Source organism: Mustela lutreola, chromosome 15 (genome assembly GCF_030435805.1).
Source record: "Mustela lutreola isolate mMusLut2 chromosome 15, mMusLut2.pri, whole genome shotgun sequence".
NCBI classification, from domain to species: Eukaryota; Metazoa; Chordata; class Mammalia; order Carnivora; family Mustelidae; genus Mustela; species Mustela lutreola.
In genome coordinates, this window is record NC_081304.1 from 1,176,986 (window position 1) to 1,304,005 (window position 127,020).

The window sequence follows — 127,020 nt, forward strand, 5'->3', positions numbered from 1 at the left end:
CTGGGGGACGGGACCGCGGACGCCCTGGCCGCGCATCCGGCGGCCCGAACCCCCGAAGGCCCGCCGTCCTTCCCTTGCGGCGGGGGCTGGGGGGGGCCTTCAGCCCAGCCCTTCGCCTGCCCTGCTGGTCAGTCTCCTCTCCCAGCCGCTGTTCTGCGAGCCGGCGCGGGGCAGCACTTACCAGATCAGGAAGGCCGAGCTCTCCCGGCCGTGTCTCTGGTCTGAGCTCCGATGGCCCATTAGTCCACTTCTCCATCGAAGAGCAAATACTGGGTCACCTCAGAGGTGTTTACGGTGTGGGACACGGTCCGAACTCTGGGTGCCAGGGGCTGGGCCTACAGTATCTTACAGCTTTTTCTTTTTTTTAAGATTTTATTTATTTGACCACAAGTAAGCAAAGAGGCGGTTGGCGGTGGGGGGGAAGCAGGCTCCCCAGCTGAGCAGAGAGCCCGATGCCATGCCATGCGGGGCTCCATGTGGGGCTCAATCCCCAGACCCTGAGATCACGACCTGAGCCGAAGGCAGAGGCTTTAACCCACTGAGCCACCCAGGCGCCTCTATCTTAAGGTATTTTCTTCCAGACCACAGCTCTGCGGTATGAATCACACTCCATCCTTGGGCTTTGCAAGTCTTCCAGGAGTCAGGGCAGAGGAGTCACGGGAGGACGGCTGCTGGGCTCCCCAAGGGCAAAGCTCCAGGGGAGGCTGTCTCAGGGAGGGAGCAGGATTACAGCTGCTGCCAGAGTAGTGCCCACCCCTGGAGACTGCCCTGGGAGCCAGGCCTGTTGGGAGCCAGGCCAGCCCCAGACATGTGCCTACTTGCCCCTGTCGAGCTAGACCAGCTGCGTGCCACCTTCCTCCTGAACAGACACTCTGATACTTGTTGAAAGACATTTTATTATCAGTGTTCCACTCCGTCTCCTCGGGGCACTGGATGAAATGGCAGCTCAGAAGCGGAGAAGCTGGAGACAGCCCCCACCCTCCCGTGAGGGCCAAGGAGGGCCTGTGGACCGCCGGCAGCCACGCGGGAGGGCTCTGGGGAGCACACGCGCTAGTCGGACCACGGGCTGTGCGGTGTCCCGGGTGCAGACGGGAGGCCCGGGCTGCACGGGGAGAGGAACCCCACTCCGGCCGGCCCTCACGGGACCCGACGCACTGGGCTGAAGGCTCCCTCTCGGAGAAGGTCCTTCCCTCCACCCCTGAGGCCCAGCCCTGGGGAAAGAAGCCCAAGACCAACTCGGGGAGATGGGGAGGAGGAAGGAGCCGGGGGGCATGAGGAGTCAGCGGGAGGGGACCGAGGGCGGGGGTGCAGGGCCGCCCCGCATCAGCAGGGTCACAGCTTGGCGGGAAGAGGAAAGCGAGGCAAGAGGACGCTAGTTAGAGACGGAGGCGGTGGTTCAGAGAACCGTAGTGTTGTTCTGGACGGCGCGCTCCCAGCTGCGGTCAGTCGAACGAGATGAGCTGGGCTTCACTGCCCTGTGCCGGAGGGCCCTGTGCAGGTGGCGGCTGGGCCACTGGAGGCGGCTGTTGGGGCGGTCCTCCGGAAGGCGCCATCTGGGAGGAGAGCACAGGAACCATCAGTCCTCCCTCCCCAGACCCCGGCCTTCCCCCCACTGGCCCCCAGGCTAGCAGCTTTTCTCCAGAACATTCCACCCTCATCTCAGCCCGGGTGCTCGGTGCCAGCAAAGCCCAGTCCGTGCCAGGCCTGCCTCCCAGCTTGTCGTGGGTTGCCTGTTGTCCTGCTCTAGCGGAGACCCCAGGGGTGCCCGGCCAGTGTCCACAGGATTGAGTACATGCATGGACACTGCGTTGCTGTGTGCGTGCAAGTGGGCCGTGTTTCTGTCCTCACTCTGCTGGGCAGCAGTCCGGCCCGCACCGTCTCCTCCTCCTGGGACAGCCTTACCATCTTCCGCAAGCCAAGCTTGGGGGCAGCCTGGGGAGGGGCTCACCTGCTGGTACAGGGGCTGCTGCCCCGCAATGTAGGGCTGCTGCGGGGGTGGCAGAGGCGCGTCCTGGCTGGGGAGGGTGTTCATGAGACTCTGAAAATGAAGCAAACCCCATGTGAAGAAGGCCTGTATGCCAATAAAGGGGAGGCGTTTCTTTTTCTTTTTTTTTTTTTTAAGATTTTATTTATTTGACAGAGATCACAAGTAGGCAGAGAGAGAGGAGGAAGCAGGCTCCCCGCGGAGCAGAGAGCCCGATGCGGGGCTCGATCCCAGGACCCTGAGACCATGACCTGAGCCGAAGGCAGAGGCTTAACCCACTGAGCCACCCATGCACCCCAGGGGAGGCGGTTCTGACTTAAAAATCAAACGCCCACCAGCTAGGAGCCTAAAGGCGGGGAAGGGAGTGGTGGGCAGCGGGGCGGGGCCTGCCCACCGCTCCCCCAGCCCCTTCTCCACGTGGACGCCCCCCGCGGGCTCTCACCTGCATGCCGTAAGGCTGGTAACCGATAGACACCGACTGACTCCCCATGTAGCCCATGGCGCCAGACTGCGGAGGCTGGGACACGGCCGGGAGGCTCTGGGGGGCCCGGGAGGCCACGTTCTGTAGAGGGCAGAGTGTGATGGGAGCAGGGCTGCGGGCCCTCCCAGGGACGGGGACGGGGAGCAGCCCGGCCCACCTACCTGATAAGCCTGTGTGGGTGTGGGCTGGTAGGACGAGTAGGCTGGGCTGGCGGTGGGCCCGGCGGGGCCCTGGGGGGCCGCCTGGGCACTGGTGGCCCCTGCTGGGTACATGTAGGCACCCACCATGCCGGGATCTGTGGAGGGAGAGGAGTGAGCTCAGTTCCCTGCAGGGGACTTGTGGAGCCAAGTTCACGTCTCCCACAGTCACAAAAGGAAACAGAACAGCATGGACAGGAAAGGCGCTCTGCGCTGAACGTAGTCAGAAGGAACGACCCCAACAGCACGGCTGCGGTGTAACGGTGGCCTGGGGGGGGTGGGAAATGAACGCTTCCACATTCTGGAAATCAGGGCCTCAAGACCGAAGACGACAGACCTAGTGAGCCTGGTCAGGTGGGCCTCCGCCCAGGGGCTCAGGCTGGCACCGCTGAAACCACTTTCTGTGCGGCCAGGAATGAATGGAGCGGGGAGCGGGAGGAGCCGCACACCGCATCTCTAAGTCCTGTCTGCTGAGAGGGCCTGGGGCGCTAAGCACGCCCCTTGCCAGGACCGGGGCTGCCTCCAGGGCTGAGCAGCAACAACGTGAACACGGAACGGAACGTGGGAAGACAGCCCAGGAGCCACACCCGGGACCGTCGGAGCGACGAGACCGACTGTGAACTTTGAGTAAGACCGATCCGCGTGGATGGGAATGACCGAGAGCCAAGAGAAGTGCCTCCCTACAGCGGAAAGACAACGGACCGACAGGAGGGGAACGAGATGAGAAAGTCACTGGCTGACAAACGTTACAACAGCCTCAGACACGACGGAGACACTAAAACTAGCGGGGACCACTTCGGAGGAACAAGGATGCAGGCCCCATCTCCACTGAGCTGCTAACTGCCGTGGGACGGCTGGGCCTCGGCGGGGAGGAGCCCGGACAAGCTGCCCGCACACCTCACAGCCAGCGCCGGCTGCGCCTTCCTGCTCAGCGCTCCAGAGCCCAGAACACCAGCCAAAACCCGGCCACGAGGACCAGACACAACCACCGCGGGGTGGTCTGCAAAACAGCAGACCAGTGCTCTTTGATAAGTCAGTGTCATGAACACAGAGGCAAAATAAGAACATTCTAGATCAGAGATGAAAAGCAGCCAAACCGCTAAAGGCAACAGCCATGGGGTTTCCTATCAGCACAAGGGGCGTTCCCCGGAGGGTGTGGGAGAGCCGAACCCGACCCTGGATGAGGTCGCAGCACCGCCTCCGCGGCTCTCGACCTGGCCTCTCTGCCCAGGCCACAACAGCGTGTCCCCGCGTTTAGGAGATGCACGCTGACAGCGCTGGGAGCGAAGGGCATCGAGCCCGCCACCCAGTCTAAAAAGGTTCAGGAGAAAGTCCACGCGTGCACGTAGAGAGACACGGAGCAACGTAACACAACGTTAAGGTCTGGGAAATCTAGAAAACCCTTTGTACCATTTAACTTCTCTGAAAACTGAAACCAGAGCCAATCAAGAAGAGAGGAAGAAGCGCTAGCGGTCTGGCGCGCATCTTGGCCGGCGGGCGCCTGCTCCGGCCCCATTACCTGTGGCGGCCCCGGGCATGCTGGGGTAGGGGGTGCTGGCGGCGGCGGCCGGCTGGCTCATGTACACTGTGTGCATGGGGGAGCCCTCCACGGAGCCAGCAGGGCTGAAGGTGCCCGGGAAGCTTGTCGGACCCGAGGGCTGGTACAGCACACCCCCGGCCGCGGGCATGGCCTGGAGCTGGGGACAGAGAGAGAGGCAGTCAGAGCGGCCCTGGGCAGCAGCAGGAGCCCCCAGCTAGGGGCAGGGCAGCACGTGTCTGGGGGCCATGAGGGGGCAAAGTGGATGGGGGGGCGCTGCGTGCCTGGGCGTAGGGCAGGGAGAAGGCGGGCATCTGGGCGCGCATCTGGACGGTCTGCTTCTGCTGCTCCAGGCGCAGCTGCCGCTCCTGTTCCTGCTCCCTCAGCCGCTGCACAGCCAGCTGCCGCTGCACCTCCAGGTACTCCTGCGGGCCACGGGGCAGCCGTCAGCACGGTCCCCGAGCTGGGCCACCCCCCCGCCAGCGGGGCCGGACACCCCACCTGCTTTTTCTGCCGCATGATTTCCAGCTTCTGGGCCAGCTGGATCTGGCGCTGGCGCTCAGCCTCCTCGGCCGCCCGGCGAAGCTTCTCCCGGTGCTCCTCCCGCAGGGCACTCAGCGCCCCCCGGGCGTCGCGGATCTGCGCCAGCTTGTCCTGCAGCCCCTCGTAGTAGACTGCGGGGAGAGGGCCGCGCCGCGAGTGTGTGGCGCGGAAGGGGAGCGCCCACAGCCCAGCGCCTCACCCTCGCCCAGCCAAGTGCCAATGCGCGGGGCACCGCCGGCCTCTGGGGTCCCAAGGTCAGGGCCCGGCCGGGATTCTTCTTGGAGTGGACGGTGCTACGCTCGCCAGGCCGCCTCCCACCGCTGGGACCTTCCGCGTTGCCCACGGCCCAGAGACGCGCTCTCAAGAAGCTGCTGTCCCGGAGGGTTCCCGCCCGAGGACCCATCCCCACGGCCGCCACGAGCGGCTGGCACGGAACGCTCCCATGACCCCACACTGATGGGGCCCCCTGGGAGGTGGCGACACCTACGCCGGCGCTCGTCCAGCTGGTTGAGCAGCTCCAGCAGCCGCGGGTGCATGCCGTTGATGGACTGGAAGAGGGACAGCACGGCCGAGTCGTTGGTGATGCTGCGGCCCCGCACGTGGTTGCTCTTCATGCGGTTGACAAAGGTGGTGACGGCGTTCTGCAGGGCCTTCAGGAACTGAGCGTGGCTCTCCTCCGACTCCCCGTTCTGGTACTGCTGCTCGGGACACACGGCGGGCTCTCGCGGAGCTGCCCCCAACCCCAGGCGTGGGGGCCCCATCCCCCCAGGGGTGCTGCGAGAGGACCCCATTAGCACACACGCAAACACTGAGACCCAAGGAGGCTCAGTTCACGCACGGGGGCGTGGCGCTGGCCGGGGCAGAGCTGGCTGCAGCTCCGGCAGCCTGGCTTGCAGCCCCTCTGCCCCTGCCCCGTGCAGGGCCTGCCTCCCTCGAAGAGACACTGGTCCCTTTATCCAGGGACCAACGGAGCCCAGAAGCTCCAGGACAGAGCAAGGACTCAGTTGGGTAGTTCCGGGCTGCCCTAGAATATTCTGATCTCTTCTAGGCAGCAAGTGGCCCTGTTCTGGGTTCCATCGAGAGCTCTGGGTTGGAATGGCTTGCCCCTGAGAGGTCACTGTGGGCAGGGCTCGGCTGTGTCAGGAGAGGGTGCCCGTGTGGGGCCTGTGAGGGAGCCACAGCTTACCTCGCCAAAGGGGCCACTGGACGGAGCTACGGGCTGAGCATCTGTCTCCGGGAGGGGAGTCTGGAAGAAGGCAGAGGAGGTGAGGGGGGTCCGTTGGCCAGTCGCAGGGCACCCCCCACCCAGCCCAGGACTGTGGGCCCGGAGTGCCGAGCGCCACCCACCTCCAGTGCGCTGGCAGGGACAGCGTGGCCCTCCGCAGGCGGGGCGGCCGGCTCCGTCAGGGGCGCGGGCGCGGACGGCGTCGGGCTCTTGCGGGCCTCCTCCTGCTTCTTCTCCCAGTAGTTCCGGTTGAGGTACCGGGCGAGCTGTGCACACAACGAGTGTCACCCCCAAGGGCCGGGGATGGCAGGGGAGGGCCCTGCACGTGGGGACGCCCTCACCTCAGGGTCGATGTCCTCAGCCAGCGGCGCCGATGAGGTCTGGGGAGACACAGGCCAGAGCAGCCGTGACCCACGGGCTCCAACACATTCCCAGCTCCTCCCAGGCTGTTGCTTGGGAGGCTGGGATGCCACCGTGGTGACAGCAGACCCCAGGCAGCGGCCGGTCCGTCTGAGGGGCCCCCAGAGGCTCTGTGACTGAACAAGGCGCAGGGCAGTAACCCCCCCAGCCTTCCCAGCAGCGACAGCGCCGGTCCCGACGGTGGACCGCACAGCTGTTTGTGCGCCCTCCGACCTGGCCCCACCCAGAGCCCCACCGAGCTTGCGCTGGCTTCCTGAACCTTCCGTCCCGCCTGCCACCCACCCCTATTCAAAGAGGGAGGCAAGGCCAGAAAGAGGCAGGCCACCTCCGACCCCAGCGTGTGCCGCTTCCTCTCACGCTGGGGAGGTCCTCCTTCCCCACAGGGAACCCCTGACCAGGAGCGCAGAGCTGGTGAGGGCCAGGCTGGACCACGACCCTCCTTGGCTTGATCAGACCATCCTTTCTGGGGCAGCCCGCCCCCCCTCGCACGAGAAGTGTGGCCCGGCATGCGGGTGCTCACCACGGGTGACGAGTACAGGCTGCTGGCGGGGGGCGCCGACGAGGCCACGGGCGCCGGCTCGGCCTTGGGGTACGTGGCAGCGGCGTAAGCCGACTTCTGTCTCTGTGGGAGAGACAGGAAGGGTCCCCGTGCACATGGGCCAACCCCATTCTCCTCTGCCTTCCCCAAACACCCAGGGGCACCCCTCCCCCAGCGCCCCCGCACCAGGGAGCCCCTCCCCCGACACCCCCCCCCCCCCCCCCCCCGCGCGTGGCTCACCATCCTTTCCTTCTCCTCGGCCTCTGACTGCGACAGCGCCAGCGCCAGCTGCAGCTCCTCCTCCTCCTGCAGCGCCGTCTCGTCCCGCTTGGGGGGCAGCTGGGGATACACGGGCTGGTGAGCGGGGCCCAGGAGCGAGGCACCCCCAGGGACCCGCGGTCAGTACCTGGGACTGCTGGGACAGGGGGCTGGTCAGGTACTCGGGGGGCAGCTCCGTTGTGGACGAGGCCTTTCCTTCCGCCTTCCTGGAGGAGAGACGACACTGGGTGGCTGAGCAGCACTGCCCGGCCCCCAGCAGGCCCGCAGAACAAGGACAGCAGGGCCACGGGCAACGCTCTGGGGAAAAACTGCCGCGTCAAACCAGCTGTGCCACCGCTGGGACACGGGACCCCAGCCTAAGCCCCAGGCCCCTTTCCTGGAAATGAGGTTCAAACACAGGAAAGGAACTTCCCAAGACAGCAGCCTGCCTGCAGACACCAGCTAACCAAGGAAGGAGATCCCTGGGGGCACAGGCCCCCAGGACGGCTGCACGGAGACGAACAGCCTCGTTCTGGAATCACACAGGGAGTGTACACGAGACCCCAGACCCAAACCAAGGGGGGCACCACACCAGCCCAGGCCCTTGAGAGACACACACGTCAGGACAAAGAGGCTGCAAGCAGACTGTGTCACAGGAACAGAGCCGCCGCGACGGCCACCTGCTATGTGCTGGGGGCCCGGGTGGGCCTGACGGGGACAAAACTGGCACAGGACCTGACTGGGACCGGTCACTCTCAGAGCTTCAGAATGGACACGACACGCGGGACACCCGAGCAGATGGAGAAGGGAGACCGCGCCTTTAACCGAGGAACCTGGGAGGAGCCCATGCCCCGTGGGGTCGGCTTCCCGCGCCCGTATCTTTTCCCTGTTTGACGTCCGAGCTACTAAGCTACAAAGCAGACAAACTGACAGACAAACCCCAAATCAGGAAAAGCAACCCGGCCCGCGGGAGCACAGCCCGGCCCGTGGGAGCACAGCCGGCCCACGGGTGCACAGCCGGTCTGCGGGCGCCGGGCAAGGACTCACTTGTTCAGCTGCTCGTAGCACGGCTCGCACACGCGCACCTCCTTCTCGATGCCAAACTTGGGGATGGTGGAGTACTTGGATGAGCACTTGCCGCAGAAGATCTGGCCGCACGCCCGGCAGTGGTGCTGTGACATGGGGCGGGTCAGGGTGCGGCCTGGGGCTGGGCCGCTGACCTCTGGCACCCTCCCCGTCCACTGCTGCCCGCCACACGGGGTGTCAGCCGGGCCTCCCAGGGTGGGCAGAGGAGAGAGATTACCCAGACCCTAGGGAAATGGCACGTTTCCAGGCTCTCAACTGCAGCCACCGTTTGGGGGAAAAGAAGTCAAATTAAAAAGAAAATTTCATAAGAATCATGCACAAATTAGGCCGGGAGGGAAGAGGCTTTGCTGACGGTGGCCCAGGGAGTCTGCTCAGACGCCTGCCTCGGCCTTCGCCATCACGGCCAGTGCCTCAGGAGGGGGGGGGGAGATCGGCCGCGGGAGGCCCGGAGCACACGGGTGGGGAGCCGCGGGAGGCCCGGAGCACATACCCGAGCCTCCCGAAGCCCCAAGGCTGCAGCACTCCTGTCCCTTGGGGGACAGAGCTGTGTCCAAGCTTCACTGGGCAGCACAGACCATCGGACTCGGGGCCCCTGGTGGCCCCGCTCCCCACAGAGCTAGGGGCTGGATCTGCTCCACGCCCCACGGGGTCATGCCAAGAGGAAAAGGACCCCAAGTAGCTCCAGTGGCCTCGCAGGGACAGTGGGGGCCGTGGAGTCGGCCCTGGGGTGGGCACACTCACCTTGCGGGTCACCACCCCGAACTGCACTCTACAGCGGTGGCACTCCTCGGCGTCCACCCAGTCAGGGGCCTGGGGTGGGGAGGACAGGCAGACTCAGGATCGCACGGGCCCCCGTCCCGGCCAAGACCCCACTGTGGGCTCAGGGGCTGAGGGCCCAGTCTGCGAGGCCGGAGCCCACCCCAAACGGGCGCTCCTCTGTACAGGCGTGAGCGCGGACTCCCTGCGGCTGGGGGGCAGTATCCGCCCGAGCCACACGAGCCCGACCAGCCAGCTGCGATCCAAAGGGAGCCCACGGAGGCGCGGCTGCCCCGCCCACGCGAGTCGTTTCTCAGACAAAATGGCAGCTCACCCACGGACCTTCCCCCGCACAAGCTGGGACCCCGGGACCTCACTTCTGCTTCCTTAAAGCAGCCGGATTCCTGGGGTGCCCGGCTGGCTTACATGGAAGAGTGCGGGGCTCTCGAGCTCAGAGTCACGAGTTTGAGCCCCACGCAGGGTGCAGGGATTACTTAGAATAAAGAGAGAGAGAGACAGCCAATTCCTCGATACCCAGCGCCCGGAACTCACTCTCTCTGCAGCAAACATAGCATCACTCTCCTTGAACTCTGGGAAGACGTGTCCTGGAGAGAGAAGACCGTGGTCACCGCCAGTGCCACCCTGGTACGTGAGGCCCTGACAGCCTCAGCTGTCCTTGCCTGGTCTGCCCCAAGACCTTCAGGAGCCATGTCCTAGCTCTGGGCACCCACCTCCCCAAGCAGACCTACAAGAGGAGGCCCAGAGCCCCTGGGCAGCAAGTGCAGTGACCCAGCACCAGGCAAGGGAGCCCGGCTGTGTGACCCTGCCCCAGGGCTTGGGGCCTGGCCTCACTCCCACCACATCGAGGCCTCACAGATCTTCCCTGAACCTCCTGTCCCTCTCCCGGCCCCACACCTCAGCTCCCTGTACCTTTCAGGACTCTTAAAATAGACGCCCCAGGTTTTTATGGAGCCACAGACCCCTCAAGGACGCCATAAAGTTTTGGGCTGTCTCCCCAGAAAAGCGAACGCGAGCATTCCCCCACCACCGCGTGCCCGGGATTCAGGGCCTGAGACCAGCTCACAGACGCGGACAGGACCCTCATCACAGTCTCCACGGGGTCCTACTCGCTCGTAGCCACCGAACGCTAGCCCTGCTCCGTGCCTTATCTCAGGGCCTGCGCACAGGTGGGGGCCGCCCTAGTCCCAACTCACTGCCCCGTGCGAGCACTGTCCACGGCCTTCCTTGTCGCGCCCCTCTCTCCAGGACTTCTCCCACTCCTCGTGCTGAGTCAGCCCCCAAAGGCCAGGGTCCCCGGCTCCACTTCTTTCCTAGGACCCAACGCACGGGAAGTAGCTCCTCGGCTCAATCTACTCGCTTGGCTGTGATCCGCCACAGGCCCTTGCCCTGCCCCGACCAGGCGTGAGGTCAGGAAACGTAGGGGCTCCGGAGCCCAGAGCACGCTGCCACCGCCACCGGTCACACACTGTGGTGCTGTCCCCCTGCCCTGGGCAGGGCGCACACAGCCTTCCTCGGCTCTGCCTGGGGCAAAGCAGCCCCTCAGCTCATCCGAGGTGGCGTGCCGAGCCTGGGACCCACAGACCTCGCCCCACACACCTTCCACCTTCATGATCTGGTACGTGTCCTGGACCACCTTGTACTTGGGCTCGTTCCGGAAGGCGTGCGCCCAGGCCTGGATCAAGTACAGAATCTTGTTCCGCACGTTTACTTCCGCCTGCCGCTGCCCGGGAAAAGAGAGAAAGAAGCACAGTGACGACGGTGGAGGGAGACGCGAGCACCAGCGACGTCTGTGTGACAAGTGGCAGGAAGACTGCGCCACTCTGAGCGTGCGGGGAGGCAGAGGCGGGGCCGGTGCCCCGCAGGGGACACTGGGGCCAGGCATGGACCCACTCCCCAGGCCCAGCCCTCCGCCATGAAGCCCCGTCCCCAAGGACACACTCATCACAGCGGTGTGCCCACTCAGGGCCTGACTCTTCCTTAATGCCCTGGGCAAAGCTGGGGAGTCCCCGAAGACTGGCTCCCCAGGCCCACTACCCTGTAACCACCTGCTTCTTCCTCTCCTGCCCCAGGAGCTTGGCTGTTAGAGGCCCGAGTCTGAAAACTGGTGTGGCTCCCGCAAACCCCAGGCTCCACCAGGCAGCGCCCACCAGCCCCGTGCTGAGGGAGCAGATGTGAAGCCGGCCGCCTCTCCTCTGCTCGTGGCCAGCCTGGGGGGTGGGGGGCGGGCACCCCAGGAGCTGCCCCACGCGCAGAGCCACCACTTCCGCCAGCTGAGCACACCATCGGTCACGTTCCTAGAGCTCTCTGGGAGACATTCAGGAACATGGCAGCAGAAAGCCGCTCCTGGGATGCCAACCACGTGCACCCACTAGGTTTCCAGTGATCCCCTGTAATCTGCATCCGTCAGTAGGTCCGTTTCCTACTGGGTCCCTCCCTTTCTCCACAGGGGCACTAATGGGCTCAGATCACTTGCACCACGTGCAGGACACGACCTTGGAACATGAGAAGTGCAGGGTCTGACCCTTCTGCTCTTTCTGCCACAGCAAGGACTGGCTAGGTCACTAGTTGGGGCCCAGCTCAGGTCCCACATGGGCTCTCGGCCATGTGAGGCCACGGGCACCCACACGGGCCAGGAAGCTGAGGCCCTGCCCACTAACGGTAGGAGAGACAGTGTCTGGGGCTACGCTCTTTGGCCACTGCCCCAGTCACCTCACCCCTGTGGGATGGACGCACCCCTTACTGCCTGCTCTGCATCACACAACCAGCCAGTGTCACCACCCACATCACAATCCCTGCAGGTGGGCAGCTGTGGCCTGTGGGGCCCTGGGCGGTGGCCTGTGTGCATTCTCTCTCACAGCTCTGGAGACCCGTCCCTCCCCTACAAATGGAGGGTGCGAGACCCACTCCCAAGGTGTCCCTGCTGTGCTGCGTCCCCCAGCCTCCCTGTATAGACATGTCGGACACGCACACCTCCCTGCCTGGAAGCTGGGTGGGACTCCCCCAGGCACCATTTGGGGCTCCCCCCAGGCCTCTGCCCACACAGCGCGCTCACAGCCGCTCACACACACACACACACACACACACAAACAGAGCTCCTTCCCCTCCTCCTCCACCACCCAGTGAGGCTCAGAGCCTTGCCCCTGGGAAAATGCCCCTGATTCCCCTCCAGGAAGAGTGGGGTCTCCCCTGCGTCCCTGTGTGCTTCCAATAAAGCCCCAACGTCATCAAGCAGGGGTTCCCCAGGTGCGGGGACCACCAACGCTCGCCTTCCTGTCCCCGGTCCTGCCTGGCCCTGTGGCTGCTCCAGGTGCTGGCCAAGCCCCAGAGGCACGGGCGCGGCCTCGGGTACGCGGGCTCCCCGGCGCCGCCAGAGCCCACCTTCAGCAGCTCCTTCAGCTCCTCCATCGTCTGCTTGTTGGCCACCTCGTCGTGGACCGTCTGGCCGCAGTTCTTCACCACAGACTCCATGACCTGGGGGACCCGAGGGAGGACAGGCTTGAGCCACTGCGTGGGCCAGGGACAGCTGCCTTGGACAGGTCCACCTCCCGAGGAGAAGACAGGCTCCTCGGGCAACCAAGCCCACCAGAAGAGTCCCTGTGGCAGCTCCGAGTCAGGCAGTAAGTGACGCTACACATGCTCCTTCTGACTCTGTTTCATACCCCCAGGGGCAGAGATGAGAATCCATCTTAGTGCCCTAAGTCTGCCAGGTTCAGGTGGGGTGGGCAAGGCACTGCCCTCCGTCAGGGCCGCTCTGACCTGCCCTCACGCCCCAGGCAGGCGGGTGAGGCCCCAGGGTCAAGCGGTCCCTGCCCTCTGGAGACTGGGGTGGCGACTCTGGAGGGGGCCAGCATGCGGGGGTCAAGTTACCTCCAGAGCGTACAAGGCCACGTGAGGATTCTTGTCGTTGACTTTCTTTTTGATGGAACTCACGGCATATTTGGCTCTGAAAGAAAAGGGGGTTGGTAAAAGAGAAGAAAAGAAAAGCCCCTTAGAAGCGGAGTTGAAAAACCTCCATCCTCTAATCTTCCAAATCCCCAAGCAAACGTTAAGCACCTGCAGGCCGTACAGAGAAAACCCTTCCCTTGTCCCCAGATCCCCAAAACCCCAGCGTGGAGACCGCGCGATTCTCCGCCCAAGGCCTAGCGTCCTCGACATCCATCGCGGCAGGACGCGGCGGGATCGCGGGGCGTCTGCGCGTACCAAGGGAGCCGGGAGCGCCATGCTGCCGCCCCTCCTGCTTCTGAGCAGGCACAGACCCTCCTCACTTACTGTGTGTCCCCCTGGCGGATGAGGTCACAGATCTGCAGGATGGACTCCCAGTCGGTCTCCAGCAGAAGCTGGCTGGTGGCTTTGTCTATGGCAAAATCACACCGTTACCGGGGCTTATCCTCTCTGATTCCCTGGCCGGCCCCACCGCTCAGCAACAGAGAGAAAGAACCGCCTGCTTCCCATTTAAAACATTTACACGGAATGGAAAACCACATGAAAATCCTCTTGATGCCCAACAGTCACGAGTGCTCTCCTTCCAAGAAACAAGGCAAACAGCTTAGGAAACGCCACCAGCACGCCTGCTGCGCACCTGATCCAAACACGCCGGTGACCCCCGAGTTCCCACACCGCCTCCCGAGCACCGTCCTTTCTCCGTCTTTACCCACAAACACAACGAAGCCGAGAACGGAGGTCACTGCCCCAAGTCACCCGGCTTGCCGGTCTGAGCCAGGCGGGCTTTCACACGACCCTCGGCCGCCTCAAGCCCCAGTCCCCCGTTTTCCCCACGTTGAACCTGCCCGATGAGATCGCAGCTGGGGCCAGGACGGAGCCAGGACTGACCTCCGGGAAGTATTCTTCAGCTAACACCTGTACGCTCTGCCCATCACAGCTGCCTCACGCGCACACCCGCTCTGCTCCCCCTGCCCTGCTGCTCTCCTCCCTGGACCCGGGGGACGGGGCGGGGGGTGGCTAATAAGGCGCGTGCACACCCAGCTCGGATCCCGTAGTGACTTCTGGACTGCGCTTTGGAGGGCTGAACCACCCCTCAGCCTGCACGTTCTCAGAACAAGAGAGGTGCCTCATCTGAGGTCTCCTCCAAGGCCACGTCCAGGAAAAAAGGCAGGCTCCGGCCCACTGCGGGGCACCCCGGACACCCACTCCCAGAGAGCCCACCCAGTTTCACGTGCCGCCAAACATCTATTTCCTTTGGCTAAAACTGATGACCTCCAGGACGCTCAGAGAGGATGGGCCGTCCGCCCCTGGCAGGGCCTCCCCGGAGCCCGGCGGGGACAGACGGGGCTGGCCTGCCTCCCAGGGAAGCAGCGCTCTAAGAGCGCGGCAGGTCCCGGGAGGACACTACCGGCTCCACCCTGCGGAGCCCGCTGTTTGGGGCACCCTCGGTTCCCCTGCAACCTAGGATCTGGGGCGGGGGCCTATCGGACTCGGTCGCCCCTTTTCGTGACTCAGGACTCGTGGCCCGCTCAGTCGGATGCCCGAGGGCCGCGGGACCGATCATTTCCCCGGGGCCCTGACCGCCCCTGGCCCGGGAGCGGAGCCCCGAGCACAGTCGCCGCGAGCGCGCGCCCGGCCTCCTCCGCGGCCCCTCACACACTCGGGTCGCGGCCCGCGCCCAGCGCCCTGGACGGCCGGTCCCCGCACCGCCGGCGCGCCCACCCACAGCCCGGGGGCCCGGGTCGCTCGGCGGTCGTCCCCGGCTCGGCTCCCGGGATGCTCGCCAGCCTCGAGGGGCGGAGGCCGCGTTACCTAGGAGACGCTCGAAGGTGCCGCTGCCGCGCCCCATGGCGACCCTGGACCCCGACCCGACGCCGCTGCGCTCTCCGCTGCGAACCGGCGCGCCCCCGACTTCCGCTTCCGCCTTTCCCTCGGGCGCGCGCACACGCGCGTCACCAGGGCGGGCCGCGAGCCGCGAGCCTCGAGCCGCGAGGAGGCGGGCTTTTCTACTGGCCCCAGACGCAGTGCGCCGATTGGGCGCCGAGAACCAATGAACAGCTCGGACGTGAGGCCTAGCCAATGAGAGCGGACGGAGGGCGGGACTTGCGCCGAGCTACGGGGGCCGGCTGGGGTCGGCGGCCGTGATGTGTCTGCTGCTGGGGCCGTCGGGCGTCGGGAAGACGCTGTTGGTGAAGAGGCTGCTGACTATCCTTCCCGCCGGCGGGGGCCGGGCGGGCGCGGGGCCGGGCGGCTGGTGCGGGCGTCGGGTGCTCCCGGGGGCGCGGGCCGGGCGGCTGGTGCGGGCGTCGGGTGCTCCCGGGGGCGCGGGGCCGGCGGCTGGTGCGGGCGTCGGGTGCTCCCGGGGGCGCGGGGCCGGCGGCTGGTGCGGGCGTCGGGTGCTCCCGGGGGCGCGGGGCCGGCGGCTGGTGCGGGCGTCGGGTGCTCCCGGGGGCGCGGGGCCGGCGGCTGGTGCGGGCGTCGGGTGCTCCCGGAGGCGCGGGGCCGGGGCCCGGGGCAGGGTGCGGCCGCCGCCCGCCTTCCCCTCCCGGCTCGGGATCCTTGACTGCCCGCACAGCTGAGCTCCGGGGATGGGAAGGGCGAGCTGGGCGACCCGCCGCCGACGCGGCCCACGGTAGGCCTCCGCGCTCGGGCAGGAGCGGCGGGGTTCAGGGGAAGCTGGAGCCGGCGGTGGTCGGGCGGGGCGTCCTGCCTCCCGGGGCCCGGCTGCGGCGGACGTGGGTGGGCGCCTGGCGGGGCTCCGAGCGCCCGCCCCGCGCCCCTGGTCGCGCTGCTTCCCCTGCGCGCCCCAGAGGCGACCCGCACGGATGGGGGTCGGAGCTGCGGCCGCAGCCCGCTCTGGGGCATCGGGCCTGGACTCCGGAGGCCGCTTCGGCCTTGCTGGCGGGGGCGGCAGGGTCTCTGCCCTCGAGAACGGGCACCGTGGGGTTCGGACCAGCGCGGACGGCGGCGCGCGCTCCTCCCCAGGAGTTCCCAGTGGGGAAGCGCTTGTGTCCGTCGTGCCCCGGGGTTTTTCCACAGGTGGGCACCGACCTGACGGACATCGTGGTGCCGAGGAGGGTCACCGTTCGGGAGCTGGGGGGCTGCATGGGACCCATCTGGCCCAGCTACTACGGAAGTTGCCGCTGTCTCCTGGTAGGTCACGACCCGAGAACTTGTTCAGACGCGGGCTGGTGCCGGACCGCACTCCCCACCGGCTGGAGTTTGGGTTCCCGGGCAGTTGTGCTGGTCGCCGGCTTCCTTTTGGAAATCCAGCTGGACCGCTGGCGCTTGAGCCCACGGGGCTTGCGGGCAGCAGGGGTCCTCCTCTGCCCGGAGCTAGCTTGCTCTCTGCACCGCTCCCCTGCCCGTGTTCTGTGTGCTTGATCTCTGCATGGCCCGTCCCCTAGCACGGCCTGTGCCCCAGATCCCCGGGCCCTGCCTGGGAGAACGGATGCCACGTAAGTAGAGAGAGTCCTGGACGGGCGGAAACAAGCGGCCACGGGTCACTCTCGTGCGACTCGTTTCTCTTTACCTCCACTGACCCCAGGCCCCTTGTTCAAAGTCATTTTGCTTTTCTGAGCCAGGTTATGACGCTCAAGGAAGGGGATTCGGGAAGGACTGTCTCCCTCACCAGGTGGCCCTGCTCTGCATTTTTCTTCCCTAGTTCATGATGGACGCCGCTAACCCCACTCAGCTGTCTGCGTCCTGCGTGCAGCTCCTGGGTCTCCTTTCTGCAGAAGAACTCGCAGGAGCGTCGGTCTTGATACTCTTCAATAAGATGTACGGGTCTGTCATCCTGGAGAGCGTTGGGGTCCCCCCCGTGAGGAGGTCCCTCGGAGCGTAGCCATGGGGGGGCGTTTAGCGGGGGTTGGGATGGGCCTGTGGCAGCTCACCTGGACAGGGCACTTTTTCTGCTCCAGTGATCTGCCCTGTTACATGACTGTGGAGGAGATGAAGTCCTTGATGAGGCTCCCAGACATCATTGCTTCTGCCAGGCAGAACGTCAGCACGGTGGAGATCAGCGCCCGCAGGGGCACTGGCTTGGCGGCAGTGCTGCGCTGGCTCCAGGACACCCACAGAGCCGACGGCTGACCCACTGCCAGGAGTAGCACCACTGGCCGGCCCTGGGGAGGAGGCGGAGAACAGCTCTGCTTGGTCTCCGTCAATCTGTTCTTACAGGGGCCGGATGGCTCCACAGAAGTCTAGGGGATGGGCTTCTGGCCCAAGTTGCAGTGCTGTGTAAACAGGAACCCCGGTTCCAGAAACTCTAGACAGCTGGCCTCTGAAAGAGATCGTCCCCAGGGCTGGAAGGTGGACAGGGTGTCCTATGCCCATGCTGGGCTGACGCTCCCGGGGTGTATTCCCTTTCCCAGAGCTGTTTGGACTGCACAGCCCCACAGACACGGTCTCTTAATGTGGTACAGGCTGTACCTGTTGAGTCTGTGACAGGCTGCCAACACGACCCCCGCTGTATGAGGCTGTTGTCAGAAAGATCTGAGCGTGCAGTCGGAACGAGAATGGTGTTTTCACTGGTTCTTCTGCTCAGTGCACGGTCGGTCGTCGCGGGGGAGGGCGTAGTGGTCCTGCAGGTAGGCGAGGGCGGGGGGCAGCTCTGAGAGATCGTGGGAGGTCCCGGCAAGCTCATCCTGATTCCCGCCGAGGGGGCCTGCAGGAAAACGGGTGCATTCGTGTCCTGGGGCCTCCGTCACTAAGTGCCACAGACTTGGTGGCTTAAAACCACCCAGATCTACGGTCACAGTTCTGGAGGTCAAACACTGATCGCACGGCTGGTTCCTTCTGGAGGCCCCGAAGGAGAATGCGTTCCTCGCTTCTCTCCTGGCCTCCAGCAGCTGCCGGCCGTTCTTGATATAACTCAGCTTGAGACTTGCAGACCTGGAATCCCTGTGTCTGTCTTCATTGCTTTTTTCTCCTTATAGGGACACCGGTCACTGGATTTAGGGTCCACTCTAAATCTAGGATGATCTCGAGATCTGTAGTTATATCTGTAAAGACGTTTTTTGGAAATAGTGTCCCATTCCCCTGCTTCCAGGGCTCCAGGGAGAGGTGTTAGGCCGCTGCGGTTGGTTGAGAAGCCTTCTCCTGGGTGTGGTGGTGCGTTTTCTACAAATGGCTTTCTCTGTCCCAGCTGGCAGTGGAGGCTAGCTGGGCTGGGAAGGAACCCTGTCGTGCAGAGCAGAGTGGTGGCCTGGGCCCCACCAGGGTGGTCTCCAGTCGGCCGCGTTGCTGGGGGCAGGGGGTATTGTGTGCAGGGGTTGCAGACCATGCCTCGGAGGAGCTCTGGCAGAGACCACCGGCCGCTGGGGCTCCGGTCCGCCTGCCACCGCGTGGAAGCACTCCTCCCTGGGAAGGTTTGCTACTGCTGCACGCTGCTATCACTGCCCTTCCGAGTCACACCACACAGCCGCACGTGCCAGTGGCCTCGCCCACGGAGTCCTCGTGGATTTCAGTTTGGTACCCAGCATAACTGGCTGTCCACCCCCCTTCAGACAACTTAAGCACAGCACACACTCAGGAGACAAGCACCTGGCTCCATCTCTAGGGGTGACCCCAAGCTGGGGTCCATCTTGGATTTGGGCCTGGTCACCCATGATAAAGCCAGCCTGGGCTGAGTTGGTGAGTTCTTGGGACACTGACAGGCTCGAGGTGACTGCATCCTGTGGCTGAGCTGAACCTGGTTTTGAAAGGCAAACCTCCAGCCACAACCCATTCCCACCTTGCTTTCACACCACGCTTGGCGATGTGTCCAGGAGCATGGGTTCTCTCCGGGAGCGTGTTCACCCCTGGCTTGCCACCCTACCCCCGTCCCGGAATCCTAGCGCGGGAAGGGTGCCAACCACTGAGGGAGCAGCACGTCCCCCGCCCCACCACTGCCACCCGTATCTGCTGCCACAGTGGACCCAGGGCTCCTGGGTACCTGATGTCGGGGACGAGGCCTGTGCCACACACAAACAGCCCTGGGACACTAGCCCTGGTCACAGAAACCACTTCAACGCAGAAAGGTTTTGGTTTTTTTTAAAGATTTTATTTGACAGAGATCCCAAGTAGGCAGAGAGGCAGGCAGAGAGAGGGAAGGGGGAGAAGCAGGCTCCCGCCGAGCAGAGAGCCCGATGCGGGACTCGACCCCAGGACCCTGAGATCACCACCTGAGCCGAAGGCAGAAGCCTTAACCCACTGAGCACCCAAGCGCCCCAACTCAGGTTTTAATTTGAAAAAAACAAAAAACTACAAAACAGTATAAAGGCTGCAAACGGACAAACAAAAAAGGACCCCACGGAAGCACACTATCCCACGTTCTGGAGGGCCGCCCTGGCCAAGCCTGAGACGGAGCTGTTCCCGAGCTGTTCAAGCCCAAAGAAGGGGACCAGTGCTGCCTCACAAGGATGTGGGCAGTAGGACTCCCCCTTCGTGTTCGACGGCCGAGGTCTGTGCCGTGCAACATCTGGGCATTCCCTCCTTAGGATCTCCTGGAAGGTTCAAACCTTGCCAGGCCCTGCCGTTGGCAGGAATTCCCCACACAGCCCTTTTAGCCATGGGAAAGTCCTGGGCCAGGGTCCTGCCCTTGCCCTCAAGCTGCTTCAGACCTGCTCTTCTTTCCCCAAAGACCTTGAGAACGCAACCCCCCCTGGCAAACCCACATTGCATGGGGGCTGTCCTGTCTCCATACCCAGTGAGAGCATGGGTGGACTCCACCTGGCTCCATGGACAAGGCACCAGGAGCGCGCCTCTCCGTGGCCCGGACGCCAACCCCAGCCCTCCCCGCCCCCGCTCCGGCCTGTGCTCCCAGCCGTCCTGTGCCGTTGAACCACACCGAGCTTCCCTTACGGATTCAGCCCATGGAGTCTGCAGTGTCTCCCATGGACTGGCACTGAATGACGGACTGTGGCATCGTCCTCTCTCCCTAAAGCAGTCCTGGGGTAGCGGAGCCTAGACCTGTGTGTTCAGAACAAAGCTGTGATGAGTGATGCCAGGTGTGCCTGACCGGCTGTGTCCATCCCAAACGGGTGCCGGCCACTCTATGGACACCTGGGACAGATAATGCCCTGTGTGAGACAGCCCAGCAAAGAGTCTCTCACAAAAAAGCCATCTTAGGGAGAAAAAGTGAGAGGCCAAAGGCCGGAAACCCTCTCCTGCGCTGGAGAGCCAGCACCTGGGGGCGTGGGAGTGCCAGCGTGTGCTCCGGCCATCCAGCCGCCCTCCCTGGGCCCGGGGGTGGAGGCCCTGCTCTCACCATCACAGATGCGTCCGCTTCTTCCTGTAAGTGAGGTGCGGGGAGCAGGCTGGCTGTGCTGACTGAGCCCCGGCTGCCGCTGCTGCTTCAGTGCCCGGTAGGCCTGCACGGCCCGCTCTCTCTCCTCCCTGATAATCCGCTGTCGGGCCAGCGACGTGCTCAGCGGCTGGGACACGCCGCCAGGGCTCAGAAGCCTCCTAAGCATCAGCGACTTCTTCCCAGGCTGAAGAACAGAGACGGAGACCGAGGCTCAGTTCAGGAAGGAGAAGAGGTTACAAAGGGCCCACGTTGGTCCAACAGCTGGATGCCCAGTGAGAATGTGGGACTCCGCGTGTAGGCCCTTGACCAGGTGGCCTTGGGGGACACCCAGGGCAGCTGCCCCCACTTACCTGGTCCCGGCTTGTGCTTGTCCTGGGCTGGGCGGTCAGCTCCGGGGGCTGCAGAGCAACCTCGCCAAACTTCACTGTGTCTGGAGGGGCAGAGGGGCAAAACTGATGCCTCTGGCCATCGCGGTCCCCACAGAGGCCCATGTGCTCAGGGCCCACACGATGGCTCCTGGAAGACCTACCTCGGAGCAGCTCCTGCTCCAGCCTCTCTGCTGCCTTCTCTTCCTTTCGCCGCTGGATTCTCTCCAGTCTCCGTTTCTGGAACCTGGGGAAGAAAGCACAATGCCGTTCAGATTCCCCAAGTCTCATCTCACAGGACTCAGAAGGCGGAGGTCACCCCTGCCCAGGAAGGTGCCCCACAGCACAGGCTGGCAGGCTGCCGCCAAGTCCTCAGTCTGGCGACTGCCTCCCCCCACAACCGTGCATGCAGAACAGGGCCCATTGGGTCCCACGGCTGTGTTCTCGGGGGACAATGGTGCCCCCCGAGCACCTCTGACAGTGTCTGGAGACACTCTGGGTTGTCCCAACAGCTGGGGGGGCGGGGTAGGAGTGCTCCTGGCATCTCGGATAGAGGGTAGAGGCCCAGCTGTCGTCCCACACCCTGTGCCGCAAGGAATGGTCCTGCCGCTGACAGTCACTGGCCACGTGTCGACTGGGCCGCTGCTTCTGAAGGGCCTCTCGGGGCAGCACTGTGTTTGAGAGACAGCTGTGGCTCCAGTGCGTGCTTCCACTTTTCTATGACTTGCTTGTTGTCACCTGGTCTGACCACAAGCACAGGGCGCTCAGACGCGGGCAGCACCGTGGGGCTGCTGACCAGCTCCAGCTCCCACAGCTGGGATACAAACTTCTGATGAAAGCTGGGATCCGCTCCTCTCAAACACTGCAGTTGTGCCAGAAACGTCTCGAAAAGCCCTTGTTTGTTGAAACCACCTCCCCGCCCCTGCCCACAGGCCCAGGGAGGTGGCACAGGGCTTCCTTCCCAGACTTCAGGGCTGGGGGCAGGGGCACTACAGCTGGCAGTGGGCTCCTTCCTGGTGCCGGATGCCACCCTCAGGACCCCTGCAAGGACCTCATTAGGCCCTGGCTGGAGATGGCTGTTTCCCCACTTTACAGATGAGGCCTGGGGCTGAATGGTCGCAGGACTCAAGTGTACGGCACAGCTGAAGGCCTCAAACTTCTTTCAGGGCAACGATACTGGTCCAGGTCCTCAGAGAGGAGGTGGCATCAGCCAGTCAGAAGCGGGGGGAGCCCCATAGCTGCGTGGGGTTCCCCAGGGGCCAGCAAGCCCTCCTGAGGGACCACCAGCCTTGTCTTTTTCCCCCTTTCTGTTGCAACTAGCCACGGTGGACAACAGGCCCTTGACCTCACCTGGCTCTTGGGCCCCCTTGATGTTTTTCCAGAGAAAGGGAAAGAAGGAGCTAGGCCTTCAGAGTTCCGTGGGCCCAAAGACTCCCTGAACCCCCAAGGTTGAAAAGCTCTGACGCAGAGAAAAACACTCAGCAACGGACCAAGTTTTCACTTCCAGGCTCCCCCTGAATCACGCGGTGGCGCTCCCCCAGCGAGAAAACACTACCGCCGCAACGGGGCTGCTACCCCACCCCACTCACGCTTTCTTCCGCTCTGACTTCTCCTTCTTGGGAGCCGCCTGCACCTCGGGCTGTCGGGTCACCTGGTTTTTGCTGAGGAAGAGCACGTGCTGGGCCTCCTGCTCCATTCGCTGGATGTAGGCCCTGTCAGACTCCCACTTCTTCTGCTTGAATTTGGGGACAGCGATGTCTGGCTCCGCTCCCTTTGCTTCCTTCTCCAATGTCTTCTTGAAGGCCACCTGGGCTGAGGACAAAGGGAGAGGTCAGGGATGTGGCGCCAGGCTGGCCGGCTCAGTTCCCTGCCCGGGGCCATAGGGAAGGAAGACCAGACTCCAGTCAGGGCAGCCCAGCGACAGCCGCTGAACGTTCACGGTGCCCAGCTCAGGCACCCGTGTGGGTGGGAGCCCCCCAGCCCACCGCTGCACATCATAGATGTTCACCATGGCTCGGCCAAGGAAGAAAACCGGGAAGAACCTGAACGTTATTTAATCACCCACGGAGGGCTGGTGAGTAACTAGTCTACGTCCATGTGAAGATTTCACCGCGCAAACCTAGGACGTTAAGCACGGCACAGAAGAAACGTGTAGCGTTCTCATCGTAAGTACGGGAAAACGAACAGGATGCTCCTCTCGGGCAGGCAGGGCGGAACAGGAGCAGAGCTTTCTTTCAAGGCGGAAGAGGAGGCTCCAGAGACAGGGGAGAAGCTATACCATACCTCATACCTGCCACCCCCGCCTGCTTCACCACGCGTGTTTGTCTTCAACATCCCAAAGCAGGAGCCAGCCCAGTAACGCACAGTTCAAACCGGGGCCAGTGTGCACCCTCCTCGCACCTTCCCTGCCTCCTTCTGTCGCTAGGTCTTCGGCGGGCGTATAACCCCCGAAGAAAAGCGTGAGGTTTACAAAGAAATGACAAAACTTGTATTTGGGGAGACACGTAAATACACCGAACACCAACATGCCAGACTCCCTTCCCCCAAATGACCCAACTGTTCTCTCTGACACAGGCCGACAGGGGGGCACCCAACCTGGCCTCTGGGTGAGGGGTCGGAAAGGTGAGCTGTTCCAGGCGGGGGGCGGGGGTGTCTGCTCAAGTCCCTCCTCAACCTCCAGAACGCACCCCCTTCTCTGCCCACGGTTTCTGCACTCCCGTCCAAGAAACGGCCGTTTCTCGATGCAAGAGCTTCCCGGGCCTGCCCTGTCCACTCCCTCAAGTCGTTCCAGGGGATCTTTTCTCAAAGTCAGTCTGAACCCACCGTCCGTCCTGATGGAGCTCCAGGGCCTGGGAGGGGAACCAACAACGCTCCCAGGGGCCGGGAAGCCCCACCGCCCTCCGCCGGCCCCTCGGGGCCCGGTGACACCAGGCTTGGTCGGCGCTCCACAGCTCCCGCCCCTTCGGACCCCTGGGCGCGGGCGGGCGGCTGCTGGCGAGGCCGTTCGGCACTTGGGCGAGCGCGCGCTTACCTCGCCTCCTGCGCTCCCGGGCGCCGGCGCCACCGCCCATCTCCTGGCGGCTCCTCATGATCTCCCGCAGCCGGAAGGGGATTTCCTGCTCATCCCGGTTCTGCGGCGCGCAATTCGCCTGCTGCTTTCCTCTGCTGGGGGCGAGAGCAGGACGGTGGGGCGCGCCCCGGCCCGGCCGAAGCAGAACCCGGGACACCGCAGCTGGGCCTGGAAAGCGAACCTGGGGGCCGGCCTGGCTGCCGCGGCCAGGCGAGGGAGCCCCTCCCCGGAGACCGCCCGAGCTGGGTTCCGCAGGACGCTGGGCTGAGGGGCGCTCCCGGAGCCGCAGGAGGGCGGGGACCGCACCCCGGGAGCGGCCAGCGCCGCGACCCGGGGCCACGCCGCGACCCGGGGCCATCCCGCTCAGCCGGCGGTCCTCCCACGCGGCCACGCCGGACGGAGCGAGGGGCCAGGTAGGGACGGCGGGGCGCTAAGACCCACCTGCGCGGTCGGGGCCGCGGCGTCCCCCGCACCTGCTGCTGCCGCCCCCGCGGCCGCCCAGCACCCCCCGGCACCCCCGGCCCCACCGGCGCGGCACCGCGGCGCCCGAGTCGCGCCATCCACACGCCGGGTGCTCCCACAGGACGCCACTTCCGCCCTTCCGCACAGTCCCGCCCCACGACCGCATTTCCGCTTCCTGCGCTCAGCTCTGCGACCATTGGGGCGGTGCTGCTCTCCAGCGAGCCGGGATTGGCCAGAGCGGCCGCCCCTCACGCGCGGGGGGGGGGCGGGGCCTCGGGCTGCGGCGCGCGTGCGCCGGGGCCGGGCAGCGGGTGATGCTGCTCCCGAGGTTGGTTGCGGGAGGCCGGACGGTGGCCGCCGCTGCCCGCGGTCCGGCAAGTACCGGCGAGGCGGGCGCCGGGGCGGGGCGCGTTCGGGGGGGGCGGGGGCCCGGTAGGGACAGAGAGTCCGGGCCCGCGCCGCCTGCTGTCGTTCTGTCCCAGCCCCGGCTCCGCGGGCAGCGCCGTCCCGCGCGGGCCGGGCTGTGTCCAGTCCCTCGGGAGAGCCGCAGTGGACGAGGAGCTGGTGCTCCTCGCCGGAGTTGGAGTGAATAAGGAAGGCAGGGCGGGGGCAGTCAGTGGAGCGCCCCGGACACCAGCGAGCAGGGGACCGGACGCTGGGGGGCCGGGGCTGGAGAAGTGGGGAGGCTGCCCTCGCGATCTTTACGGGGTGAGCTGGAGGAGGACAGGGAAGGAGGGGCGGCGCGTCAGGCAGGATGGTCAGAGGCGCGGCGCGCGGCAGCAGGGGTCGGAGGGAGCCGCCGCTGTGTGGCCGCAGCCCGCGGGCTTCCACCCGCCCCCACTTCTGCCCAAGGAGGAGGGGTGCCAGGGCGCCCCCAGCGCCCCATCGGCTGGAGTGCACGCCCAGTGCCTGTCCCTGAACCCAGCCTTTCTCCAGGCCTGTGTCCACTTTGCAGACGGGAACCCGAGTCTGCAGATGAAGTAACTCGTCCAAGATCTCCGGACAGTGAGGAATGGGGGGGCGCCTGCAGCCCCTGCCAGCGACCCGGGCTGAAATTTCCCTGGAGCTGGGGGCGGGCAGGGCTCACCAGCGTGTGTCTTCTCAGGGGCCGCGTGGATTCTCCAACTGGGACCGGTGCCAAAGGCTTCCTGGAGGCGGCAGCATTCTTAGCAGGCCGCGTGTCTCCGTCCATGCCTGTGAAGGCCATAGAGATTTCCGGAAGGACCCTGCAGAGGAGGGCTCTCAGGCAGGTGCTGAGGGCAGCAGGCCACCCAAGTCGTCCATGCCTGGCAGGGCCGCCCCTGAGCCCCTGTACCCCCCACCGCCTGACCTCCAGCCCCCCACAAACTGCTGCATGAGCGGCTGCCCCAGCTGCGTGTGGGTGGAGTATGCGGATGCGCTGCTGGGGCACTACCAGGATGGCGGCGAGCGAGCCCTGGCTGCCCTCGAGGAGCACGTGGCTGACGAGAACCTCAAGGCCTTCCTCAGGGTGGAGATCCAGCTCCGAGTGAGGGGCGGAGGCTAAGCCTATGGGCCCAGCACCCACACCGGCTCCAGCCTCCTCCTCCCTCCTCCTCAGGAAGCATCAAGGAGCTTGCGTGGCCCTTCGTGTCAGGCTGGACTAGGAGGAATTATCGATTGACTTGATCTGAGAATAAATAAGCCTTATGTGAGGTTGTCAAAGCGTGTGCGGCTTGCCTTTGAACTTTCATTGAGATCCTGCAGGTTTGGCAACTGTAAGGGTGAAGTAAGGTCCATGTCTTTGATGAGCCACGTGATGACCGTCCCCAGAGTCCCCTTCCATGTCCCAGCACCCAGAAGTCCTGCCCCAAGGTCCACTGTGGTTATTCTCAGTGGCAGAGAGGACTGCCTGGGCCCATGAAGTTGCTGTTGGCAAAGCCCTTGGCAGGCGTGGACACGGCAGCCTGGGAAGGCCCCGTCCTTCCAGCTGCCAGGCTCCCTGGGGAGATGCCCACCCACCAGCCAGCTAGAAGGCTGGTGATCAGCCTTCGGGGGCCTGAGCCTCCAGTCCTTGCAACCCACTTAGACACGATGACCCAGGCAACTGACCTAGGGCCTCCAGCACCAGCCCTAGAATCAGCCTCCCGGCACTAGCCAAGTTGGAGTGAATAAGGAAGGCAGTCCTCAGCTGCAGACCTGGCTGTGGGGCCACTGCCCCGGGAAGAGCTTTTTCTTAGCGCCCTCACTGCCAATCCCCGTCCCCTGCTCACCCCCATCACGGACATGGTCCCGACTTACCTCCCTCCCCCAGCAATTCCAAGCGCCCATACCAGTAGCCTGGATGGGGAAGGAGTTGAAGGGACTTTGTTTTCTCTGTCCTCATTTAAGGATGAACTCAGGAGGGGTTCGAGCTGATAAACAGGTTTCCCAGGTAGGAACCTTTAACGTAAAGCTGGCGAGTCACATAGAGATGTGTGGGTGAGAATTTCCGGAAGCAAAACGCAGGGCCTAGTTAGACATCTGTGGCTCAGGCCATCTTTGTGGATGGCTGCGTGCCTTCCAGGAACAGGGTTTATGGTGCCCCATACCTATTGGGCTGTATCTCACAGAGCATCTCGTTTAACACAGCCTCATACAGATTCAAAAACGTCCCAGAAAGAAAGCTTTTCTCCAAGGACAACAGCAAAGCTTGGCAGGCTCTGAGGCTCCATGAAGGGTGGCTTATCGCAGAGATGTGGAGGTTTTCCATATTTTTTCCAAAATGCAGATTTATAGGAGGTTTTCTGTATGTACCTGAGTACACGTAACCATGCACATCTGAAGGATCCTACGGAGTTAGCGCTACTGCGGAATGACGGGGTCACAGCGAAGTCCCGTCGCTGGCCTTGCTCCCTCTGGCAAGGCGGGCTCCTCCTCCGCGCAGCCCACGGCAGTCAGGGTTGCCTGTGCAGCACCAGCCCAGTCACGAGGCTGCAGGTCTTGGCTGCCCATTGGTTGGTTTCATAGGCACCGGCTGGCCATCTGTGATGTGTCTGGACCTGGGCTAGAAGCTGCGGTCCAGCAGAAACCTCTGCTGTGTTCCACTCCAACACGGAAGATGGAGGTTAACAGGAGCATTATCTGGACGCACAACTCTAGGAGCATGAACGAGTTCTAGCTGCCGTGGGGTCCTATGAAAGCCATCCTGCTCTATCCTGGGGGGTCACCCTGAGGAAATGACCCTGGGGCAGGGCTCTGAAGTCCTGGGAAGAGGGAGCAGAGCAAGTGAGGAGAGGTGCACCTCACGCCAACAGAGCAGCAGGTGCAAAGATCCTGGGGTGGAAGAAGGGGCCGGGAGCATGGAGAACGAGGCAGAGGGATGAAAGGAGGTCCAAGAGGTAGACAGTGGCCAGACTACACGGGACTTCGGGGGCCATGAAGGTGGATGCTTTAGAGGTCAGAGAACTGAAAGTGGGGATACCCAGGACCTCAGCCAGGACAGTTTCTTCATTTCCAAGACAAGCAGCTCGTCCGCCCCGCAGTCCGCGATGGCACGTCCCGTCCCGGTCCCGGTCCCATCCTCAGCTCTTCCCTCATCCCCGGAGCCCTCAGGGCTGGGGCCCTCCCACCACCCTCCAGAGTGGCCCTACCAATCTCGTTAGTGCTGTGTCGGGGGTCATCCCAATCCGCTTACCCAGGGGCAGGATAAATGCCCAGCCGGCCCCCTGCCGGGGGATGCCTGGACATTCACACCCACGGCCTCCCGAGACCTGCCCAGAGCTTGGTGAGTCCTGACCTTCCTCAGCCGCTCTCTTGGTGGCCACTTACCCGAGGGGGTGGGTGTCTGTGCACACGGTGGGAGTTGGTGGGCTTCTCACCGCTGTGCTGATGGCTGGAGCCGCAGGAGTCTGTCTGCTGTCCTAGTCGGAGGGGGTCCCCACGTGGTCACTCTCAGGTCCCCCCTATCTAAGGATGGTTGCAGGTGGTCCCCAAGGCCAGCAATGGTCTAGTGGACCTTGGGCCACGCACTCTCAGCCAACTTGAGTGGTCCTCAGCCAGAGACTGGACCGCGGCGGGGGCCGCTAGGAGAGCTTGGCCCGTGGTTTCCACGAGGCTAGCATCTGACAAGGAGTTCTGTCTGGGTCGGGGCTGTACACACTGGGCCCAGGACCTGGGTGGGACTGGGCAGCTTGCACCATCTAAGCTGTGGGGGGTGGGTGTGATGTGCCTGAACAGCCAGGACCACCAGGCCTGCTGCAGGTCAGCTTGGACCCCGTGTATGTCCTCCTGGGCTGGTGCAGTTTCTGGCAAGGGGCATGAACGTTAGGAAAGATCCGTGGTGGGGTGTGCCTGGGACTGGGCGCCCAACCCACCACCCAGCCTGCTTCGCCTGCCCGTCGGTCTCAGCCATGAGGCTCTAGCCTGCAGCTGGTGGCAGCCCAAGGCTGGCCTCGGGCACTACAGCCCACAGGACCGGAGTGGCAAAGGGGGCCCATGGGGTGGTGTCGGGGGCTCCTGTCTGCCTCCTGTGGTTTAACCCCAGAACCTTCTAGACCCACGGTGGCCCAGAGGGATTAGAGTCACCCTCTGGGGCTAATAGGCTTAGGGGAAGCCGGGTTGCCCTTGAGCAGGGTCAGTGGGGCTTAGGACATCCAGGGAGAAGCAGAGGGAGGGTCGCCCTGTGCAGTGGGTTCATGGACACCAGCAGGTGACGCTGGTACCCAGGGCAGCCTCTTAGCACAGTGAGTGGCTGGGGTATTTACCAGCAGAGGGAAGAAACTGCGGGAGGTGGCGGTTGCTCAGCTCAGCTCGGGACTTCTGAGACAGGGCCCTTCCTGCCGGGCACCGTCTCCTCCATTTCTCTGTCACCCCTCGTTGGCCAGCTGGATGCCTGACGTGCTGCCAGGAATGAGGCCGAGGGTCGCTACCCCCAGGGATTGGGGTGGGGTTGCAGAAGGGGAGACAGCTGAGCGGGGTGCACCTGGGGTCCTCCTACCCGACCCCAGGTGGAGCCCCACGTGGAGATGGCGGGGGGCCACCACTGAGGTCGTGCTCAGGACCCCCGGGTTTCCTGTTTCAGGACTTTCTCTGTTCTACTGGATTGAGGCCTGCAAGGGAGGCAGAAGCAAGGGAGCTGACCAGGACCCGCCCCGGTGTGTCCCCAGCCCACGGCGTGAAGCTGACCGGGACCCGCCCCGGTGTGTCCCCAGCCCACGGCGTGAAGCTGACCGGGACCCCCCCCCCGGTGTGTCCCCAGCCCACGGCGTGAAGCTGACCGGGACCCCCCCCCCGGTGTGTCCCCAGCCCACGGCGTGAAGCTGACCGGGACCCCCCCCCGGTGTGTCCCCAGCCCACGGCGTGAAGCTGACCGGGACCCCCCCCCCGGTGTGTCCCCAGCCCACGGCGTGAAGCTGACCGGGACCCCCCCCCCCCGGTGTGTCCCTAGCCCACGGCGTGAGGGAGTCTAGAAGCCGGAGTTTGCCGTGGGGTCTCGCTCAGCCTGGCCATGAACCTGGAGCCACCCAAGGCCGAGATCCGCTCGGCCACCAGGGTGACAGGGGGGCCTGTCACTCCCAGAAAAGGGCCCCCCAAATTTAAGCAGCGGCAAACCAGACAATTCAAGAGCAAGCCCCCCAAGAAAGGTGTCCAAGGGTAAGCAGAGCTGGTGGAGGGTGCCCCGCAGGCCACACAGGAAGTGGGGGGCTGACCTACAGCAGGGGGCTTGGCCACCCTTTCTTAGCCGGGGTCCTGAGGGTCCCCCATTCCTCAGCATGGGCGGCGGGAGGGCGCAGGGACTCCTGTCACCCTCTACCTGTTGCTACCAAATGGACCTGGAGAACATGCTCACGGCCACTTAGGCCACAGCCACAGCCCTCACACCCATGTGCATCCCTGCACACACACGCACAGCCAGGGCACACTGGCAGACACTCAAGCACAGGTGTGCCCCCACGCCCCCCCACTCCCCTCTTCCCGGCCACTAGCCCTGACCACCCTGTCCCGCAGGTTTGGGGACGACATCCCTGGAATGGAAGGTCTAGGAACAGGTATGACGGCCGCCAGGTTCTTCCCGGGTCCCCCCCCACTCTCCTGCCTGTCCGTGTGCCTGGGCCCCAACCTTCCTCTGGTTTGTCCAGCCAGAGCTCCCCTGGAGCACCACCCCAAGCCTGTCCTGCTTTCTCCGCCCCAACATGGAGCTTTGGGCCTCCCCAAGGTGGGGCTGTTCGCATTCAGTGGGTTTACTGGATACTTGGAGGGACTGGAAAGTGACAAGGAGGGCTTGCTGACCCCTCTGTCTCGCTGGCGTGCTACACCCACCTTCTAGCACTTGACACCCTCAAGCTGGCCTGCCCTGGCGGGGAGGGCTCTCCACCCAGGACTTCTGCCCTCACCGCTTGGGGTGCAAATGACAGGGTCTGGGTGGGGGGAGCCCCTGGGGCCAGGAGCCTCCCGGTGCCACTGTTCCTTCTCCTGCAGACATCACGGTCATCTGCCCGTGGGAGGCGTTCAACCACCTGGAGCTCCACGAACTGGCCCAGTACGGCATCATCTAGCACCAGAGCCTGACTCGGAGCCTCAGGGCCGTCTCCCCTGCTGCCCGCTGCGACCCCTGCTCAGGATTCCTGCGAGGAGCCCCTTCCCCACCAAGGGTGTCCAGATTGCCCGGTTTGTGTCTGGAGACCCCTGCAGGGTGGCAACCTCAGGCCCCCAGATGCCAGTTACTAGAAGTTACCAGAAGTGCACCAGCTCCCTGCCAGACACCTCAGGGCCGGGCAGGCTCTGCTGAAGCAGAGCCTCCAGAAACATTGGCCCACAGACCTTCTCTTAGGGCTGGAAAGCCAGAGCAGGGGCTCCCAGGAATGTTCGTCACAGGCCACTCCTGTCCTGGTGTCTGGTGACGAGAATAAGCTCTCCTCACTAGCCCTTCCCAGCTGCTGCCCTTGGGTTGGGATGCCTGGGGGGAGTCCTGGCGGCGCCTGACCAACACCCTCCAAACCCCTCACCAGCAGGAAACGTCCTACCCAACGTAGCCCACGCTCGCTGTCCTGGTTTCAAAATAAAATTCGCGTGCCCCCATTCACTTGGCTGGAGTGGGTGGTGGGTGGGGGCAGGGTCCGAGGGCATGGGTCTCCAGCAGGGGCGGAGGGACGAAGGAGCAGGGTGGTGGGGGCAGCAGGGGCCTGGCCAGGCTGAGAGGGAAGGAAACCCACTAGACGCTGAGTCTGGGCCCGTGGAGGCTGGGGGTCCATGCAGCCCGGCCAGCCAGGCTGGGAGGCAGCCGCGTGCACAGCCAGCCCCCGGAGCAGGCCTCCCCAAGGAGGCAGACGAAGCCCAGCAGCAGCTCACGCCAGAAGGGTGTGCTCAGCTCAGCCTCACGGGAGGAAACAGGGGCGGAGAGATCAGGGAATTCGCTTAGTGGCCCAGCCAGCCTGTCCTTAGCTGTCCTCTACCGCTGGCCAGGTGCCCACTGGTGAGCCAGCAGCGGTGTCCATGCTGGACGCCACACCCGGGCGGCCTGGCGAAACGGTCACTAGCAGCAGTTGCTGTCTGGAGCCCGCCAAGGGTGTCTGCGGAGACCGGGTGCCTCTGTGGGGCCTGTTCACACGGCAGTGACTGGACAGATTCCCATTCATGTGGAAGCCAGAAAAAGCCATGGTAACCCGAGGCAATGAAGGCTGCTCAGGGCGCCCGTGGGCAGGGGGCGAAGCGGCCGCGGCCGGCTCCCTGCCTGGCTGGGGGTCCGTGTGGGCGCGCAGACGGAAGGCTTCTTCACACTGCCCACTGAGACGGGTGCCATTTTCCGTAAATGATACAGCTCACCAAAATTTATTCCCGTCGGGGCCCCGCCGTGGCCACCACAGTGGACGGAGAGGGCCGGGCAGCAGGGAGTGGGGCAGCGGGGGGCACCCAGAGGCTGGGGCAGGATGGGGTGGTGGGGGGCACCCAGAGGCTGGGGCAGGATGGGGTCGGAGGTAGGGAGCCCAGGTGTGCGGAGCCGGAGGTTGGAGGCGGCGGTCGGGGGTGTGAGTTGGAGTCGGGGGCTCGACAGCAGGCTTGCATCTGGCCCCGAGAGCCCCATATGCTCTGGGGAGCGTTGGCATCCTCTGTAGGAGGTAGGCGCTGGCAGGTGCGGCTCACGCAGGCCACGCGGGGTTGGCAAGTGCTCCGTGGCGGAGGGCAAAAGTATCTGAGAGAGAGTGAGGTCAGGTGGTGGTGCAGGGACTCGTTCTCGCAGGCCCAAACAACTGGGAAGGAGGTGGCCATGCCCTACCCTCCGGGAAAGGGACCCTGGGGGGCGGGAGACCCAGCAGGGGGAGGAGGCCAGAGTGTCTGAGATGCAGGACGCTTGCTTGGACACCTTCCCTGGGGGTCCCACGGGGTTGTCAGCCCTGGGCCAGTTTGGCGGGGAGCCTTTCTGTCCCCGCGGTTCTGGGGCTCCCCGCCAACCCCTGGCGGACAGCCAGGGCCCTCGCCAGCCGGGCCGCCAGCAGAAGCTCCAGGCCCTGGATGACCACAGTGGCGATGGCCCAGGCCCCGGCAGCCCGGACCTTGGCGCGCAGCCACCCGCGGAGCGCAAGGCTGCAGCCCTCCAGGTGCACCCGCCTCTGAACGGCCTCATCTGGGCCCAGAGCTCCGAAGCCGCACGGGTCGTGGCCGACTACTCCATCTCCCCTGGGGCTGACGCAGCAGGAGTCAGGGAGGCTGCAGGCCTGGGCCCTCTCGGAGCTGCAGTTAAAGGACCTGCAAGGGAACATGGGGCATCGGTCCAGAGGGCAGGGCCCACCATTCCGGGCCCCGGCGCTGAGGAAAGTTCTCTCACTGACCCTCCCAACGTCCACGGCCACACACACACACACACACACATACACACTTGTGCATACACAACAGCCAGCTTCCGGTGATTCAGGGGGAATCACCAGTCCAAAGTCACACTCAGCTCACGAACAAGAGCACACATGTGGATGCTTCTAGAACGCTGGCATGCTTCAGTGACTGCTGGGTGCAAGAGGCCGGTTTTCAAGTCTTCGTGACCATCTGTCGTGGTCAGTTGTCCTCCAGCAGAACTAGACGATCCCTGCCTGGTGTCCCTAAATAGACAACACTTACACACACACACACATGTGCACACACACATGCGGTCACATGCAGACACACACACACACACACACATGGACACGGACATGCACACAGACGCATATAGACACACATGTGGAGACACACACGCAGACACACACCAACGCACACGTGCACACAGACACGGACACGCGCGCACACAACACATGCATGTAGACGCACATGCATGCGGACACACAGAGACACACACATGCAGACAAACATGCCCGCGACACACACGCACACACACATGCGGACGTGCGTGTGTGCACACATACACATGTGGGCACACATACGGACACGCATGCAGACACACATGCGGAGACACACACGGACACGCACACAGAAACAGACACACGCAGACACACACGTGCGCACACACATGCGGATACAAGCACACAGACACACAGACACACACATGCGGACACACAAGCATGCACACGTACACACATGCACACACAGGTACATTCACACATAGGCATGCACCGACAGACACACGAGACACACGTGCAGACACACGTGCAGACACACGCACACACAGAGACGCACACAGACAAGCACACACACGCACATGCGTGCACACAGAATAGACACAGACACGCGCGCGCACACACAAGCACACGCGTGTACACACAGAGACGCTTACACACACACACGCTATGGAGAGAGAACTGAGGAGTCCAGAACAATGTCCTCATTTAACTTAAGTGTACTTGACGGTGAGAGTCCGGTGTGATGACCTTACCCAAAACACTCCCCAAGCTGAGTCTCTGAGTCTGCCGGCTCAGCTTCTCCGCTATGATCCCTATCCACCTGGTCCCCGGTTGGAAAGGGCAGAAACACGCGGGGGGCCCGCGTGTGTGCACGGGCATGTGTGCACACACTCGTGTGCGTGGACAAGTGAGCACGTGTGCGAGTATGTCCGTGTGGTCCGGTCGGCTGGCCGCCGGGGACGCCCCCCTGCCCCGTGGGCTCTGGGACTCACGGGTTCCGCGTCCAGTCCCGGTAGGAAGACACCCCGCAGCACTGCAGCCCCAGCTGGACCTGGTCAATGAGGAAGCGCAGGTCCGCGTCGTCCTGATAGTGGGTGATGGCCGCACGCAGCGTGGGCTCCAGGCCGTCCTGCAGCGGGCCCCAGAGGGCCACCAGCAGGGACCCCACCACCGCCTCCAGCGCCAGGAAGGCGATGAGACCCCCTGAGAAGCAGCGCAGCAGGCAAGCGTTCTCGCAGAAGGCGCCCAGGCAGCCCGCCAGGCTCACGGCACTGACTGCCAGCCCCCCCAGCGCCAGTCCCAGCAAGGCGTCTTCGGGCAGGGCCGCTGCCCCGCTCCCCCGCAGAGACCCCTTGACAGCCAAGCCCCAGAGCCCGAAGGCCAGGGCCAGTGCACCAAGCAGAGAGAAGAGGAAGTTGAACAGGAAGATCAGGTATTTCAGGCAGCTGTTTCCCAAGGGGAGAGAGGAGGCCGGGTCTCCCCCCAGGCCTGCCCTCCAGAGCTGGTCCTCTTGGGGCTCCTGGCGGCTTGCGGTGAGTGGGCTGCTTGCGGGGAGGGGCTCCTCCCGGCCCCCGGCGCCCTGTGGAGGAAGGAGCACATGGGGAGACCTCACTGGCATAATCTGGGATAATCAACAGGGAGGGTCACGTCGTCGAGGCTGGGGTCGGAGCCTGGCAGCGGGGAAGAGGCTGGACAGTGGGCAGAGAAGGGAAGACTCGCAGACCCGAGATGGCCGGGGACGGACGCGCCGGCCTCCAGGCTTGTCTCCCGGCCGGGCAGCCGGGGGATGGGAAGGCTTGTCTCCTGCAGAATGGAGGGCCGCAGCCCGCTAGCTCATGGGAGACAAAGTGAGGCGATCCCGGGAAGCAGGCGTTCCAGGAACACACGAGCACCCTCCATCCCCTCTGTGTGAGGGAAGACGTGGGCCCCGCAGCTCAGGCACGCGGCAGGCGGTCTGAACAGCATCTGCGTGGGCTGGGCTGTCTATGCAGTCCAGAGAAGGGCTTCCCCACCGGGCCCAGGAGGTGGAGGCCCCCCAGGCAGAAGGGCTGGCCCAGGGGACTGTCCTTCCCTCTTCCCCGATTCAGACCAGCCCTAGCATCGCAGGATCCCACTCTCTGAGCACAGACTCGGGACCAGGCCAGCCAGGCTCCCAGGGCAGGGAGGAGAGCCAGGAGACCAGGACTCTGTGGGAGTCGGGGCCTCCCTTGCCTTGCCCTCCAGCGGGACGCTCAGCCGCGCCCTGGGCACTGGTCACACCAAGTGTGCGAAGTAGAGAAGTGCTGACCCATCCCCCCCTTCCCAGAGGAGTGGCTCATGGATCGAGGTTTGGAGAAGCTGCTGACTCTGCCCCCCTTTGTCCCTTCGTGGACAATCTCGATTTCAAATCTGCCTGCCCCCACCCCCCACCCTCTCCACCGGCAGGCAGGTGCGGGGGTCCGCACTTCTGTTCGCTCCCTGCTGGAGGGAGAGGGACGGTCTGCCCTTGAAATCTGGGAGGATTAGGAAGCTGTGGCCCCTGCGGAACGGACAGTCCCCTGGGCCACACCTAGGCAGGGCCTCCCTTCCACACCAGCGTACCAGGACGAGGCTGCCCTCCGCTCCTGACATCCGATTCTGCCTTGAAACCTCATTCTCTGTGAACTTGGAGGCGAGGAAAGGGGCATTGATCAGCCCCCCAGACCCCAACAGTCAGTGGGAGCAAAAGGACAGGCTGCTGGGCCAGGCTGGGGGGTGGAGGGGCTGGGTTCGCCAGAGGTGGTGGGCGGGGGCCACAAGGTTGCGGCCCTGCCAGATGCCCCGGAGGCGTGTCGGGATGGCCCCTCCCAAGCCCGAGCTCACTGTCTTGCTTCCAGAACCGCAGGCCGCAGTGGGGAAGGGGCGAACCAGCAAGAAGGCGGAGAGGTCACGGGCGGAGGGGGAGGGCAGGAGAGGCGCCGAAGGCCCCATGGGCACATCGCCTGGGGGTGTGCTTTTCTCAGAGTGTGCGTACCCCACACCCCCTCATACACGAGGGGAAGGAGTTGTGGCAAGGTGCTGGGTGAGGACAAAGCTCCGGATTAGTGAGACTCCCCCCCCCCCCCTAATCTTACCTCCTTGGGGGTCAGAGGGGGGCACCGACATGCCAGACCAGCACAGGCCAAGGCTCAGGGTGGGGCTTGGGGCCAGGGTAGGTGAGAACGTGCCTGAGGTCCTCCCCAGGGCCTTCAGGATGGAGACGTTGCCATGGGGAGGTGGGGGGGCAGAGGCCACCAGGGCACTGGCTTACCTGGGACAGCAGGGGGCGCCTTTCCCCCGCCTCCATTCCGCACCCGGACAGGTGTTTTGGTCCCCGGCCAGGCGTCTCTAGCTGGAGCTGGTGCCCTCAGCCGTCCCGCGAGCTCTGCAGCCCAGGGCTGGGTGAGCTGTGAGCCGAGCCAGGATGCCACAGTCATGGCCAGGTCATGTGAGGCGTCACACTGTAGGGCTTAAGACAGCCCCTGCCTGTGGAGACCCAGAGCACCCCCCGGAGGGCAGAGCCACAGCCTCGCTGGGGGATTCCCCGGAGTTCTGGGCAGGCGTGACGTGGGCGGCGGGGCTGTCCTCCCCACCCCGTGGCCCCCACGACAGGGGTGCCCTGTGGGCCTCGGTCTGGTGGGCCTGGCGGCTGCTCCCCCACCTCCCCCGGGACAGGAGAGCCCTGAGAACTGGCTCAGGGAAACGATCCTGGGAGACCGGCCAGATCTGCTGGGTCACCCCCAATTTACTCTCTTTGGGAACGAGACGGTCTCCACTGGCCAGATCACACCTTCCTGGTTTTGAGGGACGCGGGCTCCTTCGTCGTGCTGAGCTTCTCCTGTCGGGGCTGGCCTCTGTCACAGTCAGCGTTGTGCACAGAGCTTGGAAGGCCCCGGGCCACGCGGCTGCCCCCGCACACTGGGGCGCCTGAGGCCCTCTGACCCTGTCCTGTCTTCTATCCTCGGCTTGCATGGCGTGGGGAGGAAGGCTCGGAGCGGGTCCCCACCCACTGCCAAGGCTCTGAGGACGCGGGCACATGGCTCTCCACGCCTCCCCTGTGCCTTTGTGACGCGGGAGGTCACAAAACGAATGTCAGTCTCTGGCTTGTGGGGACCTCTCGAGGCTGTGGGGGGGCGCTCTGCACACGTGTTTGCACGGTAGGAGAAGGGGGCAAGGGCTGGGCAAGGCCCCGTGCCCAGCCTGTCTTTACCGTCCTCTGCCATGCTGCTCCCCGGCTTCTTTTGTTTGGTGTTGGGACAGCAGCCACCCTTCCTCACTTAACCCACCCGCTTGCAGTCCGGCCACGTGGGGTGCTCGCCGGGCGGACGGCCCAGCACGCGTGTGCCCTCTGCTGTTGCTGCCCCTGAAATCTCCTCCCTGGGTCTAGCTCCAGCCCACACCCCACCCTGCAGGCAGAGGCCTCCCCTCTTCTTTCGGGACACTGTAGTTACTGCGTTCTTGCTTCATGCCCCACCCCCAGCTTCCCGCACGACAACCCCCCAACAGAGCCCCGTCCCGATTCCTGACCTGCGGGACCCAGAGGATGGTAAATGGCTGTTGGGTGAAGCCACTGCGTTTCGGGACAGTTCATTTCACAGCGTCGTCGTGACAACAGATTTACAATAGAGACACAGTTGTGCCACACATAGCTGGGACGGCAGGCCACTGATCGAAGTCAGGGAGCGTCCTGCGTCCTGGGGATGCGGCAGCGGGAAAACCTGCAACGCCCTGGTGAGCACGAGGTCCCCTCCGGTGAGGGGGACGTCACAAAGCTGGGCGGTAAACAGGTGAACACATGTGATTCTTGAGAGACACAGTGAGAGAGAGAACATAAGCAGGAGGAGTGGGGGAGGGAGAAGCTGGCTCCCCGCCGAGCAGGGAGCCCAGGTAGGGCTCCATCCCTGGACTTTCAGATCATGACCAGAGCCCAAGGCAGACGCTTAACGACTGAGCCCCCCAGGCGCCCCGAATATATGTGATTCTACACGGTCGTCAGAGGTATGAAGCCATGAAAGGGGGGTGAAGAGTCAGGGGGCTCTTATGTCAGTTGATCAGGGAGGGCCTCACTGCACCCCAAAGAACTGGAAACAGAGACTCACACATATACACAGACACGCATATTCACGGCGGCGCGCTATCCACAGTTGCCGAAAGGTGGAAACAACCCGGACAGCAATCGACGAAGAGTGGATTATCGAAATGTGCTCCACGCCCCCCGCGGACTACTACTGGGCCCTAAAGAGGTGTTCTGACACCTGCGAGGACAGGGGCGGAGCTGGAGAACGCTCCGCGAAAGAAGCCGGACGCTCAGGTCCACGTCCCTGTCATTCCATTGGCGTGAAATACTCAGAATAGGTGAGTCTGTAGATGGGTGGTTGCCGGGGGCTGGGGGAGGGGAATGGGGGGCTGCTGCTGAACGGGGGTGCGGTTTCCTTCTGGGGGTGACAGCAACGCTTGGAAAGTAGATACAGGAGGTAGTCGTAGGTCTTGAGAGCACTAAATGCCACTGAACTGTTCACTGAGAAATGGTGGACTGCGTGCCCTGTGAATTTCATCTCAATTTAAATAAAAGGGGACGAGGAGGAGAAACGTGGGGGAAGGGAGGGATGGAGCCGGGTGGTCCACTCCGGTGGGGTCCTCTCCGAGGGAGGGAGAGGGGGTGGGGTGGAGCAGGATCTGGACCGACCCCCGCTGAGAAGGGGGTGCTCAGGCTGCTGGGTGGGGACTGTAGTCCGGGTGGAGAAGAAGGCTGCAGATTTGACCCAGCGCAGCCATGTGCACTTCTCCGAAGTGACAGACCAGGACCCCCTCCAGCTGCTGCCACATCCGGCATCCGGCTCCCAGGCCAGGCTCTCACCCCAACAATCCCCTCTCCAGCTCCGTCTCCCTCCTGTCCTGACACTGGGCAAGGCTAAGTGAAATTCCAGTGACCCTCACAGCGAGGGGATGAATTGCGTTTCCCTCAAATCCATATCTTGGGGTCCCAACCCCCAGAACCTCAGAAGAGTCCTTTAAGGCTGTACCTTAAAGGACTTTAAGGTACAGCCCTTAAAGAGGTAATCAACTTAAAATGAGGCCAGTGTCTTCATACAGAGAGGAAATTGGGACACACAGAGACACCGGGGATGCCTGAGCACAGAGGAAAGATACAGAGGTCTGCCAGCCAAGGAGAGCGGCCTCAGAAGACCCCGACGGGCTGTCACCTTGATCTCCGACTTCCAGACTCTTGATCTGGAAGAAAATACATTTAATTTATACAGTCTGTGGAATTTTGCTAAGGCAGTCCTTGCAAAGTGATACGACAGAGGAAGAGCCTTTGTTTTTTTATTTTTTATTTTATTTTATTTTATTTTATTTTATTTTATTTTTTTTTAAAGATTTTATTTATTTATTTGTAAGAGAGAGAGAGAGCGAGAGCGAGCACAGGCAGACAGAGTGGAAGGCAGAGGCAGAGGGAGAAGCAGGCTCCCTGCGGAGCAAGGAGCCCGATGTGGGACTCGATCCCAGGACGCTGGGATCATGACCTGAGCCGAAGGCAGCTGCCTAACCAACTGAGCCACCCAGGCGTCCCTATTTTATTTTATTTTTAAAAAAGATTTATTTATTTGACACCGAGAGAGATCACAAGTAGGCAGAAAGGCAGGCGGGGGCGCGGAGGGTTGGGGAGCAGGCTCCCCGCTGAGCAAAGAGCCTGATGTGGGGCTTGATCCCAGGACCCTGAGACCATGACCTGGACTGAAGGCAGACGCTTAACCCACTGAGCCCCCTGGACACCCCTATTTTTTTATTTTTTTAAAAAAGATTTTATTTATTCATTTCATAGAGAGAGTGAGCACAAGCAGAGGGAAAAGTAGTCTCCCGCCGAGCAGGGAGCCCAATGTGGGGCTCGATCCCAGGACCTTGGGCTCATGCTCTGAGCCGAAGGCAGTCACTTCACTGGCTGAGGCCCCCAGGCATCAGGAAAGGACGCCTCCTTTGGTCTCGTCCTTCAAAGGCTTTCTAACTGAACACACTTAAGAATAGAATCGGGGATGCCTGGGTCCTGGGATCCAGCCCTGCATCGGGCTCCCTGCTCAGTGGGGAGCCTGCTTCTCCCTCTCACAATCCCCTTGCTTGTGCTCCCTCTTTCACTGTGTCTCTCTGTCGAATAAATAAAATATTTTTAAAAAGAATAGAATCTAAAGGCCTTTCCATGTCTCACATGGTTCTTCCTGACCCAGCCCTCCTCTGCCCTCACTCAGGACCCCCATCCACGCCAGCCGCCTTGTTGTTCCTGGAGCACCCAGCACTTCCCAGGTCCCAGGACCTTTGCACAGGCTTTCCTAGTTCACTCTTCCCTCAGATGCTTTATCTGGGACCTGATCGCATCCCATCTCCTCAGAGAGGTCTTTCTGGACCATCATATGTAAAATAGCCTCGATGATCCTCCATCCATTCCCCCGACGTGACTGTCCACTTCAGGACACTGGGTGCCTGCATAGCTGATGTGTTTACAAGCTGCCTCCTGCTGGTGGATCCCATCAGGGTGGGAATCGCTCCTGTTTCCCCCAGCGTGGGCCCTGCCGATCGATCGCCCTGCAGAAGCCTCGTAGGTCCTTGCGGGGTGGGGGGGGATGGACCGGCAGGTGGACTAGCTGCTGAACCTGAGGTGTTGGAACCCGGGGGTCGGGAGGGGGAGGAAATGAGGGTGACTTTTTCAGCCCAGGAAATACATAAATACAACCTGGAGTGGAGCCATGGCGTTAAAAAAACCGGATTTTACACGTTTTGGTAACTTTCCCGCACAGTCACGGCAAGGTCAGGTCCGCTACAGAATTGGCAGGGCAGGAGCACGGGGAGCGCCCCGCAGGAAACCAGCAGGAATCGCGAGAGGCCGACAGCTGAGCCCTGCACCCAGCCCAGCACCCAGCCCTGCACCCAGCCCTGCACCCAGGCCGCGGGCGGGGGGCGCGCCCCGGGAGATGCAGGCTGAGGCCGGTTGTTGGCCTCGCGGCGGGTTAGGGTCACGGAGCCGCTGCTTTCCTGCCAGGACGGGGTGACGTCACCGTGCTGAACACGATCCGTGCTCGCGCAGGCGACCCGCCGGACCTAGGGCTTCGAGGCCCCGCACTGTGGCCCAGCACGACGATTTCCGGGCGACGGCGCACGCTCGCTCTCGCTTCTTCCCGGGCCTTCCGGCCTGGCCTGGGTTTGCAGAAAGGAGCGCGCGCCGCGAGCAAAGCCGTCCTTCTCCGAGCTCAGGGCCCCGCGCGCGCCCCCGCCGCCCCTCGCGCGCGCCCCCGCCCCGCCCCGCCCCTCGCCCCGCCCCGCCCGCCCCGCCCGCCCCGCCCCTCGCCCCGCCCCGCGGCCGCCCCGTGTGCGCAGGCGCGGGCCGTTGGAGGGCCGGAACTCGGTTTCCGGGCTGCGCGGCCGGCGGAGCGCGTTGGACGAGGCGCCGGACGTCGCGCGGCGGTGGCGGCCGGCGGCGAAGCTGGAGCGGCGGTGGCGGCGGCGGCGGGAGGCCGGGGCTGAGGCCGGGGCCGAGGCGTCGAGGCCCGCGGGGCGGCAGGCGGCGGCGGCGGCGGCCCGGGGCTCGAGCCCGGAGACGGGAGCGGCCGCCATGGCCGAGAGCATCGTGAGTGGGGCGGGCGCGGGCGCGGGATGAGGCAGCAGATTCGCCGGCGCGGCCTGTGGGGCGGCGGCCAGGCCCGGCCCGGGCTCGCGGCCTCCGGTCCCGCCGCTCCGCGACCGCCGGCTCCGCGGGTTCCGCCGGGCCGGTGCGGGGCGGGTGCGGGGCGGGTGCGGGGCGGGTGCGGGGCGGGTGCGGGCCGGTGCGGAGCCGGTGCGGGGCGGAGCGGTGCGGGGCGGTGCGGGGCGGGTGCGGGGCGGGTGCGGGCCGGTGCGGAGCCGGTGCGGGGCGGAGCGGTGCGGGGCGGGTGCGGGGCCGGTGCGGGGCGGAGCGGTGCGGGGCGGGTGCGGGGCCGGTGCGGTGCCGGTGCGGGGCCGGTGAGGGGCGGGTGCGGGGCGGGTGCGGGCCGGTGCGGGCGCGCAGGGCCGCGGTGACCGACACCTGTTGGCGGAGGCGGCGCTTCCGAGCGGTCGGGAGTGGCCGCGCCCGCGCCAGCGCCGTGAAGGCCGGCGAAAGCGGAAAGTGAAGCCGCAGCCACAGCGCCCCGGCGTCCGGCCGCGGCTTCCCCCCTCGAGCGGCGGGCCTGGGCGGCCCGCGTGAACCTTAGCGCAGGTCGGGCTCCCGGGGGCGGGTCCCACGCGCCTCCCCGGCCGCGGGCGTCTGCGTTTGGCCGGGGGCGTCCCTGCCGCTCCTCCCGTCGCCCCGCGGCCCGGGGCCGGCTCGGCTGGGACTCCCTGACGCGCTGCCTCGGAGGGAAGGAGCAGAGCCGGAGCGCCGGGGGCTCGCCCGGGGCCGCTGTGTCCGCGGCGCCGGCCGCTCCGCTCTCCCGCCACGCCCTCCGGGCCCCTCCGTCCGGGCGGGGAGAACCCGCGCAGCCGGGAGGCCGGGTGTCTGCGGTGCGGGGGCCGCCTCTCCGGACCTCGGCTGCGGAGTCCGCGCCCGGCCCGCGAGAGCCGCTGCAGGCGGCCGGGGAGGACGGCGGGCCGGGTCCTGCCCTCGTTCCCACTGCTCTGACGACGGGCGCGGACTCTCCCGCAGAGAAACCAAGCTCTTTTTTCTTTTTTAAAAGATTTTATTGATTTATTTGACAGATCACAAGCAGGCAGAGAGGCAGAGGGAGAGAGAGAGGGAAGCAGGCTCCCCGCCGAGCAGAGAGCCCGATGCGGGGCTCGATCCCGGGACCCTGAGACCATGACCCGAGCCGAAGGCAGAGACTGAATCCACTGAGCCAGAGGCTTAACCTACCAAGCCACCCAGGCGCCCCTGAAAATCTTTTAAAAAACAATGGCTTAATACATTTTTCATATGTAAAGGGTATTTGTGTTTTTTTTTTAAGTGTTTGTTTTCAGTGCAGCGCACAGCGCAGTAACGGCTGGGTCGAGGCGCCGCCGTGCCCACTTGGTGGTGGCGGTGGCGGTTCCTGGCTGACTTTCTTCCCCTCGGGTGGTTGGCACACCGTCTGCCCCTGTTTTCGGCAGGGCATGCCTTTTCACGCTTCCTGATGAAAGCAGGAACTTGTGCAGTTGGCCAGAGTAACTCACCCACCGTCAGAAGGACTTTGATCTGTATAAAAATCAAGTCCTAGAAGGTGGTGCTCTGTGTGCAGTGTTCCAGGCCTGCCAGCCGTTTCCGGGTTGCCATAAAAGTATTTTTTTAAAACCCTAGTATGTTTACCATGATGTTAAACACCTTTATTTCTTTCAGTTTTTCTATTAAAGGTAAATATCAAATTAGAAGATACTCTATGATTCTTTCAGATCATTCTGATCTTTGCATATAGATTTTAGAACAACACTCATTTTGTTCTCTTTTTTTATTTTTATTATTTTTTTAATCAGATGTGTTTTAAATTTTTTACTTATTTTTTAAGTTGTCTCTACACCTAATGTGGGACTTGAACTCAAAACCCTGAGATCCAGAGTTGGATGCTTCACCGACTAAGCAAGCCAGGAGCCCCCAAAAAGATTTTTATTTTTCTTTTTAAGATTTTATTTATTTATTTGACAGAGATAACAAGTAGGCAGAGAGGCAGGCAGAGAGAGGGAGAAGCAGGCTTTCCGTGGAGCAGAGAGCCCGATGCAGGGCTCGATCCCAGGACCCTGGGATCACGACCTGAGCAGAAGGCAGCAGCTTTAACCCACTGAGCCACCCAGGCGCCCCCCCAAAGAGATCTTTTTTAATGAACCCAGTCATTCATGATTCATCAAGGGTGTTGTTGCTGTTGTTTTGCTGTTGTATTATTGTTTCCATAAATCCAAAAGGAAATAATGGTTAAACATTTTTCTGAGTGAAATGACCAGAGTTGAGAGTCAGGGCTGTCCTGTCAGGAAGGCCTTGCGTGGGTTGAGAATCTCATGCCTCTGCTGCTCTTTTCAAAGCACCTGGTGTTGCTCGGGGAAGGGAGAGGTTTGGCTCTAAGTTTCGGTGACCCAGATGCTGAAAGACCGCGGGTGTTAGTCTCAGTCAGATCAGGAACTTACTAGTCTGTGCAGTAACCGCCTTGTTTCATTTGTGACAGATAATTCGTGTCCAGTCCCCAGACGGGGTGAAGCGGATCACAGCCACCAAGAGAGAAACAGCGGCAGCATTTTTGAAAAAGGTAGTGGTGGCGTGGGTTTGTGCCCCTCCCCTGCTGCTTCCTCCCCATCTAGACCCGTCCCTGACTCGCCCACTCCCTGGTTCACAGTCTCGGACTCGCTCTTCTCCACCATGACTGGATTGATCCAGGGCACATTGCATCACTGACCCTGGCTTACTGCCATGGTGGCCGAAAAGAGTCCAAGGGTGTGTGTAGAAGTGTGTCACAAGACTAGCACTTAGGAGAGTGAAAAATTGGAAAAATTAGAGAGTGAAACACTTGAATTGTCTGTTAAAGGAAAATTGTTAAAAACATGTACAGAATAATTCCCACTTTATTTTATTTTTTAATTTAAAGATTCTACCTATTCATTTGAGAGAGAGACAGAGAGAAGGTGAGCAGGGGAGAGAGGCGGAGGCGGAGGGAGAAGCAGACGCCCCAGACTCCGCGCTGAGCTGAAGGCAGACACCTGACCATCTGAGCCTCCCATGCGTCCCAGTCCCACTTTGTTAGAAAATCAGAGGCACGGGGGCGCCTGCGTGCCTCAGTCCGTTCCGCGTCTGACTCTTGATCTCAGCTCCGGTCATGATCTCAGGGTCCAGGCATCGAGCCCCACTTCAGGCTCCCTGGTTCGCACAGAGTCTGCTTCTCTCCTTTCTTCCTCTTTCTCTCTCTCGAATAAATAAATAGAAAGAAAGTGAGGGCCACATACATAGATCGGTTATGAGTTTATGGAATGCAAATGGGAAAGCCCAGCCGGACTGCAGAAGGGTCTCCCTGGGAGGAGCGCCCTGCAGTAAGGAGCGGCTTGTGATTTATGCTTCGTAGCAGGCGTGAGCGGACTGTGGCCCACGGCCTGACCTCCTGTTCTTTTTCCCCTTGGCATACGGATTTCCTTTCCCTGACTTGATTTTTTTTTTTTTTTTAAGATTTTATTTATTTAGTTAGTCACAGGAGCAGGGGGAGGGGCAGAGGGAGAGAGGCGGGAGAAAGAATCTCCAGAAGACTCTGAGCTAAGCGTAGAGCCCATGGGGGCCTCAGTCCCTTGACCCTGACTGAGATCATGACCTGAGCTGAAACCAAGAGTTGGTTGCTTAACTGACTCAGCCACTCAGGTGCCCCTATTTTTGTAAATAAAGGTTTTTATTTTTTTTAAATTTTTAAATTTTATTTATTTTTTTAAAGGTTTTGACCTGAGCCAAAGGCAGAGCTGAGGCACCTGGGTGCCCCTGACAGGGAAATTTCTTAAACTTAAATTTGTAATAACCGTGTAGGAATATGCTTTTGTTTTTAACTTGAGGCGTTCGTGCTTGATACCAAATGTGGAGTTGTCAAACAGGTCAAATTCAGAAGGTTTCCGAGATAACAGCGGGACCTTGTGGTTCTCACTTTTATTTGCACCAGTAGGATTCCTGAAATGCTTGTATTTCCTCCCGGACAGTTCATGGCTGCCTCGCCCAGGGGGACACAGCGTGACAGCCAGTCACTGGGAGGGCTGGGCTTGGGGGTTTAGTCGGTCTTGTTTTTAAAGATTTTATTTATTTACTTCTCAGAGAGAGAGGGCGTGAGCAGGAGTGCAGCAGGCACAGGGAGAAGCAGGCTCCCTGCTGAGCCAGGACCCTGAGCCTAAGGCAGACACTTCACTGACTGAGCCCCCAGGCCCCCCTGTCGTTTGGCTTTGGCCACTTGGTCTCTGGAGCTGTCCCCACCGCAGTAATGAGTGCTTAGAGGAGGTGAATCCTCACAAACAAACGAGTATTACTCGGAAATTGTTTCCCCTCAAGTGAAGATCCTTTCTTCTGACTACTGGGATAATATGCATTAATTCTGAAAGGCTAAAACAATTCAGAGAAGTATAAAAAGTAAGAATCAGTTGAAATTTTACTGCTCAGAAATAACCGTTAAAGGGGCGCCTGGGTGGCTCAGTGGGTTAAGCCGCTGCCTTAGGCTCAGGTCATGATCTCAGGGTCCTGGGATCGAGCCCCACATTGAGCTCTCTGCTCAGCAGGGAGCCTGCTTCCTCCTCTCTCTCTGCCTGCCTCTCTGCCTGCCTCTCTACCTGCTTGTGATCTCTCTCTGTCAAATAAATAAATAAAATCTTTAAAAAAAAAAAAAAAAGAAAAGAAAGAACCGTTAACATGGCATGTTTCGGGGTGTCTCGGCTCAGTCGGTGAAGCGTCTGAACCTTCAGCTCAGATCATGATCCCGAGGTCCTGGGATCAGGTCACGTCGGGCTCCTTGCTCGGTGGGGAGCCTGCTTCTTCCTCTGCCTGCCACCTCCCCTGCTTCTGCTATGCTCGCTCTCTTTAAAAAAAAAACCCAAACCATAGCGTCTTTAGAGCCCACATGTTTGTACACACATACTTACGTGTACAGACTTTTGCCAAAATGGGATTGTGCTGTGCTGTGAACGTACTTTGTCAAATCTAAGACATTATTGAGTTTAAGAAGCCGTGTTTATGTGTGATTAGGAAAGAAAAAAATACTTTCCCACCTGTTTTCCTTTGTCATTTAGATTTTATACTTATGTAAAGCTTTTCAGACTTATTTGGAAATTAATTTTGATCACGTGTTATTCTTGTGCATCCATGAGAAGGAAAGTCTAAGTGAAGTCTCAGTGAAATCAGTTGGGTAACATCTCCCAACCGTGTCACAGCCAGAGTCGGGCCCCTCTGAGCCGGTGTCGCTCTGGCTGGCGCTGTGCTCGCCCCCCCGCAGAGAGTCCTCCGTTGGGAGGCTCGGTGCCAGCCGCAGACACCTGTTCTGCAGGTGCACGTGCTGGGTTTCTCTCTGGGTTACTAGCAGGGCATGACAGCCCTAAATCCTCCATTTTTTCCTTGACTGAGCATTAAGTGGCTTGTTTGACAGAAATGTTGTGGGATGACAGTTGTCCAGCTGTGCCGCATGGATGGCAGGTTCCCAGGAGCCCAGGCGGTCACCTGTGCGCCCTGCGGCCGCACAGGCAGGCACTGGGGCATGTATTGTTCCCAAGGTGCATCTTTTCCAGGGGTGTTAGGATGATTTGTAGTCTTGGTGTTTTTTTACTTGACAATAAATTAAGGAATGGTTTTATGTCAGTAAATGGAGATTTGTATCATTTTAAAAATAACACATAACAGGGAAGCCTGGGTATCTTACTTGGTTAAGCATCCTGCTCTTGCTTTCGGCTCAGGTCATGATCTCAGGGTTGTGACCTTGAGCCCCGAGTTGGGGCCAAGCTGGGTGTGGAGTCGGCTTGAGATCTGTGCCTTTCCCTCTGCCGCCCCCACCCCTGCCCCGCTCTCGTCCGTGCGCGCTCGCTCTTGCTCTCTCTGTCCTAGAAGAAATAAATAACACATAACGGGGTGCCAGGCTGGCTTAGTTGGGAGAGGGTGTGACTCTTGGTCTTGGGCTGGTGGGTTTGAGCCCCACGTCGGGTGTAGAGATTATTTAAAATTAAAAAAAAAAAAAGTATAACATAAAATTTGTCATCAAAACCAATTTTTTTTTTCAAGCTATTATTTATTTGAGAGAGCATGAGAGGGGAGAAGGTTGGAGGGAGAAACAGGCTCTCTGTGGAGCTGCGAGCCCGATGTGGGACTTGATCCCAGGACCCTGGGATGGTGACCCGAGCCGGAGGCAGTTGCTTAACCCACTGAGCCACCCAGGCACCCCGAAACCAGTTTTTAAAGTAATGTCTGTACCCACCCTGAGGCTTGAACTTGTGACCCTGAGATCAAGAATTGTGTGCTTCTCCCCTGAGCCAGCCGGTGCCCCTGGCCTAAACCGTCTCTCCGCCCGCGGTTCCCTCGAGTGCAGTAATTCACAGGGTCGTTAGGACCATCCCTTGCCAGAACTCTTTCATCTTGCAGATCTGAAACTGTGTTCAACAGCAGCCCTCCCTTACCCCCGCCCCAGGCCGTGGTTTCGGCCATCCCGGTTTGTGTCTCCGGGCCTCATCCCGCGTTTCCTACCCGGATCGCGTTCATCGGCGGAAGTTCGGCACTGGCTGTGGGTGCGCACGGGGGCTCGCGGTGTCCCATTCCCTCCGACCAGGCTGCGGACCGCTGCGCACGCGGCTGGCTCAGCTCGCTGTTCTGCACACTGAGCGCCTCGATCGCCGCGTTCAGGCCCCAGGCTTGGCTGTTCGCAGGTGGGAGGCGGTGGATGCCGCCGAGGCTGCCTCCCAGGGTCCGAGAGTCGCCGGTTGTCTTGAGGCCGCCCAGCGCCGCTCCTGCCGCGGCTCCTCAGACCGCGAGCCTCCCCGGGCGGCTCCTGCCGGCTGTGTTGCTCAGCAGCAGCACCCCTGCCTCCGGTCGCTGTGGGGCCGCTGCTGTCCCTCCCCTGCGTGGGCTGGAGGGTGGCTCCAGCCTGACCTCATGACCTCCGCCATCTGTGCCCGCCTTTCTCCTTGTTGTTGTTGTTTCTAACCATGAAGTAAGCCACGTCCTAAGAAACGGTTGGCAAATCCGGACAAAGGCCTGATGGTGAAGGAGGGGTGCGGCCGGCGCCGCAGGGTCTCGGCCTCCCCCGCTCCCTGCCGCCTCCGGCGCCGATGGGGACGGCTTCCCCTGCCTGCGTTGTGCCGCCTCAGCATGCGCGCCGAGACCCTACACTGTAGTTCTGCTCGGTTTGGACGTGAGGGGGTCTCCTTCGGTTCTGAGCGTGGGGGTTTGACTCCGCACTGCGTCTGCTTTTACGACCGCCGTTTTACGCACAGTTCACCTCGGGTGTGCGTAGAACGTTTTTAAGATTTTAAAGATGTATTTTTTTTTTTTTTTTTTGAGAGACCGCGAGAGACCGAGAGAGTGTGCTGCGGTGGGGGTGGGGGCGCAGACGGAGGGGGAGAGAGTCTTCAACAGACTCCGCGGGGCTTCGTCTCCGGACCCCGAGATCATGACCTGAGCTGACACGAAGAGTCGGGCGCTCACCTGACTGTGCCGCCCAAGCGCGCGGTTAAGATTTTAATGATGCTTTTATGAGACTCTGATAAACTTTTTTTTTAAGTCGTTGGTCCCCTGTGTTAGATTTCTGTATCTTTAGGTAAAGGACTCAAAATTCAGGAGTGCCTCGGGGGCTCAGTCATTAAGCATCTCTTCCTTCCACTCAGGTCATGATCTGGGGTCCTGGGATCGAGCCCCGTGTCGGGCTCCCTGCTCAGCGGGAAACCTGCTTCTCCCTCTCTCACTGTGTCTCTCTCTGTCAAATGAACAAATTATTTAAAAAGAAAAGAAACCAAACTCAAAAGTTGATAGAAGCAGTTACGTTCGCGGGAGTAGCATAACAAGCGATACATCTGTTTCTGCGTCTCAGAGGTGGGACTCCACGTGGGGCGCACTACGGCTGCTGTCGTAGTTGAAAAGGCAGTTGGAGGTGCCTGGGCGGTGCAGTTGGTCAAGTGGCTGACTCTGCTTTCGGCTCCGGTCACGCTCTCTTGGTCCACGCTCTCTTGGTCGGGAGACTGAGCCCGGCATTGGGCTCTGCGTTGGGCGTGCAGTCTGCTGGAGGATCTCTCTCCCTCTGCCCCTCCCCCGTGCCCTCCTGTGCGCTCTAAGATAAACAGATCTTAAAAATAAAAAAAGACCGCTCTATCTCCGTCCTTACGGGGATTGTAAACGCTTGTCAGGCGGTCCCAGGAGACTTACCTTTATCCAGAGGGCTGCCCCACAATAGCCCCTGCCCCATTTTGGAAACTCCTTTTCATCCTGGGTGTAGTATGGTAGCTTTCAGGAAGCTCACACTTGTGGCGAAAGCTTTCTTGTTTTGGAAATCGCTAGGAGGGTGTTGGGTACAGAGAAGCATGATGGGTTTGCAGAATAGCTGCCACAGTTAGTTCGTTTCAGTTTATATCTAAGCTGTTGCAGAGAAGAGTCAAAGTCATTATTTTCAGTCTTTTGTCTTAATTTTTATTGCAGTTGGGAATATAAATTTCATGGTCTTAATTTGATGATGCTTTCTTTTCTTTTTAAAATTTTTAATTTATTTTAAAATTTTTTAAAAAATTTTATTTATTTATTTGACAGATCACAAGTAGGCAGAGAGGCAGGCAGAGAGAGAGGAGGAAGCAGGCTCCCCGCTGAGCAGAGAGCCCGATGCGGGGCTCGATCCCAGGACCCTGAGATTATGACCTGAGCTGAAGGCAGAGGCTTAACCCAATGAACCACCCAGGCGCCCCTCTTTTCTTTTTTTTTTTTTTTAAATACCTTAGGGGCACCTGGGTGGCTCAGTGGGTTAAACTGCTGCCTTCGGCTCAGGTCATGACTCAGGGTTTTGGGATCGAGCCCTGCATCAGGCTCTCTGCTCAGCGGGGAGCCTGCTCCCCCCCCCCCCCGCCTACTTGTGATCGCTCTCTGACAAATTAAAAAAAAAAAAACTTAAAAAAAATTATTCATTTGACAGAGACCACAAGCAGGCAGAGAGGCAGTCAGGGGGCAAGGGGAAGCAGGCTCCCCGCTGAGCAGAGAGCCTGATGCGGGGCTCCATCCCAGCACCCTGAGACCATGACCTGAGCCGAAGGCAGAGGCTTAACCCACCGATCCACCCAGGTGCCCCCCCTTTTTTATTTAAAAAAAAAATTATTTGACAAAGAGATACAGCAGGAGGGAACACAGGCAGGGCAATGGGGAGGGAGAAGCAGGCTTCCTGCAGAGGTGGGAGACAGACGCGGGGCTCGATCCCAGGACTCCCCAATCATGACTTGAGCCGAAGGCAGATGCCTAATGACTGAGCTCCCCCGGGTGCCCCTTAAGGACCATTTCTTATTATCACTTTGAGAGTTTCAGAATGAGAAGATGGAGTTACTTGTAATTCATGTATATAAAATCTGTAGAAAATGAGGTTAGTATGTAAAGCTAATCATTAAATCAGGTCTTTTTTCTCATAGTGAGTAAGTAGTAGGTTTTACCAATAATTCCATGTCAAAGGGGAAATTGGCTGACAAGGAGCAGGTTGGACTAGGCAGAAATGGTATTTCGCTGACTCAGGGAAATACGCAGAACTCCTCTCTGGTCTCGTCCCTGACCTGCACGGTCTCCGTCAAAGTTCTCGTGGCAGCCCTCCTTAATTGGTTTCTCTGTTCATTATTCAAACGCAGTTGAGTGCGGTTCTGTTTGAAAGCCAATCACAGGACATTGCATGTGATGGTTTCGGATTGTGTAGTCGAGAGCTCGTGTCCTTCCGGTATTTTCTCTGGGTCTGACCCGATCTGGTGTCCTGCTCTTCGGCCTGGAGTTCCTGGCGAGGGGGCTTGCTGCTGACACCCCCTCAGGTTTTGTTGGCCCGACAGCATTTTCAGTTCGCTTTTGTATGCAGAGGGTGTTGTTGCCAGATACAGAAATCTGAGTTGACAGATTTTTATTCCCTCTCAGCACTTTGAAGGTGTCATTCTATTGTCCTCTGGTCTCCATTGATCTCCGGCTGTCAGCGGTGTGACCCTGACGCAGGCGGCCGTTTGTTATGTACCCACGTGAGGGTTGCTGAACTTTCTGGATTTGTTACTCTGTACTTGTCATCACCTTCGAGGTTTTCAGCCATTCGTTCTTCAAATACTTTTCAGTCCTTTCCTTATTTTATTGTCCTTAGGATCGTTTGAGGTCCTAGGAGGTCATAAGGTTCTCGTCATTTTTCTTTAAAATCTCCGTCTTCAGACTGTGCAGATTCTTGAAGTTTGTCTGCAGGCTGATTGCCTCGTCCTGCTGCGTCTCCTGCCCGCTGACCGGCCCGGACAGCATTTCCCGTTTCAGTTCCTGTTTTCTGTTGTGGAACTTCATTTCATTCCGCTTGATTATTTGATTCTCTGCTGAGACTCCTGGTCTCTCCGTGTGTTTGCCTCTGCTCTGTTGACCCCTGAGCGTTGAGGTACAACTTGGACTGCTCTCCTGGCCCCAGACTCCAGTGCTGACGGGCTGCTGATGCCTGGCCGGGCACCCCCTCAGTCTCGGCGTTAAAGGGAAGACCCGTCTTTTCCTTCGGTCTTCCTTCTCCTGCACTCTCTTCCGTGCCTCCTTGCCGGTGGTCTCCCTCCTGTCCCCCCAGTTCTGCAGCCAGAAGTCTGAACCCCGCGCAGAGCTGACGCCCTCCCTTTCCCTCAGTCCGTTCTGCCCCGTTCCCACATGAGCACGGGCTGTAGATTGTGATGGTTGGAAGGTTGCTTCTCTCTCCATCTCCCTTGTCCTGGCCTTGACCGAGCCCGGCTCCTCTGGGCCCCGCAGCCAGCTCTCCTGTTTTCTCTTCCCACCTCCAGCAGAGTATCCATGAGAAGTAAGCCTCACGGCTTGGCCACCCCCTGCTCTCAGCTCCCATGGCTTCCATGGCTCCTGGGCTGGAGGACAGACTCCTCCGAGCCCACACGGCGTCATCTCCCTGCTGTGCTTGTCTCTTACCGCTTCCTTCTTGCCCGCGGGGCTCTGGCCCGACCGGCCTCTCTTCCCAACCCTTGCCCGCAACTCAGCCCTCGTGCTTCTCCTCTTGCCCGCACTGTTCTTTCTCCGCTCCGAGTCCGGCTGCAGCCCCTTCCCCGGGGGTTCTGCTCAGACGTGTTCCTCAGAGGCCTTCTCTGTCCTGCTGCGGGGCCGGCCCCTCCTCTGCTGCTCTCTCTTCCTTTCTTACCCGCTGCTGGTCCGCACCTGTGGTTCTCGCCTCTTAGCTCTCTCCCCGCTTTGATGCTGAGGTCCTCGATGGCAGGAACCTGGTCTGTATTCATTCACTCCATCCAGAATGGAGCTGGCCCTTGGGACTGCTTACTGTTTGGGAAGTGAGGGAGCGAGCGTTCGCAGCCCCTGGCGCAGGGCCTGGTGTGGGAGCTCGTGGTCAGCACTGACCGGGAGGCACCATTCTTCGCCTGTTTTTCTTCTCTTAGGTTTCAAAATTGGAATTTTTTTTTTCTTTTTTCCTTTTTTTTTTTTTTAAGATTTATTTATTTGAAAGAGAGAACATGAGCAGGAGAATGGGTAGAGGGAGAAGCAGGCTCCCCGCTGAGCAGGGAGCCCACCGCAGGATTCGATCCCAGGACCCAGAGATCATGACCTGAGCCGAAGGCAGACGCTTCACTGACGGAGCCCCCCAGGCGCCCCTGGAACTGGGTTTTTACAATTGATTTCAAAAGTAGAAGTTAAACTTGCCAGATGCAGCCGTGACTTTTGCTTGCCTCAGACTCTTCCATGTGTCCTGTAGCCTTCTCATTTTCACAGAGCTTTGCTTCTGTTTGGCCACTTTTCTCATTTTACTTGACATCTGTGTGGGCAGTACTGATTCCTCACAAGCGACCAAAATCACAAGAGGAATTTGGTTCCCGAGGAGTAGTTCTAAATTTAGTGAGCGTTGTTCTAGTATCGTCTGGTCCATGTGTGGCCAGAGTAGTGATACTCAAATATTTGTCTCAACATGTGTTTTTTGGGGCTTTGTTTTAGGTCGCAAAGGAGTTTGGTTTCCAAAACAACGGCTTCTCAGTTTACATCAATAGAAACAAGACGGGAGAGATCACAGCATCGTCGACCAAATCCCTCAGTCTGCTCAAAATCCAGTAAGTGCTGGGAGGGGACGACGCAGTGGGAGGGGCGACCGCGGGGCCCCCCGCGGCTGCCCCTCGATGCCACCATGTTTCTTGGGGGGGTCGTCAGCTGGCGCGCTGAAGGTGCCGCTCCTTTTGTGCCGAGCTCATGGACTCGCAGCCGGGGACGTGTGTCCCTGAGAGGAGAGGGTGCCGGGCGCGCTGCTGCTGCACACTCAGCTCCTCCTCTGCGGGGGGGACCTTGAACGGAGCTGCGTGCGGTTCTACCCCGGGGCTGCTGGCTGGCCGGGAGGGGCCGGTGCCCACACGACGTTTCTTGGTGGCGGGGTCCCCTGAGCTCCTCCGCGGCAGTTGGTCATGTCAGTGGCATTTCCAGAAGGTCCAGCCGTCTGCCCACAGCCACTGCCCGCTCTCGTAGTCTCGCTGGTGTGTGGCCACGTCACTCAGGCAGGCGTTCCTGCTGCCAGCGTGGGGCTGAGCGGTTGTGGCCCAGACGGCATGGCCTGCAGAGCCGGGGATGTTTACTGCTGGGCTCTTTACAGAAGAAGCTTCCTGACTCCTCTCTGACCTGTCTGGGCACAGCTGCTTGTGCATCCATGATTCCGGGCCCCAGTAGCGAGCCGGGAGCACTCCTGTCCGGGCGGACGCAGCATGGCTGCTGTGGCCGCTGCGGGCTGACTGGCCTGGGCTTTGCTGGCGGCTGGCCCTGTGCCTGTTGACCTGTCTTGACCATTGGTGTGATCGTTTTTAGGTTCACAAATTAGTATATCTAGGAAAAAATATGTAGTCTTAGCGTTTATTCATTTGCTTCTCAGCAAATACTTGTTGGGCACCTTGCCTGTCTCTAATTAGCCAAAGCTTTTCGTCGTGTTAATGTCGTCTGCTTTCCATGTGCCTGAGGTATAGCCTTCCTTTCCTTGTAAAGACTTTTGTATCCTTTTTTTTTTAAGATTTCATTTATTTATTTGACAGAGATCACAAGCAGGCAGAGAGGCAGAGAGAGAAAGAGGGAAAAGCAGGCTCCCCGCAGAGCAGAGAGACTGATGCGGGACTCGATCCCAGGACCCTGAGATCATGACCTGAGCCGAAGGCAGAGGCTTAACCCATTGAGCCCCCTAGGCACCCCAAGAGCTTTTGTATCTTGAGAATTATTTCTCCCGAATGTTATGTGGCTCACGAGGGCACGTGTCTGAAGGAGGGAGCGATGTTCCTGTCCTCGAGCTCGGGCTTGATCCTCTGTCCACTTCCGGCTTCTCTGGTTGCAGCCTGTAAGTGATTTTTTTTCCCCTCTGGCTGCTTTTAAGATTTTCTGTTTCTGTTGGGGACCTACGGTTTCTTTCTGACTTTTCCAGGTGTGGTTTCCTGGTTTGTTTAATCCTACGTGATGGATATTGTATTTTCTGTTCCTGCAGATCAGGTCTGGAAAATTTGTGGCTATTATCTCTTTAAGTATTACTTCTCTCTAGTTCTCTTGTTGTTTCAGGGATTATATTTTTCAATTTTAAAATATCTGACTTGATTTCTTTTCAAACCTGCCGTTAGCTCCGTGCGCTCATGGGGGCTGTGTTGCTGTCACACTGGCCCTCCGGGCTTCCACTGAGACCGCTGGGCTCCTTGGGGCTCTGCCTTGGCCTGTCACACACCTCAGGGTGTCTGAGGTGGTCAGTCTCCCCAAGGTGGCATCAGAGCTGTCTGTGGATTGTCTGGCCTGACCGTATGAGGGGGATTTGGGAAGACTGAGCCAAATCTGTGGCCCCTGCCACACTGCTTCCCAGAAGCCCCTGTCCTTTTGGGCGGCCTCTCGTTGCTTGTGCTTTATCCAGCCCGTTTTCATTGAACATTCTGTAGACGTTTATATTCCGTGTCTTGCAGTTCCAAATCTGGAATCCGGGTCTGTCCAGTTCTGTTCCTGTTGCGTGTGCCCGCTCTTGAGCGTGGTCTCGTGCATTTGAGAGCTCGTAATTGACCAGACCTGGTGGTGGGGAGGCCCGGGCAGGCCAGAGGGTTTTCTGCCGGGGAAGCTTGCGCTTGCTTCTCTGTTGGCCTGAGGGGTTCTGTGGACCTGGCACTCCCTCCAGTTAATTTTTGGCTTTGGGCTTCTGGAGCCAAGTAGCATCCCTGATTCTAGCCTGGAGGCCGGCGGAGCTGCCCTGTAGTCGCAGACTCTCCGAGGTGGCTGTTCTCTCTACTGCAGAGTAGGGGCGGGAAGACAGGACTCCTCCTCGGTTCCTCTTTTCGGCTGGTGGTTCTTCCCAGCGCCTGAGACTGGCTTCACGTGGTGTTTCAGGCTCAGCAGCTGCTTCAGCTCTGGCAGGCTCACGGCCTCGACGCCTGTTGCCTGGAGGAGGACCGTGGAAGCCAAGCTCAGCGCTCCTGTAGGGCATCGTTCTCAGGCCCTTCCTGTGGGCGCTTCTCTGCGGTGTGGGGCCTGTGGGGTGCTCCGTCCTTCGTTAGAGCTCCACGGGGCGTGGTAGAGCACATCCCCCCCTCAACCTGGTGCAGCCCCCGAGCTGAGTATAGTGTCGCTGGCGGGTGTTCAGGAATGTCTGGTCCCTTGTGAGAAACAGGAGTTACAGTCTGGCTGTTTTATCACCTAAGTGACGGAAGGAACATGAGGAGAGAGCAGCCTAGTGACGAGCCACAGCCGCACCTCTCTGCGTCCCGAGTCTGTGGTGTTCGCTCTCCAGGCCTGCTGCCTGCCGCTTTCGGTCGGTCGGTCGGGCCGGGGCCGCAGCAGGCCCCCCGTGCGTGTCTCGCTGGCGGCTGTAAGTGCTACCCGCGTGGCAGTGCTGCAGCTTCTCCTCCGGGCCTGAGGTTGAATCTGGTGTTGTAGACCCTCTCCCTGGGCGCGGAGCCCACGTCGCTTCTGCCCAGTACATGGAGGTGGGAGCATCTCACGTGGGTCTCGTTGGTCTGGCTGCGCGAAGCGGGCCCCGCAGTGAGTCAGCCGTGTGAGTGAGCAGGAGAGAGCGTGACTACATGGAAATGGTAGAAAATCCAGCGCTGCTGTTCGAGCTGTGAATCGGGCAGCCTGTGTGGAAAGCAGCACATTGGCAACATCACAAACAAAACCTTTCGTCTAGCAGGGCCACTCCTGGAAATGCGCCCTGTAGAAGGAAAACCGCACAGCCGCCTGTCCTTGAGCCTCTCCTTGAGGGCCGTTCTTGGTGGCAGAAGCCCGTGGGTAGCACGCGTGGCCGTCAGCATGGGGACGCGGGTGTGAGTGACGAGTCGGGCTTGTCAGGAGCGTGGTGCCACCATCAGAAGCAGTGATTAGACCCAGACCCCGTGTTGGGGGGGGGGATCTGGAGCGAGGTATTGTTGAATGAGAAAAGCAGGTGCAAACTGTGTGTCTGCGACAGTCTCGTATTTGTCAAGCAGTGTCCCGTGACGTCTGCGTACTCGGGGGGGGGGGGTGCGTGCGAGCGCAGGGAACGAGGCGGGGACTGTGTACCAGGCAGATGGTGCATCGGGGCCTCGACTGGGACGGTAGGGGTGAGCAAGAAGCGGGAGCCAGTCCCGGAATGAGGAGCAGGACGAAGGCCGCCCCCAGGTTGAGTGTGTTGGTTGTGGCTCCACTTTATCTGGGAGGAGTGCAGTGGGCACACGGATGTTCTACAGTCGCAGAGGAAAGTATGTCACAGTTGCAGAGAACCTGCTCTGACCTTTAGAACAATAGGGAGCGTACGAGAGATGCAGAGGGAGAATTCTGGCCTCTTACAATTCGAGGTCTCACCCGAGACGTTGGCGTTTGCCTCTCGAGTGCAGAGACACTCCCGTGAGGGTGAGCAGCTCTTCCGTGCAGCCCCGGCTGTGGGAGGATGGAAGGCCCTGCCCTGTGTTTGTCGTCCGGCAGGCACGGAGATCTGCTGTTCCTGTTTCCCTCCGGCCTCGCTGGGCCCTCCTCGGAGATGGAGACGTCGGCCCCGCTGGGGCTGAAGGCCTGCGGTGCTCCCAGCGTGGTGGAGGACGAGATCGACCAGTACCTCAGCAAGCAGGATGGGAAGATCTACAGGAGCCGCGACCCGCAGCTGTGAGTGTCTGTGTGTCTGTGGGGCTTGTGACCCGCAGCTGTGAGTGTCTGTGTGTCTGTGGGGCCGCGACCCGCAGCTGTGAGTGTCTGTGTGTCTGTGGGGCCGCGACCCGCAGCTGTGAGTGTCTGTGTGTCTGTGGGCTCGCGTCCCCGCGGTGCTGCCTTCAGTGGCTCAGGCGGGGAGATGGTTGTAGCGCGCCAGATCTGCTGAAGGAACACGCGTTCTCGGTTCGATCACCTCCGTTCAGATAAAATTTCACTGCACGTCATTTTTCAAGCTTTTTCTTGTGGCACGAAGCTCCATGTTTGTGCTGCGTGTCCTTTCAGAAGTCTCAGGTGTTTGGAACCGAGACCGGAGAGAAAGGCCCGGAAACCAGGCCCCGACCTCGCTGCGCTCCTGACGTTCCTGCCCGCCGTGCAGCGTGCTGGCCTCAGCGCGTGCTTGCGGCCGGGATCAGGAAGCAGGGCAGGGGGACGCTGGGCACCGACCAGCGCAGGGTGTAGCTCGGGCCGTCGTGCTGGACACAGTCGGGAAACGTCCGCATCGTGCACACGGCGCCTCCTTCCCATTCCTAACAGTGGACGCTTCGTGAGCAACATGCTGGCCCTCCTTGAATGTTTCCCTCCACCTAGACTTTGGGGAACGGTCATGCTCTGCTCCGTTTATGTGTTGGTGGTCTTTTGTAGTTCTCTTTAGTTTTTATAAAAGTTTTAGGGACACCTGGGGGGCTCATTTGGTTAAGCATCTGTTTTTGGGTCAGGTCATGATCCCAGCATCCTGGGGTCGAGCCCCACGTCGGGCTCCCTGCTCCCCAGGAAGCCTGCTTCCTCCTCTCTCTGCCACTCCCGTACTTGTACTCTGTCTCTCTAAAAAATAAGAAAAATCTTGAAAAAAATTTTAAATTTTTTGAAGACTTCTTTGTCTTAGAGAGAGGGTGCACACGGTACATGTTGATGGGCGGGGCAGAGGGGGAGAGAATCTGGAGCAGAACCCCCACTGACCGTGGAGTGGGGTGCAGGGCTTGATCCCGTGACCTGAGGTCATGCGCTGAGCCGAAATCGAGAGTCAGATGCTTCACCGATTGAGGCACCCCTGCGTGCCTGCGAGTCTTCGTCTTCTTTTTTTTTTTTTTTTTTTTTTTTTTTAAGATTTTATTTATTTATTTGTCAGAGAGGAGCGAGAGTGAGCACAGGCAGACAGAGAGGCAGGCAGAGGCAGAGGGAGAAGCAGGCTCCCTGCTGAGCAAGGAGCCCGATGTGGGACTTGATCCCAGGACTCTGGCATCATGACCTGAGCCGAAGGCAGCTGCTTAACCAACTGAGCCACCCAGGCGTCCCCCTGCAAGTCTTCTTAAAGAAACTGGTTGGAAACACCGAGTTTACACTCAGTGACGTGAAATGCATGAGTGAAGGTGGTTTGTGTCTGCGGTAGGGCCTCGTAGCCACATCGCTCCGTAAACCCAGCGGGGCGCTGACATTGAGAGATCGGGGTTCCGACTGCTGCGCTAGCAGCTTGTATGTCTTAGTTTAAAGAGCCCCAGATGGCGCTGTGCTGCGGCTGGCACGGAGCCCCTCCGCGGCCCCTCCGGGGCCGGCCGCCGGCTGCCAGCCCGCATTAGCATTTCCTCCTCGGGATCCCGTGCTGGCTCCCCACTGAGCCCCCGCGATCGGTGATTTTGAGCCTTTGTTAGGAATCTTTCAGGGTGTGCACGCGTGTGCGCAATCTGGCTGCCGTCAGTGAGAGCCTGGCCGTTCGGAGACTCCGAGTGTCGGATGCGCACGAGTCCGAGCGTTGTGACCCCATTTAGAGAAGGGTCCTGTCCAGCCCGGAGGGACGGCCGCTCACCTTTCCCACCAGGGTCACCGCCCTCATCGGGGCACGTCGTGCTGCCCCCTCGTACGTGCGCCACTCAAGCAGGTTCTCTTCTTTTTTTTTTTTTTTTTTTTAAGATTTTATTGATTTATTTGACAGAGAGAGATGACAAGCAGGCAGAGAGGCAGGCAGAGAGAGAGGGGGCAGCAGGCTCCCTGCTGAGCAGAGAGTCCGACGCGGGGCTCGATCCCAGGACCCTGGGATCATGACCTGAGCCGAAGGCAGAGGATTTAACCCACTGAGCCACCCAGGCACCCCGTATATATATGTATTTTAAGATTTTATTTATTTGACAGAGATCACAAGCAGGCAGAGAGGCAGGCAGAGGGGGAGGAGGAAGCAGGCTCCCTGCTGAGCAGAGAGTCCGACTCGGGGCTTGATCCCAGGACCCTGAGATCATGACCTGAGCCAAAGGCAGAGCCTTAACCTACTGAGCCACTCAGGCGCCCCAGATACTAAACGATATTAAAATAAAAAATGCTCACATTCCATCAAAAATAATTCCACACGGGGCACCTGGTGGGCTGTCACAGAGCATGGACTCCTGATTTGGGCTTGTGAGGTCAAGCCCCACGTTGGGCGGTGAGTTCACTTAAAAATGGGTGAAGTGGCCCCACACAGGCAGGGCAGTACTCGAGTGCGGCGGACGTGCTCCGTGCCGGAGCGCCGGGCGGTGGCGGGAGAGCGGGCGCGCTAATTGCTGTGTTTCTCCTGCCCTGTGCTCTCAGGTGCCGACACGGCCCCCTGGGGAAATGTGTGCACTGTGTTCCGCTCGAGGTGAGAGTCCGTGCAGCGTAAGTTCTGGGCTGGCGGGAGGGGCTGCTCCCCAGGGCACGACTGCACATGCCCTGCACCTGTGCGCCGGGTCGGGCGTGGGGAAGAGAAGCTCCTTGTTTGTCGCCCTGGGCCTCGCGTGCCCACTGGTGCAAGCTGCTGGAAGAGAACGGGTCTTCATTTATGGGAGTGACCTTCGGGTGGGTGACGATCGGCTGAAGCGTTGGTTTTGCCGTGACGAGGGCAGCGCTGGCAGTGGGCTCCCTGGCCGGTCCCTGTAAACCTGACACAGCTGGGGCTGCCGGTTTCTGAGCTCGTCATTGTTCTGATTTACTTTTCCCCGAGTCACGTCCTCCTCCTGACGGGTCGTGGTGAGGCACAGAGTTCCCGTAATGACGCTGACTGGTCACGGGTCAGTGCGGGGCTCACAGCAGCGCGGCTGACCTGAGTTTCTTCATGAGCCTCCTCTTCGTCTTACGGGCTGCTCCCCCCCCCCAAAAATGTTCCTAGTATTTATTTGACCTAGAGCATGTTGTGTCTAATTGAGATTCGTTTTAATCTTGGAAAGATAACTGGTGCCCAAAGAAGCCTTGGGTTCTGACCTAGAGTGACGAGTGAGAACCGAGCGCCCACCCTCCTCGCCCTGCACGGGTCCTGGCTTGGTCTCTCCGTGCGCGCGGCGGAAGCGTGGCTGCCCGCCTCTCCGGGCCTTGAGCCGCCAGCCGGAGCTGACCATACTGTGTGTGTTTTGGCAGCCGTTTGACGAGGACTACCTGAACCATCTCGAACCTCCTGTGAAGCACATGTCCTTCCACGCCTACATCCGCAAGCTGACCGGGGGAGCCGACAAGTAAGCCAGCGGGAGCGCGGTCGGGCTGTGCCGATGTGGCTGTGGCGTACCCAAGTCCTCTCGTGTGTCTGCAGGTGTTGCTTAAAGCCTGTGAGCACGGGAGGGAGAATAGTTACAGTCGGGGTCCGGGCTCAGAGCGTTTGGGTTCGTGACTTATGCCCCGATTCTAGAGAAGAGAGGGGTGGAGACTGATGCCCTTTTGTCATGCACATGCCCAGGGCACTGGGCCGGTGCCAGGCTGGCAGCGGCTGCTGTGGAGGCCCCTGGGGAGCATTCCCGGCCTTCCCGCAGCGATGTGGTGCTCTGACAGCTTAGCTGTGTGTGACGGCGGGGGAGGTCAGAGGCGTTGGGGGTCAGAGCTCATGCCCTGCTTTTCGGCACAACCGAACCACCCGTGGTTAGCTCCATCCACTTGTCCCACAGCCCCCCCCCCCCCCCCCCCCCCGGGAGCCGTTTGCTCTGGAGCCTGCCTCTTTATCGGTGGTTTCACAGCCAACCACACTCTGCGTGGGGCCTGAAGCGGCGCGCCACCCATGCCTGGGGCTCGGGCACCTCAGTGGGTCGGTCTGCAGGCCCGGCCCGGCGTCCAGTGTGGGGGGCGTCTCTCGGCTCCCCACGTGCGATAGCGGCTGGAGAGGGGGTGACTGAGAGCGATTTATTTCTTTTAACCCATGTCAGGTACGTCCCCGTGTGACCCCTTTCTGTTGACTATATGATTGCATGTTCTCCTGCCCAGAAAGCAGTGCACTTCATACCATGATTGTATGATTCCCGTCAGTGCAGCGGGAGGGGATGGCGGCTGAACCCGAGTCAGCACCATTTGTGCAGAATGTCACATTGGCCTGATTATAGTTTTTCTCTGACAACCTGCTGACATCCCGAAACGGCTTTTTAAAAATTAGACCACGAGAAAGAAATCCTACCAGAGACCCATTCTTGCCTGTCAGTGGGGTAAGCCATGGAGCTTTCTGGACTAGGGAACGAGTAGAGATTCGTTGAGCTGAAACCCGTCAGCCTTCCACCAGTCTGGGTCTAGTCTGCAGTATCCTGTGGGGCCACATTGGCTGCTCTTGGTCCCGTGTGGGCTGGTGGCCGTCACTGCTTGCCAGGGGCCCGCAGGCCAGTGTGCTGCTGGCCTGTGAAGACAGGATCGAGTTCCTGGACTATCGTTTGAGTGGGAAACTGGCAGAGGCTGAAGGCGCCTCTGCGCACCCAGCCCACATTGGTGGGGCCCCGGCTTCCTTGCTGGATGGACTGAATTTCAGCCAGAAGCTGGGGAGGATGCCTTTGTACGGTGACCTCCTCAGGCTTTCTCCATTGATTCAGAGTTTTTTACAGACACTGGGGTGTTGCTGATAAGTTAATGAAACTTAAAAACAAGATTTTGTTTCCTGTCAGTGGCCCAGGTTAGATTAATAGGTGTTTAATAGTATCCTTGAAAATGTTCATGGGTGTTAGCGACAGACATCGAACATGGAGACTTTTTATAGGGAAGCAGTTAGGTATTTCTGCAGTCTCCGCATGCAGGACAGAAGCTGGGACTCCATGACAGCGGTTCTCAGCACGTCCCCCCGCTGCTGTCTGCCGCGTGCTTAGCTCCCCAGAGCTCTGTTCTGGAGGTAGAAAACGTTTCACACGCGATTTCCAGTCTCCTGCTGAAGTTTTCACTGTTGGAATATTGAATTAATTAAGCTGCCTCTTCTTATTCAGGGGGAAATTTGTTGCCCTGGAGAACATCAGTTGCAAGATTAAATCAGGGTGCGAGGGTCACCTTCCGTGGCCTAATGGCATCTGCACCAAATGCCAGCCGAGTGCCATCACACTCAACAGACAGGTGAGACGTTCGCTGTGGCCGTCCAGACCGCGGGGAGCCGTACACTTGGCTCATGGCTCAGAAATGAACATCTGCAGACAAGGCCCTCCTTGGAGGGCGCTGCCGCTGGCCGAGTGCCCTGGGTGTGCTGCGTCCGAGTGTGTTTCCAGGTCGTGTGCTGGAGACGCTGCTGCTGAGATCACTAGGTGTTGCCTGTGTGGAGGGGGGTCTTTGGTTTTCACTTTTGTCGGTTCTGTGGAGGCAGGACTTTCTTGGTGACTGTTTAAAATGCTCCGGGGTTTGCACTTCTTCTGAGTGGCCCTGGAAGCTGTCAGCCACAGTGTCCTGGAGCCCCTCAGAGCACCTGTCCAGGCCAGGTAGAGAAGGAAGCTGGGCTCTGGAAGGAGGGGAGGCCAGGGAAAGGCGCGTGCAGTACTCTGCCCTCTTCCCCTCTGCCCTCTGTGCCCTTGAGGGTCCGTCCGCTCGCCTCCCCTGGCCCACCGGCCCGCCGGCCCGCGCTGTCTCTGGAGGCTGCTCTCCGCCGTCGTGGGACTGCTCCCTTTCTCTTCTCTTCCTGCTCTTTTTTTTTGAGGTCTAATTTTTGTGCCAGAGATTGTGAAAACCTGCATTTTAGGTGAAGTCCTGTAAGATTAATTTCATTTAATTTATTGAGGAATCCCACCGCCACTCCCCCCCAGAATCTGACACGGTCTTAAGGGCAGAGCACATTTTAAAAGGAGTGTGTGAGTGTGTGAAGAGCTAGGTGGAGACTAACGAGAGGCTTATGCTGGAGAAACGCGTTATTTCCAACAGAGGACGTTCATCAGCCCGTTGCTTGCTCTACAGAAATACAGACACGTGGACAATATCATGTTTGAGAACCACACGGTTGCCGATCGCTTCCTTGACTTCTGGAGGAAGACCGGGAATCAGCATTTCGGGTATCTGTACGGACGGTATACCGAGCACAAAGACATTCCTCTGGGCATCAGGGCCGAAGTGGCCGCCATTTACGAGCCTCCGCAGGTAGGCGAGCCCGGCCTCGCGGGTCCCGGGCCTTTGTGTTGCCCAGTAAGGCCTCCGTCCGTGTCAGTAGATTGAACCCCGAGGGAGTATCTTAATCTGTCGGCTGGGTCCCACCGCTGGCGGTTGCCCAGAGCGCCACAGGGACGGCGCCCTCCCGTGTAATCGTCTCCTTCACCCACATCTGTGGTCAGCTGGCCCAGACATAATGCGGCCGGAGGGTCACAGGGTCGCTCGTGTCCTTTACCCCGCGCCACACACACAGCCGTCTTAGAACGGCCACCCGTGTAGGACCGGGAACAGTCTTAAGCGTTTTGGGGGGTCTTTGGTGGAAGGGGCTGTGTCTGATGAGTGACCAGCGGCCCCGCGGTGAGAGTCTCTTGGAAGGGGCTCTTCTTAGGACTGTGCTGCTACCTAGGGAACACGTTTATGTGTTATTTTCGGCATTTAAGGATTTTTTTTTTAAGATTTTATTTATATATTTGATACAGAGGGAGAGAGAGCACGTGCACAAGCAGGGGGAGTTGCCGGCAGGGGACAAGAGCCTCTCCACTGAGCAAGGAGTCCCCACACGGACTTGATCCCAGGAGCCTGGGATCATGACCTGAGCCAAAGGCAGACTCTCTAGCCGACTGAGCCCTCGCGTGTCCCAGGCTTGATTTTCTATATGGATTTTTGTTGTATGATTCTATGAAATATTTATACAGTATGGTTCGTATAGGTGTGTATATCTCACACGTATACCTGTATATTTTCATTACAAGAGTGGAAACTATGAGCATTGCATTCTTTTTCTTTTTTTAAGATTTTATTTATTTGACAGAGAGCAAGGGAGGGAACACAAGCAGGGGGAGCAGCAGAGGGAGAGGGAGAAGCAGGCTCCCGCTGAGCAGGGAGCCGGATGCGGGGTTCGATCCCAGCACCCTGGGATCATGACCTGAGCCGAAGGCAGGCGCTTAATGACTGAGTTCCCCCCGGGCATCCCCATAAGCACCAATTTCCGGTCGGTGATGTGGCGGTGACATACCCGGGGGGTGCTTGGGTGTGCAGTTCACTGTGACGGACAGCAGAGAACCGAGAGGGCGTGAGGCGATGAGAGAGGCGGAGAGAGTTGAGTAGTGAGTGTTTGGGCCGAAACTAGATAGCAGGTATGTGGGTCGTCACTGTGAAATTCTTTAAATTTTGCTTTGTTTGAAATTTGTAGTTAAAATTGGAAAAGAAAAAAGAATTGGCATGCTTCCAAAGTCGGATCTACGAATAAGGTGGTCCCTTTCTCTCCCTCTCTTCCGGCACCTCTGGGTAGACGTCAGAAGTTTGAGCTTTCAAAGTATAAGCAAATACACAGGTAGTCACAGAACTCCCCTTCTTGCTTTGGCTGTGTGCCCTGCCCACTGCCCGTGGCGACTCAGCCCCTGAGCAGCCACCTTCTTAGGAAAGCCAGGGTCTGCCTGCCCGTGGCTCTCCCGCGTGCCGCGGTCTGGGAAGCCGGGCGCTCCCCCCACAGGAGCCGCACGCGTGCTCCGATAGCCTGTTTCCCGGAGACTGGGCTCACCTCGCCCCTGGACTCTTGCCTCACGTACCCGAACCTCTTTGGAAGGAAACTGTTTACCCGAAGGTGTTTTTTTTTTTTTTTTTTTTTTTTTTTTTTTTTTTTTTTTTTTTTTTTAAAGATTTTATTTATTTATTTGACAGAGAGAAATCACAAGTAGTTGGAGAGGCAGGCAGAGAGAGAGAGAGGGAAGCAGGCTCCCTGCTGCGCAGAGAGCCCGATGCGGGACTCGATCCCAGGACCCTGAGATCATGACCTGAGCCGAAGGCAGCGGCTTAACCCACTGAGCCACCCAGGCGCCCCAGCCCGAAGGTGTTTTGAAACGGACTTTCCCCAGTGAAGGAACCCACCAAAAAAATTGTGTGAACAGCCTTCCTCAGTCCTGAGAGCGACCATACACTTGAGAAACTCTATGATGTGAGCCAGCCTGGGCGTCACCATCGTCGGGTCCTCTGAGTCTTGATTGGAAAGCACGAGGCAGCCTGAGGAGGGGCAGAGCTTGCAGGGCTCGGCCGTGTTTGATCGGGTGTCAGCTTTCTCTGCTGTCGCCCTCCCCTTTTTAGCAAGGGGTGGAGCCGTGCCGAATTGGAGTGGGGTGGCTCTGGGCTCCTCTGAGTTCTTCCTTTACTGCCCTAACAGATTGGCACACAGAACAGCCTGGAGCTTCTGGAAGACCCGAAAGCTGAGGTGGTGGATGAAATTGCTGCCAAGCTTGGCCTGAGGAAGGTACTGAGGCATTCTACTGGCCTTTGAAGGGGGGACCAGGGCTCTCTCTTGGGGACATCCAGGTGGGTGGCATGGCCAGGCCTCGCCTGGGACTGAACTCCCAGCTGCTTGAGGTCAGGTGCAGGCCCAGCATCTTGTAAAGCCTGCTTGTGTTTTCCGGATGCCATAGCTCTTAGGTTCCTCGGATTTGAACTAGAATATTTCTCTGATTCAAAGTAAAATGAAAACAAATGATCCCTGTGCTGGGGCTGTAGTGTTGAAATCTGCTGGGCACACTTCCTGAGGATGGCTTCAGCGGGTGAAAGAAAGAGCAGCGGGAGCCAGACCCCTCCCTTCATGGGTCCTTGGGTCCTGGCCGCCCCGTCGTTTTTTAGCTTCAGGCGCGTGGAACCCCTGGCGCTCCATCGTCCGTCATCTCTGGATTTCCTGTTGCTAATTTAGGTGTCTGAGCCTGGGAGGTTCCCTAGTTTTACTGGGCAGTTAGGAGACAGGGAAGACCTTTTGTTTTGAGTCTGTTGACTGGTTTGTGTCATGTCCTTGGTGGAGCTCCCAGGAACTTCACAGAAGGGTTTCTGCAGGTAAATAAGGAATGTGAATCTGGTTTTTTTGTTTTTAAAGATTTTATGTATTTGACAAATAGATCACAAGTAGAGAGGCAGGCATGGGTGGGCGGAAGCAGGCTCCCCACTGAGCAGAGCCCCATGTGGGGCTCGATCCCAGGACCCCGAGATCATGACCTGAGCCGAAGGCAGAGGCTTAACCCACTGAGCCACCCAGGTGCCCCTGGAATGTGGATTTGAATACCTCTTAGAATTTCGATGTTCATAGCTATGCAGGTTTTTTTTTTTTTTTTAAAGATTTTGTTTATTTATTTGACAGACAGAGATCACAAGCAGGCAGAGAGGCAGGCAGAGGGGGCAGGGGAAGCAGGCTCCCCGCTGAGCAGAGAGCCCAATGTGGGACTCGATCCCAGGACCCTGAGATCATGACCTGAGCCGAGGGCAGAGGCTTAACCCACTGAGCCACCCAGGCACCCCCTATGCAAATTTTATCCTATTTTTAAAAGAAGATTTTATTTATTTATTGGACCGAGAGAGCAAAAGCCGGGGGAGCAGCAGGCAGAGGGAGAGAGAGAAGTGAAGGCAGACTCTTAACTGACTGAGCCACCCAGGTGCCCCATGAGTTTTATCCTTTACTTGTTAATCAACTTAATGATAGGGAATGTGTTTGTAAGCCTAGGGGCTTGTAGAGAAAAGTCATTTTAACAAAAGATTTAAGAAACACAGTCCTATTGTTTCTAGTAAGGAATCAGCATCTTTTTTTTTTTTTAAAGTAGGTGCCACACCTAGTGTGGAGCCCGAGGTGGAGCCCATCATGGGGGTTGGAGTCACACTCCATGAGGTCATGACCTGAGCTTAGGTCAGGAGTCACAGACTTAACCAACTGAGCCACCAGGTGCCCCAGGAGTCAGTGTCTTGATTTAGGGTCATATTTTGGTTTAAGTTTTTGACGTTCCTCTTGTTCAAAAGGGAAGTCCGTGTAACTTTTGGAGCTTCGTTTTAAACGTACGGTTTACGATCGCTGTAGCTGTACTAGATCTCCACGTGGCTGAGGCCTGGCTCTGCTCTGCTCGCCGCTTCCGCCCGTTCACGCCGCAGGTCTCCATTTCTTCGCTGCATCCTCCGTGGGCTTTTTGTTTGCTTGGGTATTTTTGGCATGGTTGGGGTGGTCTTGTGTGCCGGAGATGGATTTGAAGACTTTTGTATCAAGGTTCTGCTGGACAGGTTATGGGCAGCACGTCGCTTCTCCAAAGGACGTGTCCCTGGGGTCCAGCCCCCCACATAGACCTCGCAGCCCGGTCCTGGTTCAGGAGGGCTAGGGCCGCAGAGCACCAGAGAGACAGCTACCCGGGACTGGCATTAAGGATGCCGTAGTGATGGGCTTTCAGCTCCTTGTGCCCGTGCCTGCTCTCCTCAGTCCTGTAGCGGAGTGCAGAGGAGCCACCGGGTGAGGACTCCGTGGCCGCCGTCCTTATCTTCCGGGAGTGTCTTCTAGGGAGTCCGTTTTCTTACCTCATGGGTAAAGCCTTAGCGTCTGAAATAGATCGTCTCTCTTGGCTTGCTCGTTGTCTGTCTTCCTCTTTGGGGTGTAGGGATTCTGTTAATCTTGTTCGCCCTGGGGTTCCCCCTGAACCCCACTGCTGGGTACAGAGTTGCTGCCATGGGGCTTCTAACAATGTGAGGAGCTCCGCTCGTGCACCATCGCCTGCGGTCCAGCAGCGCAAGAGGCCGGTGGCCGTTTTCAGCCCGGTGGACTTTGAAAGCCCTGGTGGCTTAGCAGAGAATCTGACTCGCCTAGAAAGAATTGGGTCACAGGAGTCTCGTACAGAAATGCTCTTAAGCTCTCTGAGCAGAGGCCAGAAAGTGTTCATCACCTGCTTCAGAGCGAGGCTCAGGGGATACTTGACTTTTCCTGCAGGTGGGCTGGATATTCACAGACCTGGTCTCAGAAGACACCCGGAAAGGCACCGTCAGATACAGCCGCAATAAGGTAGGTCTGGACGGAGTGCCCGTGCCCGCTTAGCTCAGCCTGCAGCTTGGCTCTAAAGCTCGTCCTGGCTTTTTTTTTTTTTTTTTTAAAGATTTTATTTATTTGACATGGAGGGAGAGAGAGCGTGCGTGCACGCACAAGAAGGGGAGCAGCAGAGGGAGCCCAGTGCGGGGCTTGATCCCAGGACCCTGGGATCATGACCTGAGCTGAAGGCAGACACTTAACAACTGAGCCACTCAGGTGTCCCTCATCCTGGCTTTTAGATGGAATTATTTTCTACACTGGGTTCTTGATAAATTAAGGGTGGTTCTGTTGATTGTGACTCGTAGAGCAGCACCCCTCATCCCCTGGCCTTCACCCGCTGGTGTTTTATGGAGGTCACCCCATGGGGGTGGATGCCGGATGGTTCTGGTCTTGTTATTTGTGGTGGGAGAGGAGGGGCCCGTGACAGCTAGGGACTGTAGGTGTCTGTTTCGTGCAGTGTTGACAGGCCACAGTTCAGTCCTTGCTGTTTTCTAAAGAAGAAATAGGAGTATATCTCCATGTGATGCTGTAAAACTTGACAGGCCGGCTCTCTTTTCCTAGGACACCTATTTCCTGAGTTCGGAAGAATGTATCACTGCAGGAGACTTCCAGAATAAGCACCCTAACATATGTCGACTCTCTCCAGACGGACATTTCGGCTCCAAGTTCGTCACTGCGGTGGCTACAGGTATGCGCTCTGGTCCTCTTTTGGTAGAGTTTCATTCTGAATTTAGCTACTAGAGATTTTCTTAATGTGCCCTGGAACACGGATTCCTCTTTCTGTTTTATGGTAAAAATCCTGAACTCGCTGCATCACCCGCAAAACCACTAGAATCGGGCTCAGTATAGCCCCTCCCTCATCCACTCACGTTCTAAGTCGAAGTCAGCTTGATTCTGGATCTTAGCTCGGGGCTGCCTTTGCCCTTTCCAGTAACTGAAGACAACTTTCTGGCTCTGTAGGAGGAAAGGATTTACTGTTTGCTCCTTATTTTTGATATTATGAGTGGGAGTCCTTTTAAGATCATTTCTGAGTGTGTGTGTGTGTGGGGAGAGAGGACACTGTTTTGGATTCCATGTCATGTACGTTATAAATACATCGTAAAAAATTGTGGCCTGTAAGAAGGTGCCATCAAGTCATTCATAATACGCTTGGCCTGTTATCTTAGAAAAACACCGATTGTAGGACTTTACAATTTAAAAAGAAGAGGAATTTTCAACTCGGAGAACCAACTTGTGAAATAATTGTCTATTTGCTATTTTTTTTAAAGTAAACCCTAACTTGGATCCTGTGAGGACCTGGTTTCTGCTCCCGCTGAGCCGGTCGCCGTCCCTCCCCAGGTCGCAGGAAACCCCCCCCCCCCCAGTTTAACACTAGTCCGCAGGGAGCCCAGACACGTTAGTAAGTGACTGGATCCCCTCTCAGTGCCGTCGAGGGGACTGTCGTGAGAACCAGGAAGAGAAACACCGCCTGAATTCACAAGACCCGTTCGGACGGTCGGTCCCTTTCGATCGGAAACGCGCGCACTTCTGAGGCGGGAGAGGCGGCGGCCTCATCTCTCCTGGGCCCGTGTGAAGCCAGCGCGTCGGTCGGTTTTCCTGACACCACTGTCGGGCCCAGTACTTACCACTGGGTGGGAGTGTTGACCAGGGTTCCGAGAAAGTAGTTCCTCGGTGTGGGGTCATTCTCTGAGGACAGCTGGGGAGAGCAGCTTGGCCTGGACGTTGGGGAGGGGACAGGGAGGAGCGCTTGTCGCGGCGTTTGGAATTCGCTGCATCTGCTCTGTACCTGACCGAGGGTACAGGTACAGAGCAGCCCAGGAGGCACATGTTCTGGGTACGGTTGTTGAGACTGGCGGTTCTCAAACCTGTCAGACACCCCCTTCGGAAACCCCCTCGTTCTGGATGTGCCCTTTACTGTCTGGAGAGGGAAACTCACAGATGACACACCTCCCTACTCGTGTGAATGTAGCAGCGGAACAGGGGGGCCACCCAGCCGCAGCACAGAGCAGCCTGCTTCCGCTCACCAGGGCCTGGGGACTGAAGCCCACTGGGACAGACAGGCCGCCCAGAGCGGCCAGCTGCGTGCCGGCCTCCCTGGGGCCAGTGCCAGGCTTTCCTGAGACGCTCATCGAGCCTCCGGGAATCTTTGAGCTCAACATGCCTCCTTCCGTCCGTCAGCTTGGTATCTCCTAGAGACTTCACCGCAGATTCAAACTGTGCACTGGTGTTTGTGCTCACGTAGGAAAAATGGCTGATTCTTCTTCTTTGTTGTAAAGATTTGACTTATTAGAGAGCACTCATGAAGGAGAGGAGAAGCAGCCTCCCCGCTGACACAGGACTCGATCCCAGGACCCTGGGATCACAATCCTTTTTTGTTTTTGTTTTGTTTTGTTTTTTTAAAGATTTTATTTATTTATTTGACAGACAGAGATCATAAGTAGGCAGAGAGGCAGGCAGAGAGAGAGGGGGAAGCAGGCTCCCTGCTGGGCGGAGAGTCCGATGTGGGGCTCGATCCCAGGACCCTGAGATCACGACCTGAGCTGAAGGCAGAGGCTTTAATCCACTGAGCCACCCAGGCACCCCTTGTTTTTGTTTTAAAGATTTTTATTTATTAATTTAAGAGAGAGAGAGAGAGCCCAGGTAGGGGGAGTGGCAGGCAGAGGGAGAAGGAGAAACAGGCTGTGCACTGAGCATGGAGCCTGATGTGGGGCTCAGTCCCAGGACTCTGGGATTGTGACCCGAGCCGAAGGCAGACGCTTTGCTGAGCCACCCCAGGTGTCCCTAAAATACAGTTGATTCTAATCCGAGTTCACAAATGGGAGGTTTTGCCCATAAGAGCATGCAGGCACATTCAAGGTTGTGTGGGACGTGGAATGGTCCTTCGTTGTATGGGATTCCCCCAAACACAGTGTCGTCTGACCTCTTGCACTCCGGCTGGCAGCTCCCCTCCCACAGCCCTGGCCCAGGGCCCCGTCAGTGAGGGCAATCAAAAATTCCTTCCACGGATTCCAGAACTGCTGTCTTGGGTTGGGCTCGCATGGTAACCTAGACCTTTTAAGTACTTTGTCTGTGGGGAGTTACTCAGTCGGCCAAAGGAACTGGCATGTTTTTAGGATTATAAATAGTTTCTGCTTGGGGCTGCCCATACCGTCAGTCACTGATTCATACCTCTTGTTGGGAGGTTGGAGAGTGTAGATCATCTGTGAAGTTTTTCCTTCAGAATCGCCACTTCACTGAAAGGCTTCAGAACCACAGACAGTAATTAATTTACCGTAAGATGCGCCATGGGGGTCCCTGCATTTCTCTGCTGACGCCCCCCTCATGGAGGCCTGTGATGAGCTCAGGCTCGCAGTTCTCCTGGGCTCCCAGGGGCGGCCATCCACAGCGTCGCACATCTTGAACCTCCAGACAAAGTGTGCTGCCCCCTGTGTCAGTGGTTCTTGACCAGGAACGTGCCCCTGCCCCACGGAGCTATTTGAACTGTGCTTGCCGTGCCCCGTCCCTGAGTCCCTATGGGCTGGGAAGGAGCAGGCCTGCGTGTGTGGGGCCCGCTCCCAGGGGACTGACTGCCGCATCCGGGGTTTACGGCACTTCTGCAGGCGCCGCGCTCACAGCTCCCTGAGCTGCTGCGGGAGCCGCAGCCCCCCCCCCCCCCGGCCCCGCCTCTCCCTGCCAAGGGCAGCTCTAGCCTGAGACCTGTGGAGGAGGAGCTCGAAGGGTCCGGGGAAGGGGAGTGCATCATGGAGCCTACGTTTAAATTCCCTGCCCTGGAGCTGGCCTCTCTGTGTCTCGGCGGGCGGCCGCTCGCGTCTCTGGGCCCAGAGCATCCTCTCCCGAGGCGGCGTCCCAGGCCCCGCGGGCTTTCCTCGGCAGATTGACGATTTGAGAAGGGAGCAGTCCTGTTGCTAGCTTGTCCCACTGCCTCGACAGCCTGGCCAGCGTGGGGTTTCTGGAAAGGATAAACCCAGGACGGCTTGCTGTCCTGCTTCTCCGCCGGGAAACGGCGGCTTACGGTTCCTCTCACTGAATCGGCCTCTGGAGACTATCGATTTGGATTGATTTTGCTCTAAAAAAAAACATTATTAGAGAGAGAGAGAGAGAGAGCGCGAGGGACCACGTGTGGGGACGGGCAGAGGGGAAGAGAGCGAAATTCCAGCGGATTCCACGACCCTGAGATCATGACCTGAGCTGAAACCAAGAGTCAGACACTTCCCTGACTGAGCCACTCAGGGACTCCCGCTGGTTTGTTGTTTTTTTTTTTTTTTAAACCAGCCTTCAATTTTACAACTACTGTTTTCTGTTTTTCTCTATTTTTCAAAGGCCAAGTGTTTTTCTCTTATGATCCATCACACTTTAATGCTAAATCTAAAAGCCAGGGCAGGAGTGCCTGGGGGGCTCAGTTGTTAAGCGTCTGCCTTCGGCTCAGGTCATGATTCCAGGGTCCTGGGATGGGGCCCTGCATCAGGCTCTCTGCTTGGCAGGAGGCCTGCTTCTCCCTCTCCCACTTCCTCTGCTGTGTTCCCTCTCTCACGGTGTCTCTGTCAACTGAATAAGTAAAATCTCTTTAAAAAATAAAATAAAATAAAAGCCGGTGCAAATTTACAACACCTGAAGTCAAACCAGAGGCAGATGTACACTGGGAGGGGTGGGCGGCCTCACAGGATTCCTTCCTCGCGTCCCCTGCTCCTTCGCACCCAGTGTGCTCCTCTGTGGTGTGTGACACGTCCCTAACCCCAAGCACAGCAGAGAGAGGCCCCCTGCATCTGCGGCCTCAATGTTAGACAGTGGTCGTGGCCAGCTCCCCTGAGCACGTGAGGGCCAGAGACCCTGAGCTTGCTTGTCCAGTGAGTCTCTGGAGCCCGCTTGCGCTTCTGGAAGCCGGCCACGGTCGGTCCCCAGTGCGCGAAGCCGAGCAGAGGGCAGGCCCCTGGCTTGTCCCCTCTCATTCTCTGTTTGGCCCCCAGGTCTGGTTTCTGGTCCGTGTTGGAAAGCCAGAAGAAATGTCCATTCCCTGATCAGTGTTTTGTTTTTGTTAAAGAAATTCAAGTCGAGATGTGAGGTTTCCTTACTTCTGTCATGGCGGAGATGATGGCAGACGTTAGCATTGTCGGCGCAGGTGGCGGAGGAAGGCCGCCGTCCGCACCGTGGGGTCTTCCCTCTTCCAGAGGCTCGCGGCCGCTGTCCCCAGGGGGCCGCTGTCCTCTCAGGACCCCGTCTCAGCCAGGTGCCTGCTCTGTTGAACTTACTGGGTGGTTCCCTCTCGGCAGCTTTTGCCCTGTCCGTGTCCCTCATCTGAAGTCCCGTTGGAGCTTTTGTGGCGCGACGACAGAGCTTGGGGTGGAAGGCGCTCTGGACAGAGTCTGCAGCGCCCGGGTCGGTGCTGGAGATGGGGGGGCGGCCGTGGGGCGGCTGCGCGGCGGCTGCGGGGTAGAGGCCACGGCGCAGAGGCCGGCCACCTTTTCGCCATTTGTCCCGTCCACCTTTTCGCCATTTGTCCCGTCCATCGCCATCGCCCCGCTCTGTCCGCTGCAGAACAGAAGGTTGTTGGGACGTGGGGCTCCGCCTGCCACTCCGCCCCTGGTGCTCCGCCGCTCGGCGCACTGGCAGGGCTGGTGTCGGGTGCTGGCGGGGCCGCAGGCGTGTCCCCCCGCCCCGCCTCCCTGGCTGGGTGCTGAGGCCACTCGTCAGGTGGCCGTCGGATGCCTTCGAGCTCTTACCCAGGGCAGACTCCTGCGAGCTCATTTGTTCTGTGGGTCTGCGGGGACGAGTAACAGATAGACTTGACTCGAACCTCCTCTGGCGGCCTCCCTCCATGAAGGTCTCTCTCGCGCAGGTGGTCCCGACAACCAGGTCCACTTCGAAGGGTACCAGGTGTCCAATCAGTGCATGGCGCTGGTCCGCGACGAGTGCCTGCTGCCCTGCAAGGACGCCCCCGAGCTCGGCTACGCCAAGGAGTCCAGCAGCGAGCAGTACGTGCCCGACGTGTTCTATAAGGTGAGACGCCGCGGGCCACAGCCGTGGCTGGAGAGTGGTGCCAGCGCTGACCGGGCTGCGGCTCTGCGGCTCCGAGCGCGCCTCATGGGCGAGGTCCTTCCAGAGCGTGTGTGCGGCTTCTCTCCCGCAGCGGACGCGGGGCTGGGGCTGGGACGCGGGCTCGGCCGTTGCGGCACGGACGCCGGAAACGGTGTCTCATGAGTTCCCGTCTTACCCACGGTCCTAGGGAGGAGGCCGGGAGGTGTTCCAGGACCGTGTTTCGAATTCGGAGGGTGTCGGGTTCAGTATCTATTTGGTGTTTGGTTTCGGTGGGTTTGTCGTCGTCATCCTCCTCCGGGGACTCCATGTGTTCGGCTGCTTGAAGCTGTCCTGCCACTCGCTGATGGTCCGTCCACTTGGCTTCAGTCTGTGTGTGGTGGCGGTGTTTTTAAGATTTTGTGTATGTATTTGAGAGAAGAGAGAGAGACAGCAAGAGAGAGCAGAAGCAGAGGGAGAGGAGAAGCAGGCTCCCCGCTGAGCAGGGGACCCAACGCAGGGCTCGATCCCAGGACGCTGGGTCATGACTTGAGCCGAAGGCAGACGCTTCACTAACTGAGCCGCCCTGGCTTCTTGTCATTTTTTTTTTTTCTTTCTGTGCTTCATTTTGAGTAGTCTGCATCGCGGAGTTTTGCAGCCTGTACGTCCCGACTTGTGTGGTCCTGACTTGTGTGCGGTCTGGGCTGTGACCGCTGCTGGCCCTGGGCCCTTGTGGCCTGGGCGCTGAGGCTGTCACTGCCGCGGCCTTCACCCGGTGCTCACGTGTCTGCACTTGACCGCGAGCACATGTGCAGGATGGTTAAGATGAATGTCCCAGTGTCCCCATCTGTAGGTCAGTCTATCATTTCTGGGTCAGTTTTGATGGGTCGATTTGTTCCCTTCTGATGACGGTCTGTGCTCCTGGTGTTTCGAGACCCTTGTGTCCAGCACTTGGATCATCTGTGGGTTTGCAGCTATTGCCTGTTTTTCCTTTGTATTGTTTGTCTTTTCTTCAGGGGTTTGGGAAGTTTTTGGTATGTGCTGGTCATGGCATATTAAAAAGCCACAGGCCCGGGAGGACCTTGCCGCCAGAGCGGGCTGCCCCTTCCTCCGGTGGGGCCGTGGTGGATGGGCTGCCCGCTGCATCGGCGGGGTACTTAGCTGGGTCAGGTCCGACTCGCGTCTGTGGGACTCCGTCTGCTGCTGACTCACCTTTCCCTAGAGTGTAGCCTCCAGACTTTGCACTTTTGTCTCCTTGTCCCTGAAAGGCTGGGAGATTCATTGTTTGTCCTTAAGAAGTCTCGTGCAGTTTAAACACATGGACGTTCCGCCCCGTGTACCGCAGGAATTGTGCATCCTCCGACAGGGAGAGTGGCTGTGTGTTTGAAACCCCAGCCCTGTGCAGAGGGGTCTGTGTCTGCAGCAGTGGCCCCCACCAGGGAGGGACCTGGTACTCGCAGCCCGTCATGCTCTCTGCAGTGGGGAAGAGCCTCAGTGTCACTCGGCACTCCGTCTGGGTTTTCGCTGCCCAGCCCTGTGGTTTCCAGGCCTTCTGCCCACACTGCTTTGTGCCCGAGGTGTAGGCAAGCTCTAGAGATGCCGCAGGCTCACGTCCAGGCCACCAGGACGCGGATACGGCAATGCCGCGGGTCAGGTGCATTTGTTTCGTTTCCCGGTGCCGGCAGAAGCCCAGCGTGCAGTGGGAGGATGTCTGAGGAACCACGTGCCTTAACTTAAAAATACTTCACTGCCGAGAAATGCTACGCGTCATCTGAGCTTTCAGGATGTCCGTTTTTTGTCCTCGCTGTGGGCGACTGCTGACTGAGCGGTGCGGCTCCCGCGGAAGGCTGGCGTGGCCACGGCAGGCTCTTTCGCTGTGACGGTGGTGACGTTTGCTGCATCTCCCGTTCCTTTCACCACCGAGTCCTCTGTAGCATGGGGCGCTGAGGGCAGTGCACCCACTGGAGAGCTGCTTCCAGAATCAGTCCTCTCCAGCCCTGCTGCTCCCTCATCGGCCAGTCTACGGAATGTCAGAGATCACTGCTCACAGGCCACCCAGCGAGGGTAGTAACAAGGTGGACAGGACGCAGGAACCACCAGCATGTGGCCCAGAGACAGGAACCCGAAGTACGCACGTGCTGTTGTGAAAGTGGCACCGACGTGGCTACGTTCCACTGGCCGCACAAGCCTGCCGCCTGAGAATGCTCGTGCTCGAGAAGCCCCAGCAAGGCTGCGCGACCAGGGGCGCCTGCTCCAGGAGACCACAGGGCCGCTGCATGCCCCGCGCTGTGTGGGGCGGCCCCGCGCACGGCCGCGATCAAGGTTCCACCTGCGCCCTCCCTCGGTGGCTCCGCTCCGAGGCGGGTGCCCGAAGGCAGCCCCTGGGGATTCGGCGCTGTAGCCTTGCTGCCCTCACACCCACAGTTCTCCATGGCTTTTGTTTGCTTTATTTATTTTAAAGATTTTATTTATGTATTTGACAGAGATCACAAGTAGGCAGAGAGGCAGGCAGAAGGGGAGGAGGAAGCAGGCTCCCTGCTGAGCAGAGAGCCCGATGCGGGGCTGGATCCCAGGACCCTGAGATCATGACCTGAGCCTAAGGCAGAGGCTCAACCCATGGAGCCACCCAGGTGCCCCATATATATATATATATTTTTAAAGATTTTATTTATTTATCAGAGAGAGAGAGGGGGAGAGAGCGAGCACAGGCAGACAGAATGGCAGGCAGAGGCAGAGGGAGAAGCAGGCTCCCCGCCGAGCAAGGAGCCTGATGTGGGACTCGATCCCAGGACGCTGGGATCATGACCTGAGCCGAAGGCAGCTGCTTAACCAACTGAGCCACCCAGGAGTCCCTATTTTTTTATTTTTTAAAGATGTTATTTACTTATTTGACAGAGACAGTGAGAGAGGGAACATAAGCAGGGGGAGGAGGAAGCAGACTCCTCACTGAGCAGAGAGCCCAATGCGGGGCTCGACCCCAGGACTCTGGGATCATGACCTAAGGTGAAAACAGTTGCTTCATGGACTGAGCCACCCAGGCGCCCCTCTAACAGCTTTTAAAATGCAGCTGGTAGGGCGCCTGGGTGGCTTAGGTCAGGATCCCAGGGTCCTGGGTTGAGCCCTGAGTCCGCGAGTCTGGCTTCCGTGTAGTGAGGGGCCTGTTTGTCTGTCTCCTTCAGCCCCTCCCCAGGCTAGTGCACATGCGTGGGCGCGTGCGGTCTCTCAAATAAATAAAATCCTACGAAAGGAAAAAGAGGCAGTTATCAGTGCTATAGAAGTCCTAGGGAGCCCCTCTGACAGGCTCATCATTCTTTGGTTTTTCTTACTCCTACCGCTTGTGCGTCTCCTTATGTACCCCTGTGTCGGCGTGTTGCAGTGGGGCCGGCAGGGTGTGCGGCCGCCCCTCACGTTCTCGCGCTGCGCCCCTGGCAGTGAAGAGTCTGAGCGTGTTTGTTTCCACCGATGGGAAGCTGCTCCCCTTGCTGGGGCCACCGGTGGTCTGCAGGGTTTTGCTTCTGTGAGTCGCTCAGCTGTCAAGCTCTGGTCCCCGAATCCTGGTGGCGTGTGCGAACACCTTTAGGTCCTGGAAGGCGGGAAGGCGCCAAGGCGTGGGACTGGGAGGCGGTGGGACCTGGGGGTTTCTTCCCACTAGGTGCCAGCAGTCAGGGAGTGTCCCATGTTCCCATGCCCTCACCCTCACAGGGTATGGTCACGTGGTGCCTTTTTCACGGACTTCAATCAATAATCAGGTTAAATATTCTTTTTTTTTTTTTTAAGATTTTATTTATGTATTTGACAGAGAAAGATCACAAGTAGGCAGAGAAGCAGGCAGAGAGAAAGGAGGAAGCAGACTCCCCGCTGAGCAGAGAGCCGGATGCGGGACTCAGTCCCAGGACCCTGAGATCATGACCCGAGCCAAAGGCAGCGGCTTAACCCACTGAGCCACCCAGGCGCCCCCAATCAGGCTAAATATTCTTTTAAAGGTTTATTTATTTGAGGGAGGGACTGGAGGGAGAGGGAGAGAGAATCCCAAGCAGACTCCGCCTCCAAGTTGGAACCCCATTCGGGGCTTGATCCCAGGGCCCTGAGACCGTGACCTGAGCTGGATGCTCAGCCGACTCTGCCACCCAGGTGCCCCTCGAGGCAGGTGTTTGAGTGGCGTTTCTGAGGTGTGACTCACGTCCAGTACGATTCACCCATGTTCACGGGCCCGCGTCTGATTTTAGAACACTTTCGGCCCCCAAACGGAGACCCTGCGCACCTTCGCCGCCCGTCCCAGGCCTCCTGGCGCCCATGCATCCGCTTCTGTCTGTGCAAGTGCCTGACGCGATCACGCCCCGTGGGCTCCGCTGTGACGGGTCTGTTTGCCACTTTCCTGAAGTCTTTGGGTCTAGCTACGTCTGTGGCCGTGTCTTCAGTCTGTCTTCTGGACATCATTTGGTGCCGAGGATGCCGGACTCCCGGGGTGGGCTGGATGCCCAGAAGCCGAGAGGCTTTGGGCCTCGCCCTGGAGAAGAACTTTTGAAGCTGGGGATGACCCCCTCGTAACAAAGGATTCACTTCCTCACCTGTCAGGAAAGTAGAGGCCGGGTGGCGGCTCGGAACTGCATCGTCTGTGTTAATGGCTGACGGGCAGGGGCCACCGGGAGGCGGGACGGGGCAGCAAGCGGGGGTCACCCAGCCGCGCTCAAGTGCTGCCTCCTGGCCCCTGCTCGGCTCTGTCCCTTCTGACTCTGGCTCAGCACCGCGGCTGCGGCTGAAGGTGCTACAGGGTCCGCGGGAGTCCTGGGGCGGCCCGGCAGACGCCTGAGGTGTGCTCACGTCAAATGCTCTCTGCAAAGGCCTGCGGTGCCCAGGACATTGGCTCTGCTGCTCTGGCCCCTTCCAGAATGCCCCTTCCAGACTGCCGCGGCTGAGCAACTGCGTACTGGGCCGCCTCTCAGGTCTGGGCCTAAGAGAACTCATGGGGAGGGCCTGCCCCTTACCAGGGAACAGGAGCGAGCAAGAGGCCCCTAGCCCCTGTGTAGGGCTCCCTCTCCTCTTCCTCCCCCGTCCCCTATGGTGTGTGTTTAGTTACTTATTTTTATTTCTTTTTTAAAAGATTTTATTTATTTGACAGAGAGAAACAGCGAGAGGGAACACAAGCAGGGGGAGTGGGAGAGGGAGAAGCAGGCTTCCCGCCAAGCAGGGAGCCTGATGTGGGACTCGATCCCAGGACCCTGGGATCATGACCTGAGCCGAAGGCAAACACTTAACGACTGAGCCCCCCAGGCGCCCCGTCCCATGTTGGTTAATAAACCGTCAGCCTCGATGGCACAGACCTCGCCCTTAGCCCCTGTGTGTGGAGCAGGTCCTTCAGTTTTAAACCGTAACTAAATGTTCGCACGAGACCGCACCGCGCTGGGATTCCATATGGAGAATCGGAGCGTTTGTTACTGGCCTGCCTTAAAGTTCGTACTATACAAAGTGCATTTGCGCTGTGATGTTTTATCATGAAGAATCGGTGTTTTGACTCATTTGTAGGACTGAGGCTGCTGTTTTGAGCATTTGGACAGTAACTTCATTTAACCCTTTTTAGGAAAGCTGGTGGGTCTGTGGGTGACAGCAGCACCTGCTGTCCTCATTGAAGAGCTTGGTGTGTCCTGCATTGGAGCTTCCTCACCCAGGCTCTCTGCGCCTTTAGCGCTGGTGCTGACCCCTGGCCCCGCCCCCGCACAAGAAGCCCTTCCGTGCATGAGATGATCGAATATGTCCCTGTGGATTAATCAGACTGCCATCTGTTTCTCTTTTTTTTTTTTTTTTTTAAAGATTTTATTTATTTATTTGACAGAGAGAAATCACAAGTAGATGGAGAGGCAGGCAGAGAGAGAGCGAGAGAGGGAAGCAGGCTCTCTGCTGAGCAGAGAGCCCGATGCGGGACTCGATCCTAGGACCCTAAGATCATGACCTGAGCCGAAGGCAGCGGCTTAACCCACTGAGCCACCCAGGCGCCCCCTGTTTCTCTTTTTGAAGTTCTTGAAATTAAATACCAAATAGGAAAGATTATTTATAAAATGGGTTTAAGAAATAAAACATCACAGGGCGCCTGGGTGGCTCAGTGGGTTAAAGCCTCTGCCTTCGGCTCAGGTCATGATCCCAGGGTCCTGGGATCGAGCCCCGCATCGGGCTCTCTGCTCGGCGGGGAGCCTGCTTCCTCCTCTCTCTCTGCCTGCCTCTCTGCCTACTTGTGATCTCTGTCTGTCCAATGAATAAATAAAACCTTTAAAAAAAAGAAAAAAAGAAAAAAAACATCACATAATACCAAGTCTCCAACCTAGAGTTTAAGGACCAGAACATTCCTGAAGCCCACCTCCTCTTTCTCTAAAGGGGACCACTGTGCTGTTGAGCTACGACTTCCTGTTTCTCTCCCTAGCTGTTCCCCCGTGTTTGTTTTCCTAAACCAGGCGACTTGCTGCCCCCCTACCTCCACTTTGTGCAGGTGTCAGCCGCCCCTCGGACTTCACGTGCTCCGTCGTTGTGTTGCAAGGATTTCATTGCCTCTTTTCTGCACTGAGTTCCCCTGCAAATGTGACGGTGCCGCACCTGTTCGGGTCCCCCGGTGTCTCTCAGGGCCTAGGGTCGTCTGTGTCGGGGTCCTGCCAGTCAGTTACCTGTCAGGTTGTTCCTAGGTCCTTTATTATCTCTGTGTAACGTAAATAGTGTTTTTTTAAAATGACGTTTTCAAACTGTTTTTTGGCAACTTTGCTGTCTGTTATGTACACGTGTGTTCTTCTGGGTTTTCGCGCGCGTGAGCGCGTCGTGCAGGGATGGGGGATGGCAGCTGTCTTTCTCTCCCTGCTCACCTCGGCTCCCGCGGGTAGGCCTTCCAGAACCGTGCCCACTGACCAGCTCCGTCGCTTATTTTTAGCTGTAAAGGAAGTGCTTTGCTCTGAGTGTGCGAGGCCGTGTTGGGTGATTCCCTTCATCACGTTGGAGATGTGCGTCTTCCGTGTCTTGTCAGTTTCTGGCACTGAAGAAGTGAGCTCCCTTTTTTTTTTTTTTTTAAAGATTTTATTTATTTGCCAGGGAGAGCGTACAAGAGGGGAGAGGGGTAGGGAGATTCAGCAAACTCCTCGCTGAGCTGGGAGCCCAACGCAGGATTCGATCCCAGGACCCGGAGACGACAGCCTGAGCTGAAGCCGGACACTTAGCCCGCTGAGCCACCCCCCTGTTGTCGCGGAGCTTGTGCTGTTGCGCTAGGCATGCTGTGGTTTTCTGGGACTGCGTGCTCCCCTGTTGGAGCAGGCTAGCAGTGCTTCCTGTAGTTTTTTATAGCCTTGTGGGATTTGAGACAATCATTTCTCAGACGTTTTGGGAAAACCAGTTTGAGCAAAGAGACATCTGAAGGCAAACATGGAAGTAATCCTCCTGGTCCTCCTGTGGGCTGTGGCTAGGCTGAGAGTCAGCCTTGCAAATGGGATGCGCCCCGAGGTTCATCGAAGGCTACCTGTCATGTCGTCTGTGAGAGCAAGGCCGGGACACTCTCTAAAAGTTCAGTGATGGGGCACCAAGTTAGAGTACACCTCGGGGGTAGGATATTACGTGGTCACTGAAGTTGTGTGCTTGAAAATTACTCAGAGATCTGGGATACAAAGATACAAACGTAGTGATTCGAAGCGGCACCTGCACCCCAGGATTTATAGCAGCGAAGCCCCGTAGCCAGATGTCCATTGGCGGACGGAAGGGTGGAGAAGACGTGGTATAGCTGCGCGCTGGACTACTATGCGCCATCAGCCAGACGAAATCTTGCCGTTTGCAAAGACGCAGGTGGAACTAGAGGCTGTTAGGCTGAGCGAAGTCAGTCAGAGAAAGACCGTCATCACGTGATCTTACTGACAACCAGGAGTCTGAGAAACGAGACAGAGCAGCCAAGGGGAAGGGAAGGAAAAACAAAACAAGACGAAATCAGGGGGAGACAAACCATAAGAGACCCTCAGCTACGGGAAACAGACCGAGGGTGGCTGGAGGGCCAGGGCTGGGGGCCTGGGGCACTGGGTCACGGGCGCTGAGCGGGACACGGGATGCGATGAGTGCTGGGTGTTGTGAGCAGCCGACGCGTCACTGACCTCTGTCCCTGAAACTAATAGTTCACTCGGTGTAAATTAATTGAATTTAAGCTAAAAAAAGGTCTGGGATAAAACTCATAATGTAAAAGCATACATACACCTGCGTATGCAGCGCAGAGATAGGCGTGTGGAGGCGTATGTGCACTCCGCTGTGCATGTGTATGGAGGATGGGCCTACAGAGCTTGGGGGTCCTTGGGAGGGGGGTCGGTGCTTGTCCACAGCTCTGGAGTCTATGTCCTTCTGGGTCCTGTGCAGCCAGAAAAGCATGGCAGGGGAGAGGGGGTGAGATGTCGCCTAGAGACGCCGTGACACTGGAGAAGGAGCGGACAGGAGGGCTGCAGTGACAGCTGGGGCCTGCTGTTTGTAAAGGTGCTTTTCCCGAGTCAGCATTTGGCGTGGGTTATCTCAGGGGAATGCGGAGGGGAGGGGACTGTGGCTTCTCCTCTCTCTCTCTGCTGCTTTGCTCTACACGTGGGTTCCTTTTATAATTTAGAGCAAGAGTTTTCTGCGTTTGTGGTCGCACACTTGATCCCTGCGGAAAGATATGAGGAAGGCCTGGTGAGCGTAAGCCCTGTGTGCATCTGGCATACCTCCTCTTCTTTCCTGTTGTTTTCGGTCAGTTGTGTAAATGGTGATTGGAGAGATCGTGAGTACACTGCTGAAGATGTGGCTGAACCGTAGCGTGTTTGACGACTGACAGCCACTGCGGCTTTGTCCCTGGGTTTGGGGAGGCTCCTGGCGCGCGTCGGTGCCCCCACGCTTGGGGGTGGCCGAGTGCGTAGCTGGGAGAGTGGGGTGTACTCGGAGGTGGGTGTGCAGGGGTGGTGTGTGGTGTTCGGGGCTGTGGCCTGGCTGCAGTAACCGGGGCATAAAGTGGAGAGGAGCGTCCAGGGCCAGAAGGGCCATCAGCGCGGACAGGTGGGCCGCAGCAGACTGACTGTGCCCCCTCAGTGTGCCAGGCGACACCTGGAAGCCAAGCAGAGAAAGCGTTTCCTTGTCCCGTGGCGCTGACAAGTCGAGAATGGGGTGCTGCCAGTTCTTTCAAGAGAAGAGTCACACAGTAGGTATTCCATTTGCCTTTTTTTTTCTTTTTTAAAGATTTTTCAAAATGTATTTGACACAGAGAGAGTGAGGGAGGGAGAGGCAGGCAGAGCAGGCAGAGGTGACGCAGACTCCCTACTGAGCAGGGAGCCCAGTGCGGGGCTCGATCCCAGGACCTTGAGGTCATGACCTGCGCCAAAGGCAGCCGCTCAACCCACTGAGCCACCCGGGCGCCCCGCATTTGCCTTTTCCAAGCAAGATGGCGCTCCGGTCAGTGGCGCTTGCCCTTGTCCTGGGACGAGCACGGAGCTCCCTGGACGGCTCCGCGGTAACATGGCGGTGGTGCCGTGGTCTGCAGACATGGCCGAGGCAGGGGCCGGGGCACCGGGGACCTCAGCCCCTGCCTCTCCCTGTGGAAATGAAACCGCTGACACTTCGTCAGCTCCCACCCTGGGAATTAAGAGGCCTCCTCTCCCAGCCCGACATCTGCTGACGCCCGTAAAAAGTAATTGCTTTTGAGATGCTGTGTAGGGGTGGGGACTGGCTGGCAGAAATGTCGGTGTGGAGGCAGTGGGGAGAGATAGAAGTTACCTGTTTTCCCCCTGGGGAACAGAGAGGGATACAACACCTTTATTTTCTTGGGGAGCAGAAAGGTACAATTGGGTAGTTAAATTTGAAAGAGAATAGCATGACACAGAAAAAAGAGAGAGGGGTATTTAACAAGAACATTCCCTAGAGGGGAAGATTAAAGCGAACAGGTGCTGGAAGAATGTTTCTGCATATTAGAGCTTAATTAGATTGGAAGATGAATTCCAGATGGGCTAATTATGTGTGAGTTGTTGCAGGTTGTTTCTGGTAGGGGCAAGGCGTATTTTTGGAAGTGGTGATTTAGTTGGATTGGATTGGACTCCTGCCTCCTACCGCATCTCCTCCACTGGGCAACTGCCGCTTCGGGGGCCCCAGGACCCACCCAGCCGGCCCATGTGTCGGGCTGCCCCCGTCCAAGCCGGTAGAGCCTGAGAAAGCTGGGCCCAGCCTGATGGCCGCAGAAAGCCGCGCAGGGCGGCCACCTGTCACACGGACTGGAAAGTGATTCCGATTTCAAAGGAAGCAGACAGACAAAGCAGTGTGTCGTTTCCCAGGAATGCGTCCCTTGATGGGGACGCGTAATGCTGCCTGTGCGGCTAGCTGGTTAGCAGATTCGGACCGCTTTCTGGGAGAGCAGAGGAGCAGGTTCTGGTTGGCAGCTCCCTCACGTTGTGAGTCAAGGACAGGCCCGGAAGGCACGGGCACACAGATGTATTGCAGACCGGGAATCTTAATTTCTAAACAAAAGAGTCTGGGCCAGATAGGACCTCTGGACTTGCTGTTGGGATGATGGACTTGCTTCAACTTAGGAACGCCTGTGAAGGTTGTTTCGAAAGACGGTGTGCGTCTCTGCGGTGCCCGGCGGGATGGGTTGTGCCGCGGCAGCCCGGCGGTGGCCTGTGAGCCTCGGGGGGTCTGCGCGGCATCCATTGGTCTGAGGGCTTTAATAAATGTAAACTTTTATGGAAGGCCCCATAATTGGGAGTTATGGATGTATAATTTATATATGACTCCGTGAATGATTTATATGATGTTAAGTGATGATTTAGATAGAAAATATGACCCCCTCTCACAGAATCTTTAATGAAAAGTGTGGGTTCTTATGAATTTATTTCTAGAGCTCTGTTTGAACTCAGCATGTTTGACATAAATCAGATATAATTGTCACTTTATGATTAATGAACATATGCTGGCCGTTTTCCCCCATAATTAAACTTTATGTTCTGTGCATCTGACAAAGCAAAACAAGTTCAGACTTTGACAGATTGGTGGTGGGGGTTTCCCGCCTGCGCGCGCGCGCGTGTGTGTGTGTGTGCGCGCGCGCGCGTGCGTGCGCTCATTTGCGTACTATTTGTTTTCCTGACATTCGGGATGAAGTCGGGCTTCAGGAGTGCGCGTGGGATCGCTGGCTCAGACCCAAGACCGAGGGGAGGGCGCGCGGGTGGGAGGCAGCGGGTGGGTGTAGTGGGCGGCAGCGGGCGGAGCCCTGGGCGGGAGAGTGTGCTGGGTCAGCTGCTGGCTCCCAGTGGACACGCCCCATTAGCCCGGAGCACGGCCGCCGCGCTGAGCCTTGGGAAGTGACAGCAGGTGGCTTTGTGGCAAAAACACGCACAGCTCCCCTCTGCCTTCCCTGCACTTCAGCGAGACTTAGAATCGTTGAGAAGGTCGGACAGCAAGTCTGCGAAAGACGAAGCGCGTCTCTGGTCGGCACACCTTCCCTCACCCTGCTCACTTCTGTTTCCCGTTTCAGGACATAGACAAGTTCGGCAATGAGATCACCCAGCTGGCCCGGCCCCTGCCCGTGGAGTATCTGATCATAGACGTAAGTGTGCGGCACTCACCACCACCCTGGGCATCCAGATGCAGGCCGGGTGTGAGTGGTGGTGGCTTGGACAGTTGCCCCCTGCTTGGCCCGGGACAGGCACCCTGGAAGTAGATGCATCATTGAGCTCCTGTCATCCCTGAAGAGTGGGCGATTCTAGGGGCTTTTTCTTTAGTTTCAGTTTATCTCCTTAAAAACAACTTAGGGTTTACCTTCTTCCAAACTAAAGTGCAGGACCACGAACCTGGTCAGGCAGCCTCTGCAGGTCAGCATGTGCAGGTCCGACCCTGGTCACAGCTCATCTGCCAGAGCCGGGCTCGCAGTGGGGCAGCCGCGACGGTCTTTGAGTGAAGTGCTTGTGTGCTCGCTTGCAGGGAGCTGCAGGTGCCCAGCGGGCAGCTGGCTGCGAGGCCCCGTCCCAGTCTCGTCTCCTTTCTGGAGGCTTGCTCTGCTCATGGAGGTGCGGCCCCGGGCCAGAGGGTGGCAGCGGGTTCCAGCGTGAATGCAGCACATTTGCAGAAGTCAGCTCTGTCCCACGGGGACGGGCGGCTGCTCATTTCCTAACTGTGACCTGCCAGGTTCTCTCCGGGCCACGTTTGGGCTCAGGAAGGGCACATGATTCAGGCTGTAAAATATCTTCGCGTTTGGAGCAACGGGTCCCCGGGAGCCAAGCCCATCGGTGCGCCATTCCAGTTGGCAGCTTCTGAGAACATATTTCTTACCTCGGCCGTGAAGGCATCTGTGTTTTAGACTACCCAGGGTGTAATTAAGATGAAAACAGATTGATGGAACGTGCACTTAGGAGGAGTCGGCGTGATTTAAAGGCAGCTTTCTGAGGTCTTCTCTCCCCGTGGCCTCCCCACCCCTTTCTTTTTACAAAAGAGCCGAGTTCTTGCTTAGTGTGCTGTGTCAGTAGAGTTTGGTCGTGAAGTAACATCCCGCCTCGTGACAGCCACGCTCTCCGTTGCGGAACGAGAGCAGGTGTCCGGCCCGGTGTGCTCAGCCCCTCGTCGAGCCTCGTGAGCAGGCTCCGGCAGGAGAAGGCGTGAGCCGCTGTCCCTGGGCAGCTGTGGTGGTGCGGTTGGGGGTGTCTGGGCATCGGCTACATGACCTGAGACAGGCTTGGGGGCTGTGGTTTAGGTGCCGGGCGCCCTGCATCGCTCTGTGGGGTCTGCGGCAGTCACAGACTGCCTGGTGAACTCTCGCTGTCCTGCGTGAAGGGGAGGTTACCGGCCGGGCAGAGACGTCTCTTAGTTCCACACCGATTGCCCGCTGGGTATCTGCTGCTGCTGGCCCCCGCCGAGTCTGCCTTCCTGGAGTGGAGGTGCCGTGCCGTCCACAGGCTTTGCCTCCCTGGCACGGGTCGCTCTCCCGCCCTCTGTGGAACCGTGGCAGCCGCTGGCCCCGGTAAGGGCATGTGCGTCTGAGCCTCGGTGGCTGCTGGCTCCCGGGAGCGGCTCTGGCTCTAAAGGAACAGGCAGAGGCTTAGGCTCTGTGGCTGATAGAGGCCATGCGGCCGTACAGGCATGGTGGCCGGAGTCTGCGGGCTGCACGGTCTCGTCAGTAAACACCAGCGGGAGCGGCGCCTGGCTACAGCCTCAGTCGCTGGAGTGTGTGACTCGATCTCGGGGTTGTGAGTTCAAGCTCCACACTGGGTGCAGAAAGGACTTAAAAATAACACCTTTAGAAGAGCTGCGGGGTCAGGTCTCCCAACGCCGCTGCTGGCTCAGCCGTCCCCCAGCGCGCTGGTGCAGTTACCCAGATCTGGGGCCAGGCGGCCCAAAGCGGCCCGCGGCCGTCGCTGATGCAGAGAACAGACTGGGACAACACGTCTTCACTCCTACGCATAGTCCCAGAGGAACCAGAATAGCTCTGCTAAGTGTGGACGAGGTGTGATCTGCTGGCGCTAGTGTCCTGTCGGAGAGGAGAGGCTGTGTCAGCCCAGGGCTGTTTGACAGCTCACGCTTGGGTGCCTCTGTGGGGAGGCGCGTCTGCCGGGGAGCGCAGACCTGTACCCGCATCGGTTCTTGCACACTTGCCACTGCCCCTGTGGTTTCTGTTGATGCAGTGTTCGATGTAAAACGCCTTCTCTTGTTCCTAAAGCGCGTCTGAGCCAGATGAAGGGCTTAGGTGCCCCTTTGGACTCAAGCTCTTGACCGCAGCCCGTCTGCGGGGAGAGCAGGCGTGCCCTGTGCCGCACATCAGAAGCGTGGCTTCTCTTGCTGCGTCCACGTGGTGGGGCCGGATGTCCCAAGGGGCCTCAGCAGGTTCTCTGGAGGTCGCTGCGTCTCCCAGACCGTCCCGGCTGACCTGAGAGTTCTGGCCTCATCCGTCGTGTCCCCACTGCTCACCCTCCGGCTCCTCCCCGGGCGAGGGCCTCTGTGGGAGCGGCTCGGCCAACGGAGCCCCGAGTTAGGTGTTGCAGAGGCCCGCACACTCGGACGGCCTGTGGATGGCCCCGTCCTCGAGCGTGTGAACAGTGATCTTTCTGTTGGCTTCCGGGACCAGTGTCAAGGCATTCGTTGCGGGTGTCATTCACGGGGGACCGTGGCGTCCAGTGGGGAACAGGACTCTGAGGCCGGAGCTCGGGGAGGGTACCGCACTCGGGGCTGCCCTCACCCCTACTTGCAGCACGATTTATCAAGGCTTGTGTGTTTGTTCGCTAGATCACAACAACCTTCCCCAAGGACCCAGTCCATACTTTCTCCATTTCACAAAGTCCGTTTCCTATTGAAAACCGGGATGTCCTGGGTGAGACACAGGTAAGCTTATCTTTACAGACGTGATTTAATGTGACTCCTGCTTGTTTATCTAGTGTCAGTGATGTTTTTCTAGAAAGTACCAAGCTTTCAAACTCTCCTGATTGATTCTTGTTGACGAAGCCCAGCTAGGACGTTTTCTGACACTCACTTGGTCACCGTGACATCCTCTTCAGGCCGGGGCTGACAGATAACCGCAGCGGCAAACCCCCATAAGGCCTCGGGGCTGTGGATCTGCCAATGGGCTGTTCTCAGCTGACGTCTTCCTTCCTCAAATGTGTTTGTCACTTGTGTCCTCTGCCAACAACTTCTTTAGTGTTTGTTCGTTAACAAGCATCATCTCCTTGTGGAGACGTGGCACCTCGATGTTTGATTTGGCTTCCCACCCTGTCCCCTTCTGCGTGGTTTCTTTTTCTTTTTTTAAGATCTTATGTGTTTATTTGATAGAGAGAAACACAGTGAGAGAGGGAACAGGAGCAGGAGGAGAGAGGGAGGGAGAAGCAGGCTCCCCGATGGCAGGGAGCCTGATGCAGGGTTTGTCCCAGGACCCTGGGATCATGATCTGAGCCGAAGGCAGACACTTAACAATGAAGTCCCCGAGGCACCCACTTGCTGCTGCATTTCTCATGCGTGGTCTGGGCCGTGTGGGCCTCGTGCGGCCTGGCCACCTGGGCTTTCCAGCACGCAGTGCGGATCCCACGCAGCACGTCCTTTGTGGTGGGCCCTGCTCTCGGCTGCCCACTTGCCTTAGGCTGCCGCACGGGCCGTCTTGGACACACATTTCGTCTTAGGTTCTAGTTGTTATAGGCGTTGCAGGAAAGAGTAGAGAGTCCTTGGGAAGTGTGGTGCGCTCTGACGCTTTGCTCTCTTCACGGCCCCTCTGTCGGGGCCTTGGGGTGCTTGTAGAAGTGCAGAGCCGCTCACTTCCTGGGCGGGGCTCTTGACCTCCTGGGTTAGTTTTGCGGAAGGTGGGTGTGTTCCGTCTTCCCCAACACACACACCCGTTCACACACATCAGCAGCACAGCGGGACAGCGGGTGCACACAGGTTTTCTAGCCCCAGAGTGAGGCCTTCTCACAGCCCACTCTGCTCCTGGAGCGGCGGGAGCATTTTGGGGCTTTCTAAGTGTGTCTGCAGCCGGCCCAGCTTTACCTACACCCTCTCTCACACACACACACACGTCCATGAGTCACACGTGTGGAGAGCACCTTCCTGGAGGACAGGCCAGAGCACATGTTGTAGCCGCGTGTCCCTCTGGCCCGGGTCCCCGTTGGTGCTTGAGAAGCAACTGGAGAGAGATGTGTGTCCGCACTCTGCATCCAGCCGGGACTCAGGAGGGGACAGATGGCTCTCTGGGCTCAGCACGGGGGCTGTCCTGGGACGCTCGTGCTCACTTGCTTCCTTCTGCCCCGCCCCTGTAGGACTTCCACAGTTTGGCCACCTATCTGTCCCAGAATACCTCATCCGTGTTCCTGGACACCATCTCGGATTTCCACCTCCTGCTGTTTCTGGTCACCAATGAGGTCATGCCCCTGCAGGTACAGGCCTGAGTGTGTGGCCACTGCGCCCCTGGCTTTGGTGGGCCCCGGGTGGGGGTTCCCTGTAGAGAGATGCTGCCTTTCCTCACAGGTCAGAGCAGGGCTGCGGAGCTGGGTCGAAGTCCTTCCTGTGTCCTGTGGGCAGTGGATCTTCCGAGAGGCTTACTGATAGGAGATGGAGTTTGCACTGAAACCGCTTCCTTCAGTGTCTGTCCCCAGGATCAGGACGGTTGCATTTGTTTCAGTTCATAGGGAGCTCGGAGCCCTCCGGCGCGGGCTGGCAGCACTCCCGCGATGCACAGAGCTGCCTGCGGGCTGAGCGCCACAGCCTCTGCTGCTTTCCCATCGCTTCCCTCCTGAATCCGCCTCTGTTTTACCGCCGCAGCGCAGCAGGCTGGCTGCTGTCCGGGCCCCGAGTGCTCGGCTGCAGAGTTGGCGTTTTTAAGATGCGCCGTTGGGGAGAAGAGGACAGGTGTCACTGACAGTGGCTGTCCCCGAGCCGTGTGGGGGCCGCTGGTCCAGCCAGGACGCTCTCACTTTGTGCCTTTTTTTCCTGCCTGAGACCCAAGGAGGCAGCAGAGAGAGGGAAATGACTTCTTTCTGAGCATCTGGCTCGACACGTTCCTTGAAGGTGACCGAATCGAGGGGAGAGGCCCCTCCGTCCCCGCTGTGGCCCTGCGCCGGCGGCCTGTGCCTGTTCTCACATCCCGCTGGGTTTAGCTGCCGTCTGTGTTTCGTCCCCAGACTACCCACTTTTGGCGTCTGACATCAGGCATCCTGAGGCTTCCGTCTGGCTTCACCTGCCTTGTTAAGCCCAGAGGGTGGCCCCTCGGCCCCAGTGCAGCTGCTGCCCGTCCAGTGGGACAGGCGACTGGCACCTGGGCTCTTCACACTAGGCCTCCGCACCGGTGGCCGCACACTGACAGTCACCTGGTAGAAAACGTGTTCTGGGGAGCCCCTGACAGCCCCCGAAGGCCTAGTTTCTCATTAGATAAACTCTTTTAATTCCCTGCACTTTGACCGTGGAGGCCGAGCACCTAGAGGCGTGGTGGCGAGCATGGAGAGCCTGCAGGGAGAGCGTGAGGCGGACGACGGGCCCCGGGAGCGCAGGCCCTGTCCGTGCCCCCGGCCCGCAGGATACGAGACGCGAGCACTGGTGCTTGGTGTTGAGCACACAGGTCTGCTCGCGACAGCCGCACGGAATGGCTATCTGGGAAGAACTCAGCTCTAAAATTTAGCACTTGGTTTTGTAGACCGAAGGGTGTGGCGTTTGGTGTTTCAAGGGGATGGTCTGTGAGGTTCTTCACTTGCTTGTGAGGCATGTGTGCTGCTGCGGGAAGGGGAGACTCCGTCCCGGCGTGTGGCGCACGGGGCTCACGTTTGGCCTCTTGCAGGACAGCATCAGCTTGCTGCTGGAGGCCGTGAGGACTGGGAACGAGGAGCTCGCCCAGACGTGGAAGAAGTCTGAGCAGTGGGCCACCATCGAGCAGCTGTGCAGTGAGTGTCCTCCCCTTCCTCGGCCCTGAGGGTCCTGCCCTCGCATCCCACCGCTGGAGCGCAGGGAGCCAGACGCGTGCTCTGCAGCGCCTCTCGGACCCCAGACGCGTTCCGGTGGTGGTGTGGGCAGCCCTTCAGGGACACACACTTTCTCACTGCTGCGCCAGGCGTGCTCTCGAGGCCACACAGGTCTGTGGGCACAGCTCTGCAGCTTCGTGGACGTGGAGGGTACGCCAGTCCTCCGGCGTCATAGGGGCAATTTGAACGTCCTTGTTTTAGGGAAACAGAAACCTTACGTTCGCCGCAGCACCAAAAAGTCAGAAACCTTTGGTCTCCTCAGGCTTTTCTTTCCCTTCTTTGTACTGGCCCTCAGAGCGTCCGTGAAGGGTAGTGAGGACGAACCGTACAGAGTAGACCGCCCGGGACGCCGAGTCCCCTCGCTGCCCAAATGGAGCCGTCGTCCTCAGTCCCAGGAGCTCCAGGTGGCAGGCTGCTGGCGCGGCCCCTTTCCCTGTGGCTTTGAGAAATACTGCAATGCCCTCTTCAGGCAGCTTTAAAAATACATATAAAACATGTTTACACCATTTTGTCAAACTAGTGAGTTCGATGCTAGAGCCAGAATTAGCCAAGGAAAACCTCGGTGCAGCCTAAGCCGCGAGGGAGCCGAGGGGACACGTCGTTCTCTCGTGAGGGTGCCAGTCCCCCAGGGCCTGTGGTCTGAAGCGCCTCGGTGTTGGTTGTGCTTCGGGTCACGTTTTCCTTTCTGCACGGCTGCCGGCCGGGCGGTCATGGGGCTGGCTGACGTGCCGCGTGCTCTCGCCCTCGCGTTCTGCGGGGCTGTCCGTTCTAACGCAGCGGACTGGTCGTGGCCACCCAGTTTCCTAAGAGGAAGACCCACAACCTCACGTCCTCGGGTGGCCAGGGGTGCGGTGCGCCCCGTGCCGCCGCCTCTCTGCAGAGACGCCGGCTGCAGCAGTGCAGGCTGAAGGGCGCTGGGCCCTGGCCAGGACTTACAGGTCCCTGTGCTAGACCCCAGAATTAAGCATCCTGTGTCAGCTGCACTTGGATTAAAAAGAACCTGGTGACGTAGACTGCTGATGCAAAGAGAGCAGCGTCCGAGAGCAGGACGTGGGACTTACCTCGGCAAGAGCCCCGCACACCTTCGTCCCCCTGCACGCACCGCTGACCGCGTGAGAGCTGCCGGCGGCCTTGTAGAAACAGCCACTTCCTCTCGGGTCCAGGAAGCCGGCTCCTGGGCTTTTCCCTGAGACGTGAAAAGAGGCCCACGCGGAGATGTGTGCAGGCGTGTTGGTGGCAGCTGTGCCGCTGACGGCTCCAAACCACCAGCCACCCTGATGGGCAGCCAGAGGCGGTGCTCTTGCCGGGCACCCATGCTCCTCCCGGCACGCCTGAGGGCGGCGCTAGGGCTTAGCTGCTCAGGCTTGCACAGCAGCTCTGCGCAGGCGTGTGTGTGCGTGGGGGGCCCCCGCGTGGTCCGAGAGCCCCATCTGTCCGTGCCTGTGGCTGCCCGTCCTCGAGCTGCCTTGTCCTCGGCCACACCGTAAGGTAGAGCTCTCGGGAGTGGGAGCCACGAATGGCAGCCAACAGCCTCTCTTCCCGTCCCGCAGGCACCGTCGGAGTGCAGCTTCCGGGCCTCCAGGAGTACGGAGCCGTCGGGGGCTCCACGCACGCCGCCACGGCGGCCGTGTGGGCCTGTCAGCACTGCACCTTCATGAACCAGCCGGGCACCGGCCACTGCGAGATGTGTAGCCTCCCGAGGACCTAGGGGCCCGCCCAGCCCTCCCTGAAGCCGGGGTCATTGTCACCACGGCCCCATGGTGGGCAGCCCTGGAGGGCGGGGCAGGGTGGCTGCCCTCGGGTCACTGGCCCACAAAGCTTCTGAGCACCAGGCTAACCTGGAGGGAGAGCCATGCTGGTGCTCTGCGGGCGCACATCAGCCTCCTGATGGGGCGGCACGACGGTCCCCCCACACGCCTGGGGCCAGCCTCCAAGGTGGTGGAAGGACCTGGGCGCCCCGGAACCATCTCCCGGGGCTGGGGGGCAGAGAGGGCTGACTGCCGCCATCCGCTTTCTCTTCCCGTTCTCTTGGCTCTTGTTCTTCCCCTTCCCGTGGTTGTGGGTGGGAGCGTCGGCGTTCCCTGTGCTCTGGGCAGACCCTGCCTGTGAGGGCCGCCTTTTCCCCTGGCAGTGCCATCATCTGGCGGAATCACCGTGGGCCCAGGGTTGCTGGCCTCCCTTCTGCTTGACCTGCAGGTTAATTTGCTGCCCGCCCTCCTCGCTCTCACCCGACATCTAGGTGGGATTTTTCAAGTCTGCGTTGGTTTTAATAACAGTTATCAGTAACTTCTGCCCAGAAGACTTTTATTTATTTCTTTGTAAGGTAAAAACTACATACAAGGGGGACGGAGAGACCCTAGCTCCCACTTCCTTCCCTCCCCTAGTGAGTCCCTGGGAGGGGCTGCGGGGTGGACACGGGGTGGGCGAAGGTGGAGGGGACCGCACTCTGTTCTCGGAAGTAAACCTCAGTGCCTGAGACTGCCTGCCAAGCCACACGACTGCCGCAGCGGCACACCAGGTGGTCCAGCAGGAGGGCGGCGGTCGCTGCTGGCAAGCATCGGCCCCTGCGAAGGGCCAGGCCGGCCTGCGGTGAGCGGGGCTGCCTGGGACCCGGAGCTCCGGCCCCTTTTGCCTCGACCGCTGTTCTCCTCGTTGCTCTGTCCAGCCCTGGCCTCCTGCGCGGTGACCGAGCCGCTGCTGAGACCTGCGGGAGAGGGTAGGGGCCAGGCCAGTTGTGAGGGTCACTGGGACTGCTGTGGGGGTCCCAGGACAGAGGTCGTTTCAGGCCTTGTGCGTGTGCTCTGGGGTCCCCAGGGAGTCGTGGGCGGCACCCTGATGCCTCTTTGCCTTAATGAGAGTCGTGTCTGAGCTGCGGGGCACCCACAGGAGAGGCTGCCCAGACGTGGACTGTGTTGGGGACTCTGTGTCTCCGCCCTGGGGGTAGAGGGAGGCCTGCGTGGCCTGCCCTTACCTGTGGCACTACGGACAGAGAACGCTGTTCTCTGTGTATTAGACTGTGCCTGGCACCTGCAGGTTCACCGGTATCTTGTCTGCTCTGGGGGCCAGGGGCCGATCAGGGTGGGTCTGGCTTCAGCAGAGCCATCCGTTGTTGGGGGAGGGTGGGCCCCGCCGGTTTGTGGCAGCCGTCCCGGCTCTGAGCTCGGCGCCCTGCTGCCTGCTGAGGGGCTGTCCATGCCTCGTGGACCCCGTGTCGTGGGGTCCTTGCCATCCAGTGTGAGGCTGCGGAGGGGCGTGGTGGCCCCGGGCCCTGAGCTCGGCCGCTGTGTCCCCCAGGCCCCTGCTCCCCCAGTTCTTCTCCTTGTGTCACCTTCGCCCACCAAGCTGGTTCCCGTCTCTCTTCAGCCGGCATTCTCCCTCGACGATCCGGCAGATGCGTGATTCGTTTCCTTTCGTCTTTTAGCTGAAGGAAAAGCGCTGGGACTTCTCTGCTCCGAGTCACTCTGTTCAGTGACGCACTTGATTGTCCAGATAAACAGACTTGGAGCTCAGTGTGAGGGTGTGGGGGACACCCTGCCGGAGGCCTTGGCCATGGGCAGCTCAGCCACCTCCTCCTGCACAGGGAAGGGGGGGGTCCCCCAGCCCCACCTGCCTACTTGCCCTCGCGTGGACACACCCTCTCACCCCTGGGCAGGGGGTGACTGCGTGCTCAGCTGCCCAGGTGCACACAGCTGGCTGCCTCAGCCTCCAGACGGTCAGCCCCTGGTGCTGCCGCTCCGGCCTGCTGGGGGCTGCGGGGCTGCGTCCACTGGGTCTGCATTAGCGTTACTTGGACTCCGGTCCCACCATGAAGCCAATAAAACCCTGAAACGACTGCTGAGCTCCCAATTGTCTTTCCTGGGCCCAGAGACCTTCCCTGTGCGCCGTGTGTGTCTGCATCCGAGTCTGCTTTTTGTCCTGTGGCTTGACTTCGCTCCATACGTCACTGTCCTCGCTGACGTACCTGGACCGCTGCAGGATGGAGACCCCAGCGTGTCCTCAGGGTGGAGGGAGAGTGTAGCCTGCCTCGGGGGCTCTCCTGTCAGCCGTATGGCTGCTTCTGGGCCTGGCGGGGGCGTGGGGGAGGCAGGTGCTTGCAGCAGGTGAGGGACCCAGTCTGGCAGCCCCCAGACTGGACAGGTGTGGGGATGTAAGGCCTGGAGGGGACACGCTGCCTGTCCTGGATTACCTTGTCGATGGCAGCCAGAGGCATTCGCTCTTGGTGTTTGGGCACTGCCCTGTCTTGGTCTCAGGATGCATTGCTCCCTGGACAAGTACGCAAAATACAGCGCCTGCCGATGTCGGGGTCCCTGGGTGCCTCTCGCTGTGCCCCCAGGCCTGGCTGCTCCCAGCAGCGGTGCAGTGCGGTGCACGCTACTAACCATAGTCCCCAAGTTGGGGTGACTGCCACACTCGGCCTTTGGCACATCTCAGACCACTGGACTTGCTGGATCTTCGAAGTGAGCGGCCCCGACCTCAGGAAACCACAGGAAGGGGGTGCACTGTCATGAGGAGCCACCAGCACGGCCGGCCGCTGCCCCGCACACACCATGGCTTCTCTCCGGGCTGGTGGCGTCGTGGGGCTGCAGGAAGATCACGCTGCCCACACAGCTGTGCAAAGAGCACGGACAGGAGCACACACCTCACACGCCCACGGGGGCAGCTGCCTTACTCCGTCCCCCCTCGCCGTCCGAGCCAGCCTTCAGCCCTCGGTGCGTGTGTCAGCCTGGGATCGGTACTCCGGGGCCCTCTGTCCAAACAGACAGTTGATGGTAAATCCTTATGTCACAGCAGAGGGAGTAGGGACCCAACCCACCAGTGTCTGCAGGGGCATCCTGGCCAGCCAGGGGCTAAACCGGTATGGCAGAGGCCTGCCCGCCTCAACCCACCTCTTTCCAGATCCACTTCCCCAACGTGCTTGTTTTCGGCAGGACCATCGTCCTGGGAGGGCTAAGCCGGGAGTTCGTGTGAGCGGGCAGTTCACAAGGCATGGCGGTCTGACTGGCCCAGAAGGCCCGCACGCTCTCCTAGGAGAGGAGCCTGCCCCCGCTCCCCAGTCAGGAAGGCCTGGTGGGAGTCGGTCCTCCTCATGCCTGTACCCCTGCCCCCACCCCCAGCATCCCGGATGGTGTTCCCAGCCCAGGGCAAACAACGGGACTGCAAATGCCGCGCTCATGCAGTCAACCCAGAGATGAGCCGTGGCTGCCCACGGCCCTGGGGGCTTAGTGCCCACCTCAACCGCCACAAGAGGGGCCAGGCTTCAGTCCAAGCCCAGGGGACGTCTGGCAGCACGCTGTGCTCGGTCACTCCCCACAGACGCCTCTTTGGCTCACAGGTGTCCAGCCTTGGAGGGTCTCCCGTGGTGTAAAGCAGTGAGGTGTGCTTGACCTTCGTCCACAGACACCCTTCAGGGACGCTCTCCAGAAGAGAGCACTTGGCCCCTCTGTGGTCAGCAGCTGTCTCCGAAGCCCTGGGGGAAATGAGGGAGGCCGCCAGGGTGACCCGTGTCTCGGTCCCCCCTCATCCCGACTGAGTGCTGGTGACCCATCGACCCGCCAAACCAGCACAGCCACGGACAGCTTGTGGCCAGGCGTGGAGGGAGGAGCGGGCGTCGGAGACTCAGCTGCTGAGGGCGGTGACCCATCCCCCATGCCATCTCGCCGCCCCCGACACCCCACAAAATCGCTTTCGGAGTGGGCCGCCTGCCCCCGGGGAGGTGGCGTTCGCTGAGCCCCGGCTCCGGGCTCCGGCCCGAGGGAGCCCTCGTCCCGGCAGGTCCCGGACTGGGCCCTGCTCCGGGGCGACTTCGGTCCCAACCATCCGGGCCCCGAGGCTCCGCACCGGCGGGGGGGGGGGGGGGGGCTGCAGGTCGCGGAGTCGCCGCCCGGGGCGGCGCGCAGGACGGACGAGGGCCGCGGGCGCAGGCCGGAGGGTGTCCCGCGTTTGGCTTCAAACACGCTGGCCCTTCGGCAAACCGCCGTGTCCGCGGGCCTCCCCGCAGCGGCGCGCCCCCGCCCACCCGCCGGAGCGCCGGCCGGGACCCCACCCGCGAGCCGCGGAGCGCGCGCGCCGCCCCGGCCCCGCCCCCCGCCGGGCCGCTTTACGGCGGAGGTCGCGCCGCGACGTGGGCGGCCGTAAAGCGCCCGCGGCCCCGGACAGAGCCGCCTGCCCGCGCCCCCCGCGCGCCCCCGGCCCACGCCATGGCCGGCCTCGAGCCGCGGGTCGAGTACCTCGAGAGCTTCCGCTGCCCGCTCGGGGGCCTGGCGGCGGGCCGGCCGCGCGTGCTGTGCCCCGGGCCCGCGGTCTTCGTGTCCGCCGGGAGCGAGCGGGTCTCCGTCTACGCGCAGGGGGGGAGGCTGCTGGCCGTGAGCGCGGGGCCGCCCGGGGGAGAGACTGCGGGCGGCCGGGTCGGGCGAGGGCGGGCGGCCGGGGGCGGGCGGAGGCGGGCGGCCGGGGGCGCGGAGGCCGGGTGCTGGGCCGCGCCTCCCCCGCGCCGGCGGCCGGCCCGACGCCGCCCTCTCCCCGCGCAGGCCGTGTACTGCTTCCCCGCGCCGGTGTGGCAGCTGGAGCTCTCGGCCGTCCCCGGGCTGCTCTACGTCCTGTGCGCCCGGAGGGGCATCTACTGCTTGTCGCCGGACCCCGAGAGCAGGTGACGGGGAACAGTGGGCGGCACAGGTGGCGGCCGGCCCGGCCTGGGGGGGGACTCCTCGTGCCCGGCCCTGGCCTCCTTACCCTGGCCACTGTGCCCTGTCCGCCCTGCGTGGCCTAGATCGGGGTCACAGCACACACCAGCCGTCCCCTGTGGGGCCGGAGGGCGCGGGGCCAGCTCCCAAGTCTGGGCTGCCCCGGCTCCCAGCCCCGGCATCCTCCAGCAGGCTCGTGTCCAGGACAGTCCTTAGTAAATGGGGCTCAGGCGGCACAGCGTGCAGCCCCAGGCAGGATGCTGTCCCCCTGGCCGTAGGTGGGTCTCTGAAGTTAGCGGTCACCGCCAGCGCACCCTGAACGCTGAGGCTGGAGGGGGCCCGTCCTGAGGAGCTCGGCCTCTCTTGTGCGCCAGCGCAGGTCTAGACGCGCCGTGGTCGCTGCTGTCTCAGGACCTAGAAATGGGGGGCGGTTCAGAGGATCGACCTCGGTGCGGGGGGGGTCTTACGGTTCTGCGCGGACGAGACGTTTCCTCCTGAACCCGTTTCTGGAAGCCTGGGTGCATCCTGTTGTGTGTGTCCCAGGGGGACGGGCGCTCACGACAGCAGTCCTCAGGCAGGCCGGAGGTGTGTGGCCGGCCAGCTGCTCCCAGGTGGGCCTTCCCCACAGTGCTGAGGGGCCGTAACGGGCACCGAGGTCACTGCCTGGGAAGATGCCCGGCCCAGTGTGGTCAGTGGTGGTTTGTTGGGAAGACAGCTTAATTGTGTTCTCACAGTTCCCTGGTTCTTGAAGGTCCATGAACCAACATGACGGGAGTGACCAGGACAGTGAGGACGGCGAGCCTCCTTGTGCCGTGATTTCCGTGGACCCAGACGCCTGCCTGCTCCCGGATGCCGCTCTGTGTACTTTCACTGTGGTTGCTGATAAGCTCGTCACCCTGGCACAGGGCCCTGCCCACTGGAAGGTACAGCTGTTTGAGTGCCCCCGTCCGGGAGAGGACGCCAGACTCAGAGGCCAGGTTGGCGAGGTGGAGTTGTCCATCTCCAGCCCCCTCACTGGGCCCCTTGGGGAGCCCACAGCCCCCCGCTTCCTCCCAGTGCTGTGCTGTGTGTCCCCAGCGGGCCCCAGTGCTCTGCACAGCCGTGCGCAGGGCTCTGGGGGCTTCTGGCTGGAACGGGCCCTCTTTGGGCTACTGTTTGGAGTTGACGCCTCCCTTCTGGAGTCACCTGTGATCCTCTGTGGTCTCCCTGATGGCCAACTCTGCTGTGTGGTCTTGAAGACTCTGGTCACCTCAAAGTTGTCCCCTGGCGACCCGAAGGCCCTTGTCAAGATCCTCCATCACCTGGAGGAACCTGTTGTTTTCATTGGGGCCGTGAAGACAGAGTCATTGGCCCAAGACGTGGAAGACACACACCCTGACTGCCTGGTGGCACTCGGTCATGACGGCCAGGTCCTAACCATCAAGGCCGGCTGGGACGAGGCTGGGACTCTGGTGCCGGAGCTGCGGGACTGCCGGCTGCCGGGGCCCGTGCTCTGTGCGGCTTGTGGCGGAGGTGGCCGTGTCTACCACAGCACCACCTCGGAGCTCTGTGTCGTGGACCTGGCTCAGGAAGGCGTCCCCAGCGGGGACCTGGGAGACCCGCCATCTCTGCTGTGTCCAGCCGGCTTGGGCGTCTGCAGCGTCGTCACCCTCTCAGTGTTGTCCGACGTGCCCGAAGGTACGAGGTGGTGCTACGCGAGCCGGAGACGCCACCGCCTGTCGTGCCGGGGGCGGGGGGGGGGGTGGAGCTTCGCGGGCTTGTCTTCTGCGTGTGAACTGGCACGTTGTTCCCATCTTCGGCAAACCTCACAGGCAGGCTCCTCCCCAGCTGCCCTAGGCTGGTGCTTGACACCTGCCTTGGGGGGCGGGGGCTGCCTGCTGGTGTGTGGGTAGGGGCGGGGCATCTCTCCTCTGTGGTGGGGAGTCCCGGGAGGGCTCTGGTCAAGGCCGGTGTGTTTCTGAAGGCTGGGAAGCGCTTGCCCGCCTCCTGTGTGGCCTGCCCCCGGCGGCTCTGCTGGAGCTGCGTGCTGGACGTGTCTTCCCTGGACAGCGCTGGGGGGGGCGAGAACGGTTGCCCCCCCCCCCCGGCCCACGGGGTGGTACTCCTCGTGGAGGAAGCACGGACTAGGCCAGCGCCAGGCTGCTGCACGGCTCACACGTGTTCCGTGCCTCGCTGTTGGGCTGCCACACCACGGCCCAGGGTTTGGGGCCTCGGTGGCCTTGGGCGCGGGGGACAAGCAGACAATTGCAGGAGATGGAGCCCAGGGGTGGGGGGACCAGCCGATGCTAGAGAGACCACAGGCTTCTGGAAAGGCCCCGTGAGTGTGGAGCGAGTCGGGCACCTGTGCGCTGCCTTGCCCTGTGCAGGCCATGGGGGCGGTGCAGGCCGGCTGCACCTGGCTGATGAGGCCACACGCGTCCTTGTTCGGCCACCTTAGTCCCGTCCCCAGAACCCTTCCCACAGCACTGAGCTGGGTGCCAGCACTCTCCCCTAGGGAGGACCCTTCGGAACGTGTGCAGGGACGGACGTGGGCAGGGGCTCTGCCCAGCCCTTGGTGCGCATCTGGGCTCTTCAGGGCCGTCTCCAGAACCCTCTCGTTCTTGCGGGGGGCCGCGCGCTGTCGACCTCTGTGCTGTGCCCCCAGTAGCTTGCCCCTCCCTCACCCGGTAACCGGGTCTCACGGGTGTGCGTCTGCAGGTGACGTGAGGCTCTTGGCCCTGTCCACCAGGGGCCGCCTGATGACCTGCCGCCTGCAGCTGAGCTCGGAGGTGCCGGGCCCCACTAGAGCGGCTGCGGCCAGTACTGGTCAGAAGATTAAGGACTTGCTATCTGGGATCGGCACCGTCTCTGAGAGGTGAGCAGCTGTGCCTCGGGTGGCTCGGCCGGAGGCCGGTGCTGCGTCTGTGGGGGCAGCGCGGGTCCAGGCCTCTGACCCCAGGGAGAGCCCCAGGTGGCACATTGCATGGCGGAAGGCTGCGTCGGGGGAAAGGGATGTCCCGTTTCCACATCCCGCCTGCAGCTTCTCCCTGTTAGCGGGTCCAGGACACGGCCCCTGCTGGCTCCTCGGCTCTCCCCCAGTGGGCCCCTCTCCTCGGAGGCCTCTGCCTCCCTGTCTCAGCAGAGGCCCCAGCGGCATATCCCTCTGACCTGTTCAGAGCAGCGGGCTCCGCTCAGCCCTTGCCTGCCCTTCTGTGCAGTTTCCGAGGAGCCTGCCGTCCTCGGCCGTCGCACTGTTGCCACAGAGGATCAACAGGGCCGACAAGGGACATGGCCGGGGATGTGCAGACGCCCCGGGCCATGCGGCGCCAACGAGGTTGGCGGTGGCCGGGAGCCCAGTGAGCAGGCCGGGGCTGCTGGGTGTGGGCTGTGGCAGCCCCATCCTCTGCCCCGCTGTGGCTGTGCTGCCTGGGAGGGGGCGGGGTCCGATGCTGGGGGCCGCTGGACGGGGCTCGGCGTGGCCGGGGCTGCAGCGCTGCTCCCGGAGGCAGTGGCCTGCTCTTCACGGCAAAGAGTGAGGTCCTGGTGCCTTCCAGTCCCGGGAGCAGGGGACGAGGGGCCCGCCGGCGCGCCTCCCCGTGGGTGCCACCTTCATTCTTTCCAGGCTGTCTTCTCTGAGGAAGGCTGTTGACCAGCGGAACAAGGCCCTGACCTGCCTCAACGAAGCCATGAATGTGAGCTGCATCCTGTTGTCCGGCCGGGAGGGCCCCAGGCCCATCTCGTGCACCTTGACGACCGCCTGGAGCCGCCCACAGCTGCAGGACGTGCTGACGGCCACTTGCCAGCTGGAGAACAGTAGCGGCCTCCGTCTGGACCGGGGCTGGGCCTTGTGTGTGCGGGTGCTGACCAGCGCCTCTGCCTCAGACGCTGACGTGGCCAGCGCAGCCACCACCTACACCATCCCTGTGGACCGGCTGGGCCCCGGCGATCGGCGGGAAGTGACGCTGCCCCTGGGCCCCGGGGAGGATGGCGTCCTGCACCTGCCCCTGACCGTGTCTTGCGCACTCCATTACAGCCTCAGGGAGGTCGTGGGCGGGGCGCGTGCCCCGTCAGAGTCCTCTACGGACTCCTTGGATGAGTTCCGCCCTGATATCTTGCCTGAGCAGGACGGCATCTGCCTGCCCCTGTGTGAGCACACTGTGGACGTGCTCTGGTGCCTGCGCTTCCCTGGCCTGGCCCCAGCCCACACGCAGGCGCCCGGGCTGCTCGGCCCCCTGTGCGACCCTGTGGACACTTTCTTGGGATCTCTCCTCGGGCCCCGCAGCGAGCCGACAGGACCTGCTTCCCTGCGGGCCAAGTTCCTGCCTCCGTCGGTGGCCACGATCAAAGTGTCTGCAGAGCTGCTGAGGGCTGCCTTGGGGGACCGTCACTCAGGTTGGTGGTGTCGGATGCCTTCACCGTGGCTTCAGGGTGTGTGGACATCAGGCTCCTCCCTCTTACAGGCCCTGCTTGAACTCACCACAGCCCCCCACCCAGCAGGCACGCCCCTGGACTGCGCCACCCTGCAGTGGCTCCTTGCCGAGAACGCCGCCCTGGACGTTGTGCGAGCCCGCCAGCTGTCCTCGGTCCAGGGAGTGGCCCCAGATGGCGCTGATGTGCACCTGACCGTCCGAGAGGCACGTGGGGGTCTGGACCCTGGGGAAAAGCATCTCTGAGTGTCGTCCCCAAGCCAGCTATGTCTGCGTTGCTTGAGGGGATTGGTGACCGGTCCCCACTGCATAGAGTTTCCTGCTGTCTGAGGCTCGGCTGTGCTGGAACAGCCTTTGTGGGGGCGTGGGGTCTGTGTGGGAACCAGGCTGACCTTCATGTGGGGGCACCCCCCCCGTGTGTGCTGCTGGCACTCGTGGCCTACTTCCCTAGCTGTGTCTGGCAGCCGTGAGTACTGCGGGGCGGGACCTGCTGATACTGGTCCTCAGGCACCCAAACCCCTGCCCGTTTGCAGAAGCTGCCCCCGGGGGTGCCGAGACACCGTGCTGACCTGCCCGGGCTCTGGGCGTCCCTGGGCCCTGATTCTGGGCCCGGATGGTGGCTCCACCAGTGCTCTTGGCCTCAAGAGCGCTCGCAGCCCTAACACACCTCAGGGTTCCAGAAGTGCCAGGAGCAGTGGCCTTCCTCAGTTCCCGGGTGGGGCCCGTCCTTGGCGCTCTGGGTGGAGAGTGATCCAGCATGTCCTGGCCTGTGGCCTGTCCTGCCTGTGGCCTGTCCTCGCCGGTTCTGTCTTCAGCTTCCTGCAGCTGGAGCTCCCGGGGGACGGACTGCCCAGCCTGCTCCCTGTCTCACATCTAAAACCCTGGCCCTGCTGTTAGGTGGCCCAGGACGCCCAGTGTGCCATAGGGGAGTCCAGGCATGGGCGGTCCAGGGTTGGCAGGCGGGCACAGAGTCCCTTGGCCGTAGAGTGAGTGCCGTGGCTATAGATTCCAAGGAAACAGGACTTCTGCACATGTGTTCCAGCTGGGTGACTGCTGGGTGGCCGGCTGGTCTTTCTGATGCAAGTTCTCATTGGGTGGGGAGAGCCAGGCCTGGGCGTGCGGGCTGCCAGGGCCTTTGAGGGCAGCTGAAGCTGCTTGTGGTCTGGGGCTGGCAGGGCCATGGGTGGGTGGTGAGGCTCTTCTGTGTGGCAGGTGGCCATGACCGACCTGGGCGCAGCAGGGCCCCTGCAGACTGTGGAGATCCAGGTGGAGAGCTCCTCGCCGGCGAGCCTGTGCAGCGCACACCACGCGGTCATTGGGCGTCTGCAGGTGTGTGGGTCTGCTTGGGCAGCTGCGGGGGCACTGTCGGGGGTGGGGCTGCCTGTGTGGGGGTTGGAGGACCACCTCTGCTCCTGCCCGTTCGGGCTGTGCGGGGAGCTGTGCTGGTGGTTCTTCCATGGCAGACCCTGCCTGTGCTTCCCTGAGCCCTCAGGCCGCTGAGGAGGACCTTGTCTGTGTTCCCTGCCGCGGCCAACTCAGGTCCCCATCTCGCCTGGCTGAGCAGCGCCTGTGCGGAGAGAACGTGTGCCGGGGCTGCGTGTGCCGGCGTGGGCCCCGGGGCTGCATGTGCCGGCGTGGGCCCTGCGCTGAGGTGCCTGCAGTCGGAGCCACCACGTCTCCGCCCTCGCAGACGCCACAAGGGGCCCTGTCTAGTGCGGGAGCCAGCGGCTGCACTGCCTTCTGGGGGCCGTAAGTCCCAGATCTGAGAAGGTGCTCACGGTCTACGTGAAGCCTGGCACCTGGTCCCTTGGGCCGGTGGAGCCCAGGCTCTGGCCCAGCTGGCCGTCTCCTCCCGCCGCTCTGACTGCGGCTTTAGCAGCCCCGGAGGAGTCTGCCGTGGCCCCCATCCCTCTGGCGGGGAACGCACCAGCGCACCTTCCCCGGCCCCACCCACACCCTGAGAACCAGAGAAGCCGCAGTCGAGGCTTCCACGAGGACCTGAGTGCTGCTGTGTCAGACCCACCCGCGCCCGGCAGGCGGGCATCACTCAAGAGCCTGTGGCCCCGCCGCTGTCCCCTACTCGGCATTCTGATGGGCCCACTGAGGCTCACGCAGCTCAGGAATGTAGTGCCAGGTTCCCAAAAAGGACACCCAGTCCCCAGAGTGGTTCCCGTTCCCTCTGCTCAGAGGGGAGCCTCTTGGACCGGGGTCTCCCCATCAGGCTGTTAACAACCCAGCCGAGACCCGGCATGACGGTCAGGGGCCACATGGTTAGCGAGGTGCTGGGGGAAGTGTGTCCTGGTGTGGCCATGACTGCCACAGACCAGACCCAAATGGCAGGAATCCGGCGCCCGTGGCCGAGGCCTCTCCCGCACTCACACAGCTGTCCCCACGCCACTTCCAGAGGCTCCTGTGTGATCACTCCCTACTCGACCTGGGTCTCCCCCACATGAGCTCATCTAAAGGCCCCATGTCCACGTACGGTCTCTCAGCTGCTGGGGCCGTGCTCCCGCCTCACCTGGCCCCTAACAGAGGGCTGCGGGTGGTCCCTTGACAGGCCCGTCACGCAGCTATGGACCCTGGTCCTGGCAGCGGACACCCTGCGCCCCGTGACGGGAGTGCACCGGGGAACCGGTGTGTGCTGGCCAGGCAGAGTTTGGGGGACCCTGTCAGGTGTGCGGTGCCCGCCACAGAGGCTTGTGGGGGCCTCGCTGCCTGACCCTGGGCTTCCCCCCAGAGCACAGGACAAGCAGCACCCCACAGGGGGCCGTGCTGAGGGGGCAGGTTGGTGGCCCCCGTGAGGGCAGTGGGCACAAAGGGCTGGGATGAAGGCTGGGAGACAGGGTGGCGGGAAGCACTGGGAGGGGTGGCGGGAAGCACTGGGAGGGGTGGCGGGAGCTTCGGAGGGCGACCTCCGAGTCCTCGGTCGTGGGGCTAGGGCTGGAGTGCAAGGCACAGAGGGCCCGTGGAGGTGGTGGCGCGGTGTGAGAGGAGCCCTGCGCACCGGCTCCAGCCTCCCTGTCCCCTGCCCCCAGAGGATGGTCGTGGAGCAAGCTGCCCGGATTCCCGGCCCGCCCGACCTCCGTGTACAGTGTCTCCAGCAGACCCACAGCAGCCACGAGGTGAGGCCCCTCCGGCTCCCCTCCCCATGGCCTCCCGCCGGCCTGCTCCGTGACACTGTCCCTGGCCGGGATCCTCTGGGAACACAGGGCTCACCCTGCACAGTGGGGGCCTGCCCCCTGCTCAGCCACGGAGGGGGGAATGCGGGGTGGGCGTGGCTCCTGGTCTCCAGCCTTGCTCCTTCCCCCGTCCGCCTTCCATCGGACCTTCCTGTCGCCTGCGGAGCGGTTGGCTGTGGGTCACCTGCCACATACCAAGTAGGGTTTGTGCATAACCGCTGTCCCCCAGAGGGGCCGTGCCCAGTGGCGAGGTGGGGGGTCTGAGCTTGCTGCCCCCACCGGCAGACCCTGCTGCGGGAGGTGCAGACCCTGCGGGACCGGCTGTGCACGGAAGACGAAGCCAGCCTCCACGCCACCGCCCAGAGGCTCCTGCAGGTGCACCGGCAGCTGCGCAGCCCCAGCCTCCTCCTGGTGTGACCCCAGGTGGGCCCCTCCCACAAGCCCAGCACCCTCGTGGCTTTATGGGGAGAAGCGCATAACACCAGGGCCTGCTTCCTGGCTCCTGACCTTGGCCATGAGGCTGGGGGTGGCAGGTGGACTGGGCACTACTGGGGACACGGGGCCCACGACTGCTCTGGGGTGTGCGTGAAGTGGCACTCGTGGCCCCCCAGCCCGCCCGGCCCCAGCCTCTGTACAGTGTTCCTTCCCCTTCGGTAGCTGCCCACGACTCCTGCTGAACCTGGTCCTACCTGGCCGTCCCTGGCCCGGAGCCCTGGAGCTGGATCCACGACGTCTGCCCACCGCCCCCCCAACCCAGAAGTCAGGCCCTGGGTGCAGGGTCCGGGCCCCAGAGCAGCCCACAGGAGCCCAAGAGAAAGTTTCCAGATTTGGGACTTCGGGGGTTCTGGCCATGGTTGTTGCCTGCCCCACTGCCTGCTCCCCCAAGTACAGACCTCTCCTCCCTCTCGGGGCCCCTCATTTATGGGCCGCTGCTGAGGCCACCCACTGGGCATGCTGTCCTGTGGCTCTGACACTCCCCCAGTAGGTGCTTGTGGCCGGGGCCGTGCACAGCCCTGTGCCCTGTCTCCAGGGCCCCTTGTCCTGAGCAGCCACTCAGCGGCCTTCCAGTGCTGGTGCGTCCAGCAGTCGGCGGGGGTGACCCCCTGTTTGGACTCAACATGGTGCTCTCCTGTACGTGCAGGAGCTGCGAGGCCCCCCTTGCTGCGGGAAAAGTCTGTTCCCCATGGAGCTGCCTTGTCACTGTGTGTGTGTGTTTTGGGGCAGCAGCTCTGACTGCATTTCTGGGCCTCCTCTGGGGTGCGCATAGATGAACCCTGCCTTGGTCTTTTCCGTGGTCATGGGGGCCAGGGAGAGTCCCCCGGCCCTGGGTGAAGGGCCCACCCAGCCCACAGGGCAAGCAAGCCCCTCCCAGGGAGGACAGGCCGTCTCCAAGGAGGGAGAGAGGGAGACCACATGCTAGAGGCGGTGGTGGGCACAGATGTTGGCTGTGGACAGAGCAGCGCTGGAAGCTTGTCCCCCAGCGCCAGGGCTGGGCTGGGCTGCCCCTGGTCCCCACTTCCAGCTCCCACATGACGTCCAAGGCACACTTGCCGCCTCCGCCAGGCTGCTGACCAGGATGACCCTGGTGAGGCATGAGCCCGCACCCTCCCAGGGATGCAGACGCAGTAGTAGGGAAGGGCGCTCCCCTCCCCACGCCTGCTGGCCGGAGGGCCCTGGTGGGGCAGGCGAGGCTGCAGTCACTCGAGCCCCGCCCCCTGGTCTCCAGAAGAGGAGACCCACAAGCCAGGCAGCCAACCCGCGGAATCCTGTGGAACCTTTGTGAATTGGGAGAGATGGGGAGGGGGGGCAGGGCAAGTGGGTCCGGACAGAGCTGGGGGGGTGGACTGGCTCCCGGAGCCTTGCGCTGGGCTGCCCTGTCAACGCCCCACCAGGGACGGGCCACTGCACCAAGCGCGGGAGCCCCTCGGCAGCCCCTGCTGCGTGTGGCTCACTGTCCCCCACACGGCTCCGGCCCGGCCTGCACGCAGTCCCAGGTGGACCCTCCGGGCACTGGTCCCTGTCTCCCCTCCCCAGGCCGCGTGGACTTCGCTCAGCATGGGTCTGAGGCCAAGTGCACTCCTGGCAGAGGCCAGCGAAGGGAAGTCGGGGACACCAAGGGAGTCCCCCGCTGTGATCACTGGGCAAGCGCCGGGCGGGGGGGAGCCCCCGTCCTCCTGCCCTGGTGTCGCCAGGGGGCAGCACAGGCCATGGGGCCTGCGGCCACCTGCTCTTCTGCAGCCTCGAGGCTCTGGTGTCTGGTTCTCAGAGGGTTAACTCAGTCCCCCTTGGCTAGTGGGCCTGCTGGGGTCCAGCCCATCTGTCCTTAAGGCTGGGCGAGGCAGTGAGGTCCGGAGCAGGCCGGGCTGAGGCGGGCACTGGGGAGAGGCTGTGGGTGGGGGCAGGATCCCTCCCTGTCCACTCTGGTCGGGCACATCCGTGCTGCACGTCCCGCCTCGCACACCTTTCCCAAAGCGCCCCAGTCCCCACGGCCCTCACTGGCTGGATTCGCTGGACGGGCTCTCAGGCCCCAGGGGCGGGGAGGGGCTTGGGCTCAGGGGAGGGGCATCTGGTCTCCACCTCCCTTCAGGCTCTGGGCCACCCGACCCCTCCAAGAGGCATTGGCCTGGGTGGGGGTCCTTGGGGGCAGGGGAGTGCCTGGCTGCTGGCTGCGGGACCACAGACCTTGTCTTGGCATCCGGCCTGTCTGGGGCGGGTGGGGTGGGTGCGGGCGGCGTGGAGGCCCCGGTGGGGCTGTGCAGGGCTGAGAGGGGCCCTCTCCCCAGGGTCGGCCGCTCGCACCCAGAGGGTCACTCTCACCTCACCTGCGCTGGGTTTTTCCTGAGACCCGGATCCGCGTGGGAGGATCCACCCCCGCAAGACCCTGCGACCGGCCTAACCCCGCACTCCGCCGGGGGCACCTGCCGGGGCGGGGGTGTCCCACCCGCTGGACCCCACTCCGGGCCACACGCGCCCGCCCTGCGTCTGCTGCGCTGCGGGGTGGGGAGGTGGAGCAGCCGCGGCCGGAGCCCCGGGGCTGGGGCGGGCCGTCCGCGCACGACCCTCCCCTCGCGGCGCCACGGAGCCCGCCAGCCGCTGCGTCCCAGACACGGTTTAATGGGGGGGACGCGCCCCCGCTCAGTACTCCCAGAGCGCGACCCCGGCCGGCGTGTCCGCGTCCGCGCGCAGCAGCCCCGAGGCGCCCCCGCGCAGGTACTTGCCACCCCGGGCGCGGATGGCCAGGCGGCCGCGCTCGCGGAACTCGAAGACGAAGTCCTCGGGCCGCTCGCCGTCGCTGTACACGCTGCCGTGGCTGCCGGTGTACCAGAACCCGCCGCCGCGGCCTGCGGGCGGGGGCCGGGTCGGCGGGGCGCGCGCGGGAGCCGGGGGCCGCGCCCACCCCCGCCCCAGGGGGGCCCCTGCCCCGCGCCCGCGCACCTCGGATCTGGTAGGCGCCGTCGCTGAAGCTCAGGTGGAAGACGTCGTAGACGGAGCGGTTGGTGTCCAGCTGGTTGGAGCCCCGGCGGTGGCAGACGAAGCCGTCCAGGCCCCGCAGCACGAGGATGGGCCGGTTGATGAGCTTGAGAATGAACTCCTCGTCCTCACCTGGCGGGGAGGAGGGGCTGAGGCGCCACGGCCCCGCCCGCCGTCCTCCCCGGGGTGGGTAGGATGGGGGGGGTCTGGGGGTCTGGGGGCAGAAGGGGCCCAGATTCCTGGCCTGGACACTTGTGGGCCCACATCTGCCATTGCCATGACTCGTGTGACCTTGGCAAGAGGCCTGTTACCGCTAAGCCCCAGGTTCCCCAAATGTGCGGTGGAGATCGGGGGCTCTGATTTCTCCCTGTTGTCCAGAGCAATCTTGACCAACAAGGAGGACCCCTGCCAAGGCCGCCCGGACAGGGAGGAGGGACCAGCTCAGCGGTGAGGACGCCCTGGGCCCTGGGACTGGTGAGGAGTGCTCACCCACAAAATCGCTGACGGCCGCCAGCTGTCCGTTCTTCTTCATGCACACATAGCGGCCATTACTGGCCTTGAGGGCCACCCGCCGGCCACGCCACTCCACCTCAAACATGGTGTTTGCAGAACTGGGAAGGTCAGGGTAAAGTCCCCTCAGAGCAGCAAGACAGGAGCTCAGGGTCAGGCTTTCCCATCCCCCTCAGGTCCAGTACCAACCCCCGGGGAGGGGGGGACAGGCGCTCGCCTTCCATGGACACAGCCGCCACTGTTAAGAGCTGCCCCTTGCCCAGTGAGTATTTACTCGGCTGGGCCGATTCAGTGGTCCTTGTGGTGGAGGTGGAGGTGGGGGAGGCCGTGGAGATGGTGGTGATTGGGGCAGTGGAGGAGGCGTGGTGGTGGAGGTGGTGGTGGCGGTCATGGTCATGGTGGTGGAGATGGGGATGGGGCACTCACACCTGTGTGGCTGTGGCGTGGATGCCCCCGTGCGTGACAAGGGTCCAGTAGCCCCCGGTACTGGAATAGAAGGTGCACTTCCTCGTCTCCTGGTCAATTTGCATCAGGAAGGTCTCATGAAGCAGCTCCTCGTCCTGGTTGGCTGAGACATTGACCCCTAGAGGGAGGATAGAGGAAGCCCCTCACACCTCTCCCCAGGTCGGGGGTGGGGAGCAGAAAGATGGGGAAAAGCATGCTCTTGGGGCAACCCTGAAGGCAGAAGGGGTCTCAGAACCCTTTGGAATTAAGATTTGGAAGGCGCTTTTCGGAGAGTAGGAGGTGGTGCCGCCATGGCCATGTGGGCACACTGTGGACTGCAGTGTCCAGTTCCCTGAAGGTCCTTGGCAAAGCTCCTACCGCAGCCCCAGGAGCCAGACCCTTCTGTGCCAGCAAATCCCCTGCCTCTGCTAATCATTAGGTAATCTGCTTGCTACTGCTCTCTCGACCCAAGATTTACACCAGCCTCTATTTATAACTCACCCCTAAGCCCCTGGATAAGCACAGTGAAGTTCCTCTTCTTCCCCAAGCCAGGGCCCAAGTTGGGGAAGACCCCAGCTGGGGCCTAGGGTCCATTCCTGGGCACAGAGGAAAACCTGGCCCACTGTCCCCACCCCAGCCCCCCTTTTTACGTGTCTGGTCTCTTAGGAACCCTGAAGGAGGGCAAAACTCCCTGGGGCGCTGCCTGGGGTTCCTGGAGGATGGAACTGGGGATAACCATGCCCAGGATGCGGGGCAGAGGCCAGGCTCTAGAGTCTCCCTAGTATCGTCCCATAAACCATGCCCCGGTTTCCAGGGATGTGACAGATCCCAGAGCTCCCCGTGAGGCCAGGCTCCAGTGTGAAGCAGGAGGAAATGGAGCCCTGAGGGTCAGGGCCAGATCCTGTGCAGCCTTGTCCCCAGGAAGGTAGAGCAGGCACCGGGCACGTGTGTGCTGGAGAGGGTGGGACCTGCTGTCCTTCAGCTCCCAAGGTCGCTCCCTCCAAAGCCGCCCAGTGAGGTCTCTTGTCTCCCTTCTCACATGGACCCCGCCGTCCCATCAGCAGCACTGAACTGAGTGGGCACCTGAGGCTCCAGGCATGTGCCCGGCAGTAACGACACAGATGACAGTTTGTCCGAGGCCTGTGGGTGCTGCGGGCCTGGGCTGGGGTGGCTCCTGGAGAAGGTGACACTGAAACAGACCACGGAGGGTGGGAGACCCGTCCCTGCAGGTGCTGAGGGCAGAGGGAGGCTAGGTCTCCTGAGTCGGGCTACACCGTGGCCCCTCGGAGGCCGACCCCACTGGCATCCCCAGCATCGCCCCAGACAGACTGGCCGAGGGGTTTCTGACTCCCACAGCTTCTGCTGGAATAGCAGCAGCTGTCTTGTGACCACAAGGCACCCAGCTTGAGGTCAGAGCTGTCCTCCGAGAGCAGCTCCACAAGGAGGAGAGAGCAAAGGGTTCTGAGAACTCCATGGAGCCGGTGATGGTGTCCTGCCTGGGTCCCCACCGCCTCGTGCCTCCAGACTTCCATTTACAGGAGATGATGTCCTCGTAGCCTGAGCCACGTGGTCTGTTTTCTGAGCTCCACTGTCCCACTCAAGGCTGGCAGAGGGGGCAACAGAAACAGCCGACTCTGGCCAATGGGGGCAGCCCAAAAAGATACTGGAGGGGCACCTGGGTGGCTCAGTGGGTTGAGGCCTCTGTCTTTGGCTCAGTAAATGATCCCAGGGTCCTAGGATCGAGCCCCGCATTGGGCTCTCTGCTCAGCAGGGGGCCTGCTTCTCCCTCTCTCTCTGCCTGCCTGTCTGCCTACTTGTGATCTGTCAAATAAATAAATAAAATCTTGAAAGAAAAAAAAAGATACTGGGTGGGGAAAACAGGCCAGCCAGGGGGTACTCCGAGACCCCCTATGGGAAGTAGACAGGTTCGGGGGCTACCTGGCCAGCAGAATTGTTGGGATCCCGTCACCACCCCGCAGCAGATCCCACAGCGTAGCTGTCTCCTCCCCCAGGACAGACACGCACATCCTGCTTCCTCGTTGACTCGCTGCCAAGTCCACATCTGAACATCTGGGGGGGCAGGTCACATGCCTGGAGGCGAGCAGGCGAATGTGGGGTGCCTCTGACTTCTATGCAGAAGGCAGAGCCTGTCCTTAGTCGGGGTGCGGCTGGGACAGACAGAGTCAGGTGCAGGGGCTCTGGGGGGAAGCAGAGCCCATATGCGCAGTCCCTCGCCGCCACTACCAGCGCGCTCTGTCCCTCCACTGCCTGCAGCACCACGGCCTTACCCGCGGCTCCTGTGTGCACCCCCCTGCCGACAGAGGATGCGGCTCACGTGGTTGACAAACCAGGCAACTCCCACAGGCCAGAGAATGGTGTGGCCAGACCGCCGGGCCTGTGCCAGGAAGGACAGGGCGGACAGTCCGTCGTGCCCTGGGACATGGCCATGTTCCAGACAGGCGTTCAGGAGGTGTTTGTGGACTGCCCGTTGCGGCGCAGGACTGGCCTTGGGAACCCTGGCTCCAGGCAGGGGGGGCCCTTCTGCATGCCCACGGCTGGGCCTCAGCCAACAGGACTAGCAGGTGGCAGTGGGGCTGGTAAGGGCATGCCTGGCCACTCCTGGGGGCACAGACCCAGGGGCCCACGCAGGGGACAGTTGCAACTGCTGGCCTGGGCCCGGTTTCATCTTGGGGAAGGAGGGATTGCCCGTGCCCACAGGCATGGAATGGTGTGCCGAAAGGCACGCTTGCCACGCGAGGCAGGGAGCCAATGGGCCAGGACAGGATGGGCAGCCAGCTCCACCCAGCTGGCAGAGACCGTGCCTGCCGCCAGGAAGCCTGGGCCCCGGGGGAGGCCACCAGACCGGAGGGACCCCGAGGTCCTTCCACACTCCACCCCAGGCTGGGTGAGGATCCCCACGGGTCAGGCATGGGTGGTGTGGGCACCAGGGCCCTGCCCATGGCACTCCTGCTGGCTCCTTAGCCTGTGCGTGGCCCCTTCCCCCACGTCCTGTGAAGTTCAGAAAATGAAGCAGGAGAAGAGAAGGCGAGGGTAAGGGGTGGGGGGCCGGCCCAGCACGGGCGGGACCTGCCCTCCGCACCCCTGCGGCAGCGGGCCGGGGCTCCGCGGTCCTGTGTCCAGCACGGCCTGGGCTCAGGGGTCCTGAGAAGGATCCTGTCCGCCCGACGCTGAAGCCACCAGTGCTCGGCCGCCACCCCCACGCGGGACCCCAGGCCCCCCCCCCGCCCCGCCCCTCGTGCTGCGCCCCACTGGCCACCACCCGTGCGGTGAGGATGCCACTACCCAGCCCGGTCCGCGTGGCCGGCCGCTGCACCCACGTCACCTTGCCGCACGGACACGTAGCGGTGGTTGGCGGCCACCAGCACCACCTGCGGGTGACTCTCCTCCAGGTCGAAGAGCTCGTCCTTGCCCGGCCGCGTGTTGCGGCCCGCCCTGAGTGTGCCGGCCGGCCCCACGGGCGCCAGGTAGTGGCCGTCGGTGTCCTTGAAGGCCAGCTTGCCGGCCTTGAACTCCAGTGTGTAGCGGGCCTGCGGCTCAGGCTCCCGCACCAGGCGGCCGTCGCTGCGCAGGTAGCGGCTGTCACAGGACCGCAGGCAGTACTGCCGGCTCCGGAAGATGAGCGTGATGAGCGCGTCCACGCCCCAGGGCCTGTCGCTGTCGGCCGCCATCTCGTCCTCCTGCGCGCACAGGTGCACGTAGCGCCGGCGGCTGACGCTCAGCAGGTGCGCCTGCGGGTGGGTGGCCAGGTGCACGGTCCAGAGCTCGGCCGCCGAGATGGCCGTGGCGAAGCAGGACAGCTGGTCCTCGGTGCCACCGAAGAAGCGGCCGTGCGGCTCCGACCGCAGCGCCCAGCGCCCGTCGGGCTGCGGCAGCACCAGGAAGCGGCAGTCGCGGCCCGGTCGCTCGGCCTCACAGGCCACGCGCCCGTCCTCCTCGGCGGACAGGTAGCGGCCCAGGTGGCTGCTGCGGAAGAGCACGGCGCAGCCCTGCCCCGGGTCAGGCTCCAGCACCCACGTCTGCTTCCTCTTGAGGCTGGGGGCCGAGGCGTTGACCTTGAAGCCAAAGTTCTCGGCCGTCAGGTAGCGGCCGGTGTCGTTGACGAGGCCGAACTGGACCTTCAGCTCCTGGTGCAGGCCGTTGGTGGGCATCTTCAGGGCCGGCCCAGCACCCCGCGAGGGGCCTGCGAGGCGCTCTCCGCGTGCTCACAGCCCCCGAGGTCCCCCCGAGGCCCGGCCGGCGGCATGGACCCGCCACCCTCTGGCCAGTGGCTGCGGGCCCGCGGGTGGCAGCGGACGGGCGGGGGGGGCGGATCAGAGCTGCGCCGGCTTAGGGACAGCGGCTGCCTTTTGTTACCCCAGCTTGGATTTCAGCCACTCGCGGACTGCTCCAGCGGCCGGAGCCCCAGGGCCAGCAGGGGTGGAGAGCTCCGCCCGCCGAGGGCTGACCACCTCCCTGTCCACACTGGGGCCGTCCGGCCCTGTGCCCCGCCTCCCGGCCCCTGCGCCGCTCAGGCTTTCTCCTCGCTGTGCCCCACGCCAGGGCCCCCAGACCCAGTGCACGGACTCACCAGCCCAGCTCCTTCCCAACGTCGAGAAAGCTGCCTGGTGGAAAACTCAGCGAGACCGCAACCCGATCGCAGCCCTCCGCCCCGGCGGCCGCCAGAACCCCCGCCAGATCCAGTTACTGCTTCTCTGATTCCTGGTGCCAGGAGCCCAGCAAGGCCCCCCAACTCCGGCAGCCTGGAGCTGGAGTCGCGTGCCGTCCCCCTCAGCCATCCCCGGGCTGCAGCCGGCAGCCCAGGACCTGCACCTGCCCCAGGGTGGCCGGGGCGGGGAAGGTGGCACCCAGGGGATGTGGGGCCGGGGAGTGGCCACGTGTGCCCTGGTGCCCCTATCCTGGCACCCAGGCCCCAGCCAGGGTCACGCTCACTCACATCAGGCCAGGCGGCCTGGCTGTGCGGGGCCGGGAGGGGGCCCCGGTCCGCGGAGTGTGAACACAGAACAGGGGCCATCCTGAAGCCGGCGGCGGTCGGACCCAGGGTCAGAGGACCAGGCCTCGGCTGACCCCTGTGCCTTAAGCACCTCAAGAAGCCCACGAGGCTGCTCCCCTTTCCCTGCGTGAGCTGTGGTGAAGCCAGCCTTGCTGCGGGGGCCTGGGGACTGTTTCTCCTGTGGCTGGGGCAACTCGCCTGACTTGCGGCGTCTTTATGGAGCCTGGTCCCAGGTGCGCTTGGGGGGCAAAGCCCTCTCAGCAGAAGCAGTGTGGCCAGCCCGCTAGGAGAGGCCAGAAGCTGCCCCCACCCCACCCCACCCCCGCCGACCCAGCACCTCCAGCCGCAGCCCCCACCTGGCTGTGCTCCCTCCTCCCTGAGTCCAGGGGGCCACATCCCCGGGGACCCGCAGGGGCCAGCCCAGCCGCACCCTGCCTGTCTGTCTCCTGCACCTGCCTCAGGGGCTGGGAGCCAAGTAGTGAAACTAGAGCTGCCCGGCCTGGTCCCAGGCCGGCCTCGGTGGCCTCTTCCTCATGACAGTGTGTGACCCTCAGGCCTCCCTGGGGGAGTGGGCCTGGGGCCGCGGGCATTTCCAGCCACAGCCCTGTGGGCTCTTGATGCCGCAGGCTCACCGCTCTGACCCTCTGGGGGCCATGATGGGGCCCAGTGCTGTGAGGGTCCAGCCGAGGGTGGGGGCTGGGGTCGGGCAGGCCAGACGGCTCGGGCGTCCTTCCCTCAAACCCGGGCAGCAGCTTCAGTGCCCGGCAGCACCGAGGACCAGGGTGGGACGCTGGGAGACACGCCCGGGCCCCCGTCCCCCCGGCAGCGCTGTGCAAGCTGCGAGATGGTCCAGGGGCTGGTCTAGCCCTGTCCACCTCTGTGGCCCCCACTCGCTGATGGGGCCCCAACTGTGGGCCTGACTGCGCTGCGTGCCAGGTGCCCGCTGGCAGGGAGAGACGGTCCAGGGTAGCACCCCCTCCCCACGGAGCGTGCCCAGGGCCCAGGCCTTGCCTCGATGCCAGGCAGATGTCCCTGGTCTGGGGGTACACGCCATGAGGCTATCCGCACCTGTTTCTTGCTGCGTCTCCCTCTGTGCCACCCCCAGGCTTGTAGGGACACCCACAGAGCAGGTGTTCACTGGCACTGGTCAGTTCGTCAGTTCGTCAGGGCTCAGGGGGCCTGGGGGCAGGTGTGCCCATGGTCTTCCCAGCTGCAGCTAGGCTCTGAAGGAGCCCGGAGCGCCCAATTGGCACGAAGGCCTCATTAGCGCTGACTGGCGCTGGCAGGGCGCTCATGGACATCACGTGCCCCGTGGGAGGAAGCCCAGCTGCCAGGCGCTAAGTGGGCCTGGCCAGCTCCAGGCAGCCGCTTGGTGGCAGAGCCAGAAGTGGCCTCTCGGTCCCTGGGGCCCCGCAGCCCCAGGTGGGCGTGGCGTGGGGCTGCCTGGCACTGACTCACGGTGCGAGCTAAGGGGGGACCTCAGTCCCCAAGGGGGACGCTTAGAAGTGGGCCCCCCATCCCAGACTTCCTTGCAAGGAGGTGTTTGCATGGATGGCCCCCCACAGCCCCCCAGGACCCAAGCCCCAAGCCCAGATGCCTGCCAGGGGTCACGGTTCCTCTCTCGATCCCCTGTAAGGCTCCGGTGCACAGTAGGTACTGGAACATTCGGTGTGATGGGATGAGCCTCTGCAGGGAGGTGAGGCAGTGTGCGTGCCGGGGTGGGCGTGCGTGCAAAGGTGCACACAGATGGTGTGGGACAGAGGGAGCCACGGTCAGTGGCTGGGCCAGCCCTGGCCCTGGCGAAGCTTCTCTGGATCCCAGCCTTAGAGTCCGTCCACCGCTGCCCAGCAGGGTGATCAGGTTGTGCACAGCACAAGGGAATCCGGGTCAGGGACTACGTGTGAGAGCCTGTGGTTGCTGTGTCCTCGGCCGTGTCCTCAAGGACACACGCGCCCCTGCCAGAGGGGGCCACACAGCCACCCATGTTGGGCACACAATGCCTGCGGCGTGTCCAGAGTCCCCTCGGAGGCATCCGAGGTCACCTCTGAACCTGCCCTCCTGGGGGTTGGGGTGTCTGTCCGGTGAGTGTGCACTGCCTTGGGTTGTCGTCTGCCACCCCCGGACAGGGCCTGAGGACAGGAGTCAGGGTGCCTGACGTGTCCACTTCAACATGCATGACTTGCTTTCCCGGACACAGAGAGGATGCCTGGGTGAGTGGCTCCCCTGCAGCCCCCCCCATCTCAGGGAGTGGCCAGGCCCAGACGGACACAGCCAGACAGACCCTGCTGTCTGGAGCAGGACCTGGAAGGCAGAGGTCCGCCGACTCTCAGACGCTCCCAGCGTGCAAGGGGGGGGCCAGGTCCCTGGCCTGCTGCCTCCCCAGTGAGGTCCAGCTGAGGCCCCCAGCCCTGGCACCTACCCTGGATTTCTCAGGGAACTTCTCCTTCCCTGGGACGCTGGGGGACGGGCAGGCCCCAGGAGGGGCTGCGGCAAGGGAAGGGAGTCCTGGTCCCGTAGATCTAGACCGCCAGCCTTGGCTGCTACCGCCCAGCCCGGGCTTCCACCCAACACGCCGTGTGCTGCCATAGTGACTGGCACGTGTACCAGGCCAGACGCCCGGGGAACACGCTGGTGGTGTGAGCTGGCGCGGGTCCCATGGGTGCCGGCCGGGGAGGGGGTGGTTTCCCACTCGGGCTGGCCTGGAGCCCTGGAAGCTGGAAAATGGCCGGGGACGGAGGGATGTCCCTCGGCCGCACCTGTCCTGGGCCCGGGTTTTGGCACCCCGTGTGGGCAATGCCAGCTGTGCCCTTCCTTCCCCGCCGGCCAGTGAGTCTCTGGGAATTCACACAGAGGAAATCCCCAGTGCTCCACCCCCGCCTTCCTGGGCCCCCGCCTCAGCCACTGGGGCGCCGCGGCTCTCGCACATCTTCCTGGCCCAGGGGGTCCCCGGCACTGAGCCGTCCCATGGCCAAACCACTCTGGCCAGCCCCCTTCGGGGCCTCTGCCCCCAGGGCTCCTCTGCCCCTCCCTGGGGTGAGGCCAGGGCTTTCCTGCTGGGCCCGGACCAAAGGCCGTGATTTCCCTGTTCCCAGGCCCAGCGTCTGCTCCTGGGGTCCAGCTTGGCCAGTGCCCAGGGACCAGCCTGCTGCATTGTTCCTGAAAACAGGCCCGAGGCTGGGCTGCCTCATGACTTTTTCATGGCGGAGCTCGGCCGCTCTGAAGTTCCACTTACACGGGCAGGCGGGGCCTGGGTTGGCTTACCGGAGGCTTGCGGGCGGTTTAGGGTGACAGGCTCCCTTCCGTGGTGCAGGGAGGAGAGGGCAGTGTTGGAAGGAAGCGTGGGGAGGCGGCTCCCGCATCTCATGGCGGCCCCGTGCGAAAATCCACGCACTTCCCTCCCCACCATCCCGACCCCCCAAGACCCCTCCTGAAGGCAGGGCAGCGCACTGAAATGTGGTTTTCATGGGCTTCTCTCCTGCGTGGCCCTCCTCCTCGAAGGGAGAGCTGCTGGCTGGCAGGGAAGCCCCCCGCCTCGGCACTGCCTGCGTAGAAAGCTCGCTCTTGTCCCTTGCAAAGTCATGAAGTCTTGGGGAGGGGTGCTTATCTCCAGAGGGGAGGGGAGGGGAGAGAGGGAGGCAGGCTTCGGGCTGTGCCGGAGTCCCAGGGCCCCAGCAAGGCTAACCGTCAGTCCCTGAAGGGACCACAAGGGCGGCACAGGGCATCTCAGCCCGCCCAGATGTGACCGCTGCGGTCTTCGGACACCCAAACCCCAGGACTTTTGCGTATTCCTGGAACAAGGGGGGAGGAGCTCCAGAGTATCTGAGAGCAAGTCTCCGGCTGCACAGGGCTCCGCAGCAGGACCAGAACAGCTCCGGGAAACTAGGTGACTTTTACCGTGCAGCTGGGCTTTGAGACGCGCCGGCACAGACAGTCGGGAGCCCCCAGCTCTGCATGTGACCGGGGCTGCCTCTGTGCAGCCCAGCCTTCACGTGCGACCGTGTCCACGCGGGCGTGCGGCAGACACACTCGGGCCGCAGTAAGTGCCTACTGTGTGCCCGGAACTTGCTACAGAGCTGAAAGGGACCTCTGGGACAAAACAGGAAGGCAGCGTTTCCTTGTCCCAGGGAGACAGGGCCGAGTACCAGCCCACGGTCTCTGGGCCAGTCCCTTCCGGGAGAATCCGCGCACCTCCGGTGCCGTGGGCGCGTGAGAAAGCAGCCTGGCGGATGTAGCATGGGGGGGGCTCGTGACGCCTGGACGACACAGGTGGCCCTGGACCACGTCAGGACAACTGCTGCTGTGAACACACAGCCCGCAGACGAGACCAGCACCGACCTGTTCTGTAGCCCGTCGCACACGGGCCGCAGGGGTTCCGCAGGACAATGCCCCTGTTCTCCGGGAAAACGCGCGGAGATACGGAGGCGTAGAGGCGGAATGTCTGAGACCAACTCCCAAACGGTTCAGAAGTGAACAGACAGATAAAAAGAACAATAAGGCAATTGTGGTAAACGTTAGAAAGTTAGTAAGTTTGGAATTATCTCAAAACAAAAGAATTAGAAACTATAGTAACTGGGATAAAAATATTCCGTTGCAAGGTCAGACGGAGTCAAAGAAATATCCCAAAAAGCCGGGGGGAAAACAGGTCAAAGAAACAGTAACGGTATTAAAGGCCTTGTGGGAGAGACACGGCACCCCGTTATCAGAGGTCCCAAAGGGGAAAAAACCTGGAAAAATAAAAAGGGGGAAAGAAACTGTGAAAGAAAGAATGTAAGAAATTTCCCGAGGCCACTGTGCGTGGGGCTGGACGTCGTCGGGACAAGAAGGGGTCTCCAGCAAGAGCCCAGCCAGAAGCGCCAAGATATCATGGCAGCGGAAATGAAGAGAAAGGCCTAAAACGGAGAAGCGCGAAACAACCTGGATATTGGACCAGAACTCAAACGACACCCACTTCCCCGGAAGAGCCGTCTAAGCAAGAGACAGGGAATCAGGCCTTCGACATCCAAGCGGACATTTTCTTATTTAGTTATTTATTTGACAGAGAGGGAGAGAGACAGCGAGACAGGAAGCACAAGCAGGGGGAGCAGCCGAGGGAGAGGGAGAAGCAGGCTCCCGCCAAGCAGAGAGCCTGATGCGGGAATAGATCCCAGGGTCCGGGGCAGACACTTATGACTGAGCCCCCCCGGGCACCCCCAAGGGCACACTTTCTGCAGGAAATTCCCTCCCTCCCCAACCACCCTCCCAGGTAGGGTAGAATTCAGGTGTGCAGTGCGCACACCCAAAACCACACTCACGGCTCCCTGCCTGCCCCTCTCCAGCCGGGCCGCCCACCCAGCTCAGTCCCTCCCAGTGCCGGGGGGTCTGCGGGAAGGGCCAGGGGGAGACGCTCGGCACAGCTGCGTGGCAGGTTCCCTGCGGATGCTTACAGGTGGGTAAGGACTGCTCCGGGGGGCGGGGGGGGGGCTCCCAGCAAAGACTCACCTTCACAGGCCCCTGTGGACACACGTGCTGGGGCCGACCCACCTGTCACCCAGGGAGGCGGAGGTACCCCAGCGACACCCAAGAGCATCGTCTGTCGTCCTCTGGAAGGACGTGAGCCCAGCCTGGCCGTCTGGGGACCCTCCCCGCCTTCCCCACCTCTGCCATCCAGCCCCAGGTCACTCTGTGGCCGTGGTGGTCCGGCTCCCCAACCCCCTTCCTGGGGCTAGCCCTGCAGCTCACAGCCCTGGACTTCCCCTGGAGAAGTGGGATAAGTCACCCCCGTGTCCCCCACCCCACGGGCCTCCCCTAGCTAGCCGGGTGAGCAACCAGCTGGCTTTAGAGTCCCAGGTTCCAATCCTGGCTCCCCCTTTCCTGGGGTGTGACCTGGAGCCCCTTCCTTCTCTCTGAATTGGTGATCAGTGGCCATTTGCCCGGGGAGGGGGGGGGATCTAGCTGTGGAAATAACTGAGTGCGCCCAGGAAGGAGACGGGGCATGGCAGCTGGGACGCCCACTGCCCTTTCCCCTGGGCACGAGCACCGTGTGTCCAACAGATACACAGCAGGTCCAGGTCTGCCCGGGCTCTGGGGTCCCTCCGCGGGTCCTGTCTGCCCCTGGACATCACGGTGGGTCCACCCCGTCTGGCTGAGTCAGGGCCCTAGCCCTGCCCTCTCCCGTTGCCCCTGGTGCCCCGGTGCCCCGGTACCGGCCGACCCGGATCCCACCTTCTCTCCCTGCGTCAGCACCGGCTGAGGTCACCGGCCACTCCCATCGCTCTCTGGCGACAGTGACTCAGGGGCTGGCCAGCAGTGCCGGGCGCCTCCCCGGCCCGGTCCGCGGCTGTGCGGGCCGCTCCCGGCGCAGACAGGTGCCGCGCGGACTCCTGGCCCAGTCCCGCTGGCGGGACCCCCCTGGCGGCGCACCCGGGGACAGCACCGGGCCGACCGCCGAGCGCGGCGCCGGCTCCCGGCTCGGGCCTCCAAGCCCGCCGGTTTCCCGTCTGGGGTCCCTGGCGCTGACCTCCAAGCGCGCGGGGAAAGCGAGAGCCGGGGCCGGGCGCCCGGAGGCGGAGGGGGGCGCGAGGGCTGGGCGGCCCGGGCACCGCCCTCTGACCAAGCGGGGACCCGTGGCCGCGGGCGCGGTCAGCGAGCGAGCGCCCCGGGCCCGCCCCCCGGGCTCCCCCGCGCCCCGCCACGGCCCCCCCGCCGGCCGCGCACTCCGCCCAGGGCCGGGTGGGCGGGGCCTAGTCCGCCGCGCCCCGCCCCCCGCACGCGGCGATCCTTCCCCGGTTAGCGGCGGCGGGAGACGGAGGCCGCTGCGAAGGGCCCCGAGGCCGGTCTGCAGCCTCGGCGCGACCCCAGCCTGGCCCTGTGTCCTCCCACTCCGCGAGGCCCCGGGACAGCGGCGGGGACGACGGAGCGCCCAGAGCAGCGTCCTCCCGCCGGTGTTCCCGCCCTGGTCCGCCTCCTAGTCCTCGGAGTGGCGCCAGGCGTCCTGGGAGTGGGGACACCGGCCGCGGGGCCCCGACCTCGTCTACGCCGGGAGAGCTCGGCCGGCAGGGCGCGCTCCGCAAATCCGGGGCCAGAGCGCGAGGTACAGGGCTAGCCTGAACCTTCTCTGTGCCCTGCCCTGTCACCTGGCACCTCAGCACTGTCCCCTGCGGCCCCCGAGAGTCACCAGCGCGGGGGGAGGGGGATGCGAGGACGACAGCGCCCCAGGGGGCGACCGGACCTCGCGGCTCCCTTCCTTCTCGGCCCAAGAGACACGGCCCCCTTTCTGCACACGGGGTCAGGGTAGGGTGCCAGCGGGCCAGCCCCTCAGGGAAGGTCCCTCCAGGGCTGCGAGCCCCGCCCTCTCCCTTCCTTCTGCCTTCCTCCCTTCATGCTCTCTGCAGAGGGGACACTGGCTTCCCCCCCTGTGCCCTGGGAGCACACTCCACACTCTGGAGCAGAGGGTGAGGACAAACAGTGAGTAGGAGGAGGGGGAGGGGACCTGAGGCCAGCGCAGGGCCTGGAGGCCTGCGGGGAAGAGGCAACCAACTGGAGGAGCTTTCCTGGCGGAGGAAGGGCCGGGCCCTGGTTTGGAGCTGGAGAGCAGTGATCCAGCGATGTGGTGGGTGAGGGGTGTGGTCCGGCCTCCAGCACCCAGAGCAGAGGGACCTGATGGGCAACGTTCACTGCGGGGCAGCGGGCAGCAGACAGCTGGCAGGACAGACAGCGGGCCAGTGGGCTGTTGCCTGGCTTCATCCTGGCTTCCCGGTTGCAGACTGTGGGTGCCACTCACAGGAGAGTAAGAACTCTGTCCAGAGGAGAGTGGTGACTTCTGGGGAAGGCGGCTATGGCGGGGGCCTGCCCCATTGGACACATCATTACTCGTGGCAGCGAGTGCAGCAAAGGTGGGGAACAGGGAGTCTGAGTGCTACGGGTTGGCCCCCCGTCGGGGCCACACCCCACCCTTGGTACAGGAGCGCATCTCTCTGCCTGCCGAAGCCCAGGGAAGCGAGGCCTGGACATGCGCCCTCAGGAGCAAAGCCAGGAAACAGCTGCTCCGTCAAGGGCCGTGGCTCCCAGGAATCTTGGGTCGACACCAGAGGTGTAGAGTGAGTGCCTCTTAGCCAAAAACTTAACCTACATGTAGAGAGAGGGCCTGGGGGGCGGGTGTGGCAGGGAGACTCACCAGGCTGCCCCGTGGCCTTCTGTCCCTAGACCCATCTTCCAGTGCAGAAGGACCGCCAGCCTCAGAGCCTCTGATGCGCCACTCTACCTTCACATCCCCAGACCACTTTTCCAGGGAAACTGAGGCATGGGGAGGCCCCAGCTGGCACAGGACGGAGCCTGTCCCAGAACCCAGGTCCTGACTCAACCCTGCTCTTCCAGGACCCTCCATGGTTCCTGCTACACCAGGGTGGGGAGATAAAACTCCCCCAGGGCCTGTCTTTGAAAAGCCTGGAACCCTCCTCTGTGGGAACAGGGGTGGTGTGGAACTCCTAGCCTGGGAGGTCTCTGTACCCCCAACTCCCCACACCGCGAGCCTGCTTCCCCACCTGTAGCACAGCATACATTTGAGGTACCTCCCCAGATGGCAAGAAGTTGATGGTGCATGGAGGCCTGGCCCAGGGCTTCCCGGCGCAGGACGGAGTGGCGGCCCTGAGACCTGGGCACCAGGTACTGCACACCAGGGTGCTTGTGACCCCATCACCAGCCACCACATGGCTTCCCTTCCAGTTGTGCCTCAGTGTGCCCAGCGCTGGCAGGGGAGCAAGCCCCGCTGGGTGCTAGTCCAGACACTGAAGTATGTGGCTCTGACCTCACCCTCTGACTTGGAACTCAGAGGTAAGCAGGCCAAGCCAGCAGGAACCCGGCCTTGCCTACCGGGACAGCCCTCAGGACCCATGGGGCTCAAGCCGGCCCCCCTCGCCTCTCCGCAGGCTTTGGGCGGCGGAAGCATCATTGCGCATGTGATCTGTCCACAGCCCTGGGAGAAGAAGACAGAGACCCAAGACAGAGAAACTGGTTTTCCTTGGGTTTTCTAAAGTGAAGTTTTTATTGAGACAACTTTAGATTTACAGAAACGTGGCGCAGACTGTCTGCTGCACGGTCCGCACTGCTTCCCTCGTGTAACTCCGTTCCCTCCAACCTAGCCCGCATGGCTCCTCTGTCACTGAGACCAACTCTGGCACTTGATATTAAACTCCACACTTTCCCCGGGCTTCCCTGGTTCCTCCGTTCCGGGACCCAACCCAGGATCCCACACTGCGTCTGGGTGGAGGACAGGCATCCTAGGCGGGAGGAACAGCAGCCGCAGAGGCCGGAGCGGTGGCCCACGACCCAGCCTGTCTGCCTAACAAGGGATGAGTGGGTAGGAGGTGGCTGGCGGTGGGAGGCGGGGGTGGGGGGGCGGGGAGGGGTTTGAGAGGCAGAGTGGGTGTGCGGGGGTGGGGGCCTTGCTCCCAGGTGCAGAGGTCCTGCGAGCAGGGAGAGGGCAGGCTGGTGTGGGGCTGCCAGACAGCACTAAGGACCAGAGCGCTAAGTCCCACCACAGCTACTGACTGGCCAGGTGAGGCCGCCTCCCTGCTCAGCCATTGCAGGTGTGGGAGCAGCAAACTCACAAATCCCAAATCCCCCAAAGCCAGCAATGAGCTAGAAAAAAAATCACGTCGTTTCTCCGAGGCTCAAGTTTCTGTCCCCAGGACGGAAAGGACGCACGGCTCCTGGGCAGGACAGCAAGTGCAGACTCTCTCCCTCCTGCCCAGAGCTTCCCTGCTCGCCCCAGCCAGGGGCTGCCCCGGCCTCAGCGTTCCCTCCCCAGGGACGCCGGCGGGGTGGGGGCGGCCCTGAGCTTCCCAGAGCACAGCCCCGAGGTGACCTTGGGCGAGGCCTCGTACTGCCCAGTTGCAAAACAGAAAAATCACAGCGCAGAAGGCGGTGCTCCCCCTCCCCCGGCGCCCGGCCCGCGGGCCCAGTTCTACCTGGAGCCGGGCCCCACCGCGTCCGCGCGTCCCAGGCTTCCGGTGCTGCTTCCCAGAAGGGCGGTCACTCCCCTGCTCCCCGGCCGGGCAGCGAGCCCCGCATCGCACCCGCCCCCGGCGGCCACCGGACCGCGGTGGGGGCGGGGGGGCCCCCACACGCAGCCCCACCCCCACTGTCGCGGCGGGGCCTGCCGCTGAGCCGCGGGGTCGCGGGGAGCCGGGGGTGGGGGCGGGGGACGGCGACGCCCCCTCGGCTCCCGCCCCTGCCGCCCGCCGCCGCCCCTTTGTCCCGCCGGCCAATCGGCGGCCTCCTTGACTAAATAAGGCGAGGAGCGCGCCCGGCGCCCCCCGTCCGTTACTTCCACCCCCGCCCGGCCGGTGACTCAGGGCCGGCGGCGGGCGGGGACGGGGCTGCCCGGGCCGCGGCTTCCCGGGCGGCGGGCGGGGCTCCCGCGGCGCCCAAATCGCCAAATATGGCCGCACCGCGCCGCGCGCGCCGCCGCCCCCCGCCGCACACCTGCGGCCGCACCTTGCCGTCCCCCCGCCGGTGACACACCGCGGAAGAGGAAGTAGCGCCCGCCCCTCCCCCGCAGCCCGGCGCCGCGCCTCGCGGGGGGAGTTCGGGGCTCCCGGGCCCCGCCCCACTAACCTCCGCGACCCCGGGGCCGGGCACCCGGCGCCCGGCGGGCTGCAAGGTGCGCAGGGAGGAAGCGGGGCGGGGACGGAGGTCTGCGGGTGTCTGCTCCCTCCCCATCTGTCCCCGTAGCGGCCGCCCCTCCGAGCCACCAGACAAAGGAGGGCCGGGCGGCGGGACTGGAGGCCGGGCAGGTGC

General features: G+C 61.4%; 9 protein-coding genes across 15 annotated transcripts; 5 read left to right on the forward strand and 4 right to left on the reverse strand.

Annotated features, from left to right (window-relative positions):
- Nucleotides 1-876: 876 nt before the first annotated feature.
- On the reverse strand, nt 877-14,930 carry HGS (hepatocyte growth factor-regulated tyrosine kinase substrate). 2 transcript variants are annotated; one of them, XM_059149994.1, is made up of 22 exons: nt 14,801-14,930; nt 13,316-13,400; nt 12,914-12,989; nt 12,425-12,517; nt 10,643-10,766; nt 9,578-9,630; nt 9,011-9,079; nt 8,231-8,355; nt 7,332-7,410; nt 7,166-7,264; nt 6,908-7,009; nt 6,309-6,347; nt 6,090-6,233; nt 5,929-5,988; nt 5,230-5,440; nt 4,701-4,873; nt 4,484-4,624; nt 4,182-4,359; nt 2,627-2,760; nt 2,427-2,546; nt 1,949-2,038; nt 877-1,553 (listed from the first exon to the last, which is right to left on the reverse strand). In XM_059149994.1, exons 1-22 carry the CDS (start codon nt 14,835-14,837, stop codon nt 1,443-1,445), a joined length of 2,343 nt encoding a protein of 780 aa, XP_059005977.1. In that variant the 5' UTR covers nt 14,838-14,930; the 3' UTR covers nt 877-1,442. The 2 variants fall into 2 exon arrangements, with proteins under 2 accessions (XP_059005977.1, XP_059005976.1); XM_059149993.1 differs by having other exon boundaries at nt 5,230-5,443.
- A 159-nt stretch (nt 14,931-15,089) lies between these two features.
- Nucleotides 15,090-17,506, forward strand: ARL16 (ADP ribosylation factor like GTPase 16). 2 transcript variants are annotated; one of them, XM_059150002.1, is made up of 5 exons: nt 15,090-15,193; nt 15,562-15,620; nt 16,028-16,141; nt 16,653-16,774; nt 16,909-17,506. In XM_059150002.1, the coding sequence occupies exons 1-5, from the start codon at nt 15,133-15,135 to the stop codon at nt 17,078-17,080; spliced, it is 528 nt and encodes a 175-aa protein (XP_059005985.1). In that variant the 5' UTR covers nt 15,090-15,132; the 3' UTR covers nt 17,081-17,506. The 2 variants fall into 2 exon arrangements, with proteins under 2 accessions (XP_059005985.1, XP_059005986.1); XM_059150003.1 differs by having other exon boundaries at nt 15,094-15,193; nt 16,653-16,768.
- A 1,503-nt stretch (nt 17,507-19,009) lies between these two features.
- CCDC137 (coiled-coil domain containing 137) lies at nt 19,010-24,385 on the reverse strand. 2 transcript variants are annotated; one of them, XM_059149998.1, is made up of 7 exons: nt 24,153-24,385; nt 23,673-23,803; nt 22,231-22,453; nt 20,806-20,888; nt 20,627-20,706; nt 20,238-20,460; nt 19,010-19,939 (listed from the first exon to the last, which is right to left on the reverse strand). In XM_059149998.1, exons 1-7 carry the CDS (start codon nt 24,368-24,370, stop codon nt 19,908-19,910), a joined length of 990 nt encoding a protein of 329 aa, XP_059005981.1. In that variant the 5' UTR covers nt 24,371-24,385; the 3' UTR covers nt 19,010-19,907. The 2 variants fall into 2 exon arrangements, with proteins under 2 accessions (XP_059005981.1, XP_059005978.1); XM_059149995.1 differs by having other exon boundaries at nt 23,673-23,806.
- Nucleotides 24,386-24,437: 52 nt separating this feature from the next.
- Nucleotides 24,438-25,856, forward strand: OXLD1 (oxidoreductase like domain containing 1). Its single transcript, XM_059150004.1, has 2 exons — nt 24,438-24,547; nt 25,279-25,856. Exons 1-2 carry the CDS (start codon nt 24,488-24,490, stop codon nt 25,696-25,698), a joined length of 480 nt encoding a protein of 159 aa, XP_059005987.1. The 5' UTR covers nt 24,438-24,487; the 3' UTR covers nt 25,699-25,856.
- A 3,719-nt stretch (nt 25,857-29,575) lies between these two features.
- PDE6G (phosphodiesterase 6G) lies at nt 29,576-31,175 on the forward strand. Its single transcript, XM_059149452.1, has 3 exons — nt 29,576-29,765; nt 30,120-30,160; nt 30,591-31,175. The coding sequence occupies exons 1-3, from the start codon at nt 29,620-29,622 to the stop codon at nt 30,665-30,667; spliced, it is 264 nt and encodes an 87-aa protein (XP_059005435.1). The 5' UTR covers nt 29,576-29,619; the 3' UTR covers nt 30,668-31,175.
- A 762-nt stretch (nt 31,176-31,937) lies between these two features.
- Nucleotides 31,938-36,597, reverse strand: TSPAN10 (tetraspanin 10). The gene is made up of 3 exons (XM_059148406.1): nt 36,489-36,597; nt 34,213-34,799; nt 31,938-32,855 (listed from the first exon to the last, which is right to left on the reverse strand). The coding sequence occupies exons 1-3, from the start codon at nt 36,522-36,524 to the stop codon at nt 32,498-32,500; spliced, it is 981 nt and encodes a 326-aa protein (XP_059004389.1). The 5' UTR covers nt 36,525-36,597; the 3' UTR covers nt 31,938-32,497.
- A 5,051-nt stretch (nt 36,598-41,648) lies between these two features.
- NPLOC4 (NPL4 homolog, ubiquitin recognition factor) lies at nt 41,649-96,375 on the forward strand. 2 transcript variants are annotated; one of them, XM_059148575.1, is made up of 17 exons: nt 41,649-41,831; nt 44,344-44,424; nt 53,790-53,902; nt 57,747-57,923; nt 60,525-60,573; nt 61,326-61,420; nt 63,131-63,254; nt 64,080-64,259; nt 66,445-66,531; nt 69,010-69,081; nt 69,667-69,793; nt 74,939-75,099; nt 86,600-86,671; nt 89,338-89,433; nt 90,852-90,968; nt 92,363-92,465; nt 94,094-96,375. In XM_059148575.1, the coding sequence occupies exons 1-17, from the start codon at nt 41,817-41,819 to the stop codon at nt 94,249-94,251; spliced, it is 1,827 nt and encodes a 608-aa protein (XP_059004558.1). In that variant the 5' UTR covers nt 41,649-41,816; the 3' UTR covers nt 94,252-96,375. The 2 variants fall into 2 exon arrangements, with proteins under 2 accessions (XP_059004558.1, XP_059004557.1); XM_059148574.1 differs by lacking the exon at nt 94,094-96,375 and adding an exon at nt 92,839-94,085 and having other exon boundaries at nt 41,700-41,831.
- A 2,306-nt stretch (nt 96,376-98,681) lies between these two features.
- Nucleotides 98,682-107,996, forward strand: FAAP100 (FA core complex associated protein 100). 3 transcript variants are annotated; one of them, XR_009347959.1, is made up of 10 exons: nt 98,682-98,905; nt 99,071-99,189; nt 99,975-100,900; nt 101,921-102,077; nt 102,825-103,594; nt 103,697-103,836; nt 104,842-104,958; nt 105,169-105,378; nt 106,665-106,751; nt 107,094-107,112. XR_009347959.1 is itself a non-coding variant. In XM_059148572.1 (10 exons), the coding sequence occupies exons 1-9, from the start codon at nt 98,741-98,743 to the stop codon at nt 107,223-107,225; spliced, it is 2,613 nt and encodes an 870-aa protein (XP_059004555.1). In that variant the 5' UTR covers nt 98,686-98,740; the 3' UTR covers nt 107,226-107,231; nt 107,466-107,996. The 3 variants fall into 3 exon arrangements, 2 of the variants coding, with proteins under 2 accessions (XP_059004555.1, XP_059004556.1); XM_059148572.1 differs by lacking the exon at nt 105,169-105,378 and adding an exon at nt 107,466-107,996 and having other exon boundaries at nt 98,686-98,905; nt 107,094-107,231; XM_059148573.1 differs by lacking the exon at nt 105,169-105,378 and adding an exon at nt 107,466-107,996 and having other exon boundaries at nt 98,687-98,905; nt 103,700-103,836; nt 107,094-107,231.
- A 1,913-nt stretch (nt 107,997-109,909) lies between these two features.
- On the reverse strand, nt 109,910-116,435 carry FSCN2 (fascin actin-bundling protein 2, retinal). The gene is made up of 5 exons (XM_059148576.1): nt 114,577-116,435; nt 111,216-111,372; nt 110,769-110,890; nt 110,244-110,411; nt 109,910-110,149 (listed from the first exon to the last, which is right to left on the reverse strand). Exons 1-5 carry the CDS (start codon nt 115,400-115,402, stop codon nt 109,944-109,946), a joined length of 1,479 nt encoding a protein of 492 aa, XP_059004559.1. The 5' UTR covers nt 115,403-116,435; the 3' UTR covers nt 109,910-109,943.
- Nucleotides 116,436-127,020: the final 10,585 nt, after the last annotated feature.

Coding starts and splice junctions, on each gene's coding strand:
- HGS (XM_059149993.1), bottom strand. CDS start 14,837: ATGGGGCGCGGCAGCGGCACCTTCGAGCGTCTCCTAG. Junction 6,348..6,907: donor GCCTGTACTCGTCACCCGTG/GTGAGCACCCGC, acceptor GTGTCTCCCCAG/ACCTCATCGGCGCCGCTGGC. Junction 4,874..5,229: donor CCAGCTGGACGAGCGCCGGC/GTAGGTGTCGCC, acceptor CTCTCCCCGCAG/TCTACTACGAGGGGCTGCAG.
- ARL16 (XM_059150002.1), top strand. CDS start 15,133: ATGTGTCTGCTGCTGGGGCCGTCGGGCGTCGGGAAGACGCTGTTGGTG. Junction 15,194..15,561: donor GTTGGTGAAGAGGCTGCTGA/CTATCCTTCCCG, acceptor GACTGCCCGCAC/AGCTGAGCTCCGGGGATGGG. Junction 16,142..16,652: donor GAAGTTGCCGCTGTCTCCTG/GTAGGTCACGAC, acceptor TTTCTTCCCTAG/TTCATGATGGACGCCGCTAA.
- CCDC137 (XM_059149995.1), bottom strand. CDS start 24,370: ATGGTCGCAGAGCTGAGCGCAGGAAGCGGAAATGCGGTCGTGGGGCGG. Junction 20,889..22,230: donor AAGTCAGAGCGGAAGAAAGC/GTGAGTGGGGTG, acceptor TTTCTTCCCCAG/GTTCCAGAAACGGAGACTGG. Junction 20,461..20,626: donor CAAGCACAAGCCGGGACCAG/GTAAGTGGGGGC, acceptor TCTGTTCTTCAG/CCTGGGAAGAAGTCGCTGAT.
- OXLD1 (XM_059150004.1), top strand. CDS start 24,488: ATGCTGCTCCCGAGGTTGGTTGCGGGAGGCCGGACGGTGGCCGCCGCT. Junction 24,548..25,278: donor CCGCCGCTGCCCGCGGTCCG/GCAAGTACCGGC, acceptor GTGTCTTCTCAG/GGGCCGCGTGGATTCTCCAA.
- PDE6G (XM_059149452.1), top strand. CDS start 29,620: ATGAACCTGGAGCCACCCAAGGCCGAGATCCGCTCGGCCACCAGGGTG. Junction 29,766..30,119: donor CCCAAGAAAGGTGTCCAAGG/GTAAGCAGAGCT, acceptor CCTGTCCCGCAG/GTTTGGGGACGACATCCCTG. Junction 30,161..30,590: donor AATGGAAGGTCTAGGAACAG/GTATGACGGCCG, acceptor CTTCTCCTGCAG/ACATCACGGTCATCTGCCCG.
- TSPAN10 (XM_059148406.1), bottom strand. CDS start 36,524: ATGGAGGCGGGGGAAAGGCGCCCCCTGCTGTCCCAG. Junction 34,800..36,488: donor GGCGCCCCCTGCTGTCCCAG/GTAAGCCAGTGC, acceptor CTTCCTCCACAG/GGCGCCGGGGGCCGGGAGGA. Junction 32,856..34,212: donor CGGGACTGGACGCGGAACCC/GTGAGTCCCAGA, acceptor GTTCCCTTGCAG/GTCCTTTAACTGCAGCTCCG.
- NPLOC4 (XM_059148575.1), top strand. Junction 63,255..64,079: donor CCATCACACTCAACAGACAG/GTGAGACGTTCG, acceptor CTTGCTCTACAG/AAATACAGACACGTGGACAA. Junction 86,672..89,337: donor TGGAGTATCTGATCATAGAC/GTAAGTGTGCGG, acceptor TTTGTTCGCTAG/ATCACAACAACCTTCCCCAA.
- FAAP100 (XM_059148572.1), top strand. CDS start 98,741: ATGGCCGGCCTCGAGCCGCGGGTCGAGTACCTCGAGAGCTTCCGCTGC. Junction 98,906..99,070: donor AGGGGGGGAGGCTGCTGGCC/GTGAGCGCGGGG, acceptor CTCCCCGCGCAG/GCCGTGTACTGCTTCCCCGC. Junction 106,752..107,093: donor AGACCCACAGCAGCCACGAG/GTGAGGCCCCTC, acceptor CCCCACCGGCAG/ACCCTGCTGCGGGAGGTGCA.
- FSCN2 (XM_059148576.1), bottom strand. CDS start 115,402: ATGCCCACCAACGGCCTGCACCAGGAGCTGAAGGTCCAGTTCGGCCTC. Junction 110,891..111,215: donor CACGCCACAGCCACACAGGT/GTGAGTGCCCCA, acceptor TGACCTTCCCAG/TTCTGCAAACACCATGTTTG. Junction 110,150..110,243: donor CGGCGCCTACCAGATCCGAG/GTGCGCGGGCGC, acceptor CCCCGCCCGCAG/GCCGCGGCGGCGGGTTCTGG.